Source organism: Coregonus clupeaformis, chromosome 9 (assembly GCF_020615455.1).
Source record: "Coregonus clupeaformis isolate EN_2021a chromosome 9, ASM2061545v1, whole genome shotgun sequence".
Lineage (NCBI taxonomy): Eukaryota > Metazoa > Chordata > Actinopteri > Salmoniformes > Salmonidae > Coregonus > Coregonus clupeaformis.
The window spans coordinates 17,634,568-17,759,623 of NC_059200.1; the positions used below are offsets into that span (position 1 = coordinate 17,634,568).

Sequence of the window (125,056 nt, forward strand, 5' to 3'; positions counted from 1 at the left end):
TCCTGCTCCACGCACCAAGGATACGGTGTGCGTCGACAGCCCTGCCCGGCCTGTTCCTGCTCCACGCACCAAGGATACGGTGTGCGTCGACAGCCCTGCCCGGCCTGTTCCTGCTCCACGCACCAAGGATACGGTGTGCGTCGACAGCCCTGCCCGGCCTGTTCCTGCTCCACGCACCAAGGATACGGTGTGCGTCGACAGCCCTGCCCGGCCTGTTCCTGCTCCACGCACCAAGCCCACGGTGTGCGTCGCCAGCCCAGCCCGGCCTGTTCCTGCTCCACGCACAGAACCTACGGTGTGCGTCGCCAGCCCAGCCCGGCCTGTTCCTGCTCCACGCATCAAGCCCACGGTGTGCGTCGCCAGCCCAGCCCGGCCTGTTCCTGCTCCACGCACAGAACCTACGGTGTGCGTCGCCAGCCCAGCCCGGCCTGTTCCTGCTCCACGCACCAAGGATACGGTGTGCGTCGACAGCCCTGCCCGGCCTGTTCCTGCTCCACGCACCATGGATACGGTGTGCGTCGACAGCCCTGCCCGGCCTGTTCCTGCTCCACGCACCAAGGATACGGTGTGCGTCGACAGCCCGACCCGGCCTGTTCCTGCCACTCGCACCAAACTGACGGTGCGCGTCGCCAGCCCGGTCCGGCCTGTTCCTGCCACCCGCACCAAGTCTACGGTGCGCGTCGCCAGCCCGGTCCGGCCTGTTCCTTCTCCCGCACTAGCCCTGAGATGCGTGTCCTCAGCCCGGTACCTCCAGTTCCGGCACTACGCGCCAGGCCTAAGGTGCGCCTCAGACGGCCAGAGTCTGCCGTCTGCCCAACGGGGCGCCTGAACTGCCCGTCTGCCCAACGGCGCCTGAACTGCCCCGTCTGCCCAACGGCGCCTGAACTGCCCGTCTGCCCAACGGCGCCTGAACTGCCCGTCTGCCCAACGGCGCCTGGACTGCCCGTCTGCCCAACGGCGCCTGAACTGCCCGTCTGCCCAACGGCGCTTGAACTGCCCGTCTGCCCAACGGCGCTAAAGCCGCCCGTCTGTACTGAACCTGCAAAGCCGCCCGTCTGCCATGAGCCTTCAGAGCCGTCCGCCAGACCGGAGCCGCTAGAGCCTTCCGCCAGACAGGAGCCGCTAGAGCCTTCCGCCAGACAGGATCAGCCAGAGCCTTCCGCCAGACAGGATCAGCCAGAGCCTTCCGCCAGACAGGATCAGCCAGAGCCTTCCGCCAGACAGGATCAGCCAGAGCCTTCCGCCAGACGGGATCAGCCAGAGCCTTCCGCCAGACAGGATCAGCCAGATCCGTCAGCCAGCCATGAGCAGCCAGATCCGTTAGCCAGCCACGAGCAGCCAGATCCGTCAGCCAGCCATGAGCCGTCCAGCCAGGATCCGCCAGAGCCGTCCAGCCAGGATCCGCCAGAGCCGTCCAGCAAGGATCCGCCAGAGCCGTCCAGCCAGGATCCGTCAGAGCCGTCCAGCCCGGATCCGCCATTCAGTCCGGAGCTGCCCCTCAGTCCGGTGCTGCCCCTTAGTCAGGTACTGTCCCTTAGCCGGTGCTGCCCCTTAGTCCGGTGCTGCCCCTTAGCCCGGTGCTGCCCCTTATCCCGGTGCTGCCCCTTATCCCGGTGCTGCCCCTTAGTCCGGTGCTGCCCCTTAGTCTGGTGCTGCCCCTTATCCTGGTGCTGCCCCTTCTCCTGGTGCTGTCCCTTAGTCCGGTGTTGCCCCTTAGTCCGGTGCTGCCTCTTAGTCCGGTGCTGCCCCTTAATCCAGTGGGGTTATATTGGAGGGTGGTCATTTGGAGGAGGCTACGTAAGCAGGTAGTGACTATGGTGGGGTGGGGACCACGACCAGTGCCAGAGCCGCCACCATGGACAGACGCCCACCCAGACCCTCCCCTAGACTGTATGCTGGTGCGCCCGGAGTTCGCACCTTTAGGGGGTACTGTGACACTCTGGCTCCATGGACTTTATATTTGAGCCAGGGTGTATTTTGATTTGTTGGGGTTTGGTGTTGTATTTCTAGGTTTGCCTTTCTGTTGGTTGTATTTCTAGGTTTGGTCATTGACTCCCAATCGGAGGTAACGAGTGTCAGCTGTCGGCTCGTTATCTCTGATTGGGAGCCATATTTAATCTGTATGTTTTCTTGTTGGGTTTGTGGGTTTTTGTTCCATGTTTCTGTCAGTGTTACAGAGGACTTCACTATCGTCATTTGTTGTTTTTTGTGGTTGCTTTATTTAATAAAGTCATCATGTTCACTCCACGCGCTGCGTATTGGTCCGCTTCTTCAGACGATCGTGACAAAGATAAAGCAAAGCAGTGCGATAAAAACAACAACACAGAGTTACATATGGGGTAAAACAAAACAAAGTCAAAAATACAACAGAAATAAGTATATATACAGTGTGTGCAAATGTAGCAAGTTATGGAGGTAAGGCAATAAATAGGCTAAAGTGCAAAATAATTACAATTAGTATTAACACTGGAATGATAGATGTGCAAGAGATGATGTGCAAATAGAGATACAGGGGTACAAATGAGCAAAATAAATAACAATATAGGGATGAGGTAGTTGGGCGGGCTAATTTCAGATGGGCTGTGTACAGGTGCAGTGATCGGTAAGGTGCTCTGACAACTGATGCTTAAAGTTAGTGAGGGAGATAAGTGTCTCCAGCTTCAGAGATTTTTGCAATTTGTTCCAGTCATTGGCAGCAGAGAACTGGAAGGAATGGCGGCCAAAGGAGGTGTTGGCTTTGGGGATGACCAGTGAGATATACCTGCTGGAGCGCATACTACAGGTGGGTGTTGCTATGGTGACCAATGAGCTAAGATTAGGCGGGGATTTGCCTAGCAGTGATTTATAGATGGCCTGGAGCCAGTGGGTTTGGCGACGAATATGTAGTGAGGACCAGCCAACAAGAGCGTACAGGTCACAGTGGTGGGTAGTATATGGGGCTTTGGAGACAAAACGGATGGCACTGTGATAGACTACATCCAATTTGCTGAGTAGAGTGTTGGAGGCTATTTTGTAAATGACATCGCCGAAGTCAAGGATCGGTAGGATAGTCAGTTTTACGAGGGCATGTGTGGCAGCATGAGTGAAGGAGGCTTTGTTGCGAAATAGGAAACCGATTCTAGATTTAACTTTGGATTGGAGATTCTTAATGTGAGTCTGGAACGAGAGTTTACAGTCTAACCAGACACCTAGGTATTTGTAGTTGTCCACATACTCTAGGTCAGACCCGTCGAGAGTAGTGATTCTAGTCGGGTGGGCGGGTGCAAGCAGCGTTCGGTTGAAGAGCATGCATTTAGTTTTACTAGTGTTTAAGAGCAGTTGGAGGCTACTGAAGGAGTGTTGTATGGCATTGAAGCTCGTTTGGAGGTTTGTTAACACAGTGTCCAATGAAGGGCCAGATGTATACAAAATGGTGTCGTCTGCGTAGAGGTGGATCTGAGAGTCACCAGCAGCAAGAGCGACGTCATTGATATACACAGAGAAAAGAGTCGGCCCAAGAATTGAACCCTGTGGCACCCCCATAGAGACTGCCATAGGTCCAGACAACAGGCCCTCCGATTTGACACATTGAACTCTATCAGAGAAGTAGTTGGTGAACCAGGCGAGGCAGTCATTTGAGAAACCAAGGCTATTTAGTCTGCCAATAAGAATGCGGTGGTTGACAGAGTCGAAAGCCTTGGCCAGGTCAATGAAAACGGCTGCACAGTACTGTCTATTATCGACCGCAGTTATAATATCGTTTAGGACCTTGAGCTTGGCTGAAGTGCACCCATGACCAGCTCGGAAACCGGATTGCATAGCGGAGAAGGTACGGTGGGATTCGAAATGGTCGGTGATCTGTTTGTTAACTTGGCTTTCAAAAACTTTTGAAAGGCAGGGCAGGATGGATATGGGTCTGTAACAGTTTGGATCTAGAGTGTCACCCCCTTTGAAGAGGGGGATGACCGCGGCAGCTTTCCAATCTCTGGGGATCTCAGACGTTACGAAAGAGAGGTTGAACAGGCTAGTAATAGGGGTTGCGACAATTTCGGCGGCTAGTTTTAGAAAGAAAGGGTCCAGATTGTCTAGCCCAGATTATTTGTAGGGGTCCAGATTTTGCAGCTCTTCTATGATCTTAATTGATATTGTTTTATGATGATAATATCTATATTTTCATATTTGTGCAATTCAATGGATATCAATCAACAAAGAGGTAAGAATATGTAGGCTATAAGAATACATTGAAGGCTAGCTGTATTGGGTGCAGATGACTGAACTGCTCACTTTTGTGTCTGTGTCTGCAGGTATACGGACAGGGAGGCATACAAAGGTATGTCAATTGGTATTGGTATGTTATGTAGATCACATTTACCATCCTCCTTCCTTACCTCGTCAATGAAAATCCCATAGGCCTCTACATTATGGACAAGGTATGTGTATGAAAACCATTATCAAAATAGTTTTCTTCATTCACATTTACCACAAAAACTAAGGTATGAATACTGTCGTGTGCATGTTTTGTTAATCATCTGTATAATATATTTTTTTTTATTCACAGCCTTCACCCTCCCTACACCTCTGATGAATGTAACAGAAAACCTGTTCGATCACCATGCACTGCAAAATCATTCTGGCTATGGATATGGAGAACATCGACACATTAACATCAACATGCCAGAGGATATACCCATTGGACTTTGGGAGTTCTGCTGGGAGTTTACCTGATATTTGGATTTTTTAATTTTGCTTTGCCACTAAAATCATAATAAACACAGAACTAAAATATTGTGTTAATGTTGTTATTGTTATGCGTATTATTATTATTAATAATAATAACAACTGAGGGGGGGTAGTTCAAAAATGAACCCAAAAGGCTCTTCAAAAGGTTATTCGAGCATCCATTAAAAGGGGTTCTTTGAAGAATTTATAGGTGTTCCCCCACCGTTTCAATTTGAAGAACCCCTAAAGGATACTCCAGGAACCTTTTCTTTTTAGAGTGTAAGGTCAACGTCCACAACAATATTTACAATGCCCGGGAGCATCCCCATTGGTTTATTGGTTTATTCTGATCCCCATTAGCTTTTGCCGCAGCAGCAGCTATTCTTCCTGGGGTCTACACAAAAATTTAAAACACGACAAATAACACAACACTGATACACTGATAGACAAGAACAGTCACAAAAATGTAAAATAAAACAATATACAAATAATACAACTAAAGAATAATGTGTGTGTAGATTGTGTGTGTTAGAGTGTGACATACTGTGTCTGTGTGTGCATGTGTTTGTGTGTGTGTCATTCACAGATGTTGTTTTATCCAATTTCTTAAGATAATTTTGCTATTTACTTGAGTAATTGGTGATGTAAGGGAGTTCCATGTGATCATGGCTCTGTATAATACTGTGCGTTGCTGTGAATTCATTTGGACTGTGAAGAGACCCCTGGTGGCATGTCTTGTGGGGTATGTATGGGTGTCTGAGCTGTATGTTATTGGATTATTCAGACAATCTGGAATGTTCATCACAGTAAGATTTCTCATAAAAACTAGAAGAGAATCAGTGAATCTCTCATCAACCCTCAACCAGAAAAGACTGGCATGCATGTTGTTGATGTGCAGTTAAGGGCAAGATGTGCTGCTCTGTTTTGAGCCAGCTGCAGCTTTGCTAGGTCTTTCTTTGCTGCACTTTACCATATTACAGGACAGTAATCAAGATGGGATAAGACCAGAGCCTGAATAACTAGTACAGTTGATTTGTGTTCCAAAAACGCTGAACATACTTTTTATAACAGACATAACACTCCCCATCTTTACAACAACTTTGTCAATATGACTTGACCATGATAATTGACCATCCAATGTCATACCTAGGAGTTTAGCTTCCTCAACTTGCTCACTGATCACACCCTTTATGCACAACTCCATTTGAGGTTTAGGTCTTAGAGAAAGTTTTGAACCAAATACAATGCTTTTAATTTGAGATGTATTTAAGACCAGTTTATTATTAATCACCCATTCTGATACTGACTGTAACTCCTTATTTCGAATTTCAGTGAGTTCATTGGCTTTGTGTTCTGACATGTAGAGTGTGGAATCATCCGCATACATAGTCATTCTAGCTTTGTGTAAGACCAGTGGTAAATCATTTGTAAAAAATAAAGAAGAGTAACAGCCCAAAGCATGTGCCCTGAGGGACACCGCACTGATGTTAGAGAAGCTTCCATTGAAGAACACTATCTGGATTCTATTGGATAAATAACTCTCCAACCATGTGGTGGCAGGTGATGTAAAGCCATAGCAAGTTATTTTCTTCAATAACAATTTATGATCAATAACAACAAAGGCTGCACTGAAATCTAACAATACAGCTCCAACTATTATCTTATTATCATTTTTTTACAACCAATCATCAGTCATCTGGGTCAGTGCAGTACAGGTTGAGTGCCCTTCTCTATATGCATGCTGAAAGTCAGTAGTTAACTTATTTTTGTCCAAACACAATTATCTCCATCAGTTTACTAAGAACAGGCAGCAAACTGATTGGGTGGCTATTAGAGCCAGCAAAGGGTGCTTTACTATTATTTAGGCAGTGGAATTACTTTAGCTTCCTTCCACGCATGTGGACACACACATTCCTGGTTAAAGAAAATATAGCAAATAGGGGTGGCAATATTACTGGCAGTATTTAGTTTTTTGTATGTTATTTCTTACATTATTAGCCCAGAACGTTTTTTTGTGCTATTACATACAGCCGGAAAGAACTTTACAAGCATTCCGCTACACCCGCAATAACATCAGCTAAATATGTGTAGGAGACCAATAAAATTTGATTTGATTTGATAGTCTGCTACCATTCTCAATAGTTTCCCATCAAGGTTGTCTATACCTGGTGGCTTATCATTATTGATGGTTAACAATAGTTTTTCCACCCCTCCCACACTTACTTGACCAAATACAACAATCCTTCTCTTTCATTATTGTATATTTTATACAACAATATGACGGTTCACTGTTCAACGTTTTCATTTAACTTCTAAGTTTTTCCACTTTACTAGTGAAAGTTATTGAAATGATAAGCAGCATTGAAAGGTTTTGTTATAAATGACCCATCAACTTCAATGAACGATGGAGATTAATTGGGTTGTCTGCCCATTATATAATTTAAGGTACTCCAAAGTATTTTTCCATTGTGTTTTATGTCATTTATCTTGGTTTGGTAATATCATTTCGTCTTCTTTTTGTGAAGTTTAGTCACAAAATGTCTCAATTTACAGTATGTCAACCAATCAGCTCAGCAGCCTGACTTGTTTGACACCTCTTTTGCATAATTTCTTTGAACCATACAATTGTTCAATTCATCATCCAGCCAGGGGTCTCTAACAGTTCTCACACTTAATTTCTTAACAGGTGCATGCTGGTCAACAATTGACAAGAATAGTTATACAAATACTTCCAGTGCTGCATCTGGATTCACTTCCTCATACACATCAGACCAACATAATTTGTTTTCATTTTCAACACAAGTGAATGTCACAGATCCAACACTATTGGTATGCACGCTAGTTGGTTGAGTGATAACCTCGGTCATGTTACAGGCATTAGTCACAGTTAGAAGCTTCCTCCTGAGAGGACAACTAGTTGCTAACCAGTCAATGTCCAGTTAACCCAGAAAATAGACCTCTCTGTTAACATCACACAAACTATCAAGCATTGCACACATATTATCCAAATACTGACTGCTAGCACTTGGTGGCCTATAGCGGCACCCCAAAATAATAGGCTTTAGAGTAGGCAGCTGAACTTTTTTGTTTTTGTTAGTTTTTTTGTTTTATTATTATTACCTTTTTTTGGGGGGGATGGATCAGCTTAATATTGCAGATAGATTGTATCTTCTATCAATGTAATTGTCTGCATCACTTCCAATCCCCCATGTTTTTTTATTTTTTATTTTTATTTTTATATATATACTCCCCTTTATTACTTTTCAACCCCACCATCCTTTCCCTACTTGGAGTAAATTAGTGAACAACAATGCCCAGGCCTCTACTTCCGGTCTATACTTACTATCTACACCTTTTGGACAGAGTTAATTTTACAATAATTCTATTATATATACATTTTTTTATTTTATTTTTTATTGCTCCTGAACTTCTTCTACTCTCAACCTCTCCGATCATTTTCATGATGTCCATCCGGTTTGCTTCTATATGCCATATCTTTCTAACTGTGCTCTTTCCCAAAAGCTCCCAACATACAACCTATATACTTATTATGGACACAGTATGCTTACATTATTAGCTATCTTTGTTATTATTTGTTGTTATTTGTTATTAGTCCCATCCTTCAACTCTATTCAATACCTCCCATCTATCTCTTAACACCATCCATATAGGATTTCTATTTGCCATATATATTTCAACCGTACTGTGATGTTTTACAAAAGTTCTGAACCTTTCTATTCTCATTGCTTCTACAGATTGTGAATTAAAAATAATTTTTTTGCTAAAAGTATTATTATATTATTGATTGATTGACTATGACTTTTCAGATCACCCAGGTTAGTTAGTTCCAGGTAAATATTGCAATCCTTTAGCCATTCCTGGACCTGTGTCCAAAAACAAGCTACAAATGGACAGAACCAAAACAAATGATCTAATGATTCTGTCTCTTCACAGCAAAATCTGCAGAGCTGGGAAGATTGTATCCCCCATATAAATAACATTCTATTGGTAGCAAGAATTGTATATAATAATTTAAATTGAAAGATTCTAATTTTTGAATCCGGTGTCGTTTTGCGTGTCAGTTCATAAACACTATGCCATGGGATCGGTACGTCAAAGATCTCTTCCCAACTATTTTGCAATCTATATGGGACGGCTGTCAATCCTTTGGTCCTTAAGTGAAACTGATATACTTTTTTATTTATCACAGTTTTCCTTAACCAATTATGTTCTTTAATGCAAGGCCAACAGACAAGTTCCTTACTTTCTCCCCCTTCCACTTTCCTCTTCCACTTTTGCGGTGAGGCTGCAATTATTTGGTTGTAATTTTGGATAGAGCAGACATTTCCATATGTTTTTGTCAGCTGCATGTGCGACATAACTCCACCAGTCCTACCGATGATATCATTTACGAAGATTATACCTTTTTTAAACATTCTGTCAAAAAAGAACGTTTTTTTGTCAATTAGTATATTTGAATTTAACCACAATATTTGTTGCATTAATTGTTCTGTCGTTTCTGGAGGATTAAATTGAAATTGCAACCAACTTTCTATGGCTTGTTTTAGAAATAGTGACATTTGGGAGATTATTTCCTTTTCAAATAACTGAAAGTGAGAGGTTGTAATCTGAATAAAGGGAAAAAGGCCTTTCTTGAACATTGGGTGAGACAGTCTTACTAATTTGCTTGTTCGGATTTAAGTATAACTTTTGTATGACTGAAGCTTTTAGTGATAGGTCTAATGCTTTAATATTTAATAATTTCTGTCCTCCGAATTCATATTCATTATATAAATATGCTCTTTTAATTTTGTCTGGCTTGCCGTTGCAAATAAAATTAAAAATTTTTCTCATATAATTTAAAAAACTGTTCGCTAGGCGTAGGCAAGACCATAAGCAAATAGGTAAACTGGGATAATACTAAAGAGTTAATCAGGGTGATTTTTCCACAAATTGACAGGTATTTTCCTTTCCATGGTAGTAAGATCTTATACTATTTTTGCTAACTTTCTATTAAAATGTATTGAAGTGAGATCATTTATTTCCTTTGGGATATGTATTCCGAGTATATCCACATCACCATCAGACCATTTTATTGGTAAACTACATGGTAATGTAAAATTTTTATTTTTAGTGATCCAATACGTAATATAGTACATTTGTCATAATTTGGTTGTAATCCAGAGAGGTTAGAAAATGTATCTAGATCCTCTATGAGGCTGTGGAGGGATTCTAGTTGTCGATTTAAAAGAAAACATGAATCATCAGCGTACAATGACACCTTTGTTTTTAAGCCCTGTATTTCTAATCCTCTGATATTATTATTGGATCTGATTTTAATAGCTAACATCTCGATGGCCACAATAAATAGATATGCCGATAGTGGACAACCTTGTTTCACTCCTCTTGACAGTTTAAAACTTTCTGAGAAATAGCCATTATTTACTATTTTACACCTAGGGTTACTATACATGATTTTGACCCATTTTATAAGAGATTCTCCAAAATTGAAATGCTCCAGGCATTTATATATAAACCCTAGTCGAACTTTATCAAATGCCTTTTTCGAAGTCTGCTATGAATAGCAGGCCTGGTTTCCCATATTTTCCATAGTGTTCTATTGTTTCCAATACTTGCCTTATATTATCTCCAATGTATCTTCCATGTAAAAAACCTGTCTGATTAGAATGAATAATATCCGACAATACCTTTTTAATTCTATGCGCTATACATTTTGCTAGGATTTTTGCATCACAACACTGAAGTGTAAGGGGCCTCCAATTTTGTAAATGGACTGGATCTTTATATTTTCCACTTGTATCCTGTTTCAGTAATAATGAGATCAGACCTTCTTCTTGAGTGTCAGATAATCTACCATTTACATAGGAGTGGTTAAAACATGCTAATAACGGTCCTCTTATCAAAAAAGGTTTGGTATACCTCGACTGGTATGCCATTCAACCCTGGAGTTTTCCCAGACTTAAAGTCTTTAATTGCATCCAGAAGTTCCTCCTCTGTAATTTCACCTTCACATGAGTCTTTCTGTGTGGCTGTTAATTTGACATTATCAATAGAAAAAAAATCTCTACAATTAGCTTCAGTTAGAGGAGATGGAGGCGACTGAAAAGAAAACATATGCTTAAAGTACTTTGTTTCTTCCTTCAAAATATCATTTGGTGAATTATGGGTGACTCCGTCAATTGTAACCAGTTTCATTAAGTTCTTTTTGGTAGCATTCCTATGTTGAAGATTACAAAAAAAAATGCATTTTCCCCCATATTCCATCCAGTTTGCTTTATTTTTATAACATATTACACTTGATCTTTCTTGAATAAGTTTCTCCATTTCTTTTTGTTTTTCCTCTAATTTATTCTGAGCCTCTATGTTACAGTTTTTATTGCCATCTATCTGTTCTGTTAGACTTTCTATTTCCTTTCTTAGTATAAACTCTTTTGACCTAAATTGCTTTTGTTTTTGTTTTCGAGATGAGTACTGAATTGAATGGCCTCTAAAGGCACATTTAAAGGTGTCCCATACAATAAGGGGATTCGCTATACCTATGTTATGTTGGAAAAAGTCAGTTATAAATTCCTTTGTTCTAATTATAAATAAATTATCATCCAATAGGCTTTGATTAAATTTCCAATATCCTCGCCCACGTGTAAATTCAGTAAGAGTAATGTATATGCCTATTATATGATGGTCCGACCGCATTCTGTCCCCTATCAACACTTTTTTTTTTACTTTTGGTGCCAACGAGAATGAGATAAGAAAGAAGTCAAGACGACTAGCTTGATTCAGTCTCCGCCATGTATATCTCACTAGATCAGTATATTTAAGCCTCCATATATCTGCTAGTTCTAATGTATCCATGACATTCACAATTTCCTTAAGAGCATGTGGGTGATTGTTTGTGGTGTGATTTCCTTTACGGTCCATTGAGCTATTTAAAACAGTATTATAATCCCCCACCATAATAATATTGTCTTGAGTTGCTTGCAGGCTTGATAATTTATTATATATATTGTCAAAGAATTGTGGATCATCATTATTTGGTCCGTAAAGGTTAATGAGCCATATATGTTTATGGTCCAATAACATATTTAAAATAATCCATCTACCTTGTGTATCTATTTGTACAATTTGCACATTCGGATCGAAATTACTATTAATTAATATCATCACCCCTTTTGAATTTCTTTGCCCATGGGAGAAGTATATTTCCCCCATTCTTTTTTCCACGCTACTTCATCTCGAATTGTTGAATGAGTTTCCTGTATACAATAGATATTATATTCCTTCTCTTTGAGCCATGTAAATATTGTTCTTCTTTTGTTATTATCAGCTAAGCCATTACAATTATAACTTGCTATACTTATTTCACCATACACCATAATGAGATACAAGTTTCAAGTCTATTTATCATTATATATGTTTGTAAATTTACCAATAGAAAATAGCGTAATGATTGAGTGTCCATATAGCCAGGGGTCTCTAACAGTTCTCACACTTAATTTCTTAACAGGTGCATGCTTGTCAACAATTGACAAGAATAGTTATACAAATACTTCCAGTGCTGCATCTGGATTCACTTCCTCATACACATCAGACCAACATAATTTGTTTTCATTTTCAACACAAGTGAATGTCACAGATCCGACACTAATGGTATGCACGCTAGTTGGTTGAGTGATAACCTCGGTCATGTTACAGGCATTAGTCACAGTTAGAAGCTTCCTCCTGAGAGGACAACTAGTTGCTAACCAGTCAATGTCCAGTTAACCCAGAAAATAGACCTTTCTGTTAACATCACACACACTATCAAGCATTGCACACATATTATCCAAATACTGACTGCTAGCACTTGGTGGCCTATAGCGGCACCCCAAAAGAATAGGCTTTAGAGTAGGCAGCTGAACTTGCAACCACAACATTTCAACAACATTTGACATGATATCCTCTCTAAGCTGTACAGGAATATGGCTCTGAACATATACAGCAACACATCCCCCATAGGCATTCCTGTCTTTTCTGTAGATGTTATATCCTTGTATTGCTACTGCTGTATCATCAAAGGAACTATCTAAGTGAGTTTCAGAGATAACTAGTGTATGAATGTTATCCGACGTTAGCAAGTTTTTGATTTCATGAACATTATTTCTAAGGCTACATACAGTGGGGAGAACAAGTATTTGATACACTGCCGATTTTGCAGGTTTTCCTACTTACAAAGCATGTAGAGGTCTGTAATTTTTTATCATAGGTACACTTCAACTGTGAGAGACGGAATCTAAAACAAAAATCCAGAAAATCACATTGTATGATTTTTAAGTAATTCATTTGCATTTTATTGCATGACATAAGTATTTGATACATCAGAAAAGCAGAACTTAATATTTGGTACAGAAACCTTTGTTTGCAATTACAGAGATCATACGTTTCCTGTAGGTCTTGACCAGGTTTGCACACACTGCAGCAGGGATTTTGGCCCACTCCTCCATACAGACCTTCTCCAGATCCTTCAGGTTTCGGGGCTGTCGCTGGGCAAAACGGACTTTCAGCTCCCTCCAAAGATTTTCTATTGGGTTCAGGTCTGGAGACTGGCTAGGCCAATCCAGGACCTTGAGATGCTTCTTATGGAGCCACTCCTTAGTTGCCCTGGCTGTGTGTTTCGGGTCGTTGTCATGCTGGAAGACCCAGCCACGTCCCATCTTCAATGCTCTTACTGAGGGAAGGAGGTTGTTGGCCAAGATCTCGCGATACATGGCCCCATCCATCCTCCCCTCAATACGGTGCAGTCGTCCTGTCCCCTTTGCAGAAAAGCATCCCCAAAGAATGATGTTTCCACCTCCATGCTTCACGGTTGGGATGGTGTTCTTGGGGTTGTACTCGTCCTTCTTCTTCCTCCAAACACGGCGAGTGGAGTTTAGACCAAAATGCTCTATTTTTGTCTCATCAGACCACATGATCTTCTCCCATTCCTCCTCTGGATCATCCAGATGGTCATTGGCAAACTTCAGACGGGCCTGGACATGCGCTGGCTTGAGCAGGGGGACCTTGTGTGCGCTCCAGGATTTTAATCCATGACTGCGTAGTGTGTTACTAATGGTTTTCTTTGAGACTGTGGTCCCAGCTCTCTTCAGGTCATTGACCAGGTCCTGCCGTGTAGTTCTGGGCTGATCCCTCACCTTCCTCATGATCATTGATGCCCCACGAGGTGAGATCTTGCATGGAGCCCCAGACCGAGGGTGATTGACCGTCATCTTGAACTTCTTCAATTTTCTAATAATTGCGCCAACAGTTGTTGCCTTCTCACCAAGCTGCTTACTTATTGTCCTGTAGCCCATCCCAGCCTTGTGCAGGTCTACAATTTTATCCATGATGTCCTTACACAGCTCTCTGGTCTTGGCCATTGTGGAGAGGTTGGAGTCTGTTTGATTGAGTGTGTGGACAGGTGTCTTTTATACAGGTAACGAGTTCAAACAGGTGCAGTTAATACAGGTAATGAGTGGAGAACAGGAGGGCTTCTTAAAGAAAAACTAACAGGTCTGTGAGAGCCGGAATTCTTACTGTTTGGTAGGTGATCAAATTTTTGTTTTAGATTCCGTCTCTCACAGTTGAAGTGTACCTTTGATAAAAATTACAGACCTCTACATGCTTTGTAAGTAGGAAAACCTGCAAAATCGGCAGTGTATCAAATACTTGTTCTCCCCACTGTATATGAATATGGGCTATTCTTAGACCTTTCCTGGGTAGCTTATTGGAGATAGACATACATATATGATGGAAAAAATAAGTAAAATCAAAATCAAAACATTGTTTGTTTAGAGTCAGTTAATCAGGAACTTTTGAGAGTCAGTTGGTGTATGTGTGTGTGTGTGTGTGTGTTTGTGATGTGTGTGTGTGTGTGTGTGTGTGTGTGTGTGTGTGTGTGTGTGTGTGTGTGTGTGTGTGTGTGTGTGATGTTAGGCTGAAGCTACTGAGCTGCCTCAGATGCTAGGTTCCTCCCACTCCTCCCAGACTTCTGGGAAGGAGGGTGGACTTGTCGTAGCGGATGTAAGCAACGTCCCCACACTCTCTGGCAGAGTTCACAGCTGCGATAGGTTATTTCCTTCTCTGGCGCACAGCTCCACAGAAGTCCTCGTTGAGGACGATGTTGGTTCCTTTCAAGTTCTTGGCTCTCTCCAGAACAGCCATCTTGTCCTTGAACCTTAGGAATTTGACCACTATCGGCCTGGGTCTGTCACCTGGACTGGTTACAGGTTTTCCAGACCTGTGGGAGCGATCCACCTTAATCTTCCTATGATCCATCTGCAGGTTTTCAGTGATCATTTTTCTCACTTTCTCATCAGACTCCGTCCAGGTCTCATGTGGAGACTCTGGTATGCCCCATGGCAACAGAACACGGGGGGGCCCCATGGCAACAGAACACATTTCATTGACAGACAGTTACAGCCGCCCATCCAGTCACATGATCATATTTCATATGCTGACACCAGTGTTAAACTCGGACAGAATCATGCTTGATGAATGCATGACACATTACGGTAGTAACTGTACAACTGTTACAACTCGCTGCTCGCTCAAATCTACTCAGATGCTGATCCTGAAGTGGGGTTTACATGGATACTATAGTATAATCTATTGTTAATGAGAAACATACAGTATTTCCTGCTGCGGTGGGACATAACAATATTGATGATCCTGGCAGGGATTAAACCCACAACCTTGGTGTTGCTAGCTTCACACTCTTAGCAACTGGAGGACTAGGAGATTACAGTCTAATAGCCTTCTTCCTGAATCATGCACAGCTACAGCTATGTTGTTTTGCAGTCATTCCAGTAATGGCTGAAGAGGCAGTAGGGTATGGAAGAGCTAGCATAATGTTATGACTACAGGCTATTTGCACTGCTGACTTGGAGGCACATTGAGGCACATTCCCTGAAGGAAATGAAGAGAGAGCGGTAAGTTAAACTATGACAGGCCAGCACCTTGAGAGAGTAGAGGGAGGAAACATGCACAAACAAACCTGCACATCTTTCAACGTGACCTCAACTGGCCTCTACTGTCCTACAGAGCCAATGAGAGGGGGAGGGGAGGGTGAGAGAGACAGGGATGAAGGGAAGAAGAGAGAGAGAGAGAGAGAGAGAGAGAGAGAGAGAGGAGGGAGGGAGGGAGGGAGGGAGGGAGGGAGGGAGGGAGGGAGGGAGGGAGGGGGAGAGCGAGAGAGAGAGAGAGAGAGAGAGAGAGAGAGAGAGATAGATAGAGAGAGAGAGACATGAAGAAAGAGTGATAGTAAAGCATGTGAATCTGATAAATGTTCATTGAGGAAATATGTTGCTAAACAGACATTTCAGCTCACAAAAACGCACAACATTGCAGTTTCTCAAGGGTAATACTGGCTATATGTTCTATGACAGGCCAGAGTAGAGGGAGTAGAGGGAGGAAACATGCACAAACAAACCTGCACATATTTCAACATGACCTCAACTGGCCTCTACTCAGCCAGCAAGAGGGGGGAGGGAGGGTGAGAGAGACAGGGATGGAGGGAAGGAGAGTGAGAGAGAGAGAGAGAGAGAGAGAGAGAGGGGAGGGAGGGAGGGAGGGAGGGAGAGAGAGAGGGGAGAGAGAGAGAAACATGAAGAAAGAGTGATAGTAAAGCCTGTGAATCTGATAAATGTTAATTCAGGAAATATGTCGCTAAACAGACATTTCAGCTCACAAAAACGCACAACAATGTCCATATTGGGTGTCACCCCAGTCCCCAGCCCAATAGCCTTTCTGAGTACTCCAGCCGGCTTGCTCTCACTCAAGACAAATAACAGGAGACACATTCACACACATACTTAGACAGACACACACATGCACGCAGACAGACAGACAGACAGACAGACAGACAGACATGTACATGTACACACACACACACGCACTTACTCAGCCTCTCCTCTCCGTTCACTAACGGGCTATGGCCTGATTGATATGTCTCACCCTATTGGGTGATTCCTCATAAAACTACAACAAAACAAGACCATAGAATGGTCCTTTGGAGGAAGGATTGTTGACATACATTTGACATTTGTATCTTAAAGCATAATTGAAAAGTAATTAATTGAAGTTAGCAAATTTGTGACATTTTGTCTTTACCTACCCAGGCTCTTATAAGACAGCATACTGTTTAATTTGTATGTGCTACAAAGGAAGAATGAATGTCATATGAAGCTTTACTTTTTGCTATATAATATTAGTAGCGTTTGTATTTAAATAAAACATTTCTTACATGAATTAATGAATATTGAGAAATATCAACATTAATATTGAAACCAATATTGTTTATATATTGTTGGACATAATATACTCTACGGACATATCCATGTTCCAGAGTGGGATCTCTGCTAGTTGTAAAGATATTGGCATAGTAGTCAAGGTAACCAATCACATCTCTCCTTTTACTTGTATCATGGCACATCCTGCAAATCACCAGCAGAGGGCGACCATTTTGAATGCATAAAAGCAGAGAAAATATTGCTCACATAACAGTGCAAGCAAATAATGTATTGCTTTGTAGCACCTACAAATTAAACGTTATGCTATGTTAAAGGAGGCCTGGGTAATGCCAAAATGTCACAAATATTCCAACTTCAATTAATTATTTCTCAATTATGCTTTAAGATAGAAATGTCAAATACACTGAGCAAAAATATAAACGCAACATGTAAAGTGTTGCTCCAATGTTTCATGAGCTGAAATAAAAGATCCCAGAAATGTTCCATACGCACAAAAAGCTTATTTCTCTCAAATGTTGTGCACAAATTTGTTTACATCCCTGTTAGTGAGCATTTCTCCTTTGCCAAGATAATCCATCCACCTGACAGGTGTGGCATATTAATAAACTGATTAAACAGCATTATCATTACACAGGTGCTGGGGACAATAAAAGGCCACTCTAAAAATGTGCAGTTTTGTCACACAACACATTGCCACAGATGTCTCAAGTTTTGAGGGAGCGTGCAATTGGCATGCTGACTGCAGGAATGTCCACCAGAGCTGTTCATTTTTCTACCGTAAGCTGCCTCCAAAGTCGTTTTAGAGAATTTGGCAGTTCGTCCAACCGGCCTCACAACCGCAGGCCACGTGTATGGCTTCGTGTGGGCGAGCAGTTTGCTGATGTCAACGTTGTGAACAGAGTGCCCCATGGTGGCGTTGGGGTCATGGAATGGGAAGGTATAAGCTACGGACAATGAACACAATTGCATTCTATCGATGGCAATTTGAATGCACAGAGATACCGTAAAATCCTGAGGCCCATTGTCGTGCCACTCAGTTTCCGCCGCCATCATTTCATGTTTCAGCATGAGAAGGCACGGCCCAATGTCGCAAGGATCTGTACACAATTCCTGAAAGCTGAAAATGTCCCAGTTGTTCCATGGCCTGCATACTCACCAGACATATCACCCATTGAGCATGTTTGATCTGGATCGGCGCAGACGACAGCGTTTTCCAGTTCCCGCCAATATCCAGCAACTTCGCACAGCCATTGAAGAGGAGTGGGACAACATTCCACAGGCCACAATCAACAGCCTGATCAACTCTATGCGAAGGAGATGTGTCGCACTGCATGAGGCAAATGGTGGTCACACCAGATACTGACTGGTTTTCTGATCCACACCCTTACTTGTTTTTAAGGTATCTGTGACCAACAGATGCATATCTTTATTCCCAGTCATGTGAAATCCATAGATTAGGGCCTAATTCATTCATTTCAATTGACTGAATTCCTTATATGAACTGTAACTCAGTAAAATCTTAGAAATTGTTGCAGTATATACAGTTGAAGACGGAAGTTTACATACACCTTAGCCAAATACATTTAAACTCGGTTTTTCACAATTCCTGACATTTAATCCTAGTAAAAATTCCCTGTCTTAGGTCAGTTAGGATCACCACTTTATTTTAAGAATGTGAAATGTCAGAATAATAGTAGAGAGAATGATTTATTTAAGCTTTTATTTCTTTCATCACATTCCCAGTGGGTCAGAAGTTTACATACACTCAATTAGTATTTGGTAGCATTGCCTTTAAATTGTTTAACTCGGGTCAAATGTTTCAGGTAGCCTTCCACAAGCTTCCCACAATAAGTTGGGTGAATTTTGGCCCATTCTTCCTGACAGACCTGGTGTAACTGAGTCAGTTTTGTAGGCCGCCTCGCTCGCACACGCTTTTTCAGTTCTGCCCACAAAAAGGGCTTTGTGATGGCCACTCCAATACCTTGACTTTGTTGTCCTTAAGCCGTTTTGCCACAACTTTGGAAGTATGCTTGGGGTCAATGTCCATGTGGAAGACCCATTTGCGACCAAGCTTTAACTTCCTGACTGATGTCTTGAGATGTTGCTTCAATTTATCCATATCATTTTCCTTCCTCATGATGCCATCTATTTTGTGAAGTGCACCAGTCCCTCCTGCAGCAAAGCACCCCCACAGCATGATGCTGCCACCCCCGTGCTTCACGGTTGGGATGGTGTTCTTCTGCTTGCAAGCGACCCCCTTTTTCCTCCAAACATAACGATGGTCATTATGGCCAAACAGTTCTATTTTTGTTTCATCAGACCAGAGGACATTTCTCCAAAAAGTACGATCTTTGTCCCCATGTGCAGTTGCAAACCATATTCTGTATTTTTTATGGCGGTTTTGGGCCCCAGCTCAATTTTAGTCTCATCTGACCAGAGTACCTTCTTCCATATGTTTGGGGAGTCTCCCACATGCCTTTTGGCGAACACCAAACATGTTTGCTTATTTTTATCTTTTAGCAATAGCTTTTTTCTGGCCACTCTTCCGTTAAGCCCAGCTCTGTGGGATGAACAGCTTAAAGTGGTCCTATGGACAGATACTCCAATCTCCGCTATGGAGCTTTGAAGCTCCTTCAGGGTTATCTTTGGTCTCTTTGTTCCCTCTCTGATTAATGCCCTCCTTGCCTGGTCCATGAGTTTTGGTGGGCAGCCCTCTCTTGGCAGGTTTGTTGTGGTGCCATATTCTTTCCATTTTTTAAATAATGGATTTAATGGTACTCTGTGGGATGTTCAAAGTTTCTGATATTTTTTTATAACCCAACCCTGATCTGTACTTCTCCACAACTTTGTCCCTGACCTGTTTGGCGAGCTCCTTGGTCTTCATGGTGCCGCTTGCTTGGTGGTGCCCCCTTGCTTAGTGGTGTTGCAGACTCTGGGGCCTTTCAGAACAGGTGTATATATACTGAGATCATGTGACAGATCATGTGACACTTAGACTGCACACAGGTGGACAGTTTTACTAACTGCTCCCCTCAGCTCACAGTCTCAGGAAACATTCCAAAGAGAGATATTGAAACTCCCATTCTCCTGGAAAAGAAAGTGTACATTTCATTAACATTCACCATAGGACATCTTTATCAGCCACCCAAATGTTTGAACTATAAACCAAAGATGAAAATAATTTCACTGTACTCCATCACATTAGTAATCGTTTGTTTCAATCTAATTCCTTGTTTCTATAAATTGCTGTCCTTTGTAAGTAAACGCAAACAAGTGTCTACTATTTTATGCTAAAGGTACACTAAAAAATCTTCCACATGAGTCTATTACTGAGAAGCATTTTGCATCTGTTGGAACTGTTTGTTAACAGTGTGTGTGGATTGGGCACCTCTGCTTTATAGTCTTGAACTACTTCATTAATTGCTCTCAGGTCATGATCCTATCTCCACTTCTGTTTGTCTGCTTTTAGTACTGGTAACAGTGGCCTGTTACAGTCACTCTCGGTTTCAACCAGTACTCTGGGTTTTAACCAGTACTCTGGGTTTTAACCAGTACTCTGGGTTTTAACCAGTACTCCCCCCTTTGGACACATGACTCACATCGTGAGTCATGCGTTCAAAAACAAAAAAGAAACAACAACATTGCCTGTTATTCCTCGGCCACTACAACTATTATGAACCAGGTCTGTATGATATCAGGTCCTAGAGCATCTTGTGCTTCCATTGGTGACCCTTGTTTCCCTATTACAAAATATTGCGATCTCATGGAAGCTGGTTTACCCCATGCCTTCATTACCCATAGTTGTTGTAGCAAATTATTTTGATATGGATCATATTGCTGTGTACAATGATAGCCTAATGTTGATACTCTCATTTCTGGAATTTGAGCCCTAATAAACTTTCTCCACTTCTTTAGTACCTCTTGTACTGGTTCTTCTATGTTCCCTATCCAATATACATTTGCTGTTTTGTCCATGGCCATCATCATCTGTGGACGTACACCTTCCTGATCTATTATTAGTCCCTCTGATGTGCATTTAATTTGGATGCCCATTCTACACAGTGGATCTCTCCCTAATAGATTAACTGGAGTTTGTTCTGATACTAATATAGGTATGCAGGTAACTTTTCCTCCTGCTTCTAGTTTTACTGGAACTGTCATAGGCATTTGCTGCGTTTGTCCCGAAACTCCTACTGTCTTTGCATATTTGCCTGACATGGGGAGGTGAGAGGCATAATTTGGACTTACCCATGAGTAAGTTGCTCCAGTATCTATCATCATTGGTGTGCCTCTATTCTTCACCTGAACCTGCAGCATAGGTTCTTCATCAGCCTGCATAGTTACTGCCACTAGCTGACCCTCCCCTTTAGGATTCCCTGGGCATCCCTAGTATCCCTGATTTGGTCCTCCCCACGGGTTCACTGGGCCCTGTGGAGCCTGTGTCTGAGACTGCCGCCATGCATCCGAACTGGGGCCTTTTTCTTTGCCAATTACCCTGTTGTGATTGCCTAGGCAGCCATGGGTTGGTAGGGCAATCCCTTCTCATATGTCCTGATTGATTGGACCCCCAGCAGACGCCAGGCGGTCCTCTTGGTCCACCATTTTGGTACAGTGGGGAAAAAAAGTATTTAGTCAGCCACCAATTGTGCAAGTTCTCCCACTTAAAAAGATGAGAGAGGCCTATAATTTTCATCATAGGTACACGTCAACTATGACAGACAAATTGAGAATTTTTTTTCCAGAAAATCAGATTTTTAATGAATTTATTTGCAAATTATGGTGGAAAATAAGTATTTGGTCAATAACAAAAGTTTCTCAATACTTTGTTATATACCCTTTGTTGGCAATGACATAGGTCAAACATTTTCTGTAAGTCTTCACAAGGTTTTCACACATTGTTGCTGGTATTTTGGCCCATTCCTCCATGCAGATCTCCTCTAGAGCAGTGATGTTTTGGGGCTGTCGCTGGGCAACACAGACTTTCAACTCCTTCCAAAGATTTTCTATGGGGTTGAGATCTGGAGACTGGCTAGGCCACTCCAGGACATTGAAATGCTTCTTACGAAGCCACTGTTTGGGATCATTGTCATGCTGAAAGACCCAGCCACGTTTCATCTTCAATGCCCTTGCTGATGGAAGGAGGTTTTCACTCAAAATCTCACGATACATGGCCCCTTTCATTCTTTCCTTTACACGGATCAGTCGTCCTGGTCCCTTTGCAGAAAAACAGCCCCAAAGCATGATGTTTCCACCCCCATGCTTCACAGTAGGTATGGTGTTCTTTGGATGCAACTCAGCATTCTTTGTCCTCCAAACACAACGAGTTGAGTTTTTACCAAAAAGTTATATTTTGGTTTCATCTGACCATATGACATTCTCCCAATCCTCTTCTGGATCATCCAAATGCACTCTAGCAAACTTCAGACGGGCCTGGACATGTACTGGCTTAAGCAGGGGGACACGTCTGGCACTGCAGGATTTGAGTCCCTGGCGGCGTAGTGTGTTACTGATGGTAGGCTTTGTTACTTTGGTCCCAGCTCTCTGCAGGTCATTCACTAGGTCCCCCCGTGTGGTTCTGGGATTTTTGCTTATGATCATTTTGACCCCACGGGGTGAGATCTTGCGTGGAGCCCCAGATCGAGGGAGATTATCAGTGGTCTTGTATGTCTTCCATTTCCTAATAATTGCTCCCACAGTTGATTTCTTCAAACCAAGCTGCTTACCTATTGCAGATTCAATCTTCCCAGCCTGGTGCAGGTCTACAATTTTGTTTCTGGTGTCCTTTGACAGCTCTTTGGTCTTGGCCATAGTGGAGTTTGGAGTGTGACTGTTTGAGGTTGTGGACAGGTGTCTTTTATACTGATAACAAGTTCAAACAGGTGCCATTAATACAGGTAACGAGTGGAGGACAGAGGATCCTCTTAAAGAAGAAGTTACAGGTCTGTGAGAGCCAGAAATCTTGCTTGTTTGTAGGTGACCAAATACTTATTTTCCACCATAATTTGCAAATAAATTCATTAAAAATCCTACAACGTGATTTTCTGGAAAAGAAATTCTAAATTTGTCTGTCATAGTTGACGTGTACCTATGATGAAAATTACAGGCCTCTCTAATCTTTTTAAGTGGGAGAACTTGCACAATTGGTGGCTGACTAAATACTTTTTTTTCCCCACTGTATGTCTGCTGTTGTGATCGGTACCCTGGATTCTTTGGTCTGTTTCCATTTCCTCTGTTTTGCCACTGTCCAGGGGATTGTTGTGTGTACACATTCACTACTGGTGCGGCAGGAACTCTTTGGCCTTGCTGCTGAGGCGGTGGTTGCTCACCTCCCTGGATGACAGGGGCAATGGTGCCCTCTTCCGGCGGCGCTGGAGTGATCACTGGGGCTTGTGTTTTCTTTTTGTCCTTTCTTGTCAGCTCTTCCAGTTGCATCTGTGTTAGTTTTCTTTGAATGTCTCTCCCTTGCTCTGTCAGTTTCTGTTCGTCCTTCCTGTATTTCTCCACAGCGTGGATAACATGGTCGCAGAACTCTTTGTGTGACTTTGACGTTAGTCCCACCACATCTTCTAGTCTGCTTCTGACAGGCGTTGGCATTGCTTCCATCAATGATGTCCTGAACAGTGCTGTCATCAATGGATCCCCCTCTGGATCTCTTTCTGTTTCTTGTCGCCAACTCTTGAGCTGGTCCTCCAGGTAACCTGCCGGGTTTTCTTTATCCCACAATGGCTCCCCTCTCAGTGCTTTAGGGTCTATTTTGGCTGGATACTCTATTCTCAGAGTGTGCCATAGTCCTGGCCTATAACTGTCAAAGGTCACGCCATCCAGTAACGTCCTCCGCACCGCCTGTATGTATTCACATAGTGAACCTGTGTCCCTTTTACCAAAATGGGATATTGAGCTCCATACTTTTCTGGCTTTTTTATTGTCCTTCTGCTTCTTAAATTTGTTTTTTCCAGTTAGAAACAGATACGATTAGCATTCCTGCAACATTATTTGGTTGAAATATAATTTAATCTCTGAGAAATTAAGCTAATTGATTGCACCCAAATTTGACATTTATATTTTTAGAATTCATAGAATATTTAATAAATATAGTATCTAACATCTGATTTGGACCAAACCTTTTTCTTACAATGCGTAAGACATGAGGAAGACACCCACGGACCCCCCCACACCCTACGCCAATCCCCCTCACCCCCTCAATGTTAAAGTTCACCCAAATGACGTATTGGTTTCCTTACCCTGTAAGCAGTCTATGGGCAAGGGATGACAGCTAGACATGCTTTGTTTTTGTTAACCTGGCCACTGTTTAAAATGCAACATATTTAGCGTTTGTGGCACAAATCCAATGCAAGCTATTAGCATTTTTGTGCTTCATATCCAAATTTACGTTTTAGCAGATGCTCTTATCCAGAGCACGTTACAGGAGTAATTAGGGTTAAGTGCCTTGCTCAAGGGCACATCAACAGATTTTTAACCTAGTTGGCTCGGGGTTTCAAACCAGCGACCTTTTGGTTACTGGCCCAATGCTCTTAACCTTTAGACTACCTGCCACCCAATATCTTCTGTAAGCAACATCACTGAGTTGCACAACACATTTTAAGATACTTTAGGATGATTTGGACATGAAGTGTGAAAATGCTAACATAGGTACCATAACCAAAGCGTAGGTTGCTGTCACACCTTGTCCATAGACTGCTTACAGGATAAAATCACCTAATAACAGGAACAGCACCATCTAGTGGTCAGAACCTGGTAATATCAGGATGTAGGATGGTACATAAACCTAATAACTTCAACAGTGAATATTATATTGTACACTACAGTCATGTCTGCAAAAACACTACAGTGAATACTACAGTAAAGGCTGCAAAGACACTAGATTTAGATAACCCTACTACATTTTTACATTACATTTTAGTCATTTAGCAGACGCTCTTATCCAGAGCGACTTACAGTTAGTGAGTGCATACATTATTTTTTATTTTTTTCATACTGGCCCCCGTGGGAAACGAAAACACAACCTTGGTGTTGCAAACGCCATGCTCTACCAACATCCCTGCCGGCCATTCCCTCCCCTCCCCTACCTTGGACGACTTGTGCGCCGCCCCATGGGTCTCCCGGTCACGGCCAGCTACGACAGCGCCTGGATTCGAACCACTCCAGAGAGGCAGGTGTTACTACAGTATACTACAGTCATGTCTGCAAAAACACTACAGTATATACTACACTTGTCACACCCTGATCTGTTTCACCTGTCTTGTGATTGTCTCCACCCCCCACCAGGTGTCTCCTATTTTTGTATTTATTTATACCTGCTTCTTCTGTTTGTCTGTTGCCAGTTCGTCTTGTTTTGTCAGGTCTTACCAGCGTGTTTCCCGTTTCGCCGGTTCTCAAGTTTTGTTTTCTAGTCTTCCCAGCTTTGACCTTTCTGGCTGTCCTTTCCTGACCCTGAGCCCGCCTGCCGTTCTGTCCCTGATTGACTCTGCCTTGTATTACGAACCTCAGCCTGCCCTCGACCTGCCCTTCGCCTGCCCCTTGGTGTTAATAAATATTCAGAAAATCAAACTATCCGCCTCCTGTGTCTGCATCTGGGTCATATCCTGAGTTGTGATAACACTATACTAGTCATGTCTGCAAAAACCCTACAGTGAATACTGTAGTATGCTACAGTAAAGTCTGCAAAAACACTACAGCGAATACTAGTATATAAATATTGTAATGCTACAGTATTTAGACCATAGTATACTATAGTATTTTTTAATGTGGGTTAGCTGTAACATGTTAGATGTTTGAACTAGGACCACAATTTATTTGTTGTGTTATTCTCAACACATTTCTAAATGCATTGTATCCACAGTTGTGGTTGTAGTCTGTTTTTTAATAGTCATATAAAACCAATCAATCAAGGGATACTACAGTGTGGAGTATAGTATTCTACAGTGTACTACAAAATTCTATAGTATGCACTACACAAACGAGAAGGGAACCTCAAAGGAGATCACTGGTATACTGTGTAGAATACTGTACCACACACTGTAGTATCCCTTGATCATGTAGTGCTTACTTTAGAATTGTTAGATTGATTGGACTGCTAGCTAGCTTTACTGCTAGCTTCTAGCCTTATCAATGCTGTCTTGATTTGAACGTGCTGTCCTTGGGGAGCTCATGCCACCATTATGAAGTAAGCACCACATGATCAAGGGATACTACAGTGTGTGGTATAGAATTCTACAGAATACTACAACATTCTAAAGTAAGTACTACACATGATCGACGGATAGTACAGTGTGTAGTATAATATTCTACAGTATACTACAGTTTACTAACAGTTTACTACAGAATTCTATAGTAAACTGTAGTTTTTTTATGTGGGCACAGTCTATGATGTGGCACGCAACCATTGGCTGAAGCATGCAACGTCTGAGCATGAGAACGCGACTGCTTGACACTCTCTCTCCTCCTCCACTGATGCGACACCCCACTCGCTGCTTTTTTTCTGGTTCAATGAAAGTCAATGAACTAAGTAGACAAGACCCAGCTGCTATTGCATTGATGTCTATGGGAGACACATCCAGTTAAGTAAACTGGAACGGACAATTATTTTTCAATGGTAAACGGCCTGAGTGAGCTATCTTCATTTATCCACCATCTTTGGCATATATTTTCTCCGTAGTGCACCATGGAAGGAACCACTTACTAGGGAGAATAAAGTCCAGTCAGTGTGCCCGAGAGACGATTAAAAGAGGTGTGCCCCCTCCGCAAAATACCTGACAGATATGTTTTATAAATGATTATGATAAAATTTGGGCTTAAAATTTTAGTTTAGTAATTCATTTAACATCTGAAAAAATTAAGAAAAACAGGGAAATCTGAGGGGGTACGTGCCCTTGTGCCGCCTATGGGCATGACGCCTATGTGTTCAATCTGCAATGAGGAGAAGTAACTGCAGAACTACAGCTGCAGTTGATGTTGTTTGACAGCTCCTGTTTTCTTGTACTCTCTCCTACCTCCTGGTGGTGATTCACAGAACTTCTATTACTGGACCTTGTGTCAAAACTGGCCTCTCCTTGCGATGACAACTCCACAGAATGAAGAAATCTTGGGAGGAACCAGACAGAGTGGAGGCCCATCCTCCTCTGGCTGTGCCATTATACATACATGCAGTACTTATTCACCCCCCTCACTGACTCACTCACTCACATGCAGATATCCATTAGGCTCTCCTGGAGTGGACCCTGTGATGCCAGATTTTAAATTTCAGTCATTTAGCAGACGCTCTTATTCAGAGCGACTTACAGGAGCAATTAGGGTTAAGTGCCTTGCTCAAGGGCACATTGACAGATTTTTCACCTAGTTGGCTCTGGGATTAGAACCAGTGACCTTTCGGGTACTGGCACAACGCTCTTACCCACTAAGCTACTCTACCACTAGGTGGTCCCATTAGACTGAGATGTAAAGCCTAAAAGACACTACCGTAAGCAGCATTAACCACACACACACACACACACACACACACACACACACACACACACACACACACACACACACACACACACACACACACACACACACACACACACACACACACACACACACACACACACACACAGTTTGGAGAGGTTGGAGAAGCGGGTCAGCCATAGTACTGTAATGGGGCACGGTCACCCCTGGAGCAGTTGAACAGAATACTGACTTTACTTAGGGGACAGTGGGGTAAGTTGAGCAATTTTCTACATTCAGCATCACAATGTCAAGGGAAATATAATATGACTTCTAACAAAGATATATACATATATTTCAGCATGTTGTGTATCCCTGGAAATAATCAGAATTCATGTAAAACGCAATAGTTTTGAAAACATAGCATGCCAAAAAAGAAGTTGTCTCTTGGCACAATTTACCCCGGGTATGGGGTAAGTTGAGCATTGGGACAGGGTAAATAGAGCCGCCTTGGGGTGATGGTGTCCTGTGACAGTGGGTGATGGTGTCCTGTGACAGTGGGTGATGGTGTCCTGTGACAGTGGGGTGATGGTGTCCTGTGACAGTGGGTGATGGTGTCCTGTGACAGTGGGTGATGGTGTCCTGTGACAGTGGGGTGATGGTGTCCTGTGACAGTGGGTGATGGTGTCCTGTGACAGTGGGTGATGGTGTCCTGTGACAGTGGGTGATGGTGTCCTGTGACAGTGGGTGATGGTGTCCTGTGACAGTGGGTGATGGTGTCCTGTGACAGTGGGTGATGGTGTCCTGTGACAGTGGGTGATGGTGTCCTGTGACAGTGGGTGATGGTGTCCTGTGACAGTGGGTGATGGTGTCCTGTGACAGTGGGTGATGGTGTCCTGTGACAGTGGGTGATGGTGTCCTGTGACAGTGGGTGATGGTGTCCTGTGACAGTGGGTGATGGTGTCCTGTGACAGTGGGTGATGGTGTCCTGTGACAGTGGGTGATGGTGTCCTGTGACAGTGGGTGATGGTGTCCTGTGACAGTGGGTGATGGTGTCCTGTGACAGTGGGTGATGGTGTCCTGTGACAGTGGGTGATGGTGTCCTGTGACAGTGGGTGATGGTGTCCTGTGACAGTGGGTGATGGTGTCCTGTGACAGTGGGTGATGGTGTCCTGTGACAGTGGGTGATGGTGTCCTGTGACAGTGGGTGATGGTGTCCTGTGACAGTGGGTGATGGTGTCCTGTGACAGTGGGTGATGGTGTCCTGTGACAGTGGGTGATGGTGCTGGTAGGTCAAAGTGTAATTCATGGAATGGGGGTGTGGTATATTGTAAATCTTAAATGTATTATTTCATCAAGCTGTCCACTCAAGAAAAAGCTTCAAACTGTAACCAGCGCCTGCAACCTAGTTCAGTGCCTGCAACCTGGTTCAGGAATGAAATCATCCACATGTATTGCGCACATCTTTACTAATGCTGCAGAAGTCTGCTCTCTAATCACTCTACAAACACTTGAATTTGAATAATCTGAATGATGAGGACAAATGGTGATGGGAGTTAGAGCTGTTGGCTTTTGGTCACTGTAGCCTTTCTTTATAATTTCACTTTGAATTCTGTCATTTTAATTCCATCTTCCATTGATTACATATCCCTAACTTGCTTGCCACACAAGCAGAGCAGCAATGCAATTGAGCGCATGCCTTTTTTTGCAACCTTTTCCAAATCATCAATATAGAGTCCCATAATAATAATATAATATAATATGCCATTTAGCAGACGCTTTTATCCAAAGCAACTTACAGTCATGCGTGCATAGATTTTTGTGTATGGCTGGTCCCAGAGATCGAACCCACTACCTTGGCGTTACAAGCGCCGTGCTCTACCAGCTGAGCTACAGAGGACCACATCATGCAACCCTTATGTTTTGATTTCGAAGACATTCCCAGGTTTATAGGCCTTTTCACAACTAAATAAAAATGTATACTATTGTGATAGTGTGGCTATATTAAATTGATTTATTTGACTTTTTTTAATGTAGATGTTCCAAAGGCGCGCGTCAGCAGCTTGTATGCACGGAAGTCCGGAGATGCTAAACATGTTTATGTTAATTAACGGGTAATTACCATGAGACCGGCAGTTATTTGCATGACATTTACCGGCTGACAAAATTTCAAGAAGAAGCGGCTCCAGTGGGCACTCAATCACCAACACCGGCCTCCTGTAGCTCAATTGGTAGAGCATGGTGCTTGCAACGCCAGGGTTGTGGGTTCGATTCCCACGGGGGGCCAGTATGAAAAATGTATGCACTCACTAACTGTAAGTCGCTCTGGATAAGAGCGTCTGCTAAATGACTTAAATGTAAATGCTCTAAAGCTGTATCCACATCCATCAGATGTAGTGATCACAATATAGTAGCCATATCTAGGGAAACCAAAGTTCCAAAGGCTGGGCCTAATATTGTGTAAGAGAGATCATACAATACGTTTTGTAGTGATTCCTATGTTGAAGATGTAAAGAATATGTGCTGGTCTGTTGTATTTGTATTTATTATGGATCCCCATTAGCTGCTGTCAAGGCAGCAGCGACTCTTTCTGAGATCCAGCAAAATTAAGGCAGTTATACATTTGAAAAACATTACAATACATTCATAACAGATTTCACAACATATTAAGTGTGTGCCCTCAGGCCTCTACTCTACTACCACATATCTATAACACAAAATCCATGTGTACATGTGTGTGTATAGTGCGTATGTTATCGTGTGTTTGTATGCATGTGTCTAGGTTTGTGTTGCTTCACAGTCCCCGCTGTTCCATAAAGTGTATTTATATCTGTTTTTTAAAGTCTAATTTCACTGCTGGCTTGAGTTACTTGATGTGGAATAGAGTTCCATGTAGTCATGGCTCTATGTAGTACTGTGCGCATCCCATAGTCTGTTCTTGACTTGGGGACTGTGAAGAGACCTCTGGTGGCATGTCTTATGGGGTGTGCATGGGTGTCCGAGCTGTGTGCCAGTAGTTCAAACAGACACCTCGGTGCATTCAACATGCCAATACCTCTCACTAATACAAGTAGTGATGAATTCAATCTCTCCTCCACTTTGAGTCAGGAGAGATTGACATGCATATTATTAATGTTAGCTCTCTGTGTACACCCAAGGGCCAGCCGTGCTGCCCTGTTCTGAGCCAATTGCAATTTTCGTAAGTCCCTCTTTGTGGCACCTGACCACACGACTGAACAGTAGTCCAGGTGCGACAAAACTAGGGCCTGTAGGACCTGCCTTGTTGATAGTGCTGTTAAGAATGCAGAGCAGCGCTTTATTATAGACAGACTTCTCCCCATCCTAGCTACTGTTGTATCAATATGTTTTGACCATGACAGTTTACAATCCAGGGTTACTCCAAGCAATTTAGTCTCCTCAACTTGCTCAATTTCCACATTATTCATTACAAGATTTAGTTGAGGTTTAGTTTAGTAAATGATTTGTCCCAAATACAATACTTTTAGTTTTTTAAATATTTAACTAACTTATTCCTTGCCACCCATTCTGAAACTAACTGCAGCTCTTTGTTAAGTGTTGCTGTCATTTCAGGTATGATCGATAATGTCAAAAGCCACATTGAAGTCTAACAAAACAGCCCCCACAATCTTTTTATCATCAATTTCTCTCAGCCAATCATCAGTAATTTGTGTAAGTGCTGTGCTTGTTGAATGTCCTTCCCTATAAGCGTGCTGAAAGTCTGTTGTCAATTTGTTTACTGTGAAATAGCATTGTGTCTGGTCAAACACCATTTTTTCCAAAAGTTTAATAAGGGTTGGTAACAGGCTGATTGGTAAGCTATTTGAGCCAGTTAAGGGGGCTTTACTATTCTTAGGTAGGGGAATAACTCTTGCTTCCCTCCAAGCCTGAGGGCACACACTTTCTAGTAGGCTTAAATTGAAGATATGGCAAATAGGAGTGGCAATATCATTTCACTATTATCCTAAGTAATTTTCCATCCAAGTTGTCAGACCCCGGTGGCTTGTCATTGTTGATCGACAATAATACTTTTTTCACCTCTTCCACAATTACAATGCTTGTCTTTCATAATTTGGTCAGATATATTTGGATGTGTAGTGTCAGCGTTTGTTGCTGGCATGTCATGTCTAAGTTTGCTAATCTTGCCAATGAAAAAATAATTAATGTAGTTGGCAATATAAGCGGGTTTTGTGATGGAGAGATTGAGCCTACTGATTCAATGAATGATGGAGCGGAGTTTGCCTTTTTGCACAATATTTCATTTAAGGTGATCCAAAGCTTTTTACTATAATTCTTTATGTCATTTATATTTGTTTCATAGTGTAGTTTCTTCTTCTTTTTATTCAGTTTAGTCACATGATTTCTCAATTTGCAGTACGTTTGCCAGTCGGTTGTACAGCCAGACCTATTTGCCATCCATTTTGCCTCATCCCTCTCAACCATACAATTTTTCAATTCCTCATCAATCCACTGGGATTTAACCGTTTTTACAGTCATTTTCTTAATGGGTGCATGCTTATTAGTAACTGGGATAAGCAATTTCATAAATGTGTCAAGTGCGGCATCTGGAAACTCGTCATTACACACCACAGACCAACAAATATTCTTCACATCAACAACATAGGAATCACTACAGAACTTATTGTATGACCTCTTATACACAATATTTGGCCCAGCCTTTGGAACTTTGATTTTCCTAGATATGGCTACTATATTGTGATCACTACATCCGATGGATTTGGATACCGCTTTCAAACAAATTTCTGCAGCATTAGTAAAGATATGATCAATACATGTTGATGATTTCATTCCTGTACTGTTTGTAACTACCCTGGTAGGTTGACTGATAATCTGAACCAGGTTGCAGGCACTGGTTACAGTTTGAAGCTTTCTCTTGAGTGGGCTGCCTGATGAAAGCCAGTCAATATTTAAATCACCCAGAAAGTATACCTCTCTATTGATATCACATACATTATCAAGCATTTCACATGTTATCCAGATATTGACTGTTAGCACTTGGTGGTCTATAGCAGCTTCCCACCAGAATGGGCTTTAGGTGAGGCAGGTGAACCTGTAGCCATATTATTTCAACAGTATTTAACATGAGATCCTCTCTAAGCTTTACAGGAATGTGGTTCTGAATATAGACTGCAACACCGCCCCCATTGGCATTTCTGTCTTTTCTGTAAATGTTATAACCTTGTATTGCTACCACTGTATCATCAAAGGTATTATCTAAGTGAATTTCAGAGATCATCAGAATATGAATGTCATCTGTTACTAGCAAATTATTGATTTCATGAACCTTGTTTCTTAAGCTACATATGTTAACTTGGGCTATTTTTAACACTTTTCTGGGATGCTTGATTATTTGTCTTGCTTTACTGGGAAGTTTAGCAGAGGTAGACATACTCGGGTTATTTTTATTAGTGCAGGGTGAGCTGCACACAGTGGACTTCCTACTAGGGCACAACACCTCAGTGCTAACAGTATTACTCTGGTTCATAGGCATATGATTACGTTGTGTGTAATCAGAAGCAACCAGATGCTGCACTTGACACATGCTTATTCCAGTTACTAATAAGCGTGCACACACTAGGAAAATGACTGTAAAAACTGTTAAGTCCCCATGGATTGATGAGGAATTGAAAAATTTAATGGTTGAGAGGGATGAGGCAAAAGGAATGGCAAATAAGTCTGGCTGCACAGCTGATCAAATGTACTGTAAATTAAACAAAAAGAAGAAGAAACTGTACTATGAAACAAAGATAAATTATATAAAGAATGGTAGTAAAAAGCTGTGGAGCACCTTAAATAAAATTTTGGGCAAAAAGGTGAACTCAGCTCCATCCTTCATTGAATCAGATGGCTCATTCACCACAAAACCCATTGATATTGCCAACTACTTTAATGATTTTTTTCATTGGCAAGATTAGCAAATTTAGGCATGACAACAACAAATTCTGAACCTACACATCCATTCATAATTGACCAAATTATGAAAGACAAGCATTGTAATGTTGAATTCCATAAAGTGAGTGTGGAATAGGTGAAAAAAGTATTGTTGTCAATCAACATTGACAAGCCACCTGGGTCTGACAACTTGGATGGAAAATGACTGAGGGCTATATTGCCATCTCTTCATTCTAGGCCTACAGGAAAGTGTGTGCCCTCAGGCCTGGACTGAAGCAAAAGTCATTCTCTGAGTGGTCAAAAGTCAACTCCTGAGTGGCGCAGTGGAGTTGACCTATTTTAAGAAATGCCATTGGTTTGTGGAGAAAAAGTTTCAAGATCTTTGATAACCTGGTGAGGTTAGCATAGTGTGCCATGTAATCTGATGGGACCAGCTACAATGTAGCGTTCTATCACGTGACACTACGGCGACGATTTTAATTGGCTGACGCTTAAACTTCAACTTTATCTAATGTTCGCAAGTATGGCCCCAGTGTCATCAGATCAGACCTTGTGTGCCTCTGCTACTCTACGTTAGCCTCTCTTTCACACAGGTACATGTTTGTTTTCTTTTTTTGTCAATGTACCTCTTCAGTGTCATTCAGTCTATTTCTTCATCCCTTGCTGATGCTCGAATGGACACATTCCTTTCTCTCACTTCCTTGGCTGCTCTCTCCAGAACCTCAAGGGGGGCTAGACCCCTGCTTCTTTTACGTTTGAATACACGAGGCATGTATACATATACTGTATATGTTCCAATAAATCAAGAAAAGGGGCTGTATAGGTCCCTGATCTGTTTATGCTTGCTATGGCTTGAGTTGGCTATACAGCAGACTGTAGATCTGAGACCAGGCTAGATTAGCAAAACGTAGGCCTGCATTCTTTTCAGTTCCTGCCCTGACACAAAAAATGACCCAGTTATACAAAAAAACAACTGAAATAAACTGTTTATAGGCCTGTATGAGAAAGAGATGTATGATTGTATAATGTCCGATATTTTCCGGAATTTGCATTTTGTTGATCACCTCGAACAAGAAACAAGGCCTAGGGTTTATGGTGGAACGCTCCAACAATTGGTCTGGCGCCAAAACCTCTTTCTAATCATGCATTTAATGATTACAAGATGTTTAAGAAGGAACTTGCTACCACAATCATGAAATGTTAGCCTGAAGTAGGCTGTTTACTGGCTCTTATTGCCTCGTTATTGAAGAGCCTATCAGCCAGCTGCCATGGTTTGACAGTCAAACAGTGTGCACTGTGCACTCATGAACACATGTCTTTATTGATCATGACTGATTGCAATTGGTTTAAAATTCAAGAAAATTAAAATTTCAAACCAGTCACAATCAATCCTGTGAGCACTATCATATGAAAACCTCCAACCAGGAAGCGGACAGATGCCACGTTCACGTGCTAGTTGGAACTCGGACATTTCCGACTTGCTAACTTGTTGTAGTTATAGGCTATACATGCTGCGTTCAAGTAGTTAGCAAGAAGGTACCAATGCTCCAATTGGTGCTTAGACTTTAAGGTACAAAGTTCATCAGGGGGTCAAGTGGGTCACAGCCTTAGCCAATTCAACTCAGACAGTAGGCAGTGAACTGTTGAAGAGCTCCAGGGTTGTGTTCATTAGGCACCAAACTGAAGAAAACTGACTGAAACAGGAAAGGATCTACTTTTCAATAAGATAAGCACATTTTTATTTTCTGTTGCAAAAGGTTTTTAAACATTTTCCATGGTGTGCCCTGCTGAACGTGTCCCATGAGTCTGTGAGGACCTCAGAGAGATCAAACTTGAGGGAACCAGCCAATGGAAAGACACATTAATCAAATAGAACAGTTGAGGCGTGGCCATCCAACATAACAGTGGTATCACACCAGGCTAAGCCTGCGTGCAAAAATGCCACTTGTCACTTCAAAGCTAGACTGGAAATTGTTCAATGGCATGTTGTGTGTAAGCCAACTACCCTGGAATTCCAAACCACCTAATCAGTTAAAATTTTCTTTTGATTCCTGAATTAGATATCCGTCCGATTCATTGTTGTATTTAGTGGGAGACCCAGACATCAGTTAATTTCCTAGAAGGTCACGACATGTTGCCTTTTATTATCCACTTGACTGTGCTAATAAACAACCTGTTGAAATAAGTGGCAGGGGCGGACTGGGACAAGGAACCAGCCCGGGCATTTCAGATGCACCATTTCTTTTCTCGGCCTGTGTCTATGAAATGGGACAGCGGCCATTTAGATTAATGAGTGCTCGCATCCTTTCTGTCTATCTCTCTTTTTTTTTTTGCAATATTTTGTTCTCCCATGAGACCAGCCCGCTAACCAAATGATGGAATGGCCCACCGGGCAGTTGGCTGAATTGCCCTATGGCCAGTCCATTTGTGAAGTAAGTCCCAGTGTAAATAATAGAAAGGACATTGGCCATAAATCAGGGTTATTTACTGCTGCGTTCACACACCTTTGTTTCTGTGTGGAGGCGCTGACGTGCTCGGGGAGTCAGATAAAGGGTATTTCTCACCAACACTTTCCTGTTATTTTGCAGGGCCCTTTGTTTGGTTGTGAAGTCTCACTGTGTTGGTTCTCAGGGTAATGACAGGAACATGCGAGGCTGAACACTATCAACACCCCTCACAGCCCTCACAGATCAGCCTCTTATCAGACCTGTGTTGTGTTCATTAAAACTGACTGAAACAGGGAAGGAATATGTGGACTAACTGGTCCATTAAGAAACACTCGTTTTTTTCAGTTTCTGTTGAATTATGTTTTAAAACGTTTTCTGTTGCAACCCTGACCTGTCTGGCAGTCACAGTTTGAGGCTTGTTGTTCTGGTGTTGCATCCTGACATGCAACACGTCCTGTTTCATGGGCTCTCACCTTGACGTGGCCCTTGACCAGGTCAAGGCTATCCACTCCTTAGCATTCAATAGAGTGTATGCTATCTTTGGCATTCAATAGAGTGTACGCTATCTTTGGCATTCAATAGAGTGTACGCGATCTTTGGCATTCAATAGAGTGTACGCTATCTTTGGCATTCAATAGAGTGTATGCTATCTTTGGCATTCAATAGAGTGTACACTATCTTTGGCATTCAATAGAGTGTACGCTATCTTTGGCATTCAATAGAGTGTACACTATCTTTGGCATTCAATAGAGTGTACGCTATCTTTGTCATGGGTGGCTGAGGTTAGACCATAAAAAGCTCTAAATCTTTGTAGGTCTACATGAAAAGCTCGAAAACTTTGGATAACCTACGTACTCTGCCAATCATGACACGCTTCATACCGTTTCTATAGATATAAAGTCCAGCATTAATTCTGTCACCTGAAAGAAACCGGTGATGATTAGATGTCAAGCGAGTCACACGCTTCAACACACACGTGTGTGATGTGTGTCCTCCGACAGTATGAACAGAGATGCACTGACTGACGTGATGTCCTCGAAGTACATGATGGGTTCAGATACCTTTACTGTAGCCTGTGTGACTACAGCTGCTGGAGTTCTGTAGGAGACTGTCCAGTCATCCTCCTGATGGTTTAAATAATGAGAGAGGGGATCGGAATATGCCGAAAAGGAAACGCCTTCCATCTGAACACAAGTACATTGTCTTGGTATAATAGATTAATATTCTAGTCTATCCTATCCTATCCAATGATGTGCCTTCTCACAACATTACACTCCTGTTATTGCAGACACCGCCGTGCAACATGTCTTTGCTCCCTGTGAGTGTGAGAACTTGTTTGTGTTTAGGTGTTGACTTGAAGTTGTTTCAGGAAAGAATTCAGATAAACCCAAGCAGCCAGGGAGGAAGCACGGTGTCTCTAGCTCTGCCGGGAATGACGGTCCGACAGTCACACCAATGACGTGTGTCACTTGACAAATTCCAAGCCTTTTAAATCCCTAGGCAGGCACAACAACAACAGGAAGAGGGACCATTTTCACAGGTGTCAGGAAGCCCAGGAACAGGAAACAAACAAGCCCGATGCTGGAAAACAGTTGTGTTGTGTACCGTTCTGATTCTCTGAGGTGAGGGGTAGGCTAATAACAGGCTATTTTTAACCCTGACCGGGGTATTTTCAGAGTCAGGGTGGAAGTAGGCCACTCAATGGAGGTCTAGGAGTTCCATGTGTTCCAAAGGAGGTCCAAGAGTTCCATGTGTTCCAAAGGAGTTCCAGGAGTTCCATGTGTTCCAAAGGAGGTCCAGGAGTTCCATGTGTTCCAATGGAGGTCCAGGAGTTCCATGTGTTCCAAAGGAGGTCCAGGAGTTCCATGTGTTCCAAAGTGATTCAATTGAGGGACAATACTAGGCTCTTAACTTGGCTATAAAGTTATGACGAACATCCTTGTGGATTGAAACGTTGTCAATAAAGGTGGTAATTGGGAGACTAATCAACCCTTTCTGTTTTTTTCAAGTTAACTTCATTAGCCCAGCATCTACGTTTTTTAAGGATGTGCGTATGACCACAAACTTTTCTATAAATTATGAACATACACTTTGTGTAATCCATTTGGGCAAAATCTTTAGCATTTTTCATGAAGTAGTGAGACAACCACAGTTTTGCATCTTTTATTGTCAGCCATGGGATGCCTCGTGGTATCACTATAATCATTTTGCAGTCAGATAAAACATAGCTTTGTAGATTAAATTGATGTCCTCGTGATTTTTCTTGAAAAGTTATACTAGCGGCTAAGATCGTTGGGCCAGTAACCGAAAGGTCGGTGTATCGAATCACCAAGCCGACTAGGTCGATATGCCCTTGAGAAAGGTACTTAACCCTATTTGCTCTTGTAAATCGCTCTGGATAAGAGCATCTGCTAAATGACTAGAATGTATCTTTCTCTTTTTTTCAGATTTTTTTTTAACAACATATAAGATAAATAAACTGCAATGAATAAACAGAGTGCTTCAAACTGTTTTTTTTCCAGGTCAACTTTGGTTTATTTGTAAGACCATACTGTACATTGGCAGGTGATATGACATACATATATATATATATATATATAGTGTTCCATGTGGTCACAGGTGAAAGAAAAATAAGAGATTCTCAGTAAAGAACAATCAATCGATCAAACAAACAAACTATTGAAAGCGCAGATCACAGTTGATACTTCTAGAAGAAAAGGACGAGATTATGTTTCCATGTCCCTGGGGGTCATATCATATGAGCACAACATTTCATTAAACCAAATTCTCTCAATTACGGAGCAGTGAATACAGTATGGATAGATTGCTAGCTCATGATAGAGGTCATCATAGACATTCTGGATATATTCATACTTTGCATAAAAGTAGAATTAACATATATTTTAACTTTGGTACATTTTACCTCCCTTTGTTTGGTACAACACAACTCTTAAGACATGATGGGGCACTGGTATAAAACAGAAACACCACAACAGAGATGTTCAAAACATTCAATAATCTTGTAGAAAATGTGTTTTCTTAATAATACATAATAAAATATATCCTTCAATCATTTAATTTACTACTATGCTTTCTACATTTACACAGAATAAACTAAGTCTTGATAATGAGTGTCAGCGAGGTGTTAACCACTTTGGAGCAGTGGATCTTTCCCCATTCAGACCGGTGCTGTCATCTCCTGAACCAAGCTCACTTCCTGAAAACGAGAAACATCACCTGGTCAATATCTATTCAACATGATATGACACTGCAAATACTTCACAAAGATACACACACTGCATTTTCATAACTGGATTGCTTGTAATTGTATCTTTGCTTAGTGCTACTCCACATTGTGTATCCAAAACATGCTAAAATGTATATATATATATTTTTTAACTCTAGCGTACAGTTTCTCAGACAAAGATAAGGCCTTCACCTGGATTGAAAAGCACTGGATAATCTCCATTGGAAGTGATTCATAGTCCAGAATCTGTGTCCCATTGGGTGTCTCTCACATTTAAGTATTTTGTCAATCTCTTACCTGCGTTGGGGTGCTGTGTCTTCAGCTTGCTGGCGATTTTGGTGAAGAATTTGAAGGTGAGGCAGGCTCCTGTCTCTCTGTCACAGATACCTCCAGCTTTGCAATGGCATGTTTTACGACACTCCACCCCATATGTTCCATACATGCAATCTGTAAGGAAGGGAATACAATTTAATGTTATTGCACTTGACAGAAGTAGGGAGTGGGGATGTCAGCGGGCCATCAATATTTATTTTCTATTCTCTTCTGGTCAGTGCTATAGGTCCATGATTCCTCGCTCTTGGTCATTTGCCAGATCTGCATTATAGTGATATAAGCCTACAGATACAGTTCTCTTCACCACTATCAACATGAGCAGAAATAGTAAACATCACAATTAGAAAAACTTTGCATTCATCAAGGCCACAGTCAAAGCTAAGCATAACATACACAATTATGGTACAGCAGAAACATATTTACTTTGACATAAATACTAATATCTACATGAAACGTGTCACAGTAGGCATCTTATTCATTATGGGAACTTTTAGGAATGCTATGAACACAGAAACTATAGATCACTTTGGAATAACGGTAATGAAACAGTCAGGCATTTATGATGCGCGATTGCGCATATTGTGTGTCATGGTGAATATAGCCTACCTTTGCAAATGCCATATTCATCTCCATAGTCGTCCTCATCTTTGTAGAACTCGCAGAATAATCCCGGTCCGCATTTGACTCCGTGCATCCCAGACACAGTGCGGTAGCAGTGTTCCCCTCTGTCTGCCGCACAGACCTGGCAACAACCGCAGTCATCCAGCACTGTCCGTCTGCAGCGCTGCGTCAAGCCGCACAGGTCCACATTGCACCGCTCCGGGCAGTTCACTGCGTACTTGACACTTGCTCCCCAAGCGTCAACATTACGCACTATGAATATGGAGAATACTGTGAAAAGGAGAAAATACATCTTTGGATAAGATTAGCAAGGTGCGCCTTGAATATTGGGAAGAGCTGTTCTGGGCTGACGACGTCGCTGCTTGGACGGAGTGACTTAATACATGAGGTTGCATGGTTATATCGGCTTTAAAACAAGTTTGTTTTTTCCCCACATGGTTTGCCCTCGTCAATTTCCTCAATCCGGTGTTGTCATCTAGTCTAGTTGCCAGCCTGCCCCCCTGTTTTAGAAATCCGGCATGGAAGTGGGAATTACACTCAACTGCTATTCAGGAATTGAAGTCTGTACAAACTGATGTCATAGTTTGTTTGTGTAGAGGAGACACTGAAGATGCACCTTTGACCCCAAAGATCCTGTTTCCTCACTTGACCCTAAGGAGACAGACAGTCAATCTAACACACACACACACACACACACACACACACACACACACACACACACACACACACACACACACACACACACACACACACACACACACACAAACACACAGACACACGCACACACACACTTTCCCCCCTCTCTCTCTTTTTCTGTAGGTCTGTCCGCCCGCCTGCCTGTTTCTCTGCCTCACTCTCTTAACACAGACACTCTTTGTCTCATAAGCGGTCACCGATCCTTAACAGTAGATGGCAGTATCATATAGCTGCAAAGACCACATATAATATAATGGTGGCAGTCGCTGCAGTCTATTACCTGTCTCTCTGTCTCTGTCACTCTCTAAGGGCATAATTATTATACTGTTAGAGAGAGACAGAGACAGAGAAAGAGAGACAGGTGATAGACTGCAGTGATTATCCCACTGCTGCCACCAGTGTAGCAATTTAGGTGCACCAGTCAGTGCGGGACTTGGACCAGTGACCCCTTTGTTATGGGGCATGTAGGCTATATCACCAGTGCCAGAGGCTTAAAGGTCCCGATCTCTTGTTAGAGTTCAAATCAAATCAAATTTTAATAGTCATATGCTTTGTAAACAACAGGTGTAGATTAACAGTGAAATGCTTACTTACGGCCCTTCCCAACAATGCAAAATACAATAAAAAATACAATTGAAATAATAATAATAATAATAATAATAATAATAATAATAATAATAATAGAAACATTGATATGACCTACGCTGCACAGGTAGGTGCACATGTATCAAATCAAATCAAATGTTATTGGTCACATGCGCCGAATACAACAGGTGCAGACATTACAGTGAAATGCTTACTTACAGCCCTTAACCAACAGTGCATTTATTTTTAACAAAAAAAGTAAAAATAAAACAACAACAAAAAAAGTGTTGAGAAAAAAAGAGCAGAAGTAAAATAAAATAACAGTAGGGAGGCTATATATACAGGGGGGTACCGGTGCAGAGTCAATGTGCGGGGGCACCGGCTAGTTGAGATAGTTGAAGGAATATGTACATGTGGGTAGAGTTAAAGTGACTGCATAAATAATTAACAGAGTAGCAGCAGCGTAAAAAGGATGGGGTGGGGGGGGGCAGTGCAAATAGTCCGGGTAGCCATGATTAGCTGTTCAGGAGTCTTATGGCTTGGGGGTAGCCAGCAGATCTGACCCACTTTCTTACAGCTGTACTAGGGTCGGACAGGCTTCCTTTGTAGATTAAGACACCGCGGAGCCGGCACAAGACATGTCTCGGAAAACGTACTTAAGACACCGCGGAGCCGGCACAAGACATGTCTCGGAAAACGTACTTCAATCCAGGGATGAGAAATGCGTTGTACTCCGAATTGTCCCATTATCCCAACTGTTACACCGAGAAGATTGAACGACTGCTAGTTTTTAAGTAAACTGAGAGCCCCAGAGCCTTAGCAGGGGATTTGAGGTTTCGAATGACTGAAGGAGCAGGACTATTTATTATATATATTTGTATTATTATTTCGTAGTTTGTGTAGATTAATGTTAATTTTCTCTTCCCTCTAGTGGAATTTTTTACCCCCGTCCAGTTGGTGGCGACAATACATCTTTTTGCGTGTATTACGTATTTGTAATTATCATGGCTCTCCATTAGCTACTCTTCCTGGGATCCAGCAAAATTAAGGCAGTTATATACCATTTAAAAAAACCATTAGCTACAATACATTTCGCAACGGATTTCACAACACGTTAAGTGTCTACCACGTATCAACAACATACAGTATCTGTCGTTAATAAACCCAAAGGAGAAGAAGAAGCTTGGTCTCGCGTGATGTGGTCCATGTGTTCTCGCTGACGCCCAAGCGTGATGGGCTGTGCTTTTCTTTTCATGGCAACCAGGCAGAATACTGTTGCATCGTACTGGCGAGACCGAAAATATTTTGCCGGTGCCCCGTGTCGGAGACTGACTTAATGGAAACCTGGACGTCTTAACTTGTTACTCATTTTGTGTTCATTAATTCTAGATACAGAATTATTTGCTGAACTTGTTTGCCGTTAGCTGTCAACTGCAGTGGCACTGGCAGTGGTTGCCAGCTGTAGCTAACGTTAACGTTAGCTAGCTGAGCGTACGAGTAAAGCAGAGACCGGGTGTGAATGACACTGAAAACAGAGGTAACGTTAGGGTTTTATTTGGAATTCATTTTTGTATACAGTGTGTGTAGCTATGTCAATAGAAAATCACCGTTACACATAATGTTGTGTTACAAAAACAACAATTGTTGCTAGCTAGCTAACTTGGCTATCTAATGTCAGAATGACACAGTGCAGTCTGTACAGCCATATCCTATTTGACAAGATAGCTAACTATAGCTAACATAGCTAGCTTGACTTTTGGTTAAAGAGCAGTTAACAACCTAGCTAGCTAGAAAGCTAATACCTGATAGGACAGTAGCTACAGGAGCTAGCTACTAGCTTGCTGCTACACAATGCAGAGCTGTGCTGATTATAAAATGACAGCTGTCAGTGTACCAAATTTGTGAGTAGTTTAGGTGTTGTATTGTATTGTATTGTATTGTATTATTATTATTTTTTTCACCTTTATTTAACCAGGTAAGCCAGTTGAGAACAAGTTCTCATTTACAACTGCAACCTGGCCAAGATAAAGCAAAGCAGTGCGATTAAAAACAACACACAGTTACACATGGGATAAACAAAAACATACAGTCAATAACACAATAGAAAATCTATATACAGTGTGTGCAAATGTAGTAAGTTATGGAGGTAAGGCAATAAATAGGCCATATTGCAAAATAATTACAATTTAGTATTAACACTGGAGTGATAGATGTGCAGAAGAAGATGTGCAAATAGAGATACTGGGGTACAAATGAGCAAAATAAATAACAATATGGGGATGAGGTAGTTGGGTGGGCTAATTACAGATGGGCTGTGTACAGGTGCAGTGATCGGTAAGGTGCTCTGACAACTGATGCTTAAAGTTAGTGAGGGAGATAAGAGTCTCCAGCTTCAGAGATTTTTGCAGGTCGTGCCAGTCATTAGCAGCAGAGAACTGGAAGGAATGGCGGCCAAAGCAGGTGTTGGCTTTGGGGATGACCAGTGAGATATACTTGCCGGAGTGCATACTACGGGTGGGTGTTGCTATGGTGAGCAATGAGCTAAGATAAGGCGGGGATTTGCCTAGCAGTGATTTATAGATGACCTGGAGCCAGTGGGTTTGGCGACGAATATGTAGTGAGGGCCATCCAACGAGAGGGTACAGGTCACAATGGTGGGTAGTATATGGGGCTTTGGTGACAAAACGGATGGCACTGTGATAGACTACATCCAATTTGCTGAGTAGAGTGTTGGAGGCTATTTTATAAATGACATCGCCAAAGTCAAGGATCGGTAGGATAGTCAGTTTTACGAGGGCATGTTTGGCAGCATGAGTGAAGGAGACTTTGTTGCGAAATAGGAAGCAGATTCTAGATTTAACTTTGGATTGGAGATGCTTAATGTGAGTCTGGAAGGAGAGTTTACGGTCTAACCAGACACCTAGGTATTTGTAGTTGTCCACATATTCTAAGTCAGACCCGCCAAGAGTAGTGATTCTAGTCGGGCAGGCGGGTGCAAGCAGCGTTCGGTTGAAGAGCATGCATTTAGTTTTACTAGCGTTTAAGAGCAGTTGGAGGCTACGGAAGGAGTGTTGTATGGCATTGAAGCTCGTTTGGAGGTTTGTTAACACAGTGTCCAATGAAGGGCCAGATGTATACAAAATGGTGTCGTCTGCATAGAGGTGGATCTGAGAGTCACCAGCAGCAAGAGCGACATCATTGATACACATAGAGAATAGAGTCTGCCCGAGAACTGAACCCTGTGGCACCCCCATAGAGACTGCCAGAGGTCCAGACAACAGGCCCTCCGATTTGACACATTGAACTCTATCTGAGAAGTAGTTGGTGAACCAGACGAGGCAGTCATTTGAGAATGTGATTGCAAGGAAAAAAGCTTGACCAGCATCCACTGTAGTCACCCTCCTGTGCCATGTGTGCATTGCAAAACAACAACGTGAGTTGTTTCCAGCTGAATCTGTTTTCAGGAGCACTTGGACATCTTGTAGTAGATTAGCTACACTTTGAAACGGCAGTGATACAGTATGTATACGCTTCCATACAACCATTACACAGTAGGTAGTGTAAAGCATAGCACAGAGAATTTTCGACCAACCTTTACTTGGCGATCCTTCCTAAATTCGCCCACCTTTCTCAATCAATGAGAGAAGATTTGAAATAGACAAGATGGCGGCGTACACATTGCTGTATTACTTTATGGAGCAAAATGTTGTTTAATTTAGCTAGTAGTAGATGTTTTCTCACACTCACTGGTTGTTTTCTGCTTTCTGAAAGCCTGTCTGCAATGCCAGCATACCTGTGGGGATACCTGGGGAAATAGCTGTCAAATTCAAACCTGTCTTTCAAGTCACAGTCATGTCCTTGGCGTTTGAATGTTTGTCATGCACTCTCATATTGTGGTCTTCTGATGACAGAAGAGTATTCTGAGAAATGTGATCAGCTTTCCACAAACCTCTGTCACAGATTCTTGGCTGCACGTAGCCTCGAGGTTAGAGCATTGGGCCAGTAACCGAAAGTTTGCTGGTTTAAATACTGGAGCAGACAAGGTGAATAAAAACAATCTGTCGCAGTGCCCTTTAGCAAGGCACTTAACCCTAATTGCTCCAGGGGCACTGTACAATGGCGACCCTGGCTGTGACCCCACTCGGGTGTCTCGGGGAGTTGGGATATGCAAAAAAACAACAATTTCTATTACACACTTATGGATAAAAGCACCTCCCAAATATAATAACCTCTGTAATAATAATAATAATAATAATTGTTGTAGTCTCAGTTGTTACTGTTGCTGCTGGTTTGTTGACAAGGAGGAATCATGCCATTGTTGTCATGCCATTTGTCCCACCCCATCATGCATTGCTTTTAGGCCATATTTAACAGCTTAATTTAACCCTAGTGTATCTTAGTGTTGCATCTCAGCTCAGCGAATGTTAGCTAGTCCTAAGGCATGTTGAAACTTGACAAAAGGATTGATATACAACAGCTTCCCGAGTGGCGCAGTGGTCTAAGGCACTGCATCGCAGTGCTAGCTGTGCCACTAGAGATCCTGGTTCGAATCCATAGCCGAATCCATAGCCGGCCGCGAACGGGAGACCCATGGGGTGGCGCACAATTGGCCCAGGGTAGGGGAGGGAATGGCCGGGCAAGGATGTAGCTCAGTTGGTAGAGCATGGCGTTTGCAACGCCAGGGTTGTGGGTTCGATTCCCACGGGGGGCCAGTATGAAAAAATAAAATAAAAATGTATGCACTCACTAACTGTAAGTCGCTCTGGATAAGAGCATCTGCTAAATGACTAAAATGTAAAAAAAAAAGATTGATAGACATTCGTTTCTGCTGTCTGAGGCAATCCTGATAACTAACTTCAGTAGCCAGTTTCAGGTACACCAATTAGGCCCGGTTCTAGACGACAACAAAAAACTATTGACAATTTCTATTTAACATACTTTTTAGGCTAGGACTTGGCCTAATTAGTGTCCGGGAAACCGGCCCTACGGTCTGTTATTTCAATACTCGGCAGCCTAAGCTTTATTGCCTCCGGTCACTATTTGCCTTTATTATTAGTAACATGTAACCTAACCTGCACATTTGCTCTTGTACATATAGTAAATAATCAGAGACCGCCTGACTGGTCTGGAGTTGTAGGTCAACCTGATACTAGACAAAGTGTGAGGCCTCTCCAATTGACATTCATTTTAATAATGATACCCCCCCATGCCCAATATAGGTCCTGTCTGTCTGTTGATCCAGATGGCTGGTCAGGTGCTGGTTCAGGGAGGTCGCAGAGTCAGCCAGGGAGGGCTAGGTTTTTACTGTAACGTTGTTGCCTTCTTCAAGAACCTACCTGTTATTTTTGTCTACTGGAAACCATAAAGGCCCAGTCCTAGGGCTTTGCTGTAGGCAAGCTGCCTGTCTGTTGGGCCTCTCGTCTGACTGTTGAGCTGCAAGAGAGGCTCACTCTCTCATATTAGTCGGCCCATAACTAGCTCTCACTTCACTAATGCTGGATCATGTTCCTCTATTACAGTTCGACTTACAGGAAGAGCTCAAGGCCCCGTGTAGCTCAGTTGGTAGAGCGTGGCGCTTGCAACGCCAAGGTTGTAGGTTCGTTTCCCACGGGGGGCCAGGGGGGCCAGTATGAAAATGTACAGTGGGGAAAAAAAGTATTTAGTCAGCCACCAATTGTGCAAGTTCTCCCACTTAAAAAGATGAGAGGCCTGTAATTTTCATCATAGGTACACGTCAACTATGACAGACGAATTGAGAAAAATATATCCAGAAAATCACATTGTAGGATTTTTAATGAATTTATTTGCAAATTATGGTGGAAAATAAGTATTTGGTCACCTACAAACAAGCAAGATTTCTGGCTCTCACAGACCTGTAACTTCTTCTTTAAGAGGCTCCTCTGTCCTCCACTCGTTACCTGTATTAATGGCACCTGTTTGAACTTGTTATCAGTATAAAAGACACCTGTCCACAACCTCAAACAGTCACACTCCAAACTCCACTATGGCCAAGACCAAAGACCTGTCAAAGGACACCAGAAACAAAATTGTAGACCTGCACCAGGCTGGGAAGACTGAATCTGCAATAGGTAAGCAGCTTGGTTTGAAGAAATCAACTGTGGGAGCAATTATTTGGAAATGGAAGACATACAAGACCACTGATAATCTCCCTCGATCTGGGGCTCCACGCAAGATCTCACCCCGTGGGGTCAAAATGATCACAAGAACAGTGAGCAAAAATCCCAGAACCACACGGGGGGACCTAGTGAATGACCTGCAGAGAGCTGGGACCAAAGTAACAAAGCCTACCATCAGTAACCCACTACGCCGCCAGGGACTCAAATCCTGCAGTGCCAGACGTGTCCCCCTGCTTAAGCCAGTACATGTCCAGGCCCGTCTGAAGTTTGCTAGAGTGCATTTGGATGATCCAGAAGAGGATTGGGAGAATGTCATATGGTCAGATGAAACCAAAATAGAACTTTTTGGTAAAAACTCAACTCTTCGTGTTTGGAGGACAAAGAATGCTGAGTTGCATCCAAAGAACAACATACCTACTGTGAAGCATGGGGGTGGAAACATCATTCTTTGGGGCTGTTTTTCTGCAAAGGGACCAGGACGACTGATCCGTGTAAAGGAAAGAATGAATGGGGCCATGTATCGTGAGATATTGAGTGAAAACCTCCTTCCATCAGCAAGGGCATTGAAGAAGAAACATGGCTGGGTCTTTCAGCATGACAATGATCCCAAACACACTGCCCGGGCAACAAAGGAGTGGCTTCGTAAAAAGCATTTCAATGTACTGGAGTGGCCTAGCCAGTCTCCAGATCTCAACCCCATAGAAAATCTTTGGAGGGAGTTGAAAGTCCGTGTTGCCCAGCGACAGCCCCAAAACATCACTGCTCTAGAGGAGATCTGCATGGAGGAATGGGCCAAAATACCAGCAACAGTGTGTGAAAACCTTATGAAGACTTTCAGAGAACATTTGACCTGTGTCATTGCCAACAAAGGGTTTATAACAAAGTATTGAGAAACTTTTGTTATTGACCAAATACTTATTTTCCACCATAATTTGCAAATAAATTCATTACAAATCCTACAATGTGATTTTCTGGATTTCTTTTTCTAATCTTTTCTGTCATAGTTGACGTGTACCTATGATGAAAATTACAGGCCTCTCTCATCTTTTTAAGTGGGAGAACTTGCACAATTGGTGGCTGACTAAATTACTTTTTTCCCCCACTGTATGCACTCACTAACTGTAAGTCGCTCTGGATAAGAGTGTCTGCTAAATGACTCAAATGTAAATGTAAGTCATATGAAGGCTGATGAGAGTCTTAGTGCACTGTGCTGTGCATCGAGTTCAAGTGTCTGTTGTGAGGTTGCTGAGAAATCTAAACTCTCCACGTACAAGTACAAGGCAGAGTTGAGCGGCAACGAGTGGACTGGAGCTCCGTCTACATCGAGTCGCTGTCAGTCGATACTTGTAAAAATTTAAAACCTTAAACCCTTACTGTGTACCTACAGTGAGGGGAAAAAGTATTTGATCCCCTGCTGATTTTGTACGTTTGCCCACTGACAAAGACATGATCATTCTATAATTTTTAATGATAGGTTTATTTGAACAGTGAGAGACAGAATAACAACAAAAAAATCCAGAAAAACGCATGTCCAAAAATGTTATAAATTGATTTGCATTTTAATGAGGGAAATAATTGTTTGACCCCTCTGCAAAACATGACTTAGTACTTGTTGGCAAAACCCTTGTTGGCAATCACAGAGGTCAGACGTTTCTTGTAGTTGGCCACCAGGTTTGCACACATCTCAGGAGGGATTTTGTTCCACTCCTCTTTGCAGATCTTCTCCAAGTCATTAAGGTTTTGAGGCTGACGTTTGGCAATTCGAACCTTCAGCTCCCTCCACAGATTTTCTATAGGATTAAGGTCTGGAGACTGGCTAGGCCACTCCAGGACCTTAATGTGCTTCTTCTTGAGCCACTCCTTTGTTGCCTTGGCCGTGTTTTGGGTCATTGTCATGCTGGAATACCCATCCACGACCCATTTTCAATGCCCTGGCTGAGGGAAGGAGGTTCTCACCCAAGATTTGACGGTACATGGCCCCCTCCATCGTCCCTTTGATGCGGTGAAGTTGTCCTGTCCCCTTAGCAGAAAAACACCCCCAAAGCATAATGTTTCCACCTCCATGTTTGACGGTGGGGATGGTGTTCTTGGGGTCAGAGGCAGCATTCCTCCTCCTCCAAACACGGTGAGTTGAGTTGATGGCAAAGAGCTCGATTTTGGTCTCATCTGACCACAACACTTTCACCCACTTCTCCTCTGAATCATTCAGATGTTCATTGGCAAACTTCAGACGGGCCTGTATATGTGCTTTCTTGAGCAGGGGGACCTTGCGGGTGCTGCAGGATTTCAGTCCTTCACGGCGTAGTGTGTTACCAATTGTTTTCTTGGTGACTATGGTCCCAGCTGCCTTGAGATCATTGACAAGATCCTCCCGTGTAGTTCTGGGATGATTCTTCACCGTTCTCATGATCATTGCAACTCCACGAGGTAAGATCTTGCATGGAGCCCCAGGCCGAGGGAGATTGACTGACAGTTCTTTTGTGTTTCTTCCATTTGCGAATAATCGCACCAACTGTTGTCACCTTCTCACCAAGCTGCTTGGCGATGGTCTTGTAGCCCATTCCAGCCTTGTGTAGGTCTACAATCTTGTCCCTGACATCCTTGGAGAGCTCTTTGGTCTTGGCCATGGTGGAGAGTTTGGAATCTGATTGATTGATTGCTTCTGTGGACAGGTGTCTTTTTATACAGTTAACAAACTGAGATTAGGAGCACTCCCTTTAAGAGTGTGCTCCTAATCTCAGCTCGTTACCTGTATAAAAGACACCTGGGAGCCAGAAATCTTTCTGATTGAGAGGGGGTCAAATACTTATTTCCCTCATTAAAATGCAAATTAATTTATAACATTTTTGACATGCGTTTTTCTGGATTTTTTTGTTGTTATTCTGTCTCTCACTGTTCAAATAAACCTACCGTTAAAATTATAGACTGATCATTTCTTTGTCAGTGGGCAAACGTACAAAATCAGCAGGGGATCAAATACTTTTTTCCCTCACTGTATGTTTGTCCTGTTTAAAGTTGGGCTTGTCTTTGTTTGCTGAAATCCATACTTTTTTGTATAAAACTTTAGTCAAATATAACCACCGACCGTTTCCTAGATTCTGTTGCTCTCAAATGGCTCTAAAACATAGATTACCCTACGTAATCTGAGATTCAGTTGGCACATGCGCTTTCGCCATTTTAGAGCAACAGAAATAAAGAAACGATCGGTGGTTGTATTTGACGAAAGTATGGATGCCCCCAGACCACTCCAATAGACCAGAGAGAGGCTACTGTACTGGACCGTCTCATCCAAGCTACTGTGTTGGCCTCTGGGCATTTTTGAGACTGAGGGAACCCAATGAAAGGTTAGACTTTTGTCTGTCAAATGTGAAATTAAGAGACTCTCAAGCTATTGACCAGTTCAAGGTGATGGTTGCAATATTACCCTGGGCGTTGGCAGCGCTTGAAAAACGTGTTAAACTCTTAATAACCTGCGCTTACCTTTTATCAGCAGTAATAAAATTAGTTGACATTTTTATTTTATTTTATTTCCACCTTTATTTAACCAGGTAAGCCAGTTGAGAACAAGTTCTCATTTACAACTGCGACCTGGCATGCTTTGTTTGCTCACACGATCAAGTCTTAGGCCTATTATCAACAGGCCTGTTATTGTGTAGCTTATTGGAGTTCCAAGGCTTGTGATCAGAGAGGGGTGTTTTGTACTAAGCAGTGTTGTAAGCAGTAAATTGTAGAACCAGACTTCTGGAAGGTTAGTTGGCTAGACACGGAGGGTTTAAGAAGCGAGTGGGTCCAATGGGATAGTGTGTCATACATTCATGTGCACACCACCCAGCTTGCGAGACGTTGCCTCTGCTGTGCTGTGGCTTGACACTGAAGCAGAATGTTTTTTAAAAATAAAAGAGAATCCTATTACCGTTCTACTGTTACTTTGCTGCTGCTGACCAGCGACTGCTGCCGCCAACTGTAATGGAAATGAATTATTTACAAGTCACAGGCCCATATCGACCAGAGCAAGAGGAGGGATTCCTTTACTGAAAGGCCTTGACTACAAGGACATTTCAGTTAAGCTATTTTAATGTCATCTCATGTCATATGAAAGAAGACTTTCAGTGTTTTTAATGTGCTAAGCTTTCCTTCAACAACAACTTTCGTTAGGGCATACAGCCAAATATAGGGATAGGTCATAGCCTTTATAGTGGGAATGTTAATTTGACCTTATAACCGAATTATACTGTATGAACCTAGGTGTTTTCTCTCACTCCTTCTCTCCTCCGGTCCCATCCCGATAGCTGCAGTAACTCCACAGTGTAGATAATGGTCCCGTGTGGCTCAGTTGGTAGAGCGTGGCACTTGCAACGCCAAGGGATGTGGGTTCGATTCCCACAGGGGACCAGTGCAAACAAATATGAAAATGAATGCACTCACTACTGTAAGTCGCTCTGGATAAGAGCGCCTGCAAAATAACTTAAAATGTAATAATGATCAGGAGAAATGGTGTTGGTGATATTGGTATCTATAGCTTGTAGCCTAACATTATTAACCAAGGTGCTTTATCTGTTCCTGACAGCTGTAATAACTCCACAGTGTAGATAATGATCAGGGGGAAATGGTGCCTTGCCAGACCCACGTGATGCTGAAGTGGCAGGAGCATCTGAACAGCTCCTGGGCGGCGGAGGACAGCCAGACCGTTACGCGCCAGGGGGCTGCAGGACTCTACGCCAGGCTGCTACACAATAAGGAGGTGGTGGGGGTGGCCCAGCCCGTAATGGTAAAGAACGTGCTCAACTCTTATCCTCTTGCATATGTGGTTATAGCCTGAGTGCCAGTCTGTTTGTGCTGTCATACCAACCCCCCCTGTCACTCATTGTCATGTCATGTTTGGCTTGAAAATGACAGCAATGGAGTAGGCAGGAGCACAGACTGATCTGGGACCAGTTTCAATATAAGGAAGGTGTTCCTAATGTTTAGTGTACTCGGTGTATATTCAAGTATTTTGAATATACTCGGTTGCAATTGAAGGTTTGTTTTAATTTCAGGACCTGATCGGCCCGCGCCTGCCAGACTTCCAGTACGAGTCCAGTGCTGCTGAGGAGAGGGAGGAGTACCTGTCGTCGTTACTCCACAGCCAGCGCTGCCTGGCCCACCGTGTGCTGGCCCGGACCCCCTACGCCCTGGGCCTGCACCACCGCCTCGTGGTCCTCCAGCGGATCTACTACGCCCTCCACAGCAAGTACCATGACCGTTTCCGGGCCCCTGCTCCCCCTCAGGCCATGGCTAGCCAGGACAGCGGGGCCATGGAGCCTGCCTCGGAGTCCTGGCTGCCTGGAGGAGCGTCCAGAGTTAAATCAGGGACGGACGTTCTGATAGAGATGGGCGTACGGACAGGACTGAGTCTCCTCTTCGCCCTGCTGCAGCAGAACTGGCGGCACGCCCGCGAGGACCCCGGAGTGGCGCTGTGTAACGACGTGTTGGCTACCGCTTCCTCTGTCCTAGCCTCCCTGCCCCCTCTCTCTCTGGCCAACGAGAACAAGATCCCGGCGGTGGGGTTGGACTGCCTGGCCCAGGTGGCGGACTTCCTGAAGAAGACATCTGTGAGCTCTGGGAGTGGAGGTGCAGACCGGGCGGGACGCAGGCTGGCTCTGGAGCTGCTGCTGGGCCTGGCTGTGCAGAGGGGCTCCCTGAGATTTCTGCTGGAGTGGGTGGAGGTGGCCCTGGCTGCCTCTGCTGCCTCCTGTTCCTCTATAACGTCCTCCTGCTCCATGGGGTCACAGCGGCTAAAGTCAGAGGGAGGAGTAGGTTATGATCTCATCTATCAAACTCTTCTTCAAATGAGACAACACTCGGTACGTACGTTCCCTCACCTTGCCCTTCTTTTTTTCTATTCAGGCTGTATCTGTATCATCAATAACAGCAGTGCTCATGTTCTGCTATTTATATAGATGATGGATGCGTCCCAAATGGTATAGGGGCTCAGGTCAAAAGTAGTGTACTATATAGGGAATAGGGTGCCATTTGGGACACATACAATGTGTATAACCCCCTAAAGTCTAAGCCGTAGAATAATAGTAAATAATAGTGAAGACATCAAAACTATGAAATAACACATATGGACTCATGTAGTAACCAAAAAAAGTGTTAAACAAATCAAAATAATTTTATGTTTGAGACTCTTCAAATAGCCACCCTTTGCCTTGATGACAGCTTTGCACACGCTTGGCATTCTCTCAACCAGCTTCACCTGGAATGCTTTTCCAACAGTCTTGAAGGAGTTCCCACATATGCTGAGCACTTGTTGGCTGCTTTTCCTTCACTCTGCGGTCCGACTCATCCCAAACCATCTCAATTTGGTTGAGGTCGGGAGATTGTGGAGGCCAGGTCATCTGATGCAGCGCTCCATCACTCTCCTTCTTGGTAAAATAGCCCTTACACAGCCTGGAGGTGTTTTGGGTCATTGTCCTGTTGAAAAACAAATGATAGTCCCACTAAGCCCAAACCAGATGGGATGGAGTATCACTGCAGAATGATGTGGTAGCCATGCTGGTTAAGTGTGCCTTGAATTCTAAATAAATCACAGACAGTATCACCAGCAAATCACCCCCACACCATAACACCTCCTCCTCCGTGCTTTATGGTGGGAATACACATGCAGAGATCATCCGTTCACCCACACCACGTCTCACAAAGACACGGCAGTTGGAATCAAAAATCTCCAATTTGGACTCCAGACCAAAGGACAAATGTCCACCTGTCTAATGTCCATTGCTCTTCTTTCTTGGCCCAAGCAAGTCTCTTCTTCTTATTGGTGTCCTTTAGTAGTAGTTCTTTGCAGCAATTCGACCATGAAGGCCTGATTCACACAGTCTCCTCTGAAAAGTTTGATGTTGAGATGTGTCTGTTACTTTGGGCTGCAATTTCTGAGGCTGGTAACTCTAATGAACTTATCTTCTGCAGCAGAGGTAACTCTGGGTCTTCCATTCCTGTGGCGGTCCTCATGAGAGCCAGTTTCATCATAGCACTTGATGGTTTTTGCGACTGCACTTGAAGAAACTTTCAAAGTTCTTGAAATGTTCCGTATTGACTGACCTTCATGTCTTAAAGTAATGATGGACTGTCGTTTCTCTTTACTTATTTGAGCTGTTCTTGCCATAATATGGACTTGGTATTTTACCAAATAGGGCTATCTTCTGTATACCCCCCCCTACCTTGTCACAACACAACTGATTGGCTCAAACGCATTAAGAAGGAAATAAATTCCACAAACTGACTTTTAAGAAGGCACACCTGTTCGTTGAAATGCATTCCAGGTGACTAAAAATAAAAAATAACTACCTCATGAAGCTTGTTGAGAGAATGCCAAGAGTGTGCAAAGGGTGGCTATTTGAAGAATCTCAAATATAAAATATATTTTGATTTGTTTAACACTTTTTTTGATTACTACATGGTTCCATATGGTTCCATATGTGATATGTGATTCTACATGATTCCATATGTGTTATTTCATAGTTTTGATGTCTTCACTATTATTCTACAATGTAGAAAATAGTAAAAATAAAGAAAAACCCTTGAATGCGTAGGTGTTCTAAAACTTTTGACTGGTAGTGTATATAATAATTTGATAAAACATTACATTTCGTCATACTGCTATTAGCCCATAGAAATGCATTGAAAAACGGATTCATAGATGGAAAAACAGATTGTCAAAATTAAATCAAAAGGAGGTTTGCGTTGAAGTGTCTCTCCTATACCTGAATGATATCAGGAAATGATTTCAGAAAGTATTTAGACCCCTTGACTTTTTCCACATTTTGTTATGTTACAGCCTTATTCTAAAATGGATTAAATAAAATAATATCCTCATCAATCTACAAACAATAGCCCATAATGACAAAGCAAAAACAGGTTTTTAGAAATTTTAGCAAATTTATTAAAAATAAATAATATAAATATTCAGACCCTTTGCTATAAGACTAGAAATTGAGCTCAGCTGCATCCTGTTTCCATTGATCATCCTTGAGATGTTTCTATAACTAAATAGATTGGAGTCCACCTGTGGTAAATTCAATTGATTGGACATGATTTGGAAAGGCACACACCTGTCTGTAAAAACCAAGCCATGAAGTCGAAGGAATTGTCAGTTGAGCTCCGAGACAGGATTGTGTCTTGTCACAGATCTGGGGAAGGGTACCAAAACATTTCTGCAGCTTTGAAGGTCCCTAAGAACACAGTGGCCTCCATTATTCTTAAATGGAAGAAGTTTGGAACCACCAAGACTCTTCCTAGAGCTGTCCGCCCGGCCAAACTGAGCAATCGTGGGAGAACGGCCTTGGTCAGGAAGGTGACCAAGAACCCGATGGTCACTCTGACAGAGCTCCAGAGTTCCTCTGTGGAGATAACTTTCCAGAAGGACAACCATCTCTGCAGCACTCCACCAATCAGGCCTTTGTGGTAGAGTGGCCAGACGGAAGCCGTTCCTCAGTAAAAGGTACATGACAGCCCGCTTGGAGTTTGCCAAAACGCACCTAAAGGACTCTCAGGCCATGAGAAACAAGATTCTCTGGTCTGATGAAACCAAGATTGAACTCTTTGGCCTGAATGCCAAACGTCACGTCTGGAGGACACCTGGCACCATCCTTACGGTGAAGCATAGTGGTGGCAGCATCATGCTGTAGGGATGTTTTTCAGCGGCAGGGACTGGGAGACTAGTCAGGATCGAGGGAAAGATGAACAGAGCAAAGTACAGAGAGATCCTTGATGAAAACCTGCTCCAGAGCGCTCAGGACCTCAGATCAGGCGACGGTTCACTATCCAACAGGACAACGACCCTAAGCACACAGCCAAGAAAATGCAGGAGTGGCTTTGGGACAAGTCTCTGAATGTCTTTGAGTGGCCAAGCCAGAGCCAGACTTGAACCCGATTGACCATCTCTGGAGAGACATGAAAATTGCTGTGCAGTGACGCTCCCCATCCAACCTGACAGAGCTTGAGAGGATCTGCAGAGAAGAATGGGAGAAACTCCCCAAATACAGGTGTGCCAAGCTTGTGGCGTCATACCCAAGAAGACTCGAGGCTGTAATCGCTGCCAAATATGCTTCAACAAAGTACTGAGTAAAGGGTCTGAATACTTATGTAAATGTGATATTTCATTTTTTTATTTGTAGTACATTTGTAAAAAATTCTAAAACCTGTTATTGCTTTGCCATTATGGGGTATTGTGTGTAGATTGATTAGGAAAAAAAATGATTTAATCCATTTTAGAATAAGGCCGTAACGGAACAAAACATGGAAATAGTCAAGGGGTCTGAATACTTCCCGAATGCACTGTTTTTTTTACTCATATTTAACCCCTTTTTTTAGGCACTAAACTACTTCCATATGAGTGTACAAAACATTAGATTTAACAAGTGACATCAATAAGGGATCATAGATTTCACCTGGATTCACCTGGTCAGTCTGTCATGGAAAGAGCAGGTGTTCTTAATGTTTTGTCCCCTCTGTGTGTGTATTGTGGAGGGTGTTGTGCAGCGGGTGGCAGCATAACATTTCTCCTCGTTTTAATAATAATATGCCATTTAGCAGACGCTTTTATCCAAAGCGACTTACAGTTTTAAATCATATTTACTTTTTTCATTTGACTGTGTTTCCTGGCCTGATGCCTGGAGCTAAAAGCCTGGTCTATTCCTCAGTGTGGTGGTGCTGCCTTGACTGTCCACTTGATTTACTAGTCACTTAATCAATAGGAAATGTTCCACCAGAAAGCTTTTATGTTCTGGGTGATAAAGAACTCCACCAGTGATTTTTCAAGTGGATCTTGAAATGTAGATGGATATGACAGGGTGGTAGATGTCCCAACAGACTGGTATTGAGATATTAGTTATGTGGTATTGTTTTATTGTCTTCCCAACAGACTGGTATTGAGATATTAGTTATGTGGTATTGTTTTATTGTCTTCCCAACAGACTGGTATTGAGATATTAGTTATGTGGTATTGTTTTATTGTCTTCCCAACAGACTGGTATTGCGATAAAACATGATGTGGTATTGTTTTATTGTCTTCCAAAACAGACTGGGATTGAGATTATTTCAGTGGTATTGTTTTATGGTCTTTTATATAATTGGCAGAAGGATATGAGAAGTGGTAACTGAAGGATGTCAGTTGTGAACTGTTAAGGCTTCGCTTTGTAGTAAAACAGTACCTGTACCTCTTTTTCATGGTCCTTCGAGCCGAATGGGATCAATCCTCCTTGAACACTACCCTCTAATGTTCTGTAATTGTCCTTGAACGCTACCCTCTAATGTTCTGTAATTGTCCTGTAACAGTAGCCTCTAATGTTCTGTAATTGTCCTTGAACGCTACCCTCTAATGTTCTGTAATTGTCCTTGAACAGTACCTTCTAATGTTCTGTTAATGTCCTTGAACACTACCCTCTAATGTTCTGTAATTGTCCTTGAACACTACCTTCTAATGTTCTGTTTTAATTCCCTCAGGGTTTCCGTGGAGACCCTCTCAATACTCAGGCCCTGAAGAAGGATGCCGATGGACTCTGCAGTCTCTCCCACGTTGCTCTCTGCCTGTTTGAAGAGGTTGGTTGGACTAAAGCAATTAGGAATATCTGTGTGTTTTCTAGGTCTGGATCTGAATGATGACTGACAGCGTAAAGCTATGGCAGCACTGTATTCAAAACGGTTCAATAAACTTAATTCATCCCCCGAGGGGTTATTATTTCTGTCAGGTATACTGTAGGATACGGCTCAAAAGACAAACATACAGTAACACTTACTAAATATTTTACATCAAGCAAGACAGACTGTTTATCTGTTTTTTCTAGTTTACCATTGACAGATTAAAGACACTGTATGTAAATGTCCTTCCTTTCCCCATCAGATCTGTAACCTGGCGTCCAACTGCCTGTGTTCGTGCAGCGCTGGCTCAGCCACCCCTGGTGGAGTGGAGAACGATGCGGTCATGGTGTATGTGTGGGGCAGCAACAGCTCTCACCAGCTGGCTGAGGGCACCTTGGAGAAGATCCTACAGCCCAAACTGGCGCAGGGCTTCAGCGACGCTCAAATGGTACGCTACGACCCTATGTCTAGCCTCATTCACACTGTAGGGCCAAATAACACCCAAACCAAGCCGAGCTGTACTGGGCCTGGTGCCTGGTTACGCATCCACCATAGTTGCTGGAACTTTGCTGGAAAGGAAAAATGAAAAATATTTGAGCCTGCTCCGTACGGTTCAGGTGGGCCCTCTAGTGTGAATCAGGCATCTGTCTGACATAGTGGGCTGAAATCTGTTCTGTCAGCTCAGAGTCGTAGTGTACACTTGCCGAAGCGTATATTAAAAAACACAGCTTCCTCTGTCTCCTTGATCAGCTCACGGAAACAGGACAATAAGTTGATTACTTGCAGCTAAAATGCATTTGAATGAATCAGAAATAATGCCATAAATGTCATGTCCAGTTTGAGATGATCAGTTCTGTTGAATGACATGTTTTCTCTTTCAACTTCTTCTTTCCTCCTTTCTAGATTGAAGCGGGCCAGTACTGCACGTTCTCTGTGTCTGCGGATGGCTCAGTGAAGGCTTGTGGGAAGGGCAGCTATGGGCGGCTGGGTCTGGGGGACTCCAACAACCAGTCCATGCCCAAGAAGCTCGTCCTGGAGCCCCCGAGGAACATGCGCAAGGTAAAAGACTGGCAAAAGGCCCTGTTGGGTGTCGATGAACTCTGGAGATTCAACATGTAGAATCGTTGGGGAAATTGTACAGAACGTGACAGTCGATGTTCTGTGGTCAGAGGCGAGAGGCCACCCGCTGATTTCTGAAGTGTTTTGTTCTTTAGGTTTCCTCGTCCAAGGGCTCTGATGGCCACACCCTGGCTGTCACGGGGGAGGGAGAGGTCTTCAGCTGGGGCGACGGAGACTATGGGAAGCTGGGACATGGAAACAGTGCCACTCAGAAATACCCCAAGATAATACAAGGACCTCTGCTGGGCAAAGTAAGCCTGCGGTGGGGACTGACCCGTGCTCATTGTGTGTTAGGGTTGAAGTAGCCTCGTGGTACAAGATGTTCCCACGGGGGGGCAGTATAAAAAATATGTATTCACTAACTGTAAGTCGCTCTGGATAAGAGCGTCTGCTAAATGACTAAAATGTAAATGTAAATGTCACAACGTAGTTTCGTTTGAGAATCAGCTTGAATCCGTTTTCTGGAAACGAGGCTAGGATGAAAGCATGCATTTTTATTGAATACCCAAAAAGAAAACTACTGCCCACTTTTCATATGATTCCTCAATGTTTTCTACTTTCAGGTTGTGGTGTGTGTGTCTGCTGGCTACAGACACAGTGCTGCTGTAACCAACGATGGAGAGCTGTACACCTGGGGAGAAGGGGACTTCGGCAGACTGGGTAGAGTTCCTTTTCTTTTCATTTCAAACCTCCACTCAAAAGAACAAACATTGTATGGAATTGACACAGCAAGCCAATTAAATAACATAATCAGTCGACAGAGCGACAGAGCGACTTTCAGTGACTTCTAGATGTATTGGAAAACTGCTTTAGAAATTAAATGTATGATTATAATTATCAGACAAGTAAAAGTGATGATGAACGATGACGATCTCTCTCTCTGTCACCAGGCCACAGTGACAGCCACAGTCATTACGATCTTTCTCTGTCTCTCCAGGCCACAGTGACAGCCATAGTCGTAACGTGCCTACGCTGGTGAAGGACATCAGTGGCGTGGGTCAGGCGGCCTGTGGTAGTTCTCACACCATGGCTGTGGCTCAGGACGGACGCATGGTGTGGTCTTTCGGAGGGGGAGATAACGGTATGATACAGAGATGATAATGTCCTTCTGAGGGGGAGATAACGGTATGATACAGAGATGATAATGTCCTTCTGAGGGGGAGATAACGGTATGATACAGAGATGATAATGTCCTTCTGAGGGGGAGATAACGGTTTGGTACAGAGATGATAATGTCCTTCTGAGGGGGAGATAACGGTATGATACAGAGATGATAATGTCCTTCTGAGGGGGAGATAACGGTTTGGTACAGAGATGATAATGTCCTTCTGAGGGGGAGATAACGGTATGGTACAGAGATGAGAATGTCCTTCTGAGGGGGAGATAACGGTATGATACAGAGATGATAATGTCCTTCTGAGGGGGAGATAACGGTTTGGTACAGAGATGATAATGTCCTTCTGAGGGGGAGATAATGGTATGATACAGAGATGATAATGTCCTTCTGAGGGGGAGATAACGGTATGATACAGAGATGATAATGTCCTTCTGAGGGGGAGATAACGGTATGATACAGAGATGAGAATGTCCTTCTGAGGGGGAGATAACGGTATGATACAGAGATGAGAATGTCCTTCTGAGGGGGAGATAACGGTTTGGTACAGAGATGAGAATGTCCTTCTGAGGGGGAGATAACGGTATGATACAGAGATGATAATGTCCTTCTGAGGGGGAGATAACGGTTTGGTACAGAGATGATAATGTCCTTCTGAGGGGGAGATAACGGTATGATACAGAGATGATAATGTCCTTCTGAGGGGGAGATAACGGTTTGGTACAGAGATGATAATGTCCTTCTGAGGGGGAGATAACGGTTTGGTACAGAGATGATAATGTCCTTCTGAGGGGGAGATAACGGTATGATACAGAGATGATAATGTCCTTCTGAGGGGGAGATAACGGTATGATACAGAGATGATAATGTCCTTCTGAGGGGGAGATAACGGTATGGTACAGAGATGATAATGTCCTTCTGAGGGGGAGATAACGGTATGATACAGAGATGATAATGTCCTTCTGAGGGGGAGATAACGGTATGATACAGAGATGATAATGTCCTTCTGAGGGGGAGATAACGGTTTGGTACAGAGATGATAATGTCCTTCTGAGGGGGAGATAGCGGTTTGGTACAGAGATGATAATGTCCTTCTGAGGGGGAGATAACGGTTTGGTACAGAGATGATAATGTCCTTCTGAGGGGGAGATAACGGTATGATACAGAGATGATAATGTCCTTCTGAGGGGGAGATAACGGTATGATACAGAGATGATAATGTCCTTCTGAGGGGGAGATAACGGTTTGGTACAGAGATGATAATGTCCTTCTGAGGGGGAGATAACGGTTTGGTACAGAGATGAGAATGTCCTTCTGAGGGGGAGATAACGGTTTGGTACAGAGATGATAATGTCCCTGGGCTGGTCCACTCACTTATACAGTATATGACATTTCACTTAATCTCTCCTCTAAATACCAGACACTAACAGAACACCTTATTAAAATACTCATATTTTATTTAACCTTTATTTAACTCTTTTAACATGCATTCTTCCTTCCTCCATTCCACACTGATCCGTCTGTCTGTTACAGTAGCTATGGTCATGGTTAGTCTGGGCGCCAAACAACAATGGCATTGGAGTAGGCAAAAGCACAAACTGATCTGGGACCAGGCTACCACGTGGTTCAGTATGTCTGATTTTGCTGTGTTTGTGTGGCAGGTAAACTGGGTCATGGGGACACTAACCGTGTGTACCGGCCCAAGGTGATCGAAGCACTGCATGGGTTCATCATCAGGAAGGTGTGTGCTGGGAGCCAGTCATCTCTGGCTCTGACCTCTGCTGGACAGGTACGGTACTGTAACATACATACATGCATACATACAGTGGGGAGAACAAGTATTTGATACACTGCCGATTTTGCAGGTTTTCCTACTTACAAAGCATGTAGAGGTCTGTCATTTTTATCGTAGGTACACTTCAACTGTGAGAGACGGAATCTAAAACAAAAATCCAGAAAATCACATTGTATGATTTTTAAGTAATTAATTTGCATTTTATTGCATGACATAAGTATTTGATCACCTAGTAAGAATTCCGGCTCTCACAGACCTGTTAGTTTTTCTTTAAGAAGCCCTCCTGTTCTCCACTCATTACCTGTATTAACTGCACCTGTTTGAACTCGTTACCTGTATAAAAGACACCTGTCCACACACTCAATCAAAGACTCCAACCTCTCCACAATGGCCAAGACCAGAGAGCTGTGTAAGGACATCAGGGATAAAATTGTAGACCAGCACAAGGCTGGGATGGGCTACAGGACAATAGGCAAGCAGCTTGGTGAGAAGGCAACAACTGTTGGCGCAATTATTAGAAAATGGAAGAAGTTCAAGATGACGGTCAATCACCCTCGGTCTGGGGCTCAATGCAAGATCTCACCTCATGGGGCATCAATGATCATGAGGAAGGTGAGGGATCAGCCCAGAACTACACGGCAGGACCTGGTCAATGACCTGAAGAGAGCTGGGACCACAGTCTCAAAGAAAACCATTAGTAGCACACTACGCCGTCATGGATTAAAATCTTGCAGCGTACGCAAGGTCCCCCTGCTCAAGCCAGCGCATGTCCAGGCCCGTCTGAAGTTTGCCAATGACCATCTGGATGATCCAGAGGAGGAATGGGAGAAGGTCATGTGGTCTGATGAGACAAAAATATAGCTTTTTGGTCTAAACTCCACTCACCGTGTTTGGGGGAAGAAGAAGGATGAGTACAACCCCAAGAACACCATCCCAACCGTGAAGCATGGAGGTGGAAACATCATTCTTTGGGGATGCTTTTCTGCAAAGGGGACAGGACGACTGCACCGTATTGAGGGGAGGATGGATGGGGCCATGTATCGCGAGATCTTGGCCAACAACCTCCTTCCCTCAGTAAGAGCATTGAAGATGGGTCGTGGCTGGGTCTTCCAGCATGACAACGACCCGAAACAGACAGCCAGGGCAACTAAGGAGTGGCTCCGTAAGAAGCATCTCAAGGTCCTGGAGTGGCCTAGCCAGTCTCTAGACCTGAACCCAATAGAAAATCTTTGGAGGGAGCTGAAAGTCCGTATTGCCCAGCGACAGCCCCGAAACCTGAAGGATCTGGAGAAGGTCTGTATGGAGGAGTTGGCCAAAATCCCTGCTGCAGTGTGTGCAAACCTGGTCAAGACCTACAGGAAACATATGATCTCTGTAATTGCAAACAAAGGTTTCTGTACCAAATATTAAGTTCTGCTTTTCTGATGTATCAAATACTTATGTCATGCAATAAAATGCAGATGAATTACTTAAAAATCATACAATGTGATTTTCTGGATTTTTGTTTTAGATTCCGTCTCTCACAGTTGAAGTGTACCTATGATAAAAATTACAGACCTCCTACATGCTTTGTAAGTAGGAAAACCTGCAAAATCGGCAGTGTATCAAATATTTGTTCTCCCCACTGTACATACACACACACACACACACACACTAGTTCAAGTGTTCTGAACATGTTATTACTGCTTATCCTGCTACAGTATGTCAGCTTTAAACCAGCTAAATAAACACCGCACTAGGTTAAACACGAACATGCATTTGACATGAACACATTCTGTCTTTATTTTCTCATGCAAAATCACAACTAAAGGCCTCGTAGTCAGTTCGTCTACTGTTCCTGAACCCTGATCTCATTGTTCCTCCTCCTGTCCCTCTCAGGTATTTGCGTGGGGCTGTGGTTCGTGTTTGGGCTGCGGCTCCTCTGAAACCACGTCTCTGAGACCCAGGTTCATCGAAGAGCTCAGTGTGACCAAGATTATTGATATCTCCTGTGGGGACAGCCACTGTCTGGCTCTGTCCCATGGTGAGAGACGTAACAGATGGTCGTGTTTTGTAAAAAGTTCTTCATGGGTCTACAGTGACGCTGTACAATGACAGCACTAAATCAGATTTAGATTTAGCCCACCATCCAGCCTCTTCGTCATAAGGATCCAGTAAATAGAGACATAGCATGTTATAAACTTTATTATAACACATTGTAAAGCCTCATAACATAAAGTGTTACCAAAACGCGTTACTTTTTTCGGATACTTGTATTAACATGAACTTGACTCGAAGACGTTGAAAAACATTCTTCTATTCCCTTCCTCCTGTTAGAAAATGAGGTGTATGCGTGGGGGAACAATGCCATGGGGCAGTGTGGGCAGGGCCACACCTCCACACCCGTCACCAAGCCGAAGAAAGTGATTGGTCTAGAGGGAGTGTCAATTCAGCAGATCACCGCTGGCACCTCCCACAGCCTGGCCTGGACAGCTGTCCCCACTGACAGGTATGAAGGAGGACCTCACGGTCTTGTTCATTTGGACAAGTTCAAATGGTGCCTCCCTGCTTCGCCGTTCTCTTCCAGTGGTGCCTCCTGAACACTACCCAGAAAGAGTAACCGTTTGAATTGAAAACAGTCAAGCTAGCCATCTGTATTCAAAGCCACATCTATCCTTGTTTGATGGATGAAAAAACATAACATATTTTCCGTCTGACAGCTATTTGTCCTCTTGTCTCTGTGTTCTTCTGATCTCATCTTGGAGCTCATGCATTGCATTATTCATTGATGTGTTTATAAAATGAGTTATTCCTGGGCTGGACAGGCAGGTTGTTTGTTTCATTATTTATTTCCTTATTGAATTCTTTATTTCCTCCTGGTCTGGACAGGCAGTTGGTGGCATGGCACAGACCGTTCTGTGTGGACCTGGAGGAGAGCACTTTTACCTACCTACGCAGCTTCCTGGAGAGATACTGTGACGGGATAGGAGGAGACATGCCCCCTGCACCCTTTCCCTCCAAGAGGTAAACCAACATGCCCCCTGCACCCTTCCCCTCCAAGAGGTAAACCAACATGCCCCCTTCCCCTCCAAGAGGTAAACCAACATGCCCCCTGCACCCTCCAAGAGGTAAACCAATATGCCCCCTGCACCCTTCCCCTTCAAGAGGTAAACCAACATGCCCCCTGCACCCCTTCCCCCAAGAGGTAAACCAACATGCCCCCTTCCCCTCCAAGAGGTAAACCAACATGCCCCCTGCACCCTCCAAGAGGTAAACCAATATGCCCCTGCACCCTTCCCCTCCAAGAGGTAAACCAATATGCCCCCTTCACCCTTCCCCTCCAAGAGGTAAACCAACATGCCCCCCTTCCCTTCAAGAGGTAAACCAACATGCCCCCTGCACCCTTCCCCTCCAAGAGGTAAACCAATATGCCCCCTGCACCCTTCAAGAGGTAAACCGATATGCCCCCTGCACCCTCCAAGAGGTAAACCAATATGCCCCCTTCACCCTTCCCCTTCAAGAGGTAAACCAACATGCCCCTGCACCCTCCAAGAGGTAAACCAACATGCCCCCTGCACCCTTCCCCTCCAAGAGGTAAACCAATATGCCCCCTGCACCCTTCAAGAGGTAAACCAATATGCCCCTGCTCCCTCCAAGAGGTAAACCAACATGCCCCCTGCACCCTTCCTCCAAGAGGTAAACCAATATGCCCCCTGCACCCTTCAAGAGGTAAACCAATATGCCCCCTTCCCCTCCAAGAGGTAAACCAATATGCCCCCTTCCCCTCCAAGAGGTAAACCAATATGCCCCCTGCATCCTTCAAGAGGTAAACCAATATGCCCCCTGCACCCTTCAAGAGGTAAACCAATATGCCCCCTGCACCCTCCAAGAGGTAAACCAATATGCCCCCTTCCCCTCCAAGAGGTAAACCAATATGCCCCCTGCACCCTCCAAGAGGTAAACCAATATGCCCCCTTCACCATTCCCCTTCAAGAGGTAAACCAATATGCCCCCTGCATCCTTCCCCTTCAAGAGGTAAACCAATATGCCCCCTGCACCCTCCAAGAGGTAAACCAACATGCCCCCTGCACCCTCCAAGAGGTAAACCAACATGCCCCCTGCCCCCTTCCCCTTCAAGAGGTAAACCAACATGCCCCCTGCACCCTCCAAGAGGTAAACCAACATGCCCCCTGCACCCTCCAAGAGGTAAACCAATATGCCCCCTGCACCCTCCAAGAGGTAAAACAATATGCCCCCTGCATCCTCCAAGAGGTAAACCAATATGCCCCCTGCATCCTCCAAGAGGTAAACCAATATGCCCCCTGCATCCTTCCCCTCCAAGAGGTAAACAACATTATCCCTTCCCCTCCAAGAGGTAAACCAACATTATCCCTTCCCCTCCAAGAGGTAAACAACATTATCCCTTCCCCTCCAAGAGGTAAAACAACATGACATCTTGTGTGGGCCTGTGTGGCTCAGTAAGAGTGTGACTCTAGTAAGACCAAGGTCAAAGGTTCAATTCCTGCAGGGGTCAACCAATATATTTGTGTATGGCAATGACATTATAGCAAAGTAATCTAACCAGAATGAGCATTTACACCTTGTTGTACTGTAATTACTTTTGAGATAACAGGGCCAATGATCTTGCCAACATAACATTAGCACAGATGCCTCTCCTGAGAGGTGTGATCATTTTATATGATTATGAATTCTCCCTCTCTCTCGCTCTCTCTCGCTCCCTCCCTCTCTCTCCCTCTCTCTCTCCCTCTCTCCCTCTCTCCCTCTCTCCCTCTCTCTCTCTCCTCCCTCTCTCCCTCTCTCCCTCCTCCCTCCCTCCTCCCTCTCTCCCTCTCTCCCTCTCTCTCCCTCCCTCTATTCAAGGGAAAACTTGGCACCAGTCTAGAGACATGCAGTGAAGCTGGAGGACATATGGCCTCATCTGAAGGACAGTTACAGCTACTGAGCTACACACTCACTCTCTCTCCTCTCTCCTCTCTTTCTCCTCTCTCTCTCTCTCTCTCCTCTCTTTCTCTCTCTCTCTCTCTCTCACTCATCTCTCTCCTCTCTCCCTCTCTCTGCTCTCTCTCTCTCTCTCTCTCTCTCTCTCTCTCTCTCTCTCTCTCTCTCTCTCTCTCTCTCTCTCTCTCTCTCTCTCTCTCTCTCTCTCTCTCTCTCTCTCTCTCTCAGGGAGCACCACCAGTTTGTTTTGCTGTGTATGAAGCTGCTGTCCATCCACCTCTCTCTAGCCCACGCTGGGGGCACAGGGGCCACAGTACTAGGGGCCCAAGGGAGGCCCCTCCGAAACCTGCTCTTCAGGCTCATAGACTCCAGTGTACCTGAATCCATACAACAGGTACAGCAAACACGATTGATGTCACCATATCAAGCATACCTTAATAAAGACACCTTAGCTAGATTTGTGAAAGAAGTAACTAAAATGGTAGTAAATGTAATAACCTTTCCACTAGACTCATTAGAACTACTAATGCAATTGTTTGCAGGCATCCATTTTGTGACTGAATGCAGGGTCTACTATTTTCTGTTATATTTATCCCCAGAGGTCCTCAGACAGTGCTGAACTATCACTAAGTTGTGTGTGTGTGTGTGTGTGTGTGTGTGTGTGTGTGTGTGTGTGTGTGTGCGTGTGCGTGTGCGTGCGCTCCCCAGGCGGTGATGAACACTCTGTCCATCGGAGCGTCTCTGCTGTTGCCCCCCCTCAGGGAGAGAACGGAACTGCTCCACTCACTGCTACCTCAGGGCCCAGAGAGCTGGGAGGGCCTCTCTAAAGGACAGGTAACTAAACTAGCCTAGCCTGCTGCTAACTCAGGGCCCAGAGAGCTGGGAGGGCCTCTCTAAAGGACAGGTAACTAAACAAACCTAGCCTAATACTTCATGTCCTCTCTCCCTCTCCCCCAGCGTCTGCAGTTGGACATGGTTCTGAACAGCCTCCAGGAGCAGTCCCACGTGGCCTCCCTGCTGGGGTACTCCTCTCCTGGGGAGCTGACTGCTGGGCCTCCCCTGGCCCTGACCTCCAGCCCTGACCGGCCCAGTCCCAACCCAGAGGCCCTCCACGACCACCTCCACCTGGCTGAGATGCTGCTTAAGACCCTGATGCTCAGCATTGGATTCTACACGGTACGGCTGGCAGGGAGGGGGTTACATACTGTATTAACACATGAAACCTTGGTTGTGAGATTGATTCAATTGTTTGTTGACCATCACAAGTATGCAGGAGTTTTCCCCTTTTTATGAATGTTTATTTTCTCCATACACCTGGAAATATGATAGGTGTGCCTAAAAACAAAAAACAACACCATGTCTCCACCTTCTCATCTTAACATAATGTGTCAGCAAAAGTGTAATACGTGGTTGTAACTGGAGCTAGCTAATAATGCGTGTCCTGCAGGAGCGGGCGTTTGGTGAGCTGGAGAAGAACAGTGACAAGCAGCAGTCCAGCCGGTCCCAGAGACAGACAGAACCTCCCTCTCACTTCCACCACCTCCTGTCAGCCCTGCACAAACACCTGCTGGCCCATTGTTACAGCTATACCAACACAGAGGTACTGGCCCATTGTTACAGCTATACCAACACAGAGGTACTGGTCCATTGTTACAGCTATACCAACACAGAGGTACTGGTCCATTGTTACAGCTATACCAACACAGAGGTACTGGTCCATTGTTACAGCTATACCAACACAGAGGTACTGGTCCATTGTTACAGCTATACCAACACAGTGGTACTGGTCCATTGTTACAGCTATACCAACACAGTGGTACTGGTCCATTGTTACAGCTATACCAACACAGAGGTACTGGTCCATTGTTACAGCTATACCAACACAGAGGTACTGGTCCATTGTTACAGCTATACCAACACAGAGGTACTGGTCCATTGTTACAGCTATACCAACACAGTGGTACTGGTCCATTGTTACAGCTATACCAACACAGTGGTACTGGTCCATTGTTACAGCTATACCAACACAGAGGTACTGGTCCATTGTTACAGCTATACCAACACGGTGGTACTGGTCCATTGTTACAGCTATACCAACACAGTGGTACTGGTCCATTGTTACAGCTATACCAACACAGTGGTACTGGTCCATTGTTACAGCTATACCAACACAGTGGTACTGGCCCATTGTTACAGCTATACCAACACAGAGGTACTGGTCCATTGTTACAGCTATACCAACACAGAGGTACTGGTCCATTGTTACAGCTATACCAACACAGAGGTACTGGTCCATTGTTACAGCTATACCAACACAGAGGTACTGGTCCATTGTTACAGCTATACCAACACAGAGGTACTGGTCCATTGTTACAGCTATACCAACACAGAGGTACTGGTCCATTGTTACAGCTATACCAACACAGAGGTACTGGTCCATTGTTACAGCTATACCAACACAGTGGAACTGTATCACACATTATACTTACCTACTACTATACATGGTTAGATTTTTCTTTAGTTTGACATTCTACAGATTTAGCGTGAGAGACGTTGCTGCTGTATCGTGGTGCCATCTTGGAAAAGTGGCATAGTTATATAATATATTATTGTATTATAAAAAGAGTGTGCGAGGTGCTGTGAGGCACTCCATTCCTTATTCCGCCTATCTACCCCTTCTAGGATGACAGCAGTGTGATGTTGCTCCACAAACACCTATGCCTGCTGCTGCCCTACACTGCCGAGACCTTCAGGAGGTCCACCGTCTTACTGGAGGAGAGCTCTCTGGACAAGCACGTCATCCACAAGCTACACAGTAAGACAACGATGCTTTATCCTGCGACGTCTTCATGCACAAATCATCGCCGGTATAGGCCTACACTACACTTATAGATCTGCACGTGGAACAGAAGCACGTAATCCAGAAGCTTCAGAGTAGGAGGTCGATGCCTTATACCCCCACGTTTTACGCATTAATCACAGATATAGCAACATTATGCCTGTAGTATGCTACGTGGTGTAATAGAAATGCTGGAAGAATGTTCCGGACGCCAACTAATTCCCTTCCATAATGTTTCATGCTGACGCGTTTCAGAGCAAGTTCCTTTTTGTCAGAGCACTATGGCAACCGTTTCAGAATGTTATACACATCCACATAACACTCTTTCCCTCATTTGCATAATTACGACACCATGCTGGTGTCCAGGGTCACTCAAGTCAGAACACTGTACCTCCTCCAAGTGAGGAAGACTCAGGACTGACTGACTCGGTGTGGTTTAATAATGCTGCTGTGACCAGGGTCATGTTACTGTAGCGCTCTGCTCCACTCAATACATGCAGCTTTTCAGGATTTACCCAACACTAGGCAGCTATTGTACACGACAAGGGCTGTTGCGGTGACCGTATTACCGCTACACCGGCGGTCACGAGGAATGACCGCAGTAAAATACCGTTGAGTCACGGTAATCTCCGGTTATGCACTCTGGATATCCGTTTGTAGTACCCAACTCGCTAATGGTCCTCGGGTCGCTACTAGCCTTTTACTCAGCCCTCTGTTGTCCCTCTAACCACTCTGACATCCATGCAAATGCAAATCGAAAATCACATCGAACACTGTATGTGCTTTCTAAACACCTCACTGTGATTTTATCAATTTGAAGAAAGAAGTTCAACAACCGGTGGAAACTGATTTGGAAGGCATTATCGTTGTGGATGTTGTTTCAAAGCCTAACACAACGAAATGGACGCTTTCTATGGGGATTATTTAATTCAAAACACCCATATGACTTATTATCGCTTATGCATATGCATAGCCCTATATGTGAGCCCAAGCCCGAAAATAAAGAAACCAAATTAAAATAATGATTGTGCTGTTATACAATACATAGTCTACTGCATATTACACAAGGCAGAGAAACATTTTTAAAAATACTGATTTAAGATATCTTTGGTACATAATTGGTCTATCCTAAATTAAACAAATTCAGTTAGCCTACAATTATAGTGAATTTGTATTTGATTTTGAATAGCCTAGTAATAGGGCATTTTTTTAAATTTTCATAATTAATAGGCTGACATTACCTTTAGTTACAGAATATCTCACCACCGTGCGTTTCCATCTCCTCTCTCTCCTTCCTTCCTTTCTCCAGCGTGCAGAGAAGCGGGGCTGTCAACAGTTTAATTAAATATGTTTTTCTTTACGAAAACTATTGATGTTCCCAAACAGATTTCACTTGGTTTCCCAAATTAAGCACTGGGTAGCTTCAGGGACAGGGTTGGAGAGCCCAGGAACGGGAAAAATATCCTTTCTATTTTATTCTTCTTACTATAAAATCATATAATATAAAATAATGGCACAGGACTTATAAGCATATCTTGACTGGTGTTACGGTAATACAGTCAACAGCCCTAAATACAACCATCTTTTTCCTCATTTGTGTTACTCAACTGTAGACGTAGGGGCCTTGACGTGCTACGTAAGCTGACAAAGCTCTTCTGAATCTCCCCCCTCCTCTCCCTCCTCTCCACCCTCCCCCAGCGGTGCTCCTGAGCTCTGTAGCAGGCAGCCTGCTGTGCCAGGTCATTTATTCCCTGTTGCTGCTTCCCCTGTGGGTGGTACGCCCGCTGCTCACCCACCTGATCTGTCTGCTGGAGCACATCAATGAGTTCAACTGCCTGCTGCCAGACACCACCCTGCTGGAGGAGAGGGAGCTGGAGGCAGCATGTTCAGGACCGCTGGGTAGGTGTCGACTGGAGGCAGCATGTTCAGGACCGCTGGGTAGGTGTCGACTGGAGGCAGCATGTTCAGGACCGCTGGGTAGGTGTCGACTGGAGGCAGAATGTTCAGGACCGCTGGGTAGGTGTCGACTGGAGGCAGCATGTTCAGGACCGCTGGGTAGGTGTCGACTGGAGGCAGCATGTTCAGGACCGCTGGGTAGGTGTCGACTGGAGGCAGAATGTTCAGGACCGCTGGGTAGGTGTCGACTGGAGGCAGCATGTTCAGGACCGCTGGGTAGGTGTCGACTGGAGGCAGCATGTTCAGGACCGCTGGGTAGGTGTCGACTGGAGGCAGCATGTTCAGGACCGCTGGGGTAGGTGTCGACTGGAGGCAGCATGTTCAGGACCGCTGGGTAGGTGTCGACTGGAGGCAGCATGTTCAGGACCGCTGGGTAGGTGTCGACTGGAGGCAGCATGTTCAGGACCGCTGGGTAGGTGTCGACTGGAGGCAGCATGTTCAGGACCGCTGGGTAGGTGTCGACTGGAGGCAGCATGTTCAGGACCGCTGGGTAGGAAATTTAGGGGGGTAACTTCGTCCCCAGGCTGGCTAATTGCCCAAAACATGTCTGCGAACAAGATTACTAGGGGGAGACCTGTTCTATTACTACCAGATTCAAGCCCCTGACATAATGGACCACCAGACCAGTCATGGATAGCCAATGGCATTGTTCTGTTGGGACACTGAGAGACAGGGAGAAAGATGGAGATCATTTAATAAAGAGGTGTATTAACAGAATGTCTGATTTTTAAGATAATTGCTGCTAAGAAGTAGAAAAATGTAGCAGACTCCAGGAGCTCCTTAGTGACATGATGTTGTGGATGAATTCTGTGGTTCCAGGTGAAGCAGAAAGGGCTGGGCTTAGCCACGCAGGGGTGGAGCACGACGGATGGGTGTGGCTTCTGGACCTGGAGAGATCTGTGGCGCTGGCGATTGGACGCTGCCTGGGCGGGATGCTGCAGGGACCGCCCCCATCTGTCCAAGAGAGGACATCAGAATACTGGCTGTGTAACCCTCTCCTCAGGAACGGACTGGAGATGGACTTTGAACAACTGGGTGTGATATGACACACATAGAAACAAATCACCCATCACAGAACGTTGACCTGTATGGGAATGTCCATTCTAGTAATTATATTTCTATGACATTACACACGCCAACCATGATGACCAGCATCCGTTCAATCTTTAAAAAGATGTCAATCTAAATCTAATTCCTGGTGAAGTACAGTAGATAATCAGAAAAGAAACTAGTTGTGGTGTTTATGCTGTATTCTTTGAACTTCTTACCATTGTAGCAATACCTTCAGAAGTATTGTCCCCTCAGACAGAAACTTTCAGCTAACAAGGTACAAAAAGAGATGTCAAATGAGAAAAATAAGTGTTGAATTCTTTCACAGTTTATTGAGTGCAGCATTTCACCCTGAAGGCCTTTGTCAGGCTTTTCATTGTAATAATAAGTGCCTGTGTTATTGTGTGTCTGTCCTTGCAGACTCCGGCACAGCGTGGCTGACTGAGGCAGTGCTGCTGGGCTGTCCTGATGCCAAGCTGGCAGACCTGAGTGTGAGCGAGGACAACAGCATGCTGATGGAGCTGGCTCTAGGATCGTCTAGAGAGCCTGCCGGAGGCCTGTGGAGGAAGATGAAGGAGTATGCCATCAGCAGAGGTAGGGCTAGGAGGACACACACACGTACACAGATGCATGCACGACCACACACACACGTACACAGATGCATGCACGACCACACACACACGTACACAGATTCATGCACGACCACACACACACACACGTACACAGATTCATGCACGACCACACACACACACGTACACAGATGCATGCACGAACACACACACGTACACAGATGCATGCACGACCACACACACACGTACACAGATGCATGCACGACCACACACACACACGTACACAGATGCATGTACGACCACACACACACACGTACACAGATGCATGCACGGCCACACACACACACACTAACACAGATTCATGCACGACCACACACACACGTACACAGATTCATGCACGACCACACACACACACGTACCCAGATGCATGCACGACCACACACGTACACAGATGCATGCACGACCACACAGACACACGTACACAGATTCATGCACGACCACACACACACACACACACACACGTACACAGATGCATGCACAACCACACACACACACGTACACAGATTCATGCACAACCACACACACACACGTACACAGATGCATGCACAACCACACACACACACGTACACAGATGCATGCACAACCACACACACGTACACAGATTCATGCACAACCACACACACGTACACAGATTCATGCACGACCACACACACACGTACACAGATTCATGCACGACCACACACACACGTACACAGATGCATGCACGACCACACACACGTACACAGATTCATGCACGACCACACACACACACGTACACAGATGCATGCACGACCACACACACACGTACACAGATGCGTGCACGACCACACACACACACACGTACACAGATGCGTGCACGACTACACACACACACGTACACAGATTCATTCTCGACCACACACACACACGTACACATATGTGTGCACACAGACGTACGTACACACACACACACACACACATACGTACACACACACACACACACTGAGATGGCGCCGGAGAAGATGGCTGCCGTTTTATAGCCCTCTAACCAATTGTACTATTGTGTGTGTTCTTTCGCTTTATTTGTAATTTATTCTGTACATAATGTTTCTGCCATCGTCTCTTATAACCAAAAAGAGCTTCTTGATCTCAGGACAGCGATTAATCACCTAGTATTGGACAAATATTTTTTCTTCAACGAGTCGGACGCAAAGGATATCCTACAGACACCCGACAAGGGCCAAATCCCCGTCATTTGCAGGAGAAAGAGACAGATATATCGTGGACGTAGGTCGGGGTGCCTTGTAAGGATCCGACCTAAGATTACGGTTATCCTACCAACGGTACATTTAAAAACTGTAATATCTTATGTTTCACTGAGTCGTGGCTGAATGACGACATGGACAATATGTATATTTGTAAACAACAGCTGGTGCACAAAATCAAATACTAAGGAAGTCTCGAGGTTTTGCTCGCCTGAGGTAGAGTATCTTATGATAAACAATAGACAACACTATTTACCAACAGAGTTTTCGTCTATATTTTTCATAGCTGTCTATTTACCACCACAAACCAATGCTAGCATTAAGATTGCACTCAATGAGCTGTATAGGGCCATAACTAAACAGGAAAACGCTCATCCAGAGGCAGCGCTCCTAGTGGCCGGGGACTTTAATGCAGGGAAACTTAAATCCGTTCGACCTAATTTCTACCAGCATGTTAAATGTGCAACCAGAGGAAAAAAAAACTCTAGACCACCTTTACTCCACACACAGAGACGCATACAACATTCACAAGGCCGCAGGGCCAGATGGATTACCAGGACTTGTACTCCGAGCATGTGCTGACCAACTGGCAAGTGTCTTCACCGACATTTTCAACATGTCCCTGACTGAGTCTGTAATACCAACATGTTTCAAGCAGACCACCATAGTCCCCGTGCCCAAGGACACTAAGATAACCTGCCTAAATGACTACTGACCCGTAGCACTGACGTCTGTAGCCATGAAGTGCTTTGAAAGGCTGGTCATGGCTCACATCAACAGCATTATCCCAGAAACCCTAGACCCACTCCAATTTGCATACCGCCCCAACAGATCCACAGATGATGCAATCTCTATTGCACTCCACACTGCCCTTTCCCACCTGGAAAAAAGGAACACCTACGTGAGAATGCTATTCATTGACTACAGCTCAGCATTCAACACCATAGTGCCCTCAAAGCTCATCACTAACCTAAGGATCTTGGGACTAAACACCTCCCTCTGCAACTGGATCCTGGACTTCCTGAAGGGCCGCCCCCAGGTGGTAAGGGTAGCTAACAACACATCTGCCACGCTGATCCTCAACACGGGGGCCCCTCAGGGGTGCGTGCTCAGTCCCCTCCTGTACTCTCTGTTCACCCATGACTGCATGGCCAGGTACGACTCCAACACCATCATTAAGTTTGCCGACGACACAACAGTGGTAGGCCTGATCACCGACAACGATGAGACAGCCTATAGGGAGGAGGTCAGAGATCTGGCCGTGTGGTGCCAGGATAACAACCTCTCCCTCAACGTGATCAAGACAAAGGAGATGATTGTGGACTACAGGAATAAAAAGAGGACTGCGCATGCCCACATTCTCATCGACGGGGCTGTAGTGGAACAGGTTGAGAGCTTCAAGTTCCTTGGTGTCCACTTCACCAACGAACTATCATGGTCCAAACACACCAAGACAGTTGTGACGAGGGCACGACAAAGCCTATTCCCCCTCAGGAGACTGAAAAGATTTGGCATGGGTCCTCAGATCCTCAAAAAGTTATACAGCTGTACCATCGAGAGCATCCTGACTGATTGCATCACTGCCTCGTATGGCAACTGCTTGGCCTCCGACCGCAAGGTACTACAGGGGGTAGTGAGTACAGCCCAGTACATCACTGGGGCCAAGCTTCCTGCCATCCAGGACCTATATACCAGGCGGTGTCAGAGGAAGACCCTCAAAATTGTCAAAGACTCCAGCCACCCTAGTCATAGACTGTTCTCTCTGCTACCGCACGGCAAGCGGTACTGGAGCGCCAAGTCTAGGTCCAAAAGGCTTCTCAACAGCTTCTACCCCCAAGCCATAAGACTCCTGAACAGCTAATCATGGCTACCCGGACTATTTGCACTGCCCACCCCCACCCCATCTTTTTACGCTGCTGCTACTCTGTTAATTATTTATGCATAGTCACTTTAACTCTACCCACATATACATATTACCTCAACTACCTCAACTAGCCGGTGCCCCCGCACATTGACTCTGCACCGGTCCAATTTGTAAGTCGCTCTGGATAAGAGCGTCTGCTAAATGACGTAAATGTAATGTAAATGTACCCCCCTGTATATAGCCTCCCTACTGTTATTTTATTTGACTTCTGCTCTTTTTTTCACAACACTTTTTTTGTTGTTGTTTTATTTTAATTTTTTAAAAAGAAATAAATGCATTGTTGGTTAAGGGCTGTAAGTAAGCATTTCACGGTAATGTCTACACCTGTTGTATTCGGCGCATGTGGCAAATAAAATGTGATTTGATACACACACAGCAACACTGTTACAGCCTTTGTGGGTGATAATGAATTCAGTGACTGTGAGGGGCTATTCATAAAGTGTGTTGTTTCCAGTGGAAGGGTGTTTTGTCAGATCATAAAAGCAGCATATCTTGTCTACAGTATCTTGTTCTTGGCATCATCATCATTCTTTTAGAGTTATCCTGAATGAATATGATGCATACATCACCATCAACCACCTTTTGTAGGTCATTTGTGGTGATGTGTTTTGAATAAACCATTCTGTCTTGTGTTATCTTTGGCAGACTGGGATAACAGCGGTCCCTCAGGTGATTCCCTGTTAGAGACGGCATGTCGCAGCAGCCTGGCTGCTCTCTTCAAACACACGGGGCTGCAGGATGAGGCCTACTGGCAGGACAAGTGAGTGGATCTGCATAAAAAAGCTGTTGTGATACGATTTTCAAATACAGAGATACAAGTTATTCTTAAAGGGATACTGTGGAATTTTGGCAATGAGGCCATGTATCTACTTCCCCAGGGTCAGATGAACTCGTGGATACCATTTTTATATGTCTGCGTGCAGTTTGAAGGAAGTTGCTAACTCACACTAGCGCAGTTGCTAGCTAACGTTAGCACAATGACTGGAAGTCTATGGGTATCTGCCAGCATGGTAGTAGATACGCATAGACTTCCAGTCATTGCGCTAATGCTAGTTAGCATTGGCTCACGAAACTACCTCTATTTTCCTTCCTACTGGACACAGAGACATAAAAATGGTATCCATGAGTTCATCTGACTGTGGGGAAGTAGACAAAGGGCATAATTGCCAAAATCTCGAAGTATCCCTTTAATTCTCAAGTACTGAAACCCCACATTTGACCCATTTCTGACTTCCATTCAATCTGTGGCTGGATGTTTTTTATTAGATGTATCCAATGTGGGTCTCTAGAGCAGATGAAATGGCTCCAGTCCTGCAACGTGTAGTGTGTGTGCCAGGGGAATGATGGTGTATCATGATGTAATACCTGTTCTCCTTGTCAGGTACGAGCCATGTGAGATGCTGATAGAGATCTATGAGATGGTGTATAAGATCAGGAGTGCTCTGCTGGCACACAAAGACTCTCCAGCCAACACACAGGCCCTGGCTAACAGTAAACAGGTAGGATGACTACAGCCAACACACAGGCCCTGGCTAACAGTAAACAGGTAGGATGACTACAGCCAACACACAGGCCCTGGCTAACAGTAAACAGGTAGGAGGACTACAGCCAACACACAGGCCCTGGTTAACAGTAAACAGGTAGGATGACTACAGCCAACACACAGGCCCTGGTTAACAGTAAACAGGTAGAAGGACTACAGCCAACACACAGGCCCTGGCTAACAGTAAACAGGTAGGACTACAGCCAACACACAGGCCCAGGCTAACAGTAAACAGGTAGGACTACAGCCAACACACAGGCCCTGGTTAACAGTAAACAGGTAGGACTACAGCCAACACACAGGCCCTGGCTAACAGTAAACAGGTAGGACTACAGCCAACACACAGGCCCTGGCTAACAGTAAACAGGTAGGACTACAGCCAACACACAGGCCCTGGCTAACAGTAAACAGGTAGGACTACAGCCAACACACAGGCCCTGGCTAACAGTAAACAGGTAGGAGGACTACAGCCAACACACAGGCCCTGGTTAACAGTAAACAGGTAGGACTACAGCCAACACACAGGCCCTGGTTAACAGTAAACAGGTAGGACTACAGCCAACACACAGGCCCTGGCTAACAGTAAACAGGTAGGACTACAGCCAACACACAGGCCCTGGCTAACAGTAAACAGGTAGGAGGACTACAGCCAACACACAGGCCCTGGCTAACAGTAAACAGGTAGGACTACAGCCAACACACAGGCCCTGGCTAACAGTAAACAGGTAGGAGGACTACAGCCAACACACAGGCCCTGGCTAACAGTAATCAGGTAGGACTACAGCCAACACACAGGCCCTGGCTAACAGTAAACAGGTAGGAGGACTATTCTCTCTCTAATGTAACTGTCTCATTCTCTCTCTAATGTAACTGTCTCATTCTCTCTCTAATGTAACTGTCTCATTCTCTCTAATGTAACTGTCTCATTCTTTCTATAATGTAACTGTCTGTCTCCTCTATTCCAGAGTCCCAGTGGGCAGGAACCGGGTCCCTCTGGTAGGGAGCAGCAGGTGGACCGGGGGAAGGACCAGGACCCTGAGCTGGGGGGTCACAGTGGAGGTCACGGTGGAGGTCACATGAGTCACCAGGGAGGGCAGGTCCTCCCCACGGCTGCAGAACACAACCAGGAGGAGGGGCCAGAGGAGGACACGCCCAGCATCAGCAGTATGTACCTGCCGGGTAAACTGGGCCACGTCCTTGGTCCTTGTATTTCACATGATGTTTCTGAGGTATAGTACACGCACATTCTCCCACCTAAATCTCACCTGCCCACCCCTCCTTGTCCAACAGAGGTCCTCCAGTGTTTCCTGGCCACGCGGGAGGCCATGCAGCTGCAGCAGAACGAGACTGTCTACGAGTCTTCCGGGACCTCCACCCTCCCCAGCAGCACAGAGAGCCCCGGCACCCCAGAAAGAGAGCCCCCTAACAGGCAGGGCTGGGAGCGACGGAGAGGGTCCGAGGAGGGCATGTCATTCCCTGCAGCCTGCCACCTGGTGGTCTCCCGCTGTGTGTTCCTCCTCCTGGGGGTCCGGCCCGCATGGCAAGAACAGAGTGAAGAGACAGGGCAGGCGGAGAGCACTGGAGCCAGGTGAGTGGGTCTGTGGAAGGGGGGGGAAGGAGTCAGGGGTGTGTGTGTCGTGGGTGGGGGTTGTGGGTTTGGGCATGGTGAAGAGACAGGGCAGGCGGAGAGCACTGGAGCCAGGTGAGTGGGTCTGTGGAAGGGGGGGAAGGAGTCAGGGGTGTGTGTGTCGTGGGTGGGGTTGTGGGTTTGGGCATGGTGAAGAGACAGGGCAGGCGGAGAGCACTGGAGCCAGGTGAGTGGGTCTGTGGAAGGGGGGGAAGGAGTCAGGGGTGTGTGTGTCGTGGGTGGGGTTGTGGGTTTGGGCATTGGTTTCAATATGTGCGTGCGTATATTTCAATACATTAACCCTAGTATTCATTGTTTTATGAATCTACTATAAATGTCTGGTCTGCTCTCTACAGAAAATCAGCTTCATCTACAGATTCTCTACTCAGCCCAAACACAGAACAGAGCAGATTCACCATGGGCGGTAGAAAACCGTCTGCAGGCCAGTCCAGAAACTCCTTCAAGAATAAATTGGGTACTAAATGACTCACTGAATATGATCTAACTACCAATCCAGGAACTCCACAGTCACACACACAACCCATCTCAGCAATTCCCAAATGATATCACACAATGGAAGACAGAATGAGAGGTTTCTGTAAAGCACTTTGTTACAACTGATGACGTAGAATGGGCTTTATAACGACATTTTTTGATTGATTTGATGGACGGAGAGGTCAACTATAACCCCTGACCTCTGACCCTCCATCCGCCCTCCCTCAGGTCTACCACTATGTTCCCTGGGCATCATGAAGGATGCGTGGGAGCGGTTATGCCAGTGCATTAGCCCCACTACCAGCTCCATGTGCCAGGGCGGGGCGGGCAGCTCGCCCAGCGTGCTCAGCCAGGTCTTTCACTTCCTGTGTGGGAGCCTGCTCCGTCCGACCCCCCCCTCTTCGGTACTGGAGAGAGAGGCAGGCAGCCAGGCAGACCCCAAGGCCATCACACTGGCCATGTACCAACAACAGCAGAGGGCAGAGGTATGCATTTATAAAAATCGATACAGTTACACGTCGCCATATTATTTTTGGACAATATTATGATCGATATTTGACTGCAAGTGTCGATTTAGTAAAAATAACTACTGTAGGTAGAGTTAGATGGTGCTAGTCAGCTGTACCGGCGTCAAAACGCCAATATTTTTCATCCTATAGCTTGTTCTCCATCTTCTTTTTAAATAGTGAGCCAACATGTTTTCAGCACTTTTTATTTCCATGACTGTATCAAAACTCCATGTTTTCTCATGCTCTCTCTTGTTTTCTCTGCAGCAGACTTAGTGAGCAATATGTTTGGAACAAATCACAATGAATAAAATTGCAGTATCGAATCGAAATACATGTAGAATCGTGAGAATCGCAGTACATATCGGTACCTAAGTATTGTGATATCATATCGTAAGGTCCCTGGCAATTCCCAGCCCAAAAAACTTCATACCTTGTTTTAGTAACTGGTTTAGTGGTGGGTCTATTCTCCCTACTACAGCATCCTAGAATCATTATCAAAGACTTGAATATAAGTATAATATTACTTCATTTTGTAAATATGTATTTATTTTTTTAACCACTTATTGAGAACGCATTCTCTTTTACTAAAACAACCTTAGTCGTCCTGGCACCCTTCTTCCAAGATGGAGGGGTTACGATAATGTTAGTAAAATACTGTGGTTCTCTATGCTCAGGTCCGTCTGGAGGCGTTGTGCCAGATCTCTTCGTTCCTGTCTGAGATGGAGGAGAAGAGTAGCGGTTCAGGTGCCTCTCCTCCCCCGCGGTTCCCTGGCCTGCTACAATCTGTTCAGCTGCAGTTCCTTTCGGGCTGCTTCGGACTGGGAACACCCATCGCAGGCTGCCAGTCTGGAGACAACGACCAGATGAACCACTACACTGTAAATTCAGTTATAGATCATCACTACACAGGGACATCCACCATAGTAGTAAATAGTCATTACTTGAAGAAACAAAAAAATAAGTTGATGCTGGTAGTATGAACAATGCATAAGCGTTAGGGAGGGGACTCATCACGTGTAGAAAAGTCAGTCGTTACTGTGTGCTGACAAGGATGAGAAGAGTCACTGGCGCGTTGTAAATACTCACTGCTGAGATCTAGCTCTGATAGGTGACAATAGTCATTTCAAGTTGAATGTGTCATTTTTCTAAATGTTAGACCGATGTGTTTCTGTCTCCAGTCTGGGACCCAGTCAGCGTCTATGTGTACCCAGAGAGAGCTGCAGTCTGCTGCCCACACCCTCTACCAGCAGGTGGTCCGGGTCCTGAGACAGAAGGTCCTCCTGGAGAGGGAACAGACAGGTTGGGGTCCAAATACTATACAGCACATTTACTTTAGACTGGTTCAAGATCTGTTTGTTTTCCGTATAGCCAACTATTTTGGCCGTTGGCAAGACGGCACAAACAGATCTGGGACCTGGCGACAGTAACATGACTCCAAGGTCTGCTTCCATACATTCATATATCCATCTCTGACAGAGATTTCCCCCTTGCCTGGTCCCAGATCTGTTTGTGCTGTCTTGCCAACTCGACCAAAGGAGTTGGCTCTACAGCACAAACAGGTCTGGGATCAGGCTAGCAGTGAGTGTCCCCAGACTTAAACCCTTTTGTATTCCCTCTCTCTCAGGCTCCTACCAGCCCTTGCTGCTGGCCACAGTGTTTGCTCTGAATTTCCACTACCAGCCAGTAGATCTGGTGGTGGTCAGTAAGTGTGGCATCCTGGAGATCCTGTCATTGCTGACAGACAACACGTGTGTTCTGATGAACCAGCGCTGGCTAGCAGCCTCTGTGTCAGGACATATGCTGCTGAGTGGAGCCGTAAAACTGGCCTGTGCCCGCCTACTGCAGATACTGGCCATCGCTGCTAGGTGAGTAGACTGGACAGGGGTGAGGAAAGGAAATGGGGAAGGAACTAGGACGCTAGGGGAGAATGCTGTCGAGCTGGCCTGCATCCACCTGCTGGAGATTCTGGCCATCGCTGCTAGGTATATAGGTGCCTGGCTTAGTGCACAACAGCAGGATATGATATGTAGGATACCTAGAATCCCACCAGATGTATTTATTTATTAAATTTTTTAACCAGCGACCCTCTAGTTGCAGACCTGGCTTCTCTAACCTCTAGATTACCTGCTGCCTAACTGAAGTCCACCCTGTGTGTGTGTGTGTGTGTGTGTGTGTGTGTGTTTTCTGTCCCCAGTTCGTGTGAGGACTCCCTGCCTCTGGACGTGTCTCAGGCCCTAATGGATGTGATGTGTGAGCAGCTCCAGAGTCTGTTACACATGGTTCACCAGCAGGAGGCGCTGGAGAACAGGTCAGCAGAGGAAGCAGACCAGGACACCTCCACCAAGAGGATCCGGATAGAGGGTGAGGCAACGTTAGAGGGAAAAATACTTACTTTTACTTAGGCCTTTAAGTTCCATGGGTAACATAGGACATCATAGGGGGGAGATTAACTATTTGTTGCGTAGAGTAGGCCAGAAGGCTAAACTGAAAAACATGAACTGAAACTTAAGCCGATATTAAACTTGAACTCTACCAAATAAAACGATGGTGGAGCCGCAAAATAACTTCTGTGCAAGGGTTTTTATTTACATAGTGATTCCGAAAGAAAAACAGTACTGCCACAAAAGTATACATTATGGGGACAGCTAAACAGTGCTGCCCCATTAACAGCTCAATGAAAAAGGTACCCTCTTGAACTGAAAGAGAGGCTCCTTTTGTAGGAGAAGCCCCTACAATCAGACCATACCAAACTCATTACAGTGGGGAAAAAAAAGTATTTAGTCAGCCACCAATTGTGCAAGTTCTCCCACTTAAAAAGATGAGAGAGGCCTGTAATTTTCATCATAGGAACACGTCAACTATGACAGACCAAATGAGATTTTTTTTCTCCAGAAAATCACATTTGTTATGAATTTATTTGCAAATTATGGTGGAAAATAAGTATTTGGTCAATAACAAAAGTTTCTCAATACTTTGTTATATACCCTTTGTTGGCAATGACACAGATCAAACGTTTTCTGTAAGTCTTCACAAGGTTTTCACACACTGTTGCTGGTATTTTGGCCCATTCCTCCATGCAGATCTCCTCTAGAGCAGTGATGTTTTGGGGCTGTCAGACTCATTAGTGATGAGGGGCAGACAGACTCATTAGTGATGAGGAGCAGACATACTCATTAGTGATGAGGGGCAGACAGACTAGTGATGAGGGGCAGACAGACTAGTGATGAGGGGCAGACAGATGCATTAGTGATGAGGGGCAGACAGATGCATTAGTGATGAGGGGCAGACAGACGCATTAGTGATGAGGATCAGACAGACTCTTTAGTGATGAGGGGCAGACAGACTCTTTAGTGGTGAGGGGCAGACAGACTCTTTAGTGGTGAGGGGCAGACAGACTCTTTAGTGATGAGGGGCAGACAGACTCTTTAGTGGTGAGGGGCAGACAGACTCATTAGTGGTGTGGGGCAGACAGACTCATTAGTGATGAGGGGCAGACAGACTAGTGATGAGGAGCAGACATACTCATTAGTGATGAGGGGCAGACAGACTAGTGATGAGGGGCAGACAGACTAGTGATGAGGGGCAGACAGACTAGTGATGAGGGGCAGACAGACTAGTGATGAGGGGCAGACAGACTAGTGATGAGGGCCAGACAGACGCATTAGTGATGAGGGGCAGACAGACGCATTAGTGATGAGGGGCAGACAGACTCATTAGTGATGAGGGGCAGACAGACTCATTAGTGATGAGGATCAGACAGACTCTTTAGTGGTGAGGGGCAGACAGACTCATTAGTGATGAGGAGCAGACAGACTCTTTAGTGGTGAGGGGCAGACAGACTCATTCGTGATGAGGAGCAGACAGACTCTTTAGTGATGAGGGGCAGACAGACTCATTAGTGATGAGGAGCAGACAGACTCTTTAGTGGTGAGGGGCAGACAGACTCATTCGTGATGAGGATCAGACAGACTCTTTAGTGATGAGGATCAGACAGACTCTTTAGTGATGAGGGGCAGACAGACTCATTAGTGATGAGGGGCAGACAGACTCATTAGTGATGAGGGGCAGACATACTCATTAGTGATGAGGAGCAGTAAGGGAGAGAGAGAACCTGACAGGTCAGTTATGACTTAAATTTGTGTGTGTTCTGAGTGTAATTTTTTAAATTCACCCTACCTTGTAAAAGTAGTCCTTAACGCCATTGTTGTAGGCCAGTATGAGCCGTTAGCTAGAGGGTGTATCTGGAGTGTACACAATGTCAGGTGTGATGAACCTTTCTCTGTAGGGATGGAGGTGGTGCGGAGCAGTAGAGTCATTGAGTCTCAGCTCGCTGACTTCTTGGTGTTCCTGAGGCGTATCCTGTCGCTAAGGGTGACCAAGAGAGTCTCTGCCTTCATCAAGTGGATCGATCCACTTATGACCATCATCTCACACAAGTGCTCTTCAGGTAAGGGCTTAACGCAGTCAACAACTCCCTGTTTTGTTTATCTTTAGACTGCGGAAAATTGTAATTCAGAACATTGAGGTGATGTCTCTGCACCTGTATCACCTGTGTTTGATTTTAGAGGTTGACATTTTTAAATGTTTATAAAATATAACTATTAATCAGCTGGGTGAAATTAAGATGTGATGTTTCCATTAGGTTCTCCACGATTTCGGAACTTGAGAACCAAACTGCTAGCCTTCCACATTCTGGAAGGTCTGTTACCGGCCTGTTCTGAACCAGCACAGATTGAACAGGTGAGACCACAGAGTATTCTACTGTCTCTGTTGTCTGTCTGAGACCACAGAGTATTCTACTGTCTCTGTTGTCTGTCTGAGACCACAGAGTATCCAATGTCTCTGTTGTCTGCCTGAGACCAAAGAGTATTCTACTGTCTCTGTTGTCTGTCTGTACCTGCCCGTTATAAAGAAAGGAACTTACTCACTCACTTTTTTCTCCTTTTCCACTCCCTCCCCTTTCCAGATTGTTGATCAGCTGTTCGGGCTTCTCTCTATGTGTATGTGGGAGGAGCCTTTAGCTGTGAAGAAGAACCAAGAGAAAACAGCAGAGAGCTCCAACAGGGTATTTATTCACAGTAACAATATCATGGACATTTTATGAACTTGGTGTGTTGTTTGTTGAGTTTGAGTAATGTGGTCCTGTGTGGCTCAGTTGGTAGCTATGAGCACAAGGTCATGGGTTATGAACCAACTATAAGGTCATGGGTTATGAACCTACTATAAGGTCATGGGTTATGAACCTACTATAAGGTCATGGGTTATGAACCTACTATAAGGTCATGGGTTATGAACCTACTATAAGGTCATGGGTTATGAACCTACTATACTCTAAGTCACTTAGGATAAAAGCATATGCTAAATGGTATACCTCTTTAAGGAATACCTGGAATAGTATAAAGTAATCCTTCTTCCCCCACCCCCATAAAAAAAAAAAGTGGTTGTCTCACTGGCTATCATAAGTTGAATGCACCAATTTGTATGTCGCTCTGGATAAGAGCGTCTGCTAAATGATGTAAATGTAAATATAAATGTAAATCTTCATGCTGTGTTCCAGGACCCAGGGAGTGATGACGAGTGTATTTCTATCGGAGACTTCTCCTTTGACCCCTACAAGCTGATCTGCTGCTCGCTGGAGAGTGGTAACGTGCTGTCTCACGGGTCAGGAGGGAAGGGATACGGCCTCGCCACCACAGCCATCAACTCCGGCTGCTTCATATGGAAGGTAGGGGGAGATATTAAAGTACTTTATTTAATGAGGAGAACTGTTGCACACCCAGGGACCTTAGTAAATGTTCTGGATAATCTAAGATGGATCAGGAGGGAAGGGGTATGGCCTCGCCACTCCATCACCTCAGGCTGCTTAATAATAATAGTAATATGCCATTTAGCAGACGCTTTTATCCAAAGCGACTTACAGTCATGTGTGCATACATTTTTACGTATGGGTGGTCCCGGGGATCGAACCCACTATCCTGGCGTTACAAGCGCCGTGCTCTACCAGCTGAGCTACAGAGGACCACATGGACGGTAGACTGTCTGTACTAGATAATCAGTGTGTTTTTACGGGGATCTATTTTAGCAAGGTGAGGCACAGAATCGCTCATCTTGGATCGTACTGAGTTGTAGTATTTAGGATGCTTGATTTTGTAGACAAGTGATTCTGCACAGTGTGACGGCGACGACGATCTCAGACATGCACCGTGATTTAAAACATATGCTAATTTGGTAGCAAGTTAAGTTGCCTAAATCATAATCAGGAAACATTGTATCCTCCTATGCCACATTTTCATCGCCATCCTCCAGTTCAACATCACCAAGGAGAACAAGGGGAATGAGGGCACCTGTATCGGGGTGTCTCGCTGGCCCATCCGGGACTACAACCATCGCACCACCACAGACATGTGGCTGTACCGTGCCTACAGTGGCAGCCTGTACCATGGAGGGGAGCTGGGCCGGGCCCTGCCATCCTTCACTCAGGGAGACACCATCACCTGCATCCTCGACATGGAGGCTAGGACCATCTCTTTCGCCAAGAACAACAAGGTCTGTATACTGTACAGCCTGGGGAGGAGGGGAATTCAGTTCAAAGGGCAATTATTACCATACAATATGATACTTTTATTGTCCATTTCCATGAGAATTGTTGCTGGCAGGCATAGGATATTGGTTTGAATATCATTAAGACATGCCTAAAACGGTGTCTTTTTGACAGGAGCCTAAGCTGGCTTTTGAAGGTGTGGAGGCCACAGAGTTGTACCCCTGTGTGTTATTCTACAGCAGCAACCCTGGAGAGAAGGTGTGCATCATGTCTTCAGTTGGCTCTTTTTAATACAAGACGGTATCTTCAAAAATGTTTCATAGACGTCTAAGTTACAAGCATACCTCTATCAGTCTGCTTTCAATGGACTAAAGTAGGACTCACCACAACCCTGCTCTACTCCTAGGTGGCGTTGTGTGACCTCCAGATGAGAGGCATGCCCAGTGACCTGCTGCCTGGTGAACCCCTGTGTTCCCCCCGCACCACAGTACTGCTGGAGGCCACGGTTCAGCTCCTCCGCAGGCTGCACCAGTGTGACGGCTACTGGACACAACACATCAACCAGCACATGCAGAGCCGGCTGGAGCTCATAGGACCGCTCATGAAGGAGGGAGGCCTGGGGACTGTCAAACATGGTCAGCCACTGGGCGCACACACTAGTAATCTGATATATTTCGCATTTTACATTTTAGTCATTTAGCAGACGCTCTTATCCAGAGCGACTTACAGTTAGTGCATTCATCTTAAGATAGCTAGGTGGGACAACCACATATCACAGTACATTTTTTCCTCAATAACGTAGCTATCAGTAGAGTAAGAGCTAGAAGGGGGGTGGGGTCAAGTGCTGGTTAAGTTAAAAAAAATATATATATATAAATATATACAGTGAGGGACAAAAGTATTTGATCCCCTGCTGATTTTGTACGTTTGCTCACTGACAAAGACATGATCAGTCTATAATTTTAATGGTAGGTTTATTTGAACAGTGAGAGACAGAATAACAACAAAAAAATCCAGAAAAATGCATGTCAAACATTTTATGAATTGATTTGCATTTTAATGAGGGAAATAAGTATTTGACCCCTCTGCAAAACATGACTTAGTACTTGGTGGCAAAACCCTTGTTGGCAATCACAGAGGTCAGACGTTTCTTGTAGTTGGCCACCAGGTTTGCACACATCTCAGGAGGGATTTTGTCCCACTCCTCTTTGCAGATCTTCTCCAAGTCATTAAGGTTTCGAGGCTGATGTTTGGCAACTCGAACCTTCAGCTCCCTCCACAGATTTTCTATGGGATTAAGGTCTGGATACTGGCTAGGCCACTCCAGGACCTTAATGTGCTTCTTCTTGAGCCACTCCTTTGTTGCCTTGGCCGTGTGTTTTGGGTCATTGTCATGCTGGAATACCCATCCACAACCCATTTTCAATGCCCTGACTGAGGGAAGGAGGTTCTCACCCAAGATTTGACGGTACATGGCCCCATCCATCGTCCCTTTGATGCGGTGTACACATGTACATATTACCTCAATTACCTCGACTAGCCTCCCTACTGTTATTTTACTGCTGCTATTTTTTACTTATCTATTTTTTACTTAACACATATTTTTCTTAAAACTGCATTGTTGGTTAATGGCTTGTAATTAAGCATTTCACTGTAAGGTCTACGCCTGTTGTATTCGGCACATGTGCCAAATAACATTTGATTTGATTTGAAGCTACAAAATAACCAAATTGGATAATCTGTAAGTAACTAGGTAAAATGAGAGAGTGGTGTGGAGCCTTCCACAAACAACTCTGGTGTGGAGCCTTCCACGAACAACTCTGCATAACCGTCTTCGTTTCGACGACACGGCTGCCGCTTACAGCGGCCGCTTAGCAACCAGGGGAGAATGAAGAACTATCACTAATTGCTAATTGCCTAGCAGAGGTGGAGAGCACACCTCATTTTACTAATTGCTGATTGCCTAGCAGAGGTGAAACCACTCCCCCTCCGATACAGCCACTGATTACCAAAACAAGTCACAAATTGCCCTGCCCCTTGATCCTGGTTGATGTGTCAACAGCTATCTGCAAATTATGAGCAGTCAGCAGTTCACGCACCAAGTAGCCCACTGGGAAGACAGGCAGCACTTAAAGTAGATGGCCCTAGCTAGCAACAAGACAGTACTAGACAACAACAGGAAAATACAAAAAACAATAAAGGTATCACTCCTGAAGATAACAGGAGTCCTCTAGCTATAGAATAAAGCACACTGAGATGGAGCCTGAGAAGCTATTTACATACACTCAGAAAAGAGATGAAACCACTCCCCCCTCCAATACAGCCACTGATTACCAAAACAAGTCACACATTACACACCTGAATACATTCACAGAATAGAGAAGGATCTCAAACTAACTGTAGCTATTCAGCAATGTCTGGAAGGCTAGTGGTATTTGAAGAAGGTATTACTATGCTATGATCGGGATGTGGTTGTTTTACCTACTTTAGTTGAATACACTGATTTGAGTCTCAGTGTGTTCTGCTTCAGCCTATCTCTGACTAAAATGTAAATGTAGCCTAAAATAGAAAAATATGAAAAGTAACTGTCACTATTCAACAGCATCTGGAGTTCCTTTGTCTGATTTCTTATCTGTCCCTCTTCATCCAGCAGGCCTGAGCCCTAAAGGAGTTGCTGAAAGGGAGAAGGACAAGGAGCAGGTCGGTAGCGGTATTGGAGAGGAGTCTGTAGGCCCAGGGGACTTGGTGACGGGACCCTCAGGCCTCTCTGAGACCCAGCTGGGTGCTCTTTGCTCTGAGGTGTGGCCGGTGCTGGCCGTGATCGGAGGAGTGGACAGTGGGCTACGGGCAGGGGGGCTCTGCCTGCACAAACCCAGTGGGAGAAGGGCCACCCTGCTGGGGGTACTGAAGGAAGGAAGCCTCCTAGCCAAGCTCCAATGGGAGGAGGCTGACCTCTCTGTCAGGTATTACAGTACAGATTATATATACGCACAGAGACAAACAGATGCGTGGACACACACACTCAACTGTAGAGATGTTTTTCATGCACAGTGCTGTTTATTTCCAGATGTAACTTTTGTGATAGCAAAGCAACAATAGATGTCTTACAAGATGATTTTATCATAGGAATGCTTTTACAAGATCTGCATCAAACTGAACTGTTTCCTTAATTCATCTCTAGCCCTCTCTGTCTCCAGTTCTATCCTGTTCTGTTGTGCATGTCTGTCTGTCTGTCTGTCTGTCTGTCTGTCTGTCTGTCTGTCTCCAGTTCCATCCTGTTCTGTTGTGCATGTCTGTCTGTCTGTTTATTTCTGTTCTGTTTTAATCCTGTCTTTCCCTTGGTTACCTAATTCACCCTTCTTACCTTTACTTTTTCTTCCTTTTTCTTTCCCTTCTTCATCCCCTCCCTCCCTCTCCATTTGTTTCATGTCCTGGTTCTCTCACCACTAACCAAAGCTTCCTGAATTCTTGGTCACCCAGCGACACCCCGCTCTCCTCCTTGGAGCCCTGTGACGTGCCCCAGTGTGACATCAGCAGATTCCGAGGCCTCAAACCCTCTGTCCTCTTAGACCTGATCTTCCTGACCGGCCTCCTGGAGGAGCAGGAGGAGGCCCGGGGACGAGGAGGAGGCGCAGGGAGAACCAGGAAGAGCTGCTCCTCCGAACAGGAAGAGGAGGGATGGAGCGTCCCGTGGAGCGTGCTGGAACGCAGGCTGGATGAAGACATCGCCCGCGTCATGATGGACGATGATGACATTGAAAGAGGCACAGGGCTTACAGAGGAGAGGAAAGCGAGGGAAGGAGAGAAGGAGAGGGACAGTCACCCGTCCCCAACTAGAGCTCTCTCAGAGTCCTGTGACGATCCAGAGGAGGGTAGTACCTCATCCTCCTGCCCGCCAACCCCAACCCCAACCCTACCGACCCCCACCACCCAGCAGACCAAGCCCCAGCCGGATGTCTTCTCCCTGGAGCTCCGGGCTGTGAGGGTTTCCTACCTCCTGCTGGGGGCCTTAAAGTCCCTGGCTGTCATCCTCAGCTGTGGGAAGTTGACAGACCTGCTGCTGGTGCCGAAGCACCAAGACCCCTCTACTGCTGCCAGCCTGACCAGTCCCAGCCCTGACCAGGCTAAGCCAGGCTGCTCTGGTTTGAGCCCTGCCCCGGCCGGAGAAGACAGCAACGCTGCTGAAATGAGGTAGATTTGAATTTGATTTTGAATTAATAATATAATACTTATATATGATTTTATATAGTGCTTTTCAAATACCCAAATATAATGAAATTACATATACAGTTAAAAAAACAAGCGGTCATTTAAAAAAAACTATCAAGCATAACTCTGTCGTTGAATTCCAGTATTTCCATGATGGTGTTTCTAGGTCTGTGCTACAGTTCATGGTGAGGAGCATGGTGAAGTGGGCTGTGCGACCCTGCCCTATCAAACCGAGCGTGGCCCTGCCAGACCTGGAGAGAGCTCAGGTCATGATCTTCAAAGGAGTGCTCAGCACACTGCAGGAGGACAAAGGAGCCAAAGACAGGAAGGGTACTAGTACTGTTATTATTGAGTTATAGAAATGTCTAGAATAGACGTATAGTCCTCCGTTTTGGCCAGTCGAACATGGCTTCATATTTCTATCTGGGTTATTATGTGAAAGGTTAAGCTTTAACAAGTGGTACGCAATTCTTTTTGAATTTTTTTTAGAGCTGTTCAAAATGGACGGTGTTTTTGCAGTTTAGCTTGTTGCTGCCACTGAAGAACAGTAGGAAACAGTTTCTCTACTTTCTCCCTGTAGAGCCTGGTCACCCCTCCTCGTCCCAGCCGGTGTCCAAGTCTTCCAGCTCTGTGTCTCTCTACAGCACGGGGTCAGAGGGCACCGCCATCTTCGGCCAATCAAACGGAGCCTCTGCCTCGTCCTCCACCAATGACCTGGCTGCTTCTCTGCTCTCTGCGCTGCAGGCTGATGGCCTGGAGAACTTTAACCCTTTCCTCCCCATCAATCTCCTGCAGTGAGTACAGATCCATACATAGATTTATATTTCTATGTCAATTTATTTCTATGTTATGGTACGTTTAGTTATTAATGAAGGTTAATGTCTGAATCACAGTAGTTCTCAGTCCTTTTCAGGGCACACACACACACACACACACACACACACACACACACACACTTTCCATTGACAGCCTGGGTTGATGATGTTCTTGCTCCAGATCCATATCAGCCGGCAGCTCGTCTGAGACGCAGAAGACTCAGAGTGGTGGTGAGTGTGTGAAATGAGCCTGTGCTCTGTCTAACCCTCCCAAGGTTTCAGCTCTGCTGCAACTCTGCCTGGCTCTAATCTAACTGCTGGCTTCCCAAAGACGAGCAGACTTACAGCACAGTTCAACTCTATGAGCCGGTTTCCTGGACATTTTCAATGGAGCAACCGGCCCTACATGTTAAATGTAACAAACGTTTTCTACCTCTGATGATGAGGCTGTGAAGATAATTGGAAGACTCTATTGTTACCGTACTCCATTCTGTGGCCTCCCTCTGTCCAGGAACGTCTAGTCCTAACACACAACTCTGCTGTCTTTGTGCTAAATGCAGCCCACTACCACTGTGTTGTTGGCTTGGCTTCCTCTAGGCGGATGGTGTTAGCACGGTTCCCCACCCTGGCTGGCCTGGTTAATAACCCCCCCATGTTGCACGGTCCAGGCCCAGGCTTTGGCCTGGCCACCTCGTCTTCCTGTGAGGGCTTCACAGAGCAGCAGACCAGCTTCATGGAGCCCTGCGCTAATACTCAGTCCAGGAGCCGCGGCGCGGGTAAGAGAAACGCTTGTAGAGAAATGCATGGAAGATTGAAGGCTATTTGGCTGCGTGTAGACAGGCAGCCCAATTCTGATATTTTTCCCAATTATTGGCAAAAGATCTGATCTGATTGGTTAAAAGACCAATTAGTGGCAAAAGATCAGAATTGATCTGCATGTGTAAACAGCCTTTTATGGTGTGCTGCCCATCTCTTTCAATAAGAGAACCAGTCACACAGCAACACGGACCATCTAGCCTGGTCCCAGATATGTGTGCAGTTGGCTATACAGCGCAGACAGGTCTGAGAGCAGGCTACAGATCAGCTCCGCTCCGTCAATAACAGGACAGGATAGATACTGTGTCGCTCACGGGGAAGTTTATGTCTGTCTGTTGCATGTCATGGCATGTTGAATGACATGTCCAGCTAATGTTCATTACTCTAGTTATTTTTGTTATGGGTGCTTGATTTTGAGAACCAGAGCTTGTGGATTTTCTGTCATTTGAATGGGTTTGTGTATTTGTATATGAAGAGTTGATTGATGCCTGCATGAAATCAGTTTGTCATCTACTCACATTGCTTGAATGGAACCATTTTAATTTTGTGTTGAAAATGAACAGTCATGAGTAGAACGACACAAAGCCTCTACGTGTAAAATTCATCCAGTTCTTTCTGTATAAACCAAAGAATTTTAGGATGGTGACAATTGTTTTGGGAAAGGTGCAGCTTGCTCAATGAGTTCACACTTCCGTTGTCTGTGCTTGCCTTCAGGTCCATAGTGTACTGTTCTGCAAATCGATTTAGGGACTGCCTCTGGTAAAAACAAGTTCACTTTTTTCTTTGTAGGGACCAAAGTCCAACTGTTACTGCAGTGGTACTCACAGTGCGTTCGGAAAGTATTCAGAACCCTTCCCGTTTTCCACATTTTGTTACGTTACAGCCTTATTCTAAAATTGCTTAAATAAAAAAAAATCCTCATCAATCTACACACAATACCCCATAATGACAAAGCAAAAACAGGTTTTTGTAAATATTTGCAAATTTATTAAAAATAAAAAAAACATAAATGCCTTATTTTACTGTATATTACTACTGCAATACTTTTGCATTTCAGCATGATAGGATGTTGTCGTTGCCTTCATTGTATGTTGACATGTTAAACATTTTACTGTCGATGACAGATTTGTTGGCTTGTTTTCCCTTTCTTTACCTTGTTTCTCCTCAATTTCTAGAACGACCTCAAATGTTTGTCCCAGTCCGCTTACTAGAAATGGGCTTCTCTATGAGACATATCTACAAGGCCATGGAGGCAGCAGGTATTGCTGTCGCTGTGCTCTGTGTGTTTAGTGTGGTGTTTACTGTGCTCCATCCGCTTTCTGTGTTGTAGGCTAGTTCCTGCTTTTCCAGAGGTTTCTTTGTGTGTTTTTTTTAGGCCTACTCCTATGGCTTTCCTCTTTGCATGCGGCCTATCGAAATGTGTCGTAGAATACACTCTGGTATATTACAATCAGGGGTAGGAACTGAAATTATTTTCCAATCGTTTCGTCCTGAAAATAACCATTATTTTTTTCCATTCCATTCCACTGTTCCGACAAGCAAAATATAAGTTCTGAACCGGTTAGAACCAAAAACAAAAGTTACGGTTAATATTTTTTCTGTTCCTTTTAAACCTCAGAAACATATTATTTTTACATTTAGCTCGACGTTAAATGACTTCACCAATCAGTGCGGGTAGAGCAGCTTGCTATGGTGCAGGCAAGCTATAGTTGTTTACATGCGTGATGGATAGAGTGTAGGGCGCGAGATGCGACTGACATTTTTCTGGTGGGGAGAAAGCGAGAGAGAGGGTGGAGGCTTGGCTTGAAGCGCTGGGCATCTTGTTATGACATGCATTATCTGAATTAGGCCCACATAATTATACCTACGGAGGAGCAACCTCTATGGAGGACCTTTTAAATGTCTTTGAACTTCCGAAAGTTTGCTTAATGTTGGACAAGAGCTAGCTAGCTAGCTAACAAGCTTGTGTGTGCAGAGCGGCACCAGAATTAAAAACACTTCTTAACTTTTTGTAGTTCATAAATCCAATGTGAAACGTGATAACTGTAGTATCCTTCACTAGCATTGAAAAAGTTAATGCATTCTTCGCTAATAAAAAATCTCTCTCTAATTTCTGAATCACGCTTGTACGTCAGTAGGATACAGTAGCCTATTGTTCGGAGGGGGAGGGGCAGGTAACCTGCACACACACTGGCAAAGATTTTCAGCTGGCAGGCAGACACTGGAAGAAGTTTCTGAGTGACAGAGTGAGTGCTTTGCTGCGTTTTTTTGTGGACTGGAAAAATATTCCTGAAACATAAAATAACATTATTAACCGGTTCCCATGCTTTTAAAATAACGGTTCTGTTCCGGAAGAGTGTAGATCCCTTTCGTTCCCGGTTCTGATTCTGTTCCTCTAAAAATGTTGTTCTTTCCTTGTTTTCGGTTTTGTTCCCTTAACAGGTTCCAACTCCTGATTACAATAGACACTAGTATATTATGATTCATAGATGTTGTTAGGCATTAGATTATAAATCGTAAAATTACATATCGTGATTCATGAATGTAACTTTTTCAAACCAGCCAGCAAGTATGTGAAATGATAGGCTCATGGTGATACAACTGGTCATTTTCTGTTCCCTCTCCTTGGCATACTGTACCCCACTCAAATCTATCTGGCTCCTTCTCAATTAAGCCCTGTTAACCAGGTTTCTGGATTATTTGATCAAATTTTACTGTATAGTGAGAAAGCATTTTAGATATTGATATTGATTGATACACAGTTCAGGTTAATTGTAAACACCACTGTTTTGTTAAACACATGAATCCGCATGTGCATGTTTTCAATACTAATTATATTTGATGCTTATCCTGAATACCTAGTCATTGAATTAGATTGAATAGGGCCCTCACTCTCTCCGTCTCTCTCACACTTTTGCTTGACTTCTTTACTCCTTTCCTAGTACTGTCGTCCATCTTCCCTATATTAGTTTGATTGAATGTACTTCCATCACAAACTTTCAAATCTAACACTGTGTGTAATGTGTCCCTTTCAAATGATTGACTTTGACTTGTCATTTCCTTTATGCAATATCCCCCTTTTAAAAAGGGCCTGTGTCCCCTCACCTGGACTTGATCTCTTACCTCTCCTTGACCTTTGACCCCAGGTGTGGCAGGTGAGGTAGACTCGCGGACCATCGAGGTGCTGGCTAGCTGGATGTTGGAGCACCCCCTGACTGAGGAGCTGCAGATGGAGACCCAGCCAGCAGGAGGATCCACCACTGAAACCCCCTCCCCTGACGGACCGGAGACCGTCCAATGCTCCGAGGCCCCCACCAGCGAACCCAATGAAAGGTCAGACAGAACTACAGAAACAAACTTTTTGTTTTGATTCTTTTTTATTATTTATTATTTATAGTGGAGCTGTGTCGATTAATCAGCCAGGAGTTATTAAGGGTAGGAGAGCTGTGTCGATTAATCAGCCAGGAGTTATTAAGGGTAGGAGAGCTGTGTCGATTAATCAGCCAGGAGTTATTAAGGGTAGGAGAGCTGTGTCGATTAATCAGCCAGGAGTTATTAAGGGTAGGAGAGCTGTGTCGATTAATCAGCCAGGAGTTATTAAGGGTAGGAGAGCTGTGTCGATTAATCAGCCAGGAGTTATTAAGGGTAGGAGAGCTGTGTCGATTAATCAGCCAGGAGTTATTAAGGGTAGGAGAGCTGTGTCGATTAATCAGCCAGGAGTTATTAAGGGTGGGAGAGCTGTGTCGATTAATCAGCCAGGAGTTATTAAGGGTGGGAGAGCTGTGTCGATTAATCAGCCAGGAGTTATTAAGGGTAGGAGAGCTGTGTCGATTAATCAACCATAAATTCAACATACATTTATTTATTTTTTAAAGAAGCATGTCAGTTTGAGAGATCAAGATTGAGAGCAACAGATTGTTTCTGTGGATAAAGATTGTGTTGGCTTGGTTGAGTTGGAAGATGAGTTACTGTTATTGTGTTGCAGTCTGCTGGCAGGCCTGGACCAGGTGGAGAGGGAGAACTTCCTAGATGTTCACCTGACCAGGAACAGGCCTCCCCCGGCCAGACGCCAGCGCTCCAGCTTGGGGCACAGAACCTCCTTTAGGAGAGCAGGTCAGCACGGCCTCCAACAGGAAGATATTTGGATAGCTGACCTGAAGCTCTCTGTCTGTGACATTGATGGGTTTCTATCTGAGGCTAAGGGGATATCATGCGGTGTCCCTCGGGGCTCAATACTAGGACCGCTACTGTTCCTGTTGTAAATGAAATGCCGGCAGCAGTGAAATGTGTACTCCTGCTGTATGCAGACATCTCTGCCTTGCTTGTGTTAGGAAAATATTCTGGGTGGATTGAGGGGCATTAAGCAAAGTGTTGTACAATGCTTTCATATGTTATCCTCTGGGGGGCTATGTTCATATGTTATCCTGTGGGGGGCTATGTTCATATGTTATCCTCTGGGGGGCTATCTGTCTTTTTAAGTGTAAAAAAGAAGGGGGGAAAAGACTAGTAAGAGACAGTCATTTACTGTCCATTGTGACTCTTCTTCTTGCTAACCTACTATATTTCCACCACCATCCTTTCTTCCTCCAGACTCTCCGTCCCCCAACCCCATCCCACCGCCGTACAGGCAGGACCCAGGGGTGTCTGAGTGGCCGGAGCGGGCGGAGACGCACCCCTTCGCTGCTGAGGAGGAGTCAGAGTTGGGGTACATGGATGACCCCTACCATGAAGAGCCCTACGAGGAGCTACAGTTTAGAGAGTTCATCAGCTCAGAGAGAGACACCCTCTGGATGGTCGAGGTACTACATCACATTTCACAATCACAGAGCCTGGAAAGATATATAAGCGCGATGACGTTTAGGTTAAAAACATGACGTTTCGGCCGCCAACGGCCTTCATTAAAAAGAACAAACGGTAGTACAGGACTAGGCAAAAAAAAGGGTTTAGGCCAGGTTTGGAATCAATTCCATTTTAAAATCAGTCAATTCAGGCAGGAAACTGTTCAGGTTGAATTGATCCCAACCCTGGGTCAGTCCAGTTGATATTGTTGTTGTTTCCCCCAGGGGGGCGAGGAGCACCACGAGCCCCATGAGATGGTGGAGTGTGAGCTGTGTTCCACCCTGACCCTGCAGTTCAACAACCACATGAAGAGGCACCACCCGGGCTGCGGCCAGAGCGCTGGGAGGCGAGGGTACCGCTCCACCGGGGCATACGTGGACGGGTGGTTCGGAGGGGAGTGCGGGTCCGGTAGCCCCTACTACCTGCTCTGTAGCACCTGTAGAGAGAAGTACCTGGCAGCTAACCTGGGGGAGATTGGATCCAAACATGACCGGTGAGTAAGAAATGCACCTTATGCTTAAGGATGCCTTTTCGTGCAGGAGTCACACACGCTCGCATATTGCTCTTTTTCATGGTCCTTCGAGCCGGATAGATGTGTATGCTTGTTAAAAGTACAACAACATTTCAGTCTGTCAGTTACTCCCAGGCATACTGTTCCTCTCTCCTCAGAATGAAAGGGCTTGCTTCTGATTTGATTGGACGACTGGACAGCACCTCCGATGGTAAGGATTTGACCCCAGGATTTTTCACAGGAAAAATGCTTTCTTCTGCTCTGTGAGTAATATGTTCAGAAGTTTAAGTGACTCCCCTTGACCTCTTATTCAAGATTTGAGTCATGCCTCAGTGAACCAAGGTTTTCTTCTGATAAATGTGCTCGGAGACAGTGAATCATCTGGTGAATCATATCCAGGTCCTCCTCGTAAAAGAGGTTTCTAACCTCAACGGTCTTTTCCTGGATAAATAAAGGTTCAATGAAAATATGAGTAAATACATTGAAAATAAATAAAGACTCATGGAGGTATCTTCTTCTTCCACCCAGAAGACTGGGAGTTGGGGCAGCTACACGACTGTGACCCAGACCGCCTGACTGGCCTGGAGGACTTTGGGGTTTTGCTGAGGCCTCTGGGTCTGAGTGAGAAGAAACTGGTGCCAGACCCCATTCCCTTCACAGAGAACGACCCGCTGGGCGCTCTGGTCAACAGCACCAGCAACCCTGACGGGTCCATGATCCAGAAAGGTACTGTATTTCACATGGAGCAAACTAGGGTTGCAGAAATCCCCAAATTGTACCAAAACTCCTTGGTTGGAGGATTTCTGCAATCAACAGGGAATAAGCTGCAAGGCAATCCTCCAACCTACAATCCTTCAACTGGGATTTCTGGAAAAAATTAGAGAATTCTGGTGAACGTTTCAGGACTTTTACAACCCTACAGCAAACAATACAGGCCAAATGATGTGAAAATATTTTTAAAAAGGCTCACATAGATTTTGTAATGTATTGTGTATCTCTGGTGTACAGGTGTGGTCAGCACTGACCCTAAGGGGTTAGGTCCCTCTGGCCGTCTGAGTCTGGGGGAGCAGGCAGCATTGCTGAGAGACCCTCAGGACAGACTGCAGGCTCTAAGGAGAGTGACCTCTACAGCCCAGATACTACTGGCATACAGCATGGTGATGAGGGCACTCTCCCAGACATCCTCCAGGTTTGTTGGGTTGTTTATTTGGATCGATATCCCCACAATGCGGGTTAGCCTAATGTTCAGAGAGTCCAGCAACATTTTACATTTACATTTTAGTCATTTAGCGGACGCTCTTATCCAGAGCGACTTACAGTTAGTGAGTGCATACATTTTCATACTGGCCCCTCCGTGGGAATCGAACCCACAACCCTAGCGTTGCAAACACCATGCTCTACCAACTGAGCTACACAGTGGCTACCCTCCAGGCTCCTCCTCTGATGAGGTATTTCAATACACATTTGCTACTGAAAACTAACTTATTTCACCCACAACGTTGTTTTGTTAGTCTTATGAAACCTTTTAAATTGGTGTGAAACCAGTGACCTGCAAGCTTCTGTTATTGTTTTTCTGACAGGCCAAATGTCAGACTATTCTTCAAACAATTCCTGTGCCGTTGTTCTAGTGATGAAGTGGTTTTAAAATGTTACGCATCATATGTTACAGTTGATAGCTCAGTATTAGAACACTACAGGGATGGGCTGTGATCTGTTACCTGTAGAACACTGCAGGGCTGTGATCTGTTACCTGTAGAACACTGCAGGGCTGTGATCTGTTACCTGTAGAACACTGCAGGGCTGTGATCTGTTACCTGTAGAACACTGCAGGGCTGTGATCTGTTACCTGTAGAACACTGCAGGGCTGTGATCTGTTACCTGGAGAACACTGCAGGGCTGTGATCTGTTACCTGGAGAACACTGCAGGGCTGTGATCTGTTACCAGGAGAACACTGCAGGGCTGTAATCGGTTACACTCCTGTGGTCCCCAATTGTGTGGAAAATGGGAATACAATTGTGTTCCCCTCATATCACCCATCTCTCTGTGTCTGTCTGTCTCTCTCCCTCCCTCCCCCCTCTCTCTCTCTCTCTCCCTCCCCCTCTCTCTCCCTCTCTCCCTCCCCCTCTCTCTCCCTCCCTCCCCCTCTCTCTCTCCCTCTCTCTCCCTCTCCCTCTCTCTCTCTCTCTCTCTCTCTCTCTCTCTCTCTCTCTCTCTCCCTCCCCCTCTCTCTCTCTGCCCCCCCCCCCTACTTTTTATTAATTTCTACTTCTCTCCCTCTCTTTCCCAGTGTGTCAGTGTGCCGTGCCTCTAGTGGACTGGAGGCCTTGGGCCTGGCAGACATCCGTATCCTGGTGCGTCTGATGTGTCTGGCAGCGGCGGGCAGGGTCCATGCCAGTGTTGACCAGCAGGGGGAGGCAGGGGGTAGCAGAGGCTGTGGTGGGGCTACAGAGAGAAGCAGCTCTGCCCTCCTCTCCTTCCTTAGCTCAGCTATAGGCAGCCTGGTCTCACACAGCCCCACAGCATACAGGGAGCTGGTGGACATCTGCACTCAGGTGTGTGAGTCTGTACTCTGGTTGGCTCCATATGTCTTAGACTGTCTATCAAGGTTGGGGTAATTCCGTTTCAATTCAGGAAGTAAACTTCAAATTCCAACTCCAATTTTAGTTGCGTGTCTTACATTTGGCGTAGTCGGTAGGATATGGAATTTCAGTTTTCTTCTGGAATTGACCCCAACCTTGGTGTCTACATTTTTCCATCACCGTCTAAAGAATATATGGTGCTGTCATAAATGTAATCTTTCTCTACTAACCCTAATGTCACCCCTTGGTCCGGTGTAGGATCTGATGGCGGCTGCCACAGGGATGAACCTTGGTGCCATCAGTGATCCTGCACAGAGAGTTCGTCTGACTTCCACCCTGAAGAGGGCGCCACAACAAGACGTCACACCCCTCACACCTCCCACCTTCCTGGTCACACAGAGTCTGGTCTCCCTGCTCACAGAGAAGGGCATCCGCTACTGCTACACTCCAGACAGAACTGTTACCGAGCCGCATGAGTCTAAAGGTGAGAGGAAGGGACTTTTATGTCACAAAATAAGTTGTTGTGTTTGGTAAGGTAAAAAATGAAATCCAGGTAGTACATCCACATTGCACTCTGTAGCATTTCCCCCCCTACTGGACACAACCCTGGTTTAGAAACATGGAGCTGTAGAGAGGTTTGATTGATTGGTGCTACCTCATGACGGCTGTTGTGTTTCCCCGATTGGTCCAGGTCCAGACGCCGGTAGCCCATCTGCTGCTGTACCTCCTCCCCAGGCAGGGGCGAGAGTGGGACCTCTGGAGCTGGCCAACGCCCTGGCTGCCTGTGCCCTGTCTGCCAGGCTGACCAGTAAACACCGTCAGTGGGCAACCCAGCAGCTGGTCCAGGCCCTGGCAGCCTCAGAGAGGCAGAGGGACAACCCCATCCGGCCTCAGACCTACAGCGACATGGCTGGAGACCTGAGGAAGTGTCCTCTGAAGAAGCTAGAGGGACATCACGGCAGGGTACGGGACTAAGATACTTAGGCTATTTCCCAATTTGCCTTCCCTCAAATATTCATATCCTCTCTCCTCACATCCTTCTGAAAACGCATTGAAGGAGACGGTCCGAGGGGAGGGACCTTGGACCATCTCCTCCAATGCGGTTTGAGGAGGCGAGGAGAGAGGAAAGAGTAATTGAAAAAGCCCCAGTGAAAGTTATGCTTACTAATGAGGTTCCTATGATTTTAGTTCCTGTTTGTTGGATACTGATGTTGACCTGGTGGTTGTTGTTGCAGGTGACCAGCTGTACGTGGAACAATGAGCAGGGTCTGTTGGCCACTGGAGCTCAGGACGGGACAGTCAGACTGTGGGACGTCAACCAGAACACTGCTGACCTGCAGTGCACACACTCCTGTAGCATCAGGTGAGGGAACACACTAGATATCGCCATGACATACAGTATGGGTCAATACTTCAGAAATGCATCCTACTTTGAGGTAAGCACAGCTCGCATAAATGCAAGGTTACCACCCTGTTACTTCCACCAATGCAACCAATTCCGATCTGTGATTATTTCTGAGGAGGTTGGAAAGAAGGATGCCTTTCTAAGGTATTGGAACAGGGACATGAAAGATGTGGTGCTGTTAGGAGTAGAGTTCATGACAATCCTGTCCTATTCCCCCAGTGATGACAGACGGTGCTCTGAAGCAGCAGGTGGTGCTCACCTGGTTTCTGCTGTCTACTGGAGCTCAGGAGGTACCCTCCTCGCTGCCTTCCACAACAAGATCATCAACATCTGGACTGTCAACGGTATGTACAGTAGTAACTGGTCCTCCAACCTTTTAACCATGTTTGTAGTTCAGCAGAAGTTTTCATATGTTCGGATGCTCTGATGAAGGTCAACTGTGACCGAAGGCTTGTTTCGGATGCTCAGATTTGTTTATTTTATTTATTTCACCGTTATTTAACCAGGTAAGCCAGTTGAGAACAAGTTCTCATTTACAACTGCGACCTGGCCAAGTTAAAGCAAAGCAGTGCGATTAAAAACAACAACAACACAGAGTTACATATGGGGTAAAACAAAACATAAAGTCAAAAATACCACAGAAAATATATATACAGTGTGTGCAAATGTAGCAAGTTATGGAGGTAAGGCAATAAATAGGCCATAGTGCAAAATAATTACAATTGGTATTAACATTGGAATGCTAGATGTGCAAGAGATGATGTGCAAATAGAGATACTGGGGTGCAAATGAGCAAAATAAATGACAATATGGGGATGAGGTAGTTGGGTGTGCTAATTTCAGATGGGCTGTGTACAGGTGCAGTGATCGGTAAGCTGCTCTGACAACTGATGCTTAAAGTTAGTGAGGGAGATGAGTCTCCAGCTTCAGAGATTTGTGCAGTTCGTTCCAGTCATTGGCAGCAGAGAACTGGAAGGAATGGCGGCCAAAGGAGGTGTTGGCTTTGGGGATGACCAGTGAGATATACCTGCTGGAGCGCATACTACGGGTGGGTGTTGCAATGGTGCCCAATGAGCTAAGATAAGGCGGGGATTTGCCTAGCAGTGATTTATAGATGACCTGGAGCCAGTGGGTTTGGCGACGAATATGTAGTGAGGGCCAGCCAACAAGAGCGTATAGGTCACAGTGGTGGGTAGTATATGGGGCTTTGGAGACTAAACGGATGGCACTGTGATAGACCACATCCAATTTACTGAGTAGAGTGTTGGAGGCTATTTTGTAAATGACATCGCCGAAGTCAAGGATCGGTAGGATAGTCAGTTTTACGAGGGCATGTTTGGCAGCATGAGTGAAGGAGGCTTTGTTGCAAAATAGGAGGCCGATTCTAGATTTAACTTTGGATTGGAGATGCTTAATGTGAGTCTGGAAGGAGAGTTTACAGTCTAACCAGACACCTAGGTATTTGTAGTTGTCCACATACTCTAGGTCATACCCGTCGAGAGTAGTGATTCTAGTCGGGTGGGCGGGTGCCAGCAGCGTTCGATTGAAGAGCATGCATTTAGTTTTACTAGCGTTTAAGAGCAGTTGGAGGCTACGGAAGGAGTGTTGTATGGCATTGAAGCTCGTTTGGAGGTTTGTTAACACAGTGTCCAATGAAGGGCCAGATGTATACAAAATGGTGTCGTCTGCGTAGAGGTGGATCTGAGAGTCACCAGCAGCAAGAGCGACATCATTGATACACATAGAGAAAAGAGTCGGCCCAAGAATTGAACCCTGTGGCACCCCCATAGAGACTGCCATAGTTATACTCCCGAGTGGCGCAGTGGTCTAAGGCACTGCATCGCAGTGCTAGCTGTGCCACTAGAGATCCTGGTTCGAATCCAGGCTCTGTCGTAGCCGGCCGCGACCGGGAGACCCATGGGGCGGCGCGCACAATTGGCCCAGCGTCGTCCAGGGTAGGGGAGGGATTTGGCCGGCAGGGGATGTAGCTCAGTTGGTAGAGCATGGCGTTTGCAACGCCAGGGTTGTGGGTTCGATAAAATAATGTATGCACTAACTGTAAGTCGCTCTGGATAAGAGCGTCTGCTAAATGACTAAAATGTAAATGTAAATGTAGTTGGTGAACCAGGCGAGGCAGTCATTTGAGAAACCAAGGCTATTTAGTCTGCCAATAAGAATGCGGTGGTTGACAGAGTCGAAAGCCTTGGCCAGGTCGATGAAGACAGCTGCACAGTACTGTCTAATATCGACCGCGGTTATAATATCGTTTAGGACCTTGAGCGTGGCTGAGGTGCACCAATGACCAGCTCGGAAACCGGATTGCATAGCGGAGAAGGTACGGTGGGATTCGAAATGGTCGGTGATCTGTTTGTTAACTTGGCTTTCAAAAACTTTCGAAAGGCAGGGCAGGATGGATTTAGGTCTGTAACAGTTTGGATCTAGAGTGTCACCCCCTTTGAAGAGGGGGATGACCGCGGCAGCTTTCCAATCTCTGGGGATCTCAGACGTTACGAAAGAGAGGTTGAACAGGCTAGTAATAGGGGTTGCGACAATTTTGGCGGCTATTTTTAGAAAGAAGGGGTCCAGATTGTCTAGCCCAGATGATTTTTAGGGGTCCAGATTTTGCAGTTGATGAAGGTCAACTGTGAACAAAAGCTTGGCAAAAAAAATGGTTTTTTCCTTTGCTCTTCATTAAATATGTTGAAAGCATTAAATATGTATCTTATCTGGGATTCTGATCAATGGTCTTTTAAATTAAAATAATCCCAAACTTTATAATTAATTTATAATCTCTCTGTTGTGGTTCATCCAGGAGCCCAGGGCCACATGGAGGCCCAGCTGTCCTGGGTGACAGCCCTCTCCTGGGTGCAGACCTCCAGCCCCTTCCCCTCCCAGGGTGGCAGCGTCGGGATGGATGCCCAGCCAGAGAGCCTGTTGGTGGGCCGCCTGGACGGATCCCTCTGCTGGCTGCAGGTCACTGAAGACTTCACCATAGAGAGCACCGAGCTCACCCTCTGCCACAGGAAAGAATGTGAGTTACATTTATACTGTCTGACTGCTGATCTATTAAGTGGCTATTTTTAGTATTAGTATATAGAGGAAACAAGTGCTCAAATATAGCTGCCAGCAGACACAACATGGGACCAAGCCAAGTAGCCATTAAGTAAGAAATGGCTTTTGTTTATGACAAATTGGTCAATGAGTAGTGTTCTCAGTGGTCATGGACTGGTTGATGTGTGATATCTTGCTCCTCTCTCTCCCCTCCCAGCTCCTCAGTGTGTGGCGTGGCACAGTGTGGACAAGCCCTTTGCTGTGGGTTACCCTGATGGGAAGATCCTACTGGCCACCGCTGGATCCTACGAGACTGAACAGCCACTAATACTGTCTGCCTTCCCTGTAAGTCAACGCACACTTTTACATCCATATAATTGTATAGTCATTCACAGGCCACTCTTTAACTAACTCTGTTGCGTCGCTACCATTGTTATCAACATTCTACAGACGCCGAAGCCATAGTGATGTTCTAAAGTAGAACGGGGGCTAATGACTCTTTCGTCTAATTTACACTGTATGGGCTTTAGACAGATGGCAATATTGTCATTAGCTAGCAAAGTTTGTCAAAAATATCTAGCGATGCTAACGTTAGCTAGCTAAAATCTGGAGGTCTCCCCTCAATCTTAGCTAGCTAGCTAGCTAGCTAATGTTCTACTGCATCTAAAGTACATCTGGCGACATCAAAATGATGACAAAAGGTTTTTCTACTAATTATTTGCCTTTTGAAATGTCATGATGTTTTCATGCCACAGGAATGCACTTCAGACCAAACTTCATCAGCGCTCAATGAGGAAGCGTTGAGTAGAATGCTCAGGTTGTCATCAGTCCTAAAACGAAAGTTCAAAACAATGTGACGCAACGTGCTATCCAGGAATACTTGAAAATACAATAAATGGTTTCAATTCAGCAAACTAAGCTGAAAAACAACACGTCCAGAAAATCCAAGATTGCAAGCAAAACACTTGTCAAATACAGTCAGAATTATCCATTCACCTGATGTAGCCAGCCCTCCTCACGTCTCTCTCTCCTCTCCCCCCAATCTCTCTCTCTCTCTCTGCCTCAATCCGTCCCCCATCTCTCTCCAGGAGAGTGTCAGCCTCCTGCGCTGGGACCCCACAGGTCACCTCCTCCTCTCCACGGGCCGCTCTGAGGTGGTGAAGATCTGGGGGCGGGCGGGAGGCACCTGGATCACCCTCCACTCCCTGTTCCACACGGGCACAGTCAACACGGCCGAGTGGTGCCCGCTGCCGGGCAGAGGACCCGAACCACGCCTTATGATGGCTGTGTGAGTACCAGGGAATAAGGAGAGTGTATAAACAGAATAATTAGTACATTATTATTAGCTGTATTTGACAGTGACAATGCACATTGATCAACGTTTCTGGATATATGTGTCAAATTTACCCAGCTCGCAAATGTAGTCCCTGTGAACCGTAGTCCTTGTAGACATCCGATGTTGTTATAACAGTGTTTTCAGCTCTTACTAACTTAGTCCCTTTATTTCCTCTCTCTTTTTTTAGAGGGAGCCAGAATGGTCTTCTGAATGTGTGGACTCTGCCACAGGGGGGCACTAATGTGTCAGTTCCTAAGTTCCTGGGCAGCTCATCCAGTCAGGAGAACAACAATGGCATCAAGGTCAGTACAGTCACTGTCTTCTGTAGAGCTCAGTGGCATCAAGGTCAGTACAGTCGGTGTCTTCTGTAGAGCTCAGTGGCATCAAGGTCAGTACAGTCGGTGTCTTCTGTAGAGCTCAGTGGCATCAAGGTCAGTACAGTCGGTGTCTTCTGTAGAGCTCAGTGGCATCAAGGTCAGTACAGTCGGTGTCTTCTGTAGAGCTCAGTGGCATCAAGGTCAGTACAGTCAGTGTCTTCTGTAGAGCTCAGTGGCATCAAGGTCAGTACAGTCGGTGTCTTCTGTAGAGCTCAGTGGCATCAAGGTCAGTACAGTCGGTGTCTTCTGTAGAGCTCAGTGGCATCAAGGTCAGTACAGTCGGTGTCTTCTGTAGAGCTCAGTGGCATCAAGGTCAGTACAGTCGGTGTCTTCTGTAGAGCTCAGTGGCATCAAGGTCAGTACAGTCGGTGTCTTCTGTAGAGCTCAGTGGCATCAAGGTCAGTACAGTCGGTGTCTTCTGTAGAGCTCAGTGGCATCAAGGTCAGTACAGTCGGTGTCTTCTGTAGAGCTCAGTGGCATAAAGGTCAGTACAGTCGGTGTCTTCTGTAGAGCTCAGTGGCATCAAGGTCAGTACAGTCGGTGTCTTCTGTAGATCTCAGTGGCATCAAGGTCAGTACAGTCGGTGTCTTCTGTAGAGCTCAGTGGCATCAAGGTCAGTACAGTCGGTGTCTTCTGTAGAGCTCAGTGGCATCAAGGTCAGTACAGTCGGTGTCTTCTGTAGAGCTCAGTGGCATCAAGGTCAGTACAGTCGGTGTCTTCTGTAGAGCTCAGTGGCATCAAGGTCAGTACAGTCGGTGTCTTCTGTAGAGCTCAGTGGCATCAAGGTCAGTACAGTCGGTGTCTTCTGTAGAGCTCAGTGGCATCAAGGTCAGTACAGTCGGTGTCTTCTGTAGAGCTCAGTGGCATCAAGGTCAGTACAGTCGGTGTCTTCTGTAGAGCTCAGTGGCATCAAGGTCAGTACAGTCGGTGTCTTCTGTAGAGCTCAGTGGCATCAAGGTCAGTACAGTCGGTGTCTTCTGTAGAGCTCAGTGGCATCAAGGTCAGTACAGTCGGGTGTCTTCTGTAGAGCTCAGTGGCATCAAGGTCAGTACAGTCGGTGTCTTCTGTAGAGCTCAGTGGCATCAAGGTCAGTACAGTCGGTGTCTTCTGTAGAGCTCAGTGGCATCAAGGTCAGTACAGTCGGTGTCTTCTGTAGAGCTCAGTGGCATCAAGGTCAGTACAGTCGGTGTCTTCTGTAGAGCTCAGTGGCATCAAGGTCAGTACAGTCAGTCTTCTGTAGATCTTAGTTATGACCGAGATAAGCGGCTTCGGTTATGTCTCCTTTCTTCTCCGATTTCCTCTGACACCTAAATGGAAACGGGAAGAAGAACGTTGTCAGTTGTCTTTGTGGAGAACAGAAATGTTTATCTCCTTCTAAGTCCAGTGACTCTTTTATTCACCGTGTCTTGATCTATGTGGTGTTTGCTTCCCTAGCGTGGCAGTGCCAAGTGTGTGTTCAGACTGAGTGGTCACATCACAGCAGTGAAGACCCTGTCGTTCTGCCCCAGTGGTCTGGCCCTGGTGTCTGGAGGGATAGGAGGAATACTCAACATCTGGTCTCTACAGGTGAGAGCTGTGGCATGATGGACTACACTACCAATAATGCACTGCGTAGCAAATCCGGTGATCAGTGATGTGTGTTCTAATCTTATCCTGGTTCCCCTCTCCTACAGGATGGTTCCATCCTACAGACGGTGGTGACAGGCCTGGGCTCAGTGGTCAGTACCACCTGGATACCAAACGTAGGGGTGGCCGCCTGCTCTGGGAGGTCAAAGGTTAGTCCAGTATGCCTTTCATTGCACTGGGCCTCAGGTTCGATCTCTTAAAAATCTGTCCTGTCCTCATCTCCCCCTTCATCTCCACTGATTGGACCAGACTTGACAGGTGCAAACAGAATGGTGCGAGCTTATCATTAGGCTGGCTTTCACCTGGTCACTTCTTTCAGATCAGTGCAGTTGAAAGAGAGGGGAGGAGATGAGAGGACAGGTTTTTAGACTGAGAAAGAGACCTAGGGAACAGGGTCTGATGTCTGACCTCCCCTCCAACAGGATGCGCTGCTGATCCGCTGTACGTCAGACTGGATCTCCCAGAACCACGTGTTGGCATCCTGCCGCACCGTCCTCAGAACACAGGGCATTCTGGGTCTGAACCGTGCGCCCTGCATGGCCGTCTTCCTGGAGAGACTTCCCACACTGCTGCAGGAGCAGTACAGCTACGAGAGGGTCAGTACAGCACAGCTAGTTAGTTATCTTATTTAGTTAGTTTGTTAGTGTGGCCCATGCATGGCCGTCTTCCTGGAGAGACTTCCCACACTGCTGCAGGAGGCTGGATAGATTTACACTCCTACCCTTCCTCTGTAGAGGCTCTCCTAACGGCTTGTGACTTCACCATGCACCGCACTGGGATTTCGGTGGATTCCAGAGGTTGTAACTTTATGAAAGCGCCTTTATGCGGGTTCTACTACAGGGAACGCTTGGTGGGTGTAATCCAGCCTTCGTTAATGCTGCTGAACTCAACAGACTGTCACTGTAGGCCCATTTACAGAGAAATGGCTCCTCTCTCTTTGCAAGGTTATTAAGCCCAAAGGAAAATCGTCTAATACAGTAGTTTTCCACCTCATTGGATCTTGAAGATTAATCAGTGTGTCTGTGTGTGTGGTGGCTGTGTGTGTGTGTGGTGGCTGTGTGTGTGTGTGTGTGGTGGCTGTGTGTGGTGTCTGTGTGTGTGTGGTGGCTGTGTGTGTGTGTGGTGGCTGTGTGTGTGTGGTGGATGTCTGTGTGTGGTGGCTGTGTGTGTGTGTGTGTGGTGGCTGTGTGTGTGTGTGGTGGCTGTGTGTGTGTGTGGTGGCTGTGTGTGTGTGTGTGGTGGCTGTGTGTGTGTGTGTGTGTGGTGGCTGTGTGTGGCTGTGTGTGTGTGTGGTGGATGTGTGTGTGTGTGTGGTGGATGTGTGTGTGTGTGTGTGTGGTGGCTGTGTGTGTGTGTGGTGGCTGTGTATGTGTGGTGGCTGTGTGTGTGTGGTGGATGTCTGTGTGTGGTGGCTGTGTGTGTGTGTGTGTGTGGTGGCTGTGTGTGTGTGTGTGGTGGCTGTCTGTGTGGGGTGGCTGTCTGTGTTGGGTGTCTGTCTGTGTGTGTGGGGTGTCTGTCTGTACATGTGTGTCTGCGCTTCTCTCTCTCTCTATAGAGTCACGTGACAGCAGGTGACCAGTTGGTCCACAGTGCCTTCCTCCAGAGTCTGGCCTCTCTGACCGTCGGCCTTTCCCTGGAACAGTACCTATGTCGGCCCTGCCGACCCCCCCACCACCACCACCCTGCCAGCCTCAGCCCCGACCACACACACTCCTGTCCCATGGAGTGGAGCTGGCTCCAAACCTTCTCCACCACTGTGAAGAGCGCAGAGGCCATCGCCAGGGGAACAGCGTTCCCAGAATCCTTCACTGTCCCAGAGTTCCAGCAGGCAGGAGGCACAGAACTCACCCAGCCCCTGGTGAGCAGAAAGCAGAGTCATACTGTAGCTTCCTCAGACTAGGATGGTGTCTGAAATGACACCCTATCCCCTATTATTGTGTACTACGTGGAGGATAGGGCACCTGGGAGTGTGTAGGGTTGACATATTGGAGAAACAGGCTAGCTGCCAGCGAAAGTGTAAAAATAAATACAAAATAAATATATATATTATGATATTATTTTTCATTTTATTTGTTCAACTTTCCATACATTTTCTGTGATGTATGGCAGCTCACACAGTTTGTTGATGCTCTTCTCTTCTCTTCTCCTCTCCTCTCCTCTCCTCTCCTCTCCTCTCCTCTCCTCTCCTCTCCTCTCCTCTCCTCTCCTCTCCTCTCCTCTCCTCTCCTCTCCTCTCCTCTCCTCTCCTCTCCTCTCCTCTCCTCTTCTGCAGGACAACAGTAAATGGAGCTTCATGATGGATGAACAGCTCATGTCCTGGGCCACCACCAGACCTGAGGTAAGATTTCTGTCTCTAATACCATATCTGCATCCCAAATGGCACCTTATTCCCTATGTAGTGCACTACTTTTGATCAGGGCCTATATAGGGCTCTGGTCAAAATAAATCCACTATATAGGGAAAAGGGTGCCATTTCTGATGCAGCCCATATCCCCTGAGGTAAGATTTGTCTGTAAAACATCCATGAAGTGCTTTGAAAGGCTGTATTACTGTATCTGACAGGACTGGCAGCAGGGAGGGAAGAGTGAGGTGTTTCTGTGGGGCAACGGGCGTCACGGACAGCTGGCAGACGCAGGGACCAACCTGATGGTGCCTACCATCACCCCCTCTCTGTCCCAGACACATCAGGTAGAGTAGAGAGAGACTGTTCATAACCCACTAATACACCAGGGTCATGTTCATTACAGCACACGTAGTGAGCATTGGTTATTCGACAGCTCCAGATAGTACTTTCCCTTCTTAGACTTCTTACATTTTTGAGCTCAAAGAGTCTCTGTTGTTGACCTGTGATACTCTACTCTCTTCAGGTTGTGTGTGGGCAGAACTGTACCTTCCTGGTACAGGCCAACGGTACGGTGCTGGCTGTAGGAGAGGGTAGCTATGGGAGACTGGGCCAGGGCAACTCTGATGACCTCTATACCCCCACAGTCATCTCAGCCTTACAAGGTAACAACTTTATCTCAGGTTGATCCCTGACCTTTGACACCTTTGACCCCTCTGTCCCCTTGTTGACCCCCCAGGCTACGTGGTGACCCAGCTGGTGACCTCTTGCGGTTCTGACGGCCACTCCCTGGCCCTGACGGAGACGGGGGAGGTGTTCAGCTGGGGTGACGGGGACTATGGGAAGCTGGGACATGGGAACAGTGAAAGACAGAGACGGCCCAAACAGGTGGAGGCTCTGCAGGGAGAGGAGGTGGTGCAGGTAGGACTGGAGATGGAGCTCACCTGACAGGTCACACCTAACATTACTGGGAAGTGATTATGAGTTGGCGCTAATCTGACAATAACAAGTTAGTAAGACCGCTCAAACAGATCTGGGACCAGCCTACTCATCTGACAGGTCACACCTAACATTACTGGGAAGTTAAATGACGTTATATGAATCCCTCTTACTGTAGATTGCATACCCTTCATTGTATTTACATGAAATGCTTCATTCTAAGTGGTAGGCTAGCATGGATATTGGAACAGAGCCATTGACTGACTTATGTCTTGGTTTCATTTATCCTGAATAGTTTCTCTGTCTCTGTCATACATCTCTCCTTTCCTTCACACAACAGTTGGCGTGTGGGTTCAAACACTCAGCGGTGATTACAGCAGACGGGAAGCTGTTCACCTTCGGTAGTGGAGACTCTGGTCGTCTGGGTCAAAGATCAACATCCAACAAGATGCTGCCAGAGAGAGTCACAGCACTGGAGGGATATCACATTGGACAGGTAAGATCCATCATATCAGACAGGTAACATCCATCATATCAGACAGGTAAGATCCATCATATCAGACAGGTAACATCCATCATATCGGAGAGGTAAGATCCATCATATCGGACAGGTAAGATCCATCATATCGGACAGGTAAGATCCATCATATCGGACAGGTAAGATCCATCATATCGGACAGGTAAGATCCATCATATCGGACAGGTAAGATCCATCATATCAGACAGGTAAGATCCATCATATCGGACAGGTAAGATCCATCATATCAGACAGGTAAGATCCATCATATAAGACAGGTAAGATCCATCATATCAGAGTGGTAAGATCCATCATATCAGACAGGTAAGATCCATCATATCAGACAGGTAACTTCCATCATATCGGACAGGTAACTTCCAATCATATCGGACAGGTAACTTCCAATCATATCGGACAGGTAAGATCCAGGTAAGATCCATCAAATCGGACAGGTAACTTCCTTCATATCGGACAGGTAAAGAGCTGATGATAACATGTTTGATTGTCTGTCCTGTAATCTGTGATGGCCTAAGAAACAAAAGGGTTTAAAACAGGGGTCTCAAACTCAGGGCCTGGCGTATACATGTTGTTTAAGTCTTGCTGGTGACATCCAATTTCCCCCTCATAGGATGAATAACCTTTATTGAATTCAATCAGGCCCATGCTCTGCTTTCTTTTGGCCCCCCCAGACTCATATCTGATTCCTATTGCCAGTGGATCTCTGAAAGCTTTGATCAATGGTTACCTATATGTTGACGATGTCTTCCTCCCATTGTAACAAGGTGTCCTGTGGTATCAGCCACACCCTGGTGCTGTCGTCCGATGGGATGAGTGTCTGGGCCTTTGGTGACGGGGACTATGGGAAGCTGGGGACGGGTCCCTGCACTGTCAAGTCTTATCCTCAGGTAAGCTAACAGTGCTCCTCTCACGTTTCAACAACATAACCTTATTATACGTTATACTGTGTAGTATTGTGGGAGTTAATATTCATACTCTCATCCTTTTTGACTTTGCAGAAAGTGGAGCAACTGTGTAACAAGGGAATCAAGAAGGTTGGCTGTGGGACCCAGTTTTCTGTTGTTCTGGCCAAAGATGGGCGTGTTTACACCTTTGGACAAGGTAATTCATGTAGTTTATCATTGGAAGCTACACAGCAGACTAGACTACAGTAGTAGGCAAACTATTATTTTTATTGTTATCGACCACCAGCTTTGCTTTTTGTGGTGCTACAGCAGCTATATATTAATAGGTATCAGTTTCCCCACCTATTGTAATACATCCATATTAAAGTGCTCTCAAATACATTGATTTTGTGGTGCTTGAGCTAGAAATACATTTGACAGTATTTCCCCACCTAATGTAAAAATGTTAAGACCTATTTCCTTCCTTCCTTCCTTCCTTCCTTCCTTCCTTCCTTCCTTCCTTCCTTCCTTCCTTCCTTCCTTCCTTCCTTCCTTCCTTCCTTCCTTCCTTCCTTCCTTCCTTCCTTCCTTCCTTCCTTCCTTCCTTCCTTCCTTCCTTCCTTCCTTCCTTCCTTCCTTCCTTCCTCTCCCCTCAGAGCGGTTGATCGGCCTGCCAGACTCTCTGTTGAAGAACCACAACCGTCCCCAGGTGGTGCCAGCCCTGGAAGGGGTGTTTGTAGAGGACATAGCTTTGGGCTGTGAGCACGTGCTGGTCCTGTCGTCTACTGGAGATGTCTATGCCTGGGGCTGCAACTGTGAGGGACAGGTAGTAACACAGCTTCTCTACTTATACCACAGTATTAGATGACTTCTCCATTCATCTTTCCTCAATTCCTTGCGTCGTCTCTCCTCGCCTCCTTCCCAAAACTCATTTGAGAAGAAGGTCTGAGAGGATGGAGCTTGGACCGTTTCCTCCTATTGCGGTTGAGGAGGAGGTGAGGAGATGAGATGTGAGGAATCGCGGAAAGACTGAGATGGAGCCATACAGTAGTGCTGCTGTATAGGATTCACCTCTCATTCAGAATGTGACTTTCCACTAAAGTCAGTCTTTGTTGCGTGTTGACCTGTGTTTCAGCTTGGCCTGGGTCACTCCAGCCCAGTGAAGGAGCCCACCCTGGTGACAGCCCTACAGGGGAAGAACATCAGACAGATCTCTGTTGGTCGCTGCCACAGCTCAGCCTGGACCACGCCCTCACCCTCCGCCAAAGCCTCAGGTACACACACACACACTGATGGCATGCCTCAGCTCTATGTGCTTGGAGACCAGTATCTCGGCAGATGTTATCCACAATGTCTCCTGGGGTTGGACATTCAGTAGTCCACATTCCAGGACTGTTACCCGTCTGCCTATGGAGCAGTGAGGGGAACGGCACCTCTGTACCTTCGGGCTCTGATCAGTCCCTACACCCAAACGAGGGCATTGCGTTCATCCACCTCTGGCCTGCTGGCTCCCCTTCCTCTGCGGAAGCATAGTTCCCGCTCAGCCCAGTCAAAACTGTTCGCTGCTCTGGCACCCCAATGGTGGAACAAGCTCCCTCACGACGCCAGGACAGCGGAGTCACTCACCACCTTCCGGAGACATTTGAAACCCCATCTCTTTAAGGAATACCTGGGATAGGATAAAGTAATCCTTCTACCCCCCAAAAATTGTAAAGTGGTTATCCCACTGGCTATAGGGTGAATGCACCAATTTGTGAGTCGCTCTGGATAAGAGCATCTGCTAAATGACGTAAATGTGCCCTTGAGCAAGGCACTTAACCCTAATTGCTCCTGTAAGTCGCTCTGGATAAGAGCGTCTGCTAAATGACTAAAATGTAATGTAAATGTCCTCTTCTTCATCTTCCATTAACAGTGTCTCTCTTCTCCAGGTGCCTCAGCCAACCTCCAGCTGGGTCTGCCCCAGTCTGTCCCCCCCCAGTATAACGCTCTGAAAGACTGCAGCCCTGACGTCCTCAACACCCGCCTCCGGGTGCTCCACCACTTCTCTGACCTCATGTACAAGTCCTGGAGGCTGCTCAACCTCCACCCCAGGAACCAGGTAATGAACAAGCTGCTCTCAACCTCACGTGATCTCTGATGGATGTCGGGGGGGAATGAGTCACACAGTCTTACCTTACGTCTCATGTCTTACCCGTTACCCGGTCTGTCTGTCACGCATGGACACACACACACACAGCTGTTTCTATGTTTACTGTGTCTTATCTAGATTTGGATGTCTTCTGTGAAGTGTATTAAGACCTTGTGATGATGCACATTAAAAACAGTTTAACCTGACTTGATGTTTCTCTCTCTCCTCTCTCCCTGTCTCCAGGTGTCTGCATCTCGCTACAGCTCAGGGACAGCAGCCATCGTCCAGGGCCAGCTGAGAGGCCTCCTGTCCCCCAAAGTCAACACTCTACCACTAGTCAGATCAATAGGGAGGACCATGACCCAAGGCAAGACCTACGGACCCCAGATCACCGTCAAGAGGATCTCCACCAGGTAATGAAGCCTTTAAGGATTACAGACACATCCATTGTTTCTGAGCAGGTGCTGGATATCACAAAATGTTCAATAAAAGGTGAAAAGAGAATCTCTACTGCATTCTACACTGAGTATACAAAACATTAAGAACACCTGCTCTTTCCATGACATAGACTGACCAGGTGAATGCAGGTGAAATCTGTGATCCCTTATTGATGTCACTTGTTAAATCCACTTCAATCAGTGTAGATGAAGGGGAGGAGACAGGTTAAAGAAGGATTTTTAAGCCTTGAGACAATTGAGACATGGATTGTGTATGTGTGCCATTCAGAGGGGGAATGGGCAAGACAAAAAATGTAAGTGCCTTTGAATGGGGTATGGTAGTAGGTTTGTGTCAAGAACTGCAACGCTGCTGGATCTTTCACGCCCCAACAGTTTCCCGTGTGTATCAAGATGGGCCAGCATTCCTGTGGAACGCTTTCAACACCTTGTGGAGTCCATGCCCCGACAAATTGAGGCAGTCAATTAGGGCAAAATGGGGTATTTTTATAGGTAATGCCACACTAGACATGAGACATTTCATTTAGAAGAAGAAGAAGAAAATACTTTATTGTCCATTTCTTTGTGGAGAACGAGAATTTGTATTTTAACCTTTCAACCCGACCCCCCCAATGGCACACTCACACCCATGCACCCTGCGGGGTTGGAAGAACAAGCAGTTAGCAGTGCAGCACTCCTGGAGCAGTTAGAAGCTTCTGCCCTTCATGATGAGAAAATAACAAAAATCTGCATTACACAGTGGATGTTGATCCCCTGGTGTTCCATACTGAAGTTACACAGTGGATCCTGATCCCCTGGGGTTCCATACTGAAGTTACACAGTGGATCCTGATCCCCTGGGGTTCCATACTGAAGTTACACAGTGGATGTTGATCCCCTGGTGTTCCATACTGAAGTTACACAGTGGATCCTGATCCCCTGGGGTTCCATACTGAAGTTACACAGTGGATCCTGATCCCCTGGGGTTCCATACTGAAGTTACACAGTGGATCCTGATCCCTTGCGGTTCCATACTGAAGTTACATAGTGGATCCTGATCCCCTGGGGTTCCATACTGAAGTTACACAGTGGATCCTGATCCCCTGGGGTTCCATACTGAAGTTACACAGTGGATCCTGATCCCCTGGGGTTCCATACTGAAGTTACACAGTGGATCCTGATCCCCTGGGGTTCCATACTGAAGTTACACAGTGGATCCTGATCCCCTGGGGTTCCATACTGAAGTTACACAGTGGATCCTGATCCCCTGGGGTTCCATACTGAAGTTACACAGTGGATGCTGATCCCCTTAACATGTTAATTGTAACATGTTAGTTGAAGATGATTGACATACATTGCCCTTGGGGTAGCCTCCCATGCATTGCCCTACAAGGCTGCATTTTAGTTGCCGATGATGATTGATTTTAGTAGTAGTCAATGATTAACAGTAAAAATGCCCATTGTCCCCCGCTCCACAGGGGGCGCTCCAGCAAGCCCATCTTTGTGCAGATCGCCAAGCAGGTGGTCTCACTGAACCCCCTGGAGCTGAGGCTGCCCTCCAGGGCCTGGAAGGTCAAGCTGGTTGGGGAGGGGGCTGACGACGCAGGGGGAGTATTTGATGACACCATCACGGAGATGTGTCAGGTAGGCCCTGATTCAAGGTCAGCTTATTTTGTACGAAGATGCCAATTCCATTTCTACTCAGTAAATTCAGAAACTTAACTGAAATTCTAATGTAATTTATGAATGACCTTTCATTGAGGTACATTGGAATTTCAGGTCACTTTCTGAATTCACTGAATTGAAATAAAATGGATCTCAACCCTGCTCACTGTACGTACATGTTTGATGTGAAAAGATTAATATGGATGTCTTGCTGCGACATGCTCCCTTCTCAGGAGTTGCAGTCTGGTGTGGTTGATCTGCTCATCCACACCCCCAACAGCTCTACTGACGTGGGAAGTAACACCGACAGGTACATCATGAATCACTCCTGAGACACTCTCTGCTATCCACATGGTCTCATGTTCTTTGTCTTGATATTCGTTTTTCATGGTAAAGCCATCGATCTTACCGGCTGTGAGTTCCTTTAAATCAAAGCTCTGCCTCCTACCATGTGCATAGTGAAGCAATTGGCCTGGGACCAGTTGCCTTAAACATCTTAAAGTTAATTCCCACCTTATCTTTTTCCTTAAAGTTTATGTAACTTTAAGTCAGTTGCACAAAACATTAAGTTGAATTTTCCCCTTAAAGTCAAAAAGTTAAGGGTGCCCATGAGGTCCCTTAAGTGCTTCATTCAGTATGGATATCAATGTAAACGGCATTAAATCTTGTCACGTTTTGTGGAGGTGAATGTTGCTTTCCTCTGCCCTGGTTGCAAAAGGAAAACATCCACCAGCTAGCTAGGTATATACAGTATCTAGCTAGCTACTTAGCTAAACAATGGAAGGTGCACGATCCATGGCTACAAGGCTAGCTGGCTAGCTAGCTACCTACTCTGTAAGTTAGCTGGACGTGCTAGAAAGGAATAGAAACAAGTTGAGAAAAAAAGTACCTAAAAGAAACGTGTTTTATTATCTTCTGAATCAATTTGTTTTTCATGTCTTGAATATAGAAGTTCTATTTTGCGATCTCCCTAATTTAATGCAATCTCTTTGACGAGGGGTTCAGTCAGTGGAGGTTGTCTCCATGGTAACCAGAGACTCTTTCTGCTGGATATGCCTTCAAACTACTGTAAAACCCCTTAAGTATGCCCTTACCTAAGGAAATGTTTGAGGGGCTCTATGCAACACCCTTTAAAACATTTCCCTCAGGTAAGGGAAAATGATTCCTTAAAGGAAACACTTAAGATGTTTTATGCAACCAGGCCCTGTCCCTGAGAAGGTTTCTGCTTTTAATGACGTCCTTTCAACCGGTTTTGCCCACTGGGGTCTTGTGTCTCCTGGGGTTTGATTGGATTATGTGGCGTAATGACGTCATTTCAGGCACCTTTGCCTGCTGGGAAAGCTCCTACTATGTGTGAAGTGAACCAATAGGCCTTTCCAGTCTTGTTTGGCTCCTGGAGTTTTGGTTGAACAATCTGATTCTAATTCCCCCTGTCAGATTCCTGCTAAACCCAGCAGCTGTCTCCGAAGACCACATGGTCCAGTTCCGTTTCCTAGGCATCCTGATGGCGGTGGCCGTCCGCACCAAGAAGCCCCTGGACCTGCAACTGGCCCCCTGGGTGTGGAAGCAGCTGTGTTGTATCCCCCTGGGGGGGCCGGACCTGGAGGAGGTGGACCTGCTTACTTACCGCGCCCTGCACGGAATCCTGCACCTGGACAACAGCGGCATCACAGAGGACAACTTCCACGTGGTGAGGGAGGACGTGATACATACTGGGTCGTTTCCCAGACAGAGATTAAGCCTAACTAGTTCTGGACTAAAAAGCTATTCATTTGCACTGGGTATTCTCTATTGAACATGCTTTTTAGTCCATGACTATTGGCTTAATCTGTATCCGGGAAACCGGTTTATAGAGATGTAGCTAGATACCGCTCTTTGCTTGCTTTAGCCAGTGGCATGTTCAAACTGGCTTGCATCACCATGTTTGTGCTGCAGCCATGTACCGCGCAGGGATGTCATCTTTCCGGACTATTTAGCCATTTCTCTTTTTAAGTTTATTTTCATACGCCATTAAAATGGATCACATCTCTTTGACTGTGTACTGAGAGTTATGTGTAACCCTCATGTCCTTTCTCTCTGTCTCCAGATGATTCCTCTGGACTCGTTCATGGCCCACAGTGCAGATGGCAAGCTGGTGCCAGTGGTCCCTGGGGGACACAACATCTCTCTCACCTTCTCCAACAAGAGTGACTACGTAGAGAGGGCTCTGGACTACCGGCTGCACGAGATGGACAGACAGGTATCTCTTGTTGTTGTTGTACGCTGCTGTATCGTCATTGTGCTGTGTCTGTACCCGGCTGTTGTGATGGTCACCTGTTGTGACTGTTTTTTTTTGCTGGGGCTGTTGTTGTTTACCTGTAGATAGCAGCGGTGCGAGAGGGCATGTCCTCCATCATCCCGGTGCCTCTCCTCTCCCTCCTCACGGCACGGCAGCTAGAACAGCTGGTCTGCGGTCTGCCCGAGGTCTCCGTGGAGATGCTCAAGAAAGTAGTCCGATACCGCGACATCACAGACAGCCACCAGCTGATTGGCTGGCTGTGGCAGAGCCTGGAGGAGTTTGCCAATGAGGAGCGGGTTCTCTTCCTGCGCTTCGTGTCCGGCAGGTCCAGACTGCCCTCCAACCCCGCTGACATCACTCAGAAGTTCCAGATCATCAAGGTTGACAGAGTAAGTGCTTTGAGTGACATTCATCCCTAGCCTGGTCCCAGATCTGTTGGTGCCGTCTTGCCAATGACCATAGGAGTTAGCAAGATGACACAAACAGATCTGGGACCAGGCTAGTTGTATTGTATATACAATATACAATATTTGGGTCATCTGTGTACTCCACTCTGAGCCCTTTTTTCACTACTTAATAAAATGTGAAAACAACCCTCCTTCCCTCTGAACCCCTCTTCCCTCTTATCCCCAGCCTGTGAACGGACTCCCCACAGCCCAGACGTGTTTCTTCCAGCTGCGTCTGCCTCCCTACACCAGCCAGGCCATCCTGGCCGAGAGGCTGCGCTACTCCATCCACAACTGTCCCTCCATCGACATGGACAACTACATGCTGTCCCGAAACACCGACCCGGCCGACGGATCCGACACAGAGTATTGATGATACTGGTGATGCGGATAGTGTTGATAGTAATGATACTGTGTACTGATGAGACCCTGCTCAACAACAACGTCAACAACATTACTTGAAATCTCAAAGCGTTTGTCATGTCATTTCTTCTTCCTCATAGCTTCTTTTTTTTAGTGTTTTTGGTGCGATAGTCAGTGCTAGCCTCTGGCTCTGGGCTCTGTGTGGCGCTCGTTGAATTAACCCAGTGGCTGAATGAGGTGATCTCTCTATCGCTCGCTCTGAGGGAAAACGTTTTAGTTTTTAAGCCTTTTGTTTTGAATTCACAGTTTCTGCATGGTACAGAATATTTGTTAATGAATAACTTGTTTAAAGAGTGCATCGTTTAAAGAGAGTGCATAATCTACTGAGATGTATTTATGTGGGAGAAATCTGTTGCCGTTACAGGCTGAATAACCTTTATACTACAGGAAATAGGAGTAATATGACTATTGTACGCAGAAAGAAAAAGGCTGTGAATAATAATAATAATAATAGGTCAAAGTTGGCAAACACGAAGGCCATCTTTCATTCAGACGATGACACCATAGCCTCCTGGCTGGAGTCAGTTACACACACACTCACATGTGGTGTTTAGCTAGGTTTATTTAATTTATCTGCTGTGCTCTAAACCCGCCAGTGAACTGCTGGCTGGGCTGGGAAATGTTACCTTTGATCTTGGTTAGTCTAGTAGTGGGTAGGTTAGCTGTTAGGGCTGTTCGGCTGTCTATACTACCACACCATTTACAATGAAGCAATGTATTGGGCATGCATTCTAACTGGTACACTAGTGTGGATATTGGAATGTAGCCTACATTAAAGATATATAGCCTATACTCTATTGACCAGAGTATACTGTGTAATGTCACTCTCACTGGCAGAGCTGTGTCTGAGAGAGAGAACAGAGCTGTGTCTTATAGAGAGAACAGAGCTGTGTCTTAGAGAGAGAACAGAGCTGTGTCTTAGAGAGAGAACAGAGCTGTGTCTTAGAGAGAGAACAGAGCTGTGTCTTAGAGAGAGAGAACAGAGCTGTGTCTTAGAGCGAGAGAACAGAGCTGTGTCTGAGAGAGAGAACAGAGCTGTGTCTTAGAGAGAGAGAACAGAGCTGTGTCTTAGAGAGAGAACAGAGCTGTGTCTTATAGAGAGAACAGAGCTGTGTCTTAGAGAGAGAACAGAGCTGTGTCTTAGAGAGAGAACAGAGCTGTGTCTGAGAGAGAGAGAACAGAGCTGTGTCTTAGAGAGAGAACAGAGCTGTGTCTTAGAGAGAGAACAGAGCTGTGTCTTAGAGAGAGAACAGAGCTGTGTCTTAGAGAGAGAACAGAGCTGTGTCTTAGAGAGAGAACAGAGCTGTGTCTTAGAGAGAGAACAGAGCTGTGTCTTAGAGAGAGAACAGAGCTGTGTCTTAGAGAGAGAACAGAGCTGTGTCTGAGAGAGAGAACAGAGCTGTGTCTTAGAGAGAGAACAGAGCTGTGTCTGAGAGAGAGAACAGAGCTGTGTCTGAGAGAGAGAACAGAGCTGTGTCTGAGAGAGAGAACAGAGCTGTGTCTTAGAGAGAGAACAGAGCTGTGTCTTAGAGAGAGAACAGAGCTGTGTCTGAGAGAGAGAGAACAGAGCTGTGTCTTAGAGAGAGAACAGAGCTGTGTCTTAGAGAGAGAACAGAGCTGTGTCTTAGAGAGAGAACAGAGCTGTGTCTTAGAGAGAGAACAGAGCTGTGTCTTAGAGAGAGAACAGAGCTGTGTCTTAGAGAGAGAACAGAGCTGTGTCTTAGAGAGAGAACAGAGCTGTGTCTTAGAGAGAGAACAGAGCTGTGTCTTAGAGAGAGAGAACAGAGCTGTGTCTTAGAGAGAGAACAGAGCTGTGTCTGAGAGAGAGAACAGAGCTGTGTCTTAGAGAGAGAACAGAGCTGTGTCTGAGAGAGAGAACAGAGCTGTGTCTGAGAGAGAGAACATAGCTGTGTCTGAGAGAGAACAGAGCTGTGTCTTAGAGAGAGAACAGAGCTGTGTCTGAGAGAGAGAACAGAGCTGTGTCTTAGAGAGAGAACAGAGCTGTGTCTGAGAGAGAGAACAGAGCTGTGTCTGAGAGAGAGAACAGAGCTGTGTCTTAGAGAGAGAACAGAGCTGTGTCTTAGAGAGAGAACAGAGCTGTGTCTGATAGAGAGAGAACAGAGCTGTGTCTTGAGAGAGAGAACAGAGCTGTGTCTTAGAGAGAGAACAGAGCTGTGTCTTAGAGAGAGAACAGAGCTGTGTCTTAGAGAGAGAACAGAGCTGTGTCTTAGAGAGAGAACAGAGCTGTGTCTTAGAGAGAGAACAGAGCTGTGTCTTAGAGAGAGAACAGAGCTGTGTCTTAGAGAGAGAACAGAGCTGTGTCTTAGAGAGAGAGAACAGAGCTGTGTCTTAGAGAGAGAACAGAGCTGTGTCTGAGAGAGAGAACAGAGCTGTGTCTTAGAGAGAGAACAGAGCTGTGTCTGAGAGAGAGAACAGAGCTGTGTCTGAGAGAGAGAACATAGCTGTGTCTGAGAGAGAGAACAGAGCTGTGTCTTAGAGAGAGAACAGAGCTGTGTCTTAGAGAGAGTACAGAGCTGTGTCTGAGAGAGAGAACAGAGCTGTGTCTGAGAGAGAGTGATAAAATGATGATGATGATAATGCGGTCCCAAATGGAACCTTATTCCCTTTATAGTGCACTTGTTTGAACCTGTACCCAAAGTAGTGTACTATATAGGGAAGAAGGTGCCATTTGGGATGGAGACTAAGTCAGAGTCCCAAACAAGCCTCAATCTGTGTCCATATAGACTACCAACTACAGTAAAATACAATGTATCGTCTTGGATGAATGTAATGTCCATCAATGCCACCTAATAAACAATGCACTCGACAGATTTAAAAATTGCCAAAACTTGACTGTACTGTGCTATGTTGCTGCGTATTTATAAATGGCTTTGTGTTTTTGCAGTTTGTGAAAAGTGTAGTGTTTAAATTGCAGCGCTTTCTCCATGAAACGATGTACAGGGATGTGATGTGATGGTCGGTTTTTGAAACGCATAGGTCAAAGCTATAGACAGAACACTATTGTAGAGTTCTGAATTACATGCTTTAGTTTTTTTTTGTTGCTTGGCCCAAAATACTAGAGCATGAACTCTTGGAGAGAGACAAAGACCCTCCCAGACTTCTGACTCTTGGAGAGAGACGTCCCAGACTTCTGACTCTTGGAGAGAGACCTCCCAGACTTCTGACTCATGGAGAGAGACCTCCCAGACTTCTGACTCTTGGAGAGAGACGTCCCAGACTTCTGACTCTTGGAGAGAGACCTCCCAGACTTCTGACTCATGGAGAGAGACCTCCCAGACTTCTGACTCTTGGAGAGAAAGACCTTCCAGACTTCTGACTCTTGGAGAGAGACCTCCCAGACTTCTGACTCTTGGAGAGAGACCTCCCAGACTTCTGACTCTTGGAGAGAAAGACCTTCCAGACTTCTGACTCTTGGAGAGAAAGACCTTCCAGACTTCTGTGTCGAGGGCAAGGTGTCAGTGAACTACTGACTGTGTGCTGTGGCTACATTATTCTACTTTTTAAAAGGTGTTTCTTCCCTTAAAGATGTTGGACTCGTAAAGCTTTGGACTACATTAAGAAAAGCTTCGGGATAAACAAAACAGGATGTAAGCTAAAAGTTGTATTAAAAAGGTGTCATGATTGGTTGTTTATGTTGTCGCACTTTATAGACCTGTATAAATTGTTGCTTGAGCAAAGAAAAATATATTAAAGGGGATTTCTTGCAGAACGTCGTAATTGAATATCCTGTTCCTAACCCCCTGGAATACTGGAGTGTAACTTTTTCCTCATGCCACATCAAATCTTCTAGTCTGAAATGTAGATAAAATGAGAACCTGCAATACCACTCTTTCAGGGATGAACTGTGCGACACTTTCGCAAAATAACAGCAATCCTCAATTAAGAGGATATGAAGCTATATGAAAATAATAAATTATGTTACTCCATAGATGTGCTGTAATGATATAGCCTAGTTTGAGTGTTTTGATTTGATAGATATAGCATTTGTTGTACTTAGTATTTAAGGCGGGGAGGAATGGTATACAAATACTTTTTCTGTTGGACTGTTTCATTT

The 125,056-nt window shown here is 45.1% G+C and overlaps 2 protein-coding genes across 7 annotated transcripts; one reads left to right on the forward strand and one right to left on the reverse strand.

Moving 5' to 3' along the window:
• Positions 1–38,325: 38,325 nt before the first annotated feature.
• esm1 (endothelial cell-specific molecule 1) lies at positions 38,326–40,548 on the reverse strand. The gene is made up of 3 exons (XM_041886911.2): positions 39,990–40,548; positions 39,348–39,497; positions 38,326–39,020 (listed from the first exon to the last, which is right to left on the reverse strand). The coding sequence occupies exons 1-3, from the start codon at positions 40,294–40,296 to the stop codon at positions 38,938–38,940; spliced, it is 540 nt and encodes a 179-aa protein (XP_041742845.1). The 5' UTR covers positions 40,297–40,548; the 3' UTR covers positions 38,326–38,937.
• A 1,990-nt stretch (positions 40,549–42,538) lies between these two features.
• Positions 42,539–121,029, forward strand: LOC121574509 (probable E3 ubiquitin-protein ligase HERC1). Of its 6 annotated transcripts, none has more exons than XM_045222501.1 (81): positions 42,539–42,822; positions 51,990–52,190; positions 52,459–53,265; positions 57,908–58,003; positions 58,305–58,490; positions 58,946–59,101; positions 59,257–59,412; positions 59,725–59,821; positions 60,099–60,242; positions 61,937–62,064; positions 63,949–64,093; positions 64,387–64,558; positions 64,939–65,073; positions 67,237–67,402; positions 67,717–67,842; positions 67,966–68,184; positions 68,456–68,608; positions 69,691–69,823; positions 71,546–71,746; positions 72,623–72,838; positions 73,274–73,447; positions 77,275–77,389; positions 78,011–78,128; positions 79,138–79,351; positions 79,463–79,760; positions 80,156–80,274; positions 80,523–80,779; positions 81,478–81,681; positions 81,982–82,102; positions 82,428–82,668; positions 82,998–83,164; positions 85,089–85,250; positions 85,446–85,543; positions 85,770–85,868; positions 86,361–86,528; positions 87,110–87,349; positions 87,519–87,602; positions 87,751–87,979; positions 89,995–90,307; positions 90,801–91,535; positions 91,720–91,883; positions 92,134–92,347; positions 92,966–93,144; positions 94,360–94,443; positions 96,331–96,517; positions 97,170–97,297; positions 97,775–97,983; positions 98,248–98,516; positions 98,693–98,745; positions 99,063–99,260; positions 99,543–99,723; positions 100,823–101,087; positions 101,373–101,598; positions 101,806–102,077; positions 102,350–102,477; positions 102,739–102,863; positions 105,332–105,550; positions 105,788–105,915; positions 106,659–106,858; positions 107,094–107,208; positions 108,718–108,849; positions 108,957–109,058; positions 109,332–109,505; positions 110,465–110,767; positions 111,182–111,247; positions 111,472–111,597; positions 111,777–111,915; positions 111,990–112,171; positions 112,530–112,685; positions 113,489–113,611; positions 113,723–113,825; positions 114,265–114,434; positions 114,744–114,882; positions 115,537–115,706; positions 115,980–116,149; positions 117,648–117,813; positions 118,068–118,144; positions 119,272–119,524; positions 119,921–120,073; positions 120,196–120,501; positions 120,746–121,029. In XM_045222501.1, the coding sequence occupies exons 2-81, from the start codon at positions 52,029–52,031 to the stop codon at positions 120,929–120,931; spliced, it is 14,694 nt and encodes a 4,897-aa protein (XP_045078436.1). In that variant the 5' UTR covers positions 42,539–42,822; positions 51,990–52,028; the 3' UTR covers positions 120,932–121,029. The 6 variants fall into 6 exon arrangements, with proteins under 6 accessions (XP_045078436.1, XP_045078438.1, XP_045078440.1 ...); XM_045222503.1 differs by having other exon boundaries at positions 99,066–99,260; XM_045222505.1 differs by having other exon boundaries at positions 90,825–91,535.
• Positions 121,030–125,056: the final 4,027 nt, after the last annotated feature.

What these genes read in the sequence shown, in the direction of transcription:
- esm1 (XM_041886911.2), bottom strand. Translation starts at nt 40,296, where the DNA reads ATGTATTTTCTCCTTTTCACAGTATTCTCCATATTCATAGTGCGTAAT. An exon ending in TGAATATGGCATTTGCAAAG is followed by an intron (nt 39,498 to 39,989) that starts GTAGGCTATATT and finishes CCTTCCTTACAG; the next exon opens with ATTGCATGTATGGAACATAT. An exon ending in GACACAGCACCCCAACGCAG is followed by an intron (nt 39,021 to 39,347) that starts GTAAGAGATTGA and finishes TCTCGTTTTCAG; the next exon opens with GAAGTGAGCTTGGTTCAGGA.
- LOC121574509 (XM_045222501.1), top strand. Translation starts at nt 52,029, where the DNA reads ATGGTGCCTTGCCAGACCCACGTGATGCTGAAGTGGCAGGAGCATCTG. An exon ending in AGGGCCTCTCTAAAGGACAG is followed by an intron (nt 67,843 to 67,965) that starts GTAACTAAACTA and finishes CCTCTCCCCCAG; the next exon opens with CGTCTGCAGTTGGACATGGT. An exon ending in CCTGGAGAGGGAACAGACAG is followed by an intron (nt 82,103 to 82,427) that starts GTTGGGGTCCAA and finishes CCTCTCTCTCAG; the next exon opens with GCTCCTACCAGCCCTTGCTG.